Here is a 144,179-nt window from a genome sequence, read left to right on the forward strand (position 1 = left end):
CTTTTTGGTAGGTCCTATAGGTTGGCCTATGTCATTAAAATCAATTGGAAAGATACTGATCATCACCTATACAGAACAATACAAAATCATTAAAATTTCTAAGAAAACTTGAAATAAGTAACATATTTAGGGAAGTAAGATAAAACAGCTACATTACCAATCATGCTTTCTTCACTAATTTCAGGTTCACTATCACTATTTGTCTGACATAGAGCCTCATGCCACGGCTCTGAACATCCACTAGAAGAATGTTCACCCTGAGACGATGGATGAGACCCAGACCCTCCACTTGAATTCGGACTTCTTCCATGACTGTCTGAACCATTAGTAGATGGAGACCTTCGTGTATCAACCAAAGGAGTCCAGGTAGGTTGATTTGTGGTAGGATTTCCAGGCCGACGAGATATGCTGCTACTTCTAGGTCCCCTAGCCATATTATCTGATCAAAAAACCCATAATAAGCAACAATACAAAAACTGCAGCAGTGGTACACAATATCATGACACAAAACCTACATGTAAGAGATTGATATCTAACCATATACATTTAAACAATGCAACAGTGGTTCAGAGCAACTTATCAAAAGCATATTAAGTACAAAACTAAACTACAAACAATCACTTCTTACACATCTGCAAATAATCTTTCTATCTATGCAACTACATCGTAACAAATCATGATAGAATGAAGAAGAACACCAATATAAATCTTCCATGCTATACAAACACAATTTCATAACTTGAACACAACTACCTCAAAGTAGAACATGAGGTTTCGTCACAAAATCAAAAGCCAACTGTAAGAACATGAAAAAGATCCTAATTCAACTATAAGAACATCATGATAACACACTAAACACAAAACAAAGTAAAGTATGAAAAGCTATTCAAGATTCTGAAACCATAGAAAAATTAAAACAAATCTTTGATCGAGATGTTATACCTGAAGATCTTTGAGAAATTACTGCACCTCTTCTACACAACATTAAAAACAAAGGAACTTCAATTAAAACCCTTACAGAGAAATTGAAGACAGGAACTGGACAATCTATCACGAAATTAACCTCTACCAAATTGAAATCAAATAAAATCAAAGTGAAGGAGTTGTTATACCTGAAGATTAATATGCACCTGAAGGACTTCTACATTCAAAAAAAAAACACAAAAATTAGATTCAAACCCTAACATTAAAGAAATTGAAAACAAAACAAAAAAATTGACTTTCTAAAACCATAACTTTAGATGATGAGAATTGAAATCGAAAATAGGGTTATGAAGAAAAGGGATTTTGAAGATACGAAGAGAACTAGGGTTTGAGAAAGGGGTTTATAGACACAGAACAAAAAGAGGGTTTTGAGAACAGGGGTTTAAGGATATAGAAGAGAAATAGGGTTTTGAATCACTTGTTAGTCAGGGTTTTTTCAATCTGAAATCATTTTTCTATCTTTGATTTTTATTTTTGTCTCTGAGTTTTTTTTCCTGTGTAAGAACAAGTGACAGAAACGTAAAAGATAAAGGTGAGAGAGAAGAGATATATAGAGTCGATAGAAACGAGGATTCTCATGTGTCACCGTTGATCCATTTAGGCTCATCATATAACCATTTCTTCTGGCGCGAAAAATCCCGCCAAAAACATGCATCATAGAATCTTCTTTTCCTCACAATCATTTTACAACTCAGACACAAGCTACCAGAGACCACCAAAAATTCGCCTCTATAAAACAACTGATACTGCAACAAGTTTAATTTCTTTTTATTTTTTTTATAAAACAACTGTGAATGACAACATGGGTAAGTACTTCAGCCCAATAACAGTTTTTTTTTGAAAATCCCATGAAGTGGTAAAAAACCAATTATCCACTAGTGAGTGGTGAAGCTCTCACAACTCAAGTATGATGACTTGTTCCCCTCTCCTTTCTTAACCTGCTTCCCTCTCTCGACCTTCCCATATATTTATAGGCCAAGGTCGACATACAACAGAATTACAATGTTGGTCACATTACATCAATTTTAGTTGTTCCCTATCGGACCTTCACTGCTCGCCCGACTTTCTGGTTTGACCGATAGTTCTTCACCCGAGGCCGAGTCTTAATCGTCTGGTTAACACGATGTCGCCCTTCTTTCTTCTCGTTCATTTGTTTGACCATCTTCCTTCGTCTGACCGAGTGCTTTCTGATTGTTCGCCCGACCTATCAGAGGATAAGGGTCACGTCACATCCGACAACTATTGTGCCATCACTTCCGATCCACGTGATACCTCGCTCTTTGTGCCGTTTGGTTCTATCTTGTGCTTCGCCTCTCTTTGTTCTTTGGTGTATCACAACTTAGGATCTTTCCACCTAGCCATGTGGATTATCTACACCTACATTTATGCCCCTTTTTTCGCTCGTGTGCTTGGCACGAGGGAAAGAAAATCGCTCCACCTTCCCACGTCCTCGAGCATGCCGAGAATTCCGCATGCAGTCTCCCAATAGTTCTCCCTTTATGACTTGTAACCGTTGCTATCGGTTGAGGCGCTGCACCCTATAAATACCTACCTTCATGTTCTCTTTCCTTTGCTCGCCATTTTTCAGAGAAACCAAGTGTTGTTCTTTTTTTCTTTTCCTCCCACTTTACTGACGCTATTAACTCCGGTGATTCTCTTATCTTCTCCGTCTTCGGCTTTGCTATTTTTTTTGGTGAGGTTTGCGACAGTCGTGGTTAGTTCTTCCTTTTGCTTCTCTCTTCACCAACGTTCGTATCTCTCCGTTCGCTTTCTTCCATGGCTAATTATTCTCCGTCAATGACTGAAAAAATGTGTGTGAGTGATAACTTCTTTGAGGGAGATGTTGTTTCTCTTGATTCCCTGTTTTGGCTTGAGAGTCCTTCCCATCACGATTACCGCGCTATAAATTCTCTTTTCCCTGATGATTCTCCTTCTTTTTCATGTAGGTCTGATAAGAGGGCCTCTAAAGATTTGTTTGATGATGAGTTCATTGAACAGTTGAAGGAAGAATTTGGTCTTCAAAACTACGAGGTGACCCTAGTGTCGGGCCAAATGGGTGTGTTGAGGAAGCCCGATGTCGATAGGTATGAGAAGTCATCCGAGGCAGTCATTGTTACTCGTGGGAAATTAGAACTCGGTCTTCGCTTTCCTTTGTACAACCCTGCTAGCCCTTTCTACTACGAGGTGTTATCGCAGTTGCGTCCGCCTCGGGCCTTGACCCAGTGGAATGGCAACACTTTCCGCCTGATGAATGAGTGGAGAGACCGAGGCGAGGGTCATGGATCTACGGCCGATTGGTCGACCTATAGGCCTGAAGATGCTCCCAATTATACTTATGCCAATTTCATTGTGAACTATCGGAGTGGGACATCTACCAATGGCGACCTTGCTGCTTTTGCTGCCAGCCCTCATCGTCTGAAGTCTATGCCTGATGGTGTTGAACGATTGATGCTGGATGCTGATCCCCTTGGGAGAGGTTCCAACAAGCGTGCTCGCCAAACCAATAACCCATACTGGGACCGGGTTCCACTACTTGTTCGCGGCCAAATTTTGCATGGTAGCTTCCCTCCTCCTCAGTTTCCTGTGGAGCCTTATTCGTTCTGGGTGATTAACGATGACAGGGTATGTTGTTTTCTTTCCATTTTCTTTGATTCCTGCTGTATCGGCTTAGAGTATTGATTACTTTCTTGTCGTAGGTTGAGCCTCAGAGAGAGTCTACTAAATCGGCTTCTATTTCCAAGAAGAGGAGCGCTGGCGCAAGGGTCGAGGAAGACCAGGGGAAGGTAACAAACATATAGATTTTATTCTAAGTACATGTACTTGCCCCTGTTTTTTGCCTTCACGTGTTCTGACGCTGAACCTTGTGAGGAAATTCCCTAGGCGCGGGGATAAAGATGTTGGAGGGTCCAATACTGTTGGTGGTGAAGGTTTGGTTCCAAGGCGTAATCCTCCTCGGGGGGAAGGTGGCAGCGAAGAGAGTGGTACTGAAAAGCTCGGACGTTGTGATCGACATTCCCGATCAAGATGATGAGGACGATATATTCGGGGATGAGAAACTGTTTGATGAGGATGCTGGTGGTCAGAAGGAAGGGGAGGTTCCTGTGGAAACTGCTATTGTGACTCCTATCTTGCAGCCTGGAGCTCAGGGGCCGACCCAAACATCGCTCCAAAAGCTGCCCCAGAAGGATGTTGGGTCTCCCTCGGGTGTTCAGACATCCTTTACCATATCGGGCCCTATGTGTGATTCTCTTGGCGCATTACACTCAGAGGAGTTCGGCTCCTATACTGATGAGCAGATGATTGCTACTGTGCCCATATATCATGACATTGCGCCGGTGTTTGATAATCTGGTAAGTGGTTTGTTTGAACTCATCCTTTTGATGTTATCGGGCCTTACTAATCTCGTCTTGGGATGAAATTTGTAGGTGTTGAATCGGTCGAGGTTGGAGGCTGCACTCCGCCGACAAGAGATTAGGAAGTTAGAGGCTGCTCTTCAGCAGGAGAAGGAACGATCTCGTGATCTGGAGATCAAACTCGCCGATGCGCAAGGTATATTGTTTACATAGTTGTGTAGATTGAGTTCTTCGTAACAATGTCCTGATTCAATTATTGTTCTTCTAGCCAAAATATCTAGTATAGATCTAGACGCTTCTTCGGAGTATAGGCTCATGAAGAGAAAATGGGATATCGAGAAAGATCTCGTGGAGAATCTTCGACAACGAATTTCCAATAAGGATGTGAAGATAGACCGACAGGAAGCCGAGATCCAGCAACTTCAAGAGGAATTGGACAGATATCGCCTGTTTGAGTATGTCCCCGAGGAGATAGATAGCTTACGGCTCGCTTGGGTATGTTTCAAAGACTTGCTGGTGATAAAAAGTTACTAGCCGATAATGTGGAGAGTCAAAATGGTTCTTTTAGGCTTCAAAATCGATATCTTCATGAAGATCGGCGACGAATTTTGAGGGGAAAAGCTGTGGCCGAACAGTCCAACCGAGATCTTCTTGAAAGGACCAAGGGTTTCGATATGCTGTCCAGTGACCTAAAATTGACCCAATCCCAATTATCGATGCTACAATTATCCTATAATCGTCAGAGGGTCGAGTGGAGCAATCACAAGAAATATTGCCCTTCGAATGAATTCAATGAACAATACTATAATGAGTTAACTTTGAAGCTTTCTAAGGCCGAGAATGAGTTGTCCAAGTCCGTGGAGTCGTTAGAATCTGTGTTGTCAACCCTATCAGGACTCTTGAGTGCATGCTGGGGTGGCCTTAAGACCGAGTTGATTTGTTTTTTTTTACTCCGTGTTCTGCTATATTCCGTGTTTAACATGCTTATAATGTTTTGTTGCAGCCGAGCAGGGTCGTGCTAAGGATCTGGAGCGAGATGTGCACAACCACGGGAAAGAGGTGGTGCATTGGAATAAGGCTGAAGGCGAGACGAACGTTAAGATCCAAGCCGCCGAGTCGAGGTCCGAGCAGCTTACTCATCAGAGCGAGCTTGCTGAGGCGATCAAGGCTGGTGTAAACAAGTACATCGCGCAAAAGCGCCGCGAGGTTTCTCAGAGGAAGGGAGGGGCAGGTGCTGTTCCACGCAGGAGTTGATCACGCCTTTTGTAGTGCCGCGCCACTAATTTTCCCTTTTTTGCGGGTTGTAATTCGTTTGAACACTTGACCCATGCTTCTTTTTACAACTTCTTTGAATGGGGTGCTGCGTCGCCAAGCTTTTTTTCTTTTTTCTTTTCCTTGACAATTTCCGCCTTTATCATTGTGTTGACGCTGTTTAATTTTATGGTTGCTATCTTGTTGTTTGTGCTCCGTATCTGCATTTGATGTCACATGCATTAGTATTAGTGCCTTTTCTGTCAAACACACTCAACAAGGAGGGTCATCGGGCCCTATGCCATGTCCCAGCCGAGGTATCTCATCACTATATTTTAGATTCAGTGGAAGGGTTTTAGTCGTCCTAGTTCTAGGCCCGATAATCCCGAGTGGTTATCGACCAACCAACTAGGGCAAGTGGTCACGACCACCTGCGATGGGGGTAACCTTTCAGATGTAAGTAGGTTACCTAACTGAGAAGAAATCGTATCTTAACAACCTTTGGTATCTGGATTCCAACCGCCAGTACTCTTAGGCTACCTCGGCACTTGCACACTGCCACTTCCCCGAGTATCGAATAGCCAGTCGACTGTAAGTCACTTCGGCACTTCCACATTGGCTTTTCCCCGAGTACGAATGACCATTCGAGTGTAAGTCACCTCGACACTTCCTCACTGGCTTTGCCCCGAGTACGAATGACCATTGGTCGCTCATGTCATATTTCCTACCCCTCGCGGTTTTAAAGAAATGAATGACAAGTATGTTTACCTATTTACCTCGAACCCCTCATGGGTAATAGAGTTTCAGATGTTGAGTAATCGATAAGCTCACTCCCCAACTTTAGACACGATTATGTATGGTCCTCCCCACCTTGCCGCTAGTTTACCGCCCTTTTTGTCACGTTCCCAATCAGTTGTAATCTCTTGGTCGAACTCGTTTGTTGTATTCTCTTTGTAATCTCCTTTGGTAATTCTCCATTTTTTGCAACGCCATCTCCCTTGTTTCCTCCAAGTCATCGAGCTTGGCCAATATTAGATCTTCCGATATGTTTCGCCTCCAGGCTTCAGTTCTTGTGGTGGGTATCATTGCTTCAGTTGGTAGTATCGCTTCGGTTCCATAGGTTAGCATGAAAGGTGATAGCCATGTTGCTTCCCTTCGAGTGGTTCGATAGGCCCATAAAACATTGTAGATTTCTTCGCACCAATTACCGTATTCTCCATCTAATTTTTTCTTCATATTGTCGGCGATAGTTTTGTTTGTGATCTCGGCCTGCCCATTACTTTGAGGGTATATGGGGGTAGGCTTGCTTTTTCTGATGTTGTAGGTGTTAAATAGTAGGTCGATGTTTTATCCCTGGAGCTGTCTTCCATTATCCGAGACGATGGCCGCCGGTACTCCGAAACGACATATGATATGCTCCCAAATGAACCTGAAGACGTCCTTGTCACGGATATGTCTCAGTGGTGCCGCCTCCACCCATTTAGTGAAGTAATCTGTATCTACTATTAAGTATTTTCTCTTCCCGGATCTCACATGTAATGGTCCCACGATATCGATCCCCCACTTTGCGAAGGTCCAGGGGATTACTACCGAGTTTAGAGTTACTAAAGGTGCATGTATCTTCTTACCAAACCGCTGGCATTCTTCGCAATCTTGCTCCATTTGTTTTGCATCATCGTTCATATACGGCCAGAAGTATCCCATCGTTTTCGCTCTCGCTGACAGACATCGTCCCGAGCTGTGATTTCCGGCTGCTCCATAATGTAGTTCATTAAAGATTGTCTGGCCTTCTTCCTTACTTAAGCATCTTAAGAGTGGTCCCAGGTATGATTTCCTGTATAGGATTCCGTCTCCTAGCTCGTAAGCGGCCGATTTTATTTTCACTTTGTTGATATCGGGTCGCCCCTTGGTAACTCGCATGTCTCCAAATACGAATGAATCGGCTTTATCCAATCTCCGTCCGGATATCTGTCGGCCGTGTTGATAGCAACGTCGACTTGCACCTCGGGTGTCTCTGGTATAGATGGGGCGAGGAGTCTCATGACACGAATACCCTCCAAACTTGGGTCTGTGAGATGGGATGCAATATATGCCAATGCGTCCGAGTGTCGATTATCTTTTCTGCATATGTGGCGAAATTTTATGCTGGGGATCTGGTCGATATAGAATTGGGCGAGCTCCCAGTACTTCTGCAAAATCGGGTCGTGGATGGCGTATTTTCCTATGATTTTTCGGATCACCAACTGCGAGTCGCTAGTTAGTCTTACATCTTGTAGGCCCATCTCGACGATTAATCTCAGGGTGTGAATCGCAGCTTCGTACTCGGTGACGTTGTTTGTCGCCTTAAATTCCAATCTAAACGAATGGACCATTTTTCATCCCTTTGGTGTGGTAAAGACTATCCCAAGTCCCGATCCATATTTGTTCGACGCTCCATCGACGAATACTTCCCAACGTGATGGGCTACTTTCTTCGAGTAAGTCGGCCTGGTCTTCTCGATCTTCTTCCATTCTGGGTATGTCCTGGACCTCATCTTCGTCGTTTAGTGGAAAATCTGCCAAGAAATCTGCCACTACTTGTGCCTTCACTGCTGTCCTCATTTCGTAGAAAACATTGAACTGTTTAATTTGCGCCCCCCATTTGGAGATCCTTCCATATCGGCCTGCATTGTCCAGTACCGCCTCAATAGGTGATTTTGTGAGCACGCGGATCCGATGGGCTTGGAAATACGTCCTTAGCTTCAGGGTGGCTAAAGCTAGCACTAGAATCATCTGTTCCATCCTTGTATAATTTTCTCTGCCAGACTTAATGTTTTGCTGATGAAGTAAACAGGCTTTTCCTCGCTCCCTTCATTTCGAACTAAGACTACACTGACAGCATATGAAGTTTCTCCGAGGTATAATGTGAGGACCTCCGATGGCTCGGGTCTTTGTAATACTGGAAGACTTGCAAGATGTAGCTTAATATTCTGAAACACCTGCTCACAGGCGTCCGTCCATTTGGATTTCTCTCCCTTTTTAAGAGTTGTAGATGGTGGATTTTCGACAAAGGCTAAAATCGTAAACTCATAATTATACGAAGCTCTGATTCAGCAATCAGACGAGAGTATCAAGACACGGGTCTCTCATCGAATTCTCAACGGAGAGTACTTTCTCTCAGAGCACATGTAGATATGTAGTCTCACGACTGGACAATGGCCTATCTCATGAATACTGAATACTTTCAGTGATTATTTCTATATAGTATAACGAGATGGACGGCTCCTAGACAGCTTGCTCTGCTAGTATAGAGCGATAACGTCTTCAGGAACAAACAACGAGTTTACCCTGACTATATAAAGGATATGACTTACCGACAAGCTCATATCGGGATAATTAATGCTCCTAGACAGCTTACTCTGCTAGTATAGATCCACAAAGTTAATTATTCCTAATTACAATTGCTCTTATTCCATGGTCGAATCCACGACTGATCCCATGGAATGGCAATAACAATTGTTCTTATTCTATGATCGAATCCACGACTTGATCTCATAGAATATCAATAACTATATTATCTCATTACTCCGATTTCATGATCGAATCCATAACTGGTCTCATAAATGGTAATGGATAAATCTCAATTACTCCGATTCTATAGTCGAATCTACGATCCCATGGAATGGTAATGCTCACTTTATTATTCTGAATTCGTAGTCGAATCCTCAGCTGATCTTATGAGTTAATAATAAACATCTTATTACTCATTTTTGTGAATTATTCTCCACTGAATTCCACAATTAGTGATAAATAATCAACAACCGGGCGTCTGAGATACCTCTAAGTAAGCCCCGATTCAAATGGTGAAGGTGTATTCAATGACGATACACTAACAGTCACCACACGAACGAGTATTTCAAAAATACAACGAAACGATGAACCTATGCAAAATAGGGAAGAAAATAATAAATAATTAAAAATATTGACCAAGGTGCTGGGAGCATGGACACATGACCGACCGACCGTGTCGTGGTCAATCCCATGCCAGGTTTATATTTTTAATGCATTTTTATTATTTTCCATGATTTGATGAAAATTCTCTCATTTTATCAAATCTCCTTCTTCTCAAGGAAACTCCTCGGTTTCATGCCTTGGTCCCAACCGGCCCGACACCCCACGGTTCCTTATTATTTTATAATTATTTCTCTAATTTCATGAAAAACTCCTTGATTTCATGGTATTTTGCACAAATCATCAAATAATAATAAATTAAAATAAATTATGAAAACTTGTAGGACCGGGCCTTGGCCGGCCGACCATTCCCTAGCCGGTCCCACACGCCCCTTTGTTTTATTATTTTATTTTTAGTTTTCCTTGAATTCATCAAATTCCTTGATTTCATGGTATTTCTCTCAAATTAGGAAAAATTCCCTCAATTCATCAAAAATACATAAAAAATACACAAAAATTAGGGAAACTCGTGGGACCGGGCCCAAGCCGGCCGGCCATGCCTTCCACGGTCCCACACACCCTTGTTTTTATTTTTTAATATTTTTTTGCTTCCTTGAACTCATGAAAACTCCTTCAATTCATGGAAACTCCCTAAATTCATCAAATTTCTCAAAATTCATGAATTTTTCATAAAATCATCAAAATATTATAAAATTAAGGAAAAGGCACCACGGGACCGTGGTCACGACCGGCCGACCATGCCTTGACCACGGCGGTCCCACGCCTCCTCATTCCTTATTTTATAATTATTTTTCATCATCTCATGGTGTTTTCCTCAGTTTCGTCGAAACCCTAATTTTGGCATATTTTCTCGAATGGATGCTCAATTGCACGCCAGAAAATATCAAAATTCTCAGAACTGAGACGGGGACGCCTTGGGGACACGAGCATGCTATCTTGACCGACCAAGATTGTCTCTTTGGCTCACGGAAGCCGGTCTCATCAATTTTCACAGTTTTGACCTAATTTGCACAATTGCTCGTATTAGGTCCAAAACTCTTCCAAACACTTTGGATTTTCATGAAATGATCGTCAGGCGGTCACGTGACAACCCAGGGCCGGTTTCATGATTCCATGATCGGTCCCTCGCCTTGTCATAATTAATTAGGTTTTCTCACCTAAGGCTCAGACGAGCATTTTCGAATAAATGATTAAATCAGCATTTGATCATTCTTTCACCAACAAATCGTCAACTCTTCATGAGTTCTTTGTATTTTCTCACGTGAGCATATGGACACTACATGGTTGACCCACGGTCCATTTAGTCGCTCCCTCCTTCGTCCCATGGTTGAAATTCTGACGAACCATGAATTGATCATCAATTGATCAAATTAGGGTTTCTGAATCCAAGGATCATCATTCCAGATTCCAACCTTAATAATTTTACGACGGCCTCATGGTCATTAATTTTATTAACTATGCTCGATTCAACGACCAGTATTCTAATTAATATTTTTGGTACGCTGCCAATAATCCATCAGATGAGCAACACATGCTCAGACGATCAAATATTCAACAATTCATCACATGAGCAGCACTTGCTCAGATGAGGAATATTTTCTCAAACCAAGGAATATTGGTTCAACAATCAATATTCAACGATCCATCGAATGAGCAATACTTGCTCACTTCATCGTAAGAACTATACCTCTGTCTCATGACATGTTCAATTCATGAGTTTCAGAACATCATGTTCAAATCAACGACTACATGGACTCATCGTCCCATCAAACCACGAAGTCATCAATTTACTAACAAACCACGAGACGTCAATCGTGTCACTTGGGGGGATATCACTTAGGTTGGTCTGGCGGTCTACGGCACGTGTGTTCAAACACACGGTGGAATGTGAGCAAGTCGTGCAACCAGTTGAAGGAATTCACGAGGTAGTGGGTGGAAAATCGACCAAGTCTCCACACGTTGAGCAACTGGTTTCAAACACGATCTCCACTTCCCCACTCCTTGATTCCCTCAACTGTCACACTTCATGGGATCATGGTGTCTAAAATTCCAGCAATATAAATAAGTCTCTGAATCATGATTGAATCATCGGCATCATCAGTATCATCAATCTCACGTCTCATCGACAACACGAGATCATCAACTTATCAATTGAGCAACTACTCTAAATTGAGCAATTTCAATCACTCAGAGCTTATCGTATTCGGAATTCACACACCCATAATCTTTGATTACCATTGATTCCACACATTTATCATCTTCCCTCCTACAGATCAACCCATCCTCTCTTGTGACCGAATTTACTCTGGAACGGTCATTGTCTTGATTTAGGCCAGAGTACTACAGATTGATCTCTCGAATCTAAAGCACCCCCTTTGCAGCGGTGCATCTGTGTGAGGTTTAACATTTCGCTCGGTTCGAGGAGTCTCCTCCGTACGGTCGTCTCCTCAATTCCTTAAAAACCCGCAAATCGTTTTCCCCATCTAAAAATTGGAAACCATAGTGGGAGATCATTCTCTCGGTTGCAATCTCACAATTTCACAAGATGGTTGATCTCAGGTCGGGTTCAGTTACGAATCCTAACACAAACCGTGCTAGCACTAGCAACAACAAGAATCAGAATATCTCGGAGACAATTCCGACCTCCAACACCGATGGTGGTGACATCACTCCTCCTCACGCAGAAGGTCATCCACTGTCCGGACGACACCCTGAAGAAGTCAGAGGAGATCCACCACCTACCATTGCTGATCTTATCAAAGCGCAGGAGACTCTTGCAAACAATCACACTGACATGGATGCTACACAGAAGGAGCTGTGTAATTATATCGAAACTCTTACTGACAAGATGTCAGAGAAAACTCAAGAGAAGGAAAAGTAGAAGGAGAAATCCTCAGACAACGATCCTGAAGTAATTCCAATCCATACAGTGGAAGACGACGAAGTCCGCAAAAATACTACAGACAACTCATCAGCGAAGGGATCATCGAACTTCATCACTCGCGAGGATCTGGAGCACCTCTTGGAGAACCGTGGAAACGACAAGACATCGCATGACCATCTTCATCAATCTCCTTATCCGGTCTCTACGCAGAGGATTCCACTCCCCAAAGGTTACGTTTCTCCAACCTTCACCTTATATGATGGAACTGGCAATGCTAGGGAACATGTCTCTCGTTTTCTCGAATCCCTGGGAGAACATAATCATGTCGTTCGTCTCAAGGAGTTCTCAAAATCTCTGAAAGGCATAGCATACACCTGGTATAACAACATCGCACTAGGGACTATCAACAATTGGGGAAAATTGGTTAACGCATTCTACAGGAAATACTTCTTCGTGTCAGAGCAAGTCACCCTCTCCGACCTTGGAAGGATGTTTCAGAGGGTCAGTGAAAATCCCAATGATTATGTGAAAAGGTTCATAGTCCAAGTCCTGGATTATCATGACCCAAACGTCACGGAACAATAACTGGTGGACTTGTGCATCAATGGCATGCTCCCGGTCTACAAGGCCTTGCTAGAAAACCTTCGATTCCAGACTTTCTCAGAGCTTCACGAAGCTGCGAAGAGGTCGAGAACCACTGCACCCGCTCTTTTGGAAAGCACAAAGTCTACAAAACTGAGGATTCAAAAGACACTCGAGGAAGCAGGCGTTTGATCAACAAGCAGTATAACCTGCAACCTTCAACAAATGCTGTCGCAAAAGGGATTAAGCGAAAAGCAGAACCACAACACAAGCATACTTCCTCCACCCATTCAAAGGCACACAAAAAGGAGACTTCGAAAATCCCTCCTCATCATACGGAAGATCCAGAAGCACCTGATTTTCCCTGTTCAATGGAAGAAGTGTTGGGGGTTTCCAATTAGGATTGGGATAGGTGGGTTGTTCCCATATTCGAATTTCCATCCAGAAATCGAAGAATCAACACAATTGAATAAGAGAAGCGATATATACCTTACACGTTCAGAAGCAGATCTTGAAAACTTTAGTTCTTCTTTTCACAGGTTTGTTCTTTTAGTTGAAAACTTTGTCAATTTTTTGAGCTTGTTTTCAATTTTCGAATTTCTTACTTAATCTGATTAGTTGGATGTGTATTGATTTTCGTGATGTATTGATTTTTGTTTCTCAATTTTGGAATTACTTGCTTAAATTGTGGTTTAGCTGTATTTGATGTTTAGTTATGTGTATCGAATTTTGGTTCTTTTTATCTATTTTTGAGGTAGAAAAACGATAACTCTTTTAGGTTACTCTCAACAAGCAGATTATATGAATTCGAATTCAATTTGATCTGATTATGTTCTATTGTGTAGTTGTCTTGTCATACTAGTTGTTGGCTCTGCCGCTGAAAGTTAATCACTTTGTTTTGTTTGTGAACTATACATCTTTTAGAATGGACAAATCCTGGATGGATAAACATAGGTTGTCTCCAGAATATGAACAAGGTGTTGAGAAATTCTTGAGATATGCCATCGATCATATTCGTGACAGTATGGATACTGATGAGATAGATGATGAAATTGAGATATTATGTCCGTGTAGGGAATGCATGCACACTGGTTCTCTGCCAGTGCATAAAGTGAGAATTCACCTGTATGTTAGTGGTATCAATCGAAACTACAAGAATTGGATTTGGCATGGGGAAGAGGTTACTGCTAATTCTAGGTCGTGTACTTCACATGACGATTTCCAATATGCGCATGGTGACGATGAGGATGAAATGGAGCTACCTGAAGATGCTGCAGCAGCAATAGATATGGTTCAGGCTGCACATGAAGAGTTCACAGGGGATCCATGTAGTTTCCAAAAGTTGATTGAAGATGCAGAAAAACCACTTTACCCAAGTTGTTCTTCGCATACAAAGGTATCGACATTGATTAGGCTATTCAACATAAAAGCAAAAGGTGGTTGGTCCGATAAGAGCTTCACAGAATTACTCCGTGAAGTTAAAAGCATGCTCCCACCAAATAACGAGTTGCCTGAGTCTATGTACGAAGCTAAGAAAACTCTTAATGCATTAGGGATGGAATATGAGAAAATACATGCATGTCCCAATGATTGCCTGCTTTTCAAAAAGGATTATAAAGATGATAATACTTGCCGGACCTGCGGAGCTTCTAGATGGAAGAAGGCGCCATCTGGTACGAGTAAAGGGGTGCCTGAGAAAGTGATGTGGTATTTTTCACCTATTACTAGATTTCGAAGGATGTTTCGGTCACCAAAGACATCAAAACACCTGATATATCATAGCCTCCCAAGAGTTGAAGATGGTAAACTTCGTCATCCAGTCGACTCCCCGACATGGAAACTAGTTGACAATAAATGGCCAGAGTTCGCTAAAGAACCACGAAATCTGAGGTTAGCTCTTTCTACAGATGGGTTCAATCCAAATAGTTCTGTTGGTGGCAATTATAGTTGTTGGCCGGTAATGTTGGCTATTTTTAACTTTCCACTGAAATTGTGCATGAAAAGGAAATTTATTATGCTGACGATGTTGATATCTGGTCCTAAACAGCCCGGAAACGATATAGATGTTTATTTGGCCCCTCTTATAGAGGATCTACATAAATTATGGGATGAAGGTGTGGAAGTTTATGATGCCTACAAGGAGGAGAACTTCAATCTCAAAGCTGTACTTCTTTGGACGATCAGTGACTTCCCCGCATATGCTAATCTTTCGGGTTGCCCTAAAGGAGGATATAATGCTTGTCCAATTTGTGCTGAACGTACTTCTTCCATCAGGCTCAAATACTCCGGGAAAAATGTTTATCAAAGTCATAGGAAATTTCTTCCCAGAAAACACAAGTTTAGATTGGATAAAAAGGCTTTTGATGGTCAGCAAGAGTTAGGTACAGCTCCAAAACCTTACGACGGTGAAGAAGTTCTTAGGCAGGTTGAAGGCATTCAGAACGTATGGGGTAAGACAACGAAATCTAAACCCGTCTATTGGAAGAAGAAGTCAATTTTCTTTGAACTAGCATACTGGAAGTACCTGCTTGTCCGACATTGTCTAGATGTCATGCACACGGAGAAAAACATAGGAGAGAGTATTGTTGGGACGTTACTAAACGTACCTAAGAAAACAAAAGATGGTTATAATGCTCGAAAAGACCTTGAGGATTTAGGAATGAGGCCTGAATTGGCACCTAAAGAGAATGGAAAAAAGGCATACCTTCCACCGGCATGTTTCACATTGACAAAGAAGGAAAAGATTAAGCTCTGTAAAACATTGTCTGAATTGAAGGTCCCAAAAGGTTACTGTTCGAATTTTAAAAACCGGGTATCGATGATAGATTTAAAGTTGTACGGTCTAAAATCGCATGACTATCACATGCTTATGCAGCAATTTCTTCCGTTAGCTATAAGGTCCATTTTGCCTGAGCATGTGAGAAATGCTATGATCAGGTTATGTTTTTTTTTCAAGGAAATCTACTGCACTGAGGTTGATGTCATGCGCCTGACTCAAATACAAGAGGACTTGGTTGTTACCTTATGCTTATTGGAACAATATTTTCTCCCGTCTTTTTTTGACATCATGGTTCATTTAACTGTCCATTTGGTTCGGGAAGTTCAATTATGTGGGACGGTTTGCTTCCGATGGATGTATCCTTTTGAAAGGTTTATGAAGGTTTTGAAAGGCTATGTTCGAAATCGGAACCGTATAGAAGGTTCCATAGCTGAGGGTTATATTGCAGAAGAGGCGGTTGAGTTTTGCACTGAGTACTTCAAAAATGTTGTAACTATTGGTATTCCTATTGTTGGTACTGCAACAACGACCGAAAATTTTTGTGGCACGAGCCTTCTTTCTGACGGGAAGACATTATCAAAGAGCACATTTGCTGATCTTGATGTTAATGGACCAGTGATGCGGCAGGCACACCAAACTGTACTAAATAACACAGAAGTCGTGGAACCCTACTTTGAGTAAGAACTTGAATTCGCGAACTTATTGTTTTTGATTTCTGATAACAAGGTTTTTAAATAAACGCTTATTCGCCTTTCCTTATACATTATGTATTTAATTGGGTTTTCTTGGTTCATTGGAAGGATCTTGAGTCAATTTTTTTTGTAGGACATAAATCTAGCCTGACAAGTTTGTTTGTCGTGTGAAGTTTAAACAAACATTTCTACCAGTATTAGAAACATGTTTACTGTTTAAGAATTTGAAACCATTTGTGCACCTCTTTTTCCTAGTAAGCGAAATGTGTTCACTGTCTATGATATACACATTCACATTTCAGGTTACACATGTCTTATTTGAAGGAAAAATTTCCACATGAAACAGAAAAATGGCTGGAGAAACAGCATTGTCAAACATTCCAAGATTGGTTACATGAAAAAGTAAGAATGCTCTTCATTTTTCGTATTATGAAAAAGTGTTTGCGGTGAATATCCATTGTGTTGTGAATTGGAGTGTTTACAGTGAATACTCATTGATCTGATAATTTACAGGTTGAAGAAGAACGAAAGGATCCTGATAATATTATATCTGAAGAATTGAGATGGATAGCATCTGGACCAAGTAGCCAAATACTGACAAATGAAGGATTCAAAGTAAATGGATGCCGATATCACACAAAGGCTCGAGATGATATAAGAGTTACCCAAAACAGTGGAGTATGCTTAGTGGACACAGAAGACAACAGTTACTACGGTGTGATCAAGGAGATATGGGTTCTTGATTATCAAATGATAAGGGTACCCTTGTTCAAGTGTAACTGGGTGCAAAATCGGGCAATAAAGATAGATAAACTGGGATTCAGACGAGTTGAACTTGAGAGGTTAGGTCATAAAGCTGACCCCTTCATTATGGCTTCCCAAGCGAAACAAGTTTTCTATGTACAAGACCAAAGTTATTCTAATTGTTCGATTGTCATATCAACACGGGAAAGATATATAGATGAATGTGAGGTGGAAGAGTCACTGGCCTTAGAGGGTAATCCCAGTTTTGAAAATGTTGTTCCTGAGGAGGGTTCCTTCGACATAGGTGATGATTCTCAATATGCTTACATGCGTGATAACAATGACGGTATATGGATTGAATACATCTCCAAGGAAAAAAATAAAACACACGTGCAAGATGACAACCCGATGGACGAGGATGAATCATCGGATGATGACAGTTCCATGGACGACGGTTACAGTTCAATGGAAATTGAAGCAGATGATGATGACTGAATTTTTAAAGCATATATGTTTTCTCCCTCCAGAACATACTTGATTTTCTTTGCCTACTTTTTTTTTTTAATTTTGAGAGTATCATGGAAGCTACTATTGTTACAACACTTCATCAATAGACTTGGCATCTTCATTTCTGTTAGCATCTTTATCTATACTTTCTTGAAAATGAGCTCAACAATGGTGGGATAAAAGGGTGCAAGGTTTGTTACAAAGTTAAAAAACGACATTTATAAATCATGTAGGTATGTGATCGGTTAAAAATTGGACTTGTATTGTGTTTTGCATGTGTCAGGTAAATCTAGCTCAGTCAGTCTCTTCTGCCTTGCAAAAAAAAAAGTCAGTCTCTTCTTAAATCCTTGGAAACTCAGTCGGCCCCAAGGAAACTACATATTTATCTCGACTCTATCCAAACATAGAAGAGAGAATAAAATCTCGATGAGAACTATTTCTCCCACAAAATCTTTTCGTCACTCAAATTTTCCATTATATCCGGTCCCTAATGGCTATCTGTTTTGGTATTTTCATCGATATCTCTTATATAACAGAATCCCATATCATTTTGCGTTCCCGCCCACAATATCTTTCATTCCCGCCCACAAAATCTTTTAGTCTCTCAAATTTTCCATTATTTCCGGTGCCTATGGCTATCTGTTTTGGTATTTTCATCGATAATATCTCTTATATAACAGATCCCATATTCTTTTGCCCTATTCTTCTCTTCAGTCTTCACCATATCGATTTTTTTTTCATTTGTTGACTGCTTTGTATCGACCTCAACACCATTGCAGGTTTGCATATCAATCTGACCTTTTCAAATCATTATACTAAACTTTAGTTTATGAAATCTGTTTTGGTGCAAAACCTTAAAGTGGTTGTTTTCATGTAAGACTTTTTTCTGCTCTTTTGGTCTTAGGGATAATTTATACATTTTAGGTGTTTGTTAAAATGTGTATGAGAATTGAATGTTTATTTCTGCGATTGCATCTATTCAGAGTCATGTTGTATTTGACTATTGTCTATTTTAGTCGATATGTATAGTCTTTTATTTGGTCTATAATCCTTGTAATTGATTTCCGCTCTCTCTTCGTATATCTGCTTCCAGAAGTCTCTTCTTTTCTAGGAATGGATGCTTTGCAACTCCAACCTGGTAGCAGTCCGATGGGTAAAAAAATATTAGTTTATTTTTTATTTTCTTTCCTTCAGTTTGTCGCATAACTTTTATTTTTTTCTCATATGTGCCACTGTCATGCAATAAGTTTATATGTATAGTAGTGATTTAAGTATAGGTTTCTTTGCTATAGTTAAGAAGAAAAACACCCGGAGCGTTTCAAGGCTACCAACTCTGGTGAAAGATAATCCTGACAAACAAGATATACTTTTGAATGATCACGGTTTGCCTCGGGTGACGAAACAAGCAAAGCTCCTAGTTATATGGGCTTAATGGCGAGGATGCTTATCCCGATTCATATTGACTCGTGGAATTATGTTAACACTACACAGAAAGATGCATTGTGGGATTGTATTAAGGTATTATTGTGCATGAAACTCAAGTTTCGCGTGAACTTTATGTAATATTTTTCTTATATTGATATGTTGAAAATCTACATTTGTTATAGAGTCGATTCAATATTGAACCACACCTGAAAAAGACGATGTTGCAAAATTGCGGAAGTCTGTGGAGAACTTTTAAGTCCCGACTCACAAAAGACTATGCTTTCCATTCAAGGATGAACCTCAGATTCTTAAGAAGCCTCCCCAGTTGTACCCATATATCAAGCAACATCATTGGGACGCTTTTGTGAAAAGAAGATTATCTTCTGAATTTAAGGTGTTTTTATATGGATGTGAATTATTATTTATTTATATTTTTGTTATATTGGTTTCTCTTAACATAATATATGATTCTTTTGTGCAGGAGATCCATGATGAACAATCAGAGAAGCGATCTCTGAACATTTATGGCCACCGCACCGGCCGTGCCGGATACACAGGACTGGCGGAAAAATTAGTACGAAATTGTTTTAATTCTGTAATCATTTTATATAATTTATAACAAGCTATATTATATTAATGTCTGTCATCTCTTATATTTGAAATGACAGATAGACAGTGGTAAGTACACACAGGATGAACTTGATCGTGATCGATGTGTGTTATGGAAGGAGGCACGTATGAAAGAAGGAGTGTATAAAAATGATGAGTGTAAAGAAATGGCAGCCAGTATTGTAAGTTGTTGTAGTTTTCAATTTATGGTTGTCCTCTAATTTTAGTTTTTGTTAATCTACATTAATTTATATTTTGCAGGATGAGTTTCAAAAGCAACGTATAGATGGGACAAGTGATGTGCCCAACGATGTCGACGCGATCACACACTTTTTTGGTCCAGAGCATCCTGGCAGAGTTAGGGCTGCTGGTAAACATATTACCCCAACTACATTCTTTGGTAAGCCTAAAGCCCGTGCCAGAGTAACAAAGCAAAAGTATGAGGAGTGCCTTGAAGAGAATAAGCGGCTAAAACTTACAAATGATGCCTTAGAGGAGCAACTTAGACAAAGTCAACAGGTTAAATGTGATTATAATATCCGAGAATTAAATTTCTTAACTCACTTTTATTAGTGTTGGTGCTTAATTACATTTCAATAGTACTGATATTAATTTTAATTCTATTTTTAGTCATCTGTCGCATCTCATTCTGTTCTAGCCCGGCCAACACTATCTGAATCATCAAGAAGCCCCCAACCCAAAAAGGTGAATGCTGCGGTTTGCTTTGACTCATTATGAGATATCTTTTCTTTTGTTGCTCATAGTTTAAAATTCTTTTTGTGTGACTAATTAAATCTTTGTGTAGAAATCTGGAGCACCTACTCCGGCGAGAACCACTATGGGTGATGAATCTAGAACGACATGTCTCCTTGCCTCTGACTAATTTGTTTCAACTCATTTGATTAATCTGTGATGAGGATTTTACTAGTAATTTTAAACCTTTAATTCGTAAATGTATAAATCATTTGTTTATAATTATCTGAAATGTCTCTTTCAGATAATGGCTAATTCTCTGCCAAAACAAAGTATACCCAAAAGGAAGAGGTCAGGGAATGGTATGACAGAAAATTCCATGCATAAGAAGGTAAAAATCTCGTCAAGAGTACGACTCTAGTTATTAGATTCTCAGTTATATGGAAAACTCTCCTTATTAGTTGACACTATGGATGTTGAATCCGTCATATGATAGGTTTGCAAACCGGTTGTGAATGGCTTGCCTCAAACTCCTAGACTTGGGAAGGTAATTTCTGACATTTCCATACTAAAGTTGTATTGTACTGTTCTCTTTATTATATTAATTGGTTTGTTTAATATAGGGTGATCCATGTGAGTTGATGATAGATTCTGATGTCGTAGCAACGGGAATTGTCTTCTATTCCGACCCTGAGGAGGTGGTGAAAGTCCATAATGAATATTTGAGCAAAGACAATTACCGTGTCATGGTTAAATATGCTAAGAAACCTGCAGTCCTCGTCCTGGTTCCGGTCCCTAAAAGTGATATAGAGATAGTCAAAGATGCTGTAGGGACGTTCGTGCAATGGCCTAAGAAACTCGTACTCATATCAAATAAGGTATGTGTATTGATGTACTCATGTTATTTTGTTTTTTTTGTAACTTCTTCAATATCTTTAGTTATTTGTCTTACTTTATAGGGTGAAGACACGGCATCTTCATCGGATTTGCTAGAGATTTTTTTGAATGATGCAACTAATCGTCTAGCCAAATTGGACGGAGATATTTTGATGACTATTGGTTGTGGTGTTTTCAACTCGGTAACTAACAACACGTTGAACGTATCGGTGGATGATATCACACGTGTCTGCAAACGAGGACGATATGCATCGGTTACCAATGTTGTTATATACATCAGGTGATGGTATTCACTATCTTCAATTGTATTATAATCAGATCATCCATGAGTCTTATACCTTCGCATGCCGTATTATCCAGGATTTTGCACGAGAAACTTCTTTCATCAAAAAACCAAAGCAAATTTGCTTTTGTGGATCCAGCAGCGCTACAATCGAAGGCATCAAATTCGACAAAATTCACTCTAGATCTCATCACCTGGCTTAACAAAGCAAATGCAAAGTTTGTTCTGTTTCCTTATCTAAGGAAGTAAGTGTACATGTTTAAATATATACTGGATCATCTCATTGGTCTTGATGTGATTTAGGTTGGAAATGTTCAAGTTTCAACGTCAGTGTTTGTTTATTGCAGGCCACATCATTGGGTCTTATTGGTTATTAACTTTAGTGCTCGGAAGGCATGGTGGCTAGATCCAGCTGGTGGCAAAACCGCAAACTCTGAAATTGATACCAATATCAAGAGGTTAATATATTTTTATGTTTACATATGAACTTCAATCTCATCAAGTATTTTTTCAATATATTTAACTTATTTTCATTTGCATCCAGGGCTTTGAAAGGTTGTCTACAAGTAGGAAAAGGAAACTCAGGCTTTTCATTTTATGAAGAGAAGGTGAACAAGCTAACCTAGTGTTAATAACTTGTGAATTTAAATAGTATTAACGCATACAATTTATGAAAAATGTAGTGTATCCCTCGACAAGAGAACCACTGTCAATCTGGATTTTATATTATGAGGTACATGAAAGAACTTGTGGAAAGACAAAGCTCTGAGCCTGCATTAATGGTAAGTTATATTTTACATCCATAGTATAATATTCAGCAATAACTCAGATTTTGATCTATATATGTAGATATCTTAACTAGTTCTTAATTATTTTCAGTATTTTCCAAAGAAAAAGTACGATGAGGGAGATATGATCGAAGTCCGCAAAGAATGGATCGATCACATCAAACCATATATAAAAGAGAACGATGGAGCGGCTGATATGGATTAAGAGAACGATGGAGTGGAAGATATGGATTGCTTAGCAGAAGAATTTAAAGCTTGTTGTTTCTTTTCTTTTTTTCCTAAACGATTGTGACTACTTATTAGTTTTTTCTTTTGATGCGGATATTGATATTCAAGATGTTTGATTTTATGAATAATTTTAAGATTATCTTGAATACATTGACTTATTTACTCTTGTGCAATATTTTATTTTGTCTTGTTAATAATATCAACTGGCCCAGTCCCTAAAAATATTTACACTGAAAGCTCACTCGGCTCGCCTTTCCATCCCGTATCCATCAATTGATAACAGATCCGAAGATCGTGAGCCTGCCCCACCTCTGCCCAGTCGGCCTACCCTCTACCGTAACACCTTATAAACTAAAATGTTACTGTAACCATACATATAGTAACTTGTTTCGGAAAAAATGTTACTGTAATACCTCCGGACGTAACATTTTATAAATTAAAATATTATTTAAGCATCCATATAGTAAGGGTTTTGTAAAAAAAAAAAATGTTACCGTAACAGTTCATAGTAAAACATATATGAGAGTATCGTAACAGTTTAAGACTTGATGTGTTATAATTACTCTGAAGACAGTAACGGTTTGTTCTCAAATATGTTATAGTAATCTGCCAATCGCGACAGTTTTTCAAAAAACAGTTACAGTTGTAACTATTCAATAACATAAATTTGTATAAACTGATACGGAAACCCACTAACGGTGACAGTTTAAAATTTATGCAACATTTCTATGCAACGATTTCGTAACAGTTTTTATAAACTTTCCGTAACAGGGGCTTTAGTAACACCGCAGAAAAATTTAAAACTGTTACAGAAACTATACGGTAACAGTTTATACATGTTACCAAAAGCCATATTTCTACTAGTGCAAGGAACCCAGGAATAAGCTACCTATTGGGAGTTTCTCACCTTGAGCCATCTTAATAGCAAAAGGGATTACGAAAGGCTTCAACAAATGTCCACTGTCTTCGAATATGTCTCTGGATAACCATAAGCATAAGAAAGCGGCAATAGGTAACATACCGGTGATAGGACTATCAGAAACTTCATATCTTGGCCACCAACGTGTCAACCAATGGGCATAAAAACCTTTACTTCCAGACGCCTTGTTCACTTCTTCCATCGCAGCTGTCAGAGTGTCAAAAACCACTTTTTCCTCATCTGAAAGACCTCCAGAGAAATTACCTGTAATCGGGAGATGCATCAAAGCATCCACATCTTCTAAGGTAACAGTAAATTCTCCCCATCTACATATGAAGGTGTGAGTGGGAACACACCAACGAACCAGCAAAGCCACGACACTTTTCACATCATGATTAATAGACAAGTCTCCAGAAGCTTGAATAGCTCTCGTCACTTGTGCCTGGTTGAGCATAGCCCTGACATGAGGGAAACCCAACATATGCCTCGCCCATCCAGAAATTTTTTCCAAAGGGCGTCGAGAAAGCTTAAACTCTATGGTCGATGCAAGGAAAATCCCTCGTTTGAGACAAAGCCGTATTACCATCTTCGGGGTCACCAATTTCTTCTGAGTCACAGTCCTAGGGTTGATCAGAAGACGATATACTGGGGACTTGAGATATGCTTCATCTCCTTTTGGATCCTCCTCAAAGAATGCGTCGTCTATATTCGGAATGTTCTTCACGCCAGTGGCATCCTCCTCTTCTTCACCAATAGAGGTATCGTTCGTGCATGCATCATCCCTGGAGATTTCATCATCAGTATGCGATTCGTCCCTTGAAGTATCGTTGGCTGGGGAATTGGTCATTTTTGCTAAAACAACTGCAAAGTCCACATTATATTCTACTTCAGTATGCTGTCCAGACACGAATTAAGGAAATACGGCAAAAATGGTAACTCTTAACTCTTACCTTTTGTACTTCCACTAACAATAGTGATAGTAACGGTAAAGTTAACACCTCAAAATCGTTCGTCTCTTCGAAAACTGCAAAAAAACGAACGAAACCTTATTAATTTCGAAACTGATTTTTCATAAAATCACGGACACAATTTTTATAATGCGAACATTCACACAACTGACCCACGAGATTCATAACAATACAATATTCTATCACAAATATATTGTCTATCTTTGAAGAATCCTTAAAAACCCACGTTTTGATTTTTCGAAAAAAAAACAGCAATTAATGCAACTTGCATACATAAATTCTCAAGGATTTTATCTAACGAAAACAACCTCATGCAAATAAAATATATCATCATATTTTGCACAATATATGTCACGGCTGCATATATATATATATAAAAACTATTTTTCCTTCGTATCGTCATTATTTTTCTTTAAAACGAAGGTTTATTTCAAAAAATATTGTGAAAGCTCACATCTCATACATATGATAAAGTTTTGTATTTACATGAAAGCTCATAAGCAAAATTTTATCACTGGACACAAGTTCATCATACATATTTTCCTTCGTGTCATCGTTATTTGTCTTTAAAACGAAGGATTATGCCGATTTCATGAAAATTAACTCCTTTTATGTTAAAACCTTGGTACACATGAAAACTCATAAACTAAGTTTTATCACTGGACCTAGGTTCATATAAAAAAATCTCTCCTAAATCAGGGATTATAGTTAGTTTTCAAAACTAACGATTGAACGAACATACGTTTTCAAAAACGAGAGGTTTTTCATAAAACTCACACTAATATACACACATGTATATATCTTCATCATGATCAAGGCATGAACAATTCATGAATGTCTTAGAATCAGCAAACATAAAAAAAAAAAAGTACCTGGGAGCGCCGACCGGAAATTGGCCGACGGCGGCAGATGGTGGTCCGGCGGCGGCGGGAATCTTCTCCTGCTGGCGTGAAGGTGCAGAGATGATGGAGAGCTGGTCGTGGAAAAAAAAGGATTAATCCCTTTTATATAAATTTTATTTCCAAAACCTAATTTTCTAAGGATTTCCTTATTGGGCTCGACCCGCGAATCCTAACCGACCACAGACTCGTCGTCCAAACCAGCGGTTCAACACCAATTTATGCTCATCAAACGACGCTCCAATCATGACATTGAAGCCTTCATCAAGTCGTGGTTTTCTCATAATCTCTAAATCCGGTAATGTCTCAACTTACGACTAAGTTCAATTACTGGTATCATTATTTATGGCCGGAAAATCACCATTTAATGCTGACTAAGGAACACAGTTTTCCTCAGTAAGCAGGGGAATTAATGTAGATGGTCGATTTTCGAAAAAGGATAAAATCGTAAACTCATAATTATACGAAGCTCTGATTCAGCAATTAGACGAGAGTATCGAGACACGGGTCTCTCATCGAATTCTCAACGGAGAGTACTTTCTCTCAGAGTACATGTAGATATGTATTCTCACGACTGGACAACGTCATATCTCATGAATACTGAATACTTTCAGTAATTATTTCTATATAGTATCACGAGATGCACGGCTCCTAGACAGCTTGCTCTGCTAGTATAGAGCGATAACGTCTTCAGGAACAAACAACGAGTTTACCCTGACTATATAAAGGATATCACTTACCGACAAGCTCGTATCGGGATAATTAATGCTCCTAGACATCTTTATCTGCTAGTATAGATCCACAAAGTTAATTATTCCTAATTACAATTTCTCCTATTCCATGGTCGAATCCACGATTGATCCCATGGAATGGAAATAAAAATTGTTCTGATTCTATGATCGAATCCACGGCTTGATCTCATATAATAGAAATAACTATATTATCCCATTACTCCGATTTCATGCTCGAATCCACAACTGGTCTCATAAATGGTAATAGATAAATCTTAATTACTCTGATTCTATGGTCGAATCTACGATCCCATCGAATGGTAATGCTCACTTTATTATTCTGAATTCGTAGTGGAATCCTCAGCGGATCCTATGAATTAATAATAAACATCTTATTACTCAGTTTTGTGAATTATTCTCCACTGAATTCCACAATTAGTAATAAATAATCAACAACCGGGCGTCTGAGCTACCTCTAAGTAAGCCCCGATTCAAATGGTGAAGGTGTATTCAACGACGATACACTAACAGTCACCACACGAACGAGTATTTCAAAAATACAACGAAACGATGAACCTATGCAAAATAGGGAAGAAAATAATAAATAATTAAAAATATTGACCAGCGTGCTAGGAGGACGGACACACGATCGACCGACCGTGTCGTGGTCAATCCCACCAGTTTTATATTTTTAATGCATTTTTATTATTTTCCATGATTTGATGAAAATTCTCTCATTTTATCAAATCTCCTTCGTCTCGAGGAAACTCCTCGGTTTCATGGTACTTCCATAAATCCATAAAAAATAATATAAAATTAAGGAAAGGAGTGTGGGGCGTGACCATTGGCCAACCGGCCATGCCTTGGTCCCAACCGGCCCCACACCCCACGGTTCCTTATTATTTTATTATTATTTCTCTAATTTCATGAAAAAACTCCTTGATTTCATGGTATTTTGCACAAATCATCAAATAATAATAAAATAAAATAAATTATGAAAACTTGTGGGACCGGGCCTTGGCCGGCCGGCCATGCCCTAGCCGGTCCCACACGCCCCTTTGTTTTATTATTTTATTATTAGTTTTCCTTGAATTCATCAAATTCCTTGATTTCATGGTATTTCTCTCAAATTAGGAAAAATTCCCTCAATTCATCAAAAATACATAAAAAATACGGAAAATTGGTCATTTGTCCAAATATTTTTTAATCACGGTTCAAATGGACGGGTAAAAAATAGTTTGGGTGAAATGGCCAAAAAAAATAGTTTCATCCTAGCTTAAATTTAAAAAATAGCAAGGATGAAACTGGATACATTTTGTTTAAATTAAAAATAAGATAAAATATTTGAAAATAGGCACGATGAAATTGGTTACATCCTGCCTATTTTTACATTTTTGGCCATTTAAACAATATCAAAATCTAACTGTCCATTTCACCCAGGAATTGTTGATTTTGGTCTTTTTAACCAATTTCTCAAAAATTGTTGATTTTGGCCATTTAAAAAGTATAAAAAATTAGGGAAACTCGTGGGACCGGGCCCAAGCCGGCCGGCAATGCCTTCCACGGTCCCACACGCCCTTGTTTTTATTATTTTAATATTTTTTTGCTTCCTTGAACTCATGAAAACTCCTTCAATTCATGGAAACTCCCTAAATTCATCAAATTTCTCAAAATTCATGAATTTTTCATAAAATCATCAAAATATTATAAAATTAAGGAAAAGGCACCACGGGACCGTGGTCACGACCTGACGACCATGCCTTGACCACGGAAATCCCACGCCTCCTCATTCCTTATTTTATAATTATTTTTCATCATCTCATGGTGTTTTCCTCAGTTTCGTCGAAACCCTAATTTTGGCATATTTTCTCGAATGGATGCTCAATTGCACGCCAGAAAATATCAAAATTCTCAGGACTGAGACGCGGACGCCTTGGGAACACGAGCACACTATCTTGACCGACCAAGATTGGCTCTTTGGCTCACGGAAGCCGGTCCCATCAATTTTCACAGTTTTGACCTAATTTGCACAATTTCTCGTATTAGGTCCAAAACTCTTCCAAACACTTTGTATTTTCATGAAGTGATCGTCAGGCGGTCACGTGACAACCCAGGTCCGGTTTCATGACTCCATGGTCGGTCCCTCTCCTCGTCATAATTAATTAGGTTTTCTCACCTAAGGCTCAGACGAGCATTTTCGACTAAATGATTAAATCAGCATTTGATCATTCTTTCACCAACAAATCATCAACTCTTCATGAGTTCTTTGTATTTTCTCACGTGAGCATATGGACACTACATGGTTGACCCACGGTCCATGTAGTCGCTCCCTCCTTCGTCCCATGGTTGAAATTCTGACGAACCATGAATTGATCATCAATTGATCAAATTAGGGTTTCTGAATCCAAGGATCATCATTCCAGATTCCAACCTTAATAATTTTACGACGGCCTCATGGTCATTAATTTTATTAATTATGCTCGGTTCAACGACCAGTATTCTAATTAATATTTTTGGTACGCTGCTAATAATCCATCAGATGAGAAACACATGCTTAGACGATCAAATATTCAACAATTCATCACATGAGCAGCACTTGCTCAGATGAGGAATATTTGCTCAAACCAAGGAATATTGGTTCAACAATCAATATTCAACGATCCATCGAATGAGCAATACTTGCTCACTTCATCGTAAGAACTATACCTCTGTCTCCTGACATGTTCAATTCATGAGTTTCAGAACATCATGTTCAACTCAACGACTACATGGACTCATCGTCCCATCAAACCACGAAGTCATCAATTGACTAACAAACCACGAGACGTCAATCGTGTCACTTGGGGGGATATCACTTAGGGTTTTGGTATGGCGGTCTACAGCACGTGTGTTCAAACACACGATGGAATGTGAGCAAGTCGTGCAACCAGTTGAAGGAATTCACGAGGTAGTGGGTGGAAAATCGATCAAGTCTCCACACGTTGAGCAACTGGTTTCAAACACGATCTCCACTTCCCCACTCCTTGATTCCATCAAATGTCACACTTCATGGGATCATGGTGTCTAAAATTCCAGAAATATAAATAAGTCTCTGAATCATGATTGAATCATCGGCATCATCAGTATCATCAATCTCACGTCTCATCGACAACACGAGATCATCAACTCATCAATTGAGCAACTACTCTCAATTGAGCAATTTCAATCACTCAGAGCTTATCGTATTCGGAATTCACACACTCACAATCTTTGATTACCATTGATTCCACACATTTCTCAGCTTCCCTCCTACAGATCAACCCATCCTCTCTTGTGACCGAATTTACTCTGGAACGGTCATTGTCTTGATTTAGGCCAGAGTACTATAAATTGATCTCTCGAATCTAAAGCACCCCCTTTGCAGCGGTGCATCTGTGTGAGGTTTAACATTTTGCTCGGTTCGAGGAGTCTCCTCCATACGGTCGTCTCCTCAATTCCTTAAAAACCAGCAAATCGTTTTTCCCCATCTACAAGAGTGCTAAAGAAATCCTTGCATTTTTCGGACGACCGAGATATGAATCTCCCCAATGCTGCTATACTTCCGTTCAGCTTTTGTACGTCTTTTATTGTGGCAGCATACCTCCGGGTCTATTCCCTCCATATCGTACACGCCCCATGCGAACGCGTCCATGTTCTCCTTTAGCACCGCCACGAGCTGGTTTGTTTGCTCGTCTGATAGTAACGACCCGATCCTCACTATCCTTGGTTCTTCTATAGTTCCCAAATTAATCTCCCGAGTGGTTTCTATGGCCGAGAAGTTTGGTTTTGGTTCCTTCATCGGTGTCGTCTCCTTTAATTGCTATGAAGGTTCACTTCCTTGTGTTTCGTACGCCATGACCGCCTGCGAAATAAATTTTTCCAAGTCCTCTGCCGCTTTGACTTCTTTAACCTTGTTATTCTCTCTCCTTTGTCGTGCTCGCCGCTCCTCATTTATTTGTGCATCGACCTGCATGCACTGTCGGGCTGCCTGTGAATCTCCTACGACCTTATCTATCCCCTTGTACGTTGGGAATCGTAGCCTCTGATGATAAGACGATGCCACTCCTTTGATTCCCGCGATCCACGGTCTCCCGATAATAGCTTCATAGGGAGAGGCGACATCGACCACACAAAATGTAGTTAACATATCTAGGTAACCACCTCCGCCCCGATACCCTTAGGGTTACTTCTCCCTTTGGGATGGTCACGGTCCCATTAAAACCGTAGATACGATATGTCGATGGGATGAGTATATCATCTGACAACTCCATCCTCTTGAACGTGTCGTAGAAGAGTACTTCTACTGAGCTCCCACTATCCACTAGTATCCTTCTTACCCCCCCATTCCTCAATCAGCAGGGTGATAACCAAGGGATCACTGTGAGCTTGGTCGTTCATCGAGACATCCTGAGCCGAGAAAAAGATGGGTCGCAGCATCCAGGGTTCCATCGGCAAAGCTTTTGCTACACTGAAAATTTCCTTCCCATTATGATCCCTCTTGTGGATTATAGACATGATTCCAGGATTCAGATTGTACGCTTGAGGGGCCGAACGCGAAATCGTGTTGACAAACTGCGTGGATCTGTCGATCCTGACCTGGTGGACGGGTGCATCTGGCTGCGGTCATCTGGGAGGGGTGTCGGACGAACTGTCTCAGGTAACCGTCTCGAATAAGATGTTGCACGATGTCTTTTACTTCTCGGCAGTTATTTGTAGAGTGGCCTCGATATTGATGATAATGGCAATACTCTGGGTGATCCTTGGTCTCTTCGAGCTGTATCCCTCTTGAAGCTGGGTATATGATGTCACTCCTTTTCTCCACCTCTTTGAAGATTTCTTCTAGTGGAGCATTCAAAGGGGTGTATGTTCTCGCCTCGTGCCTCGGCCTCTTTCCTTTAGCTAACCATTCCTTCTTCCCATTTCCTCGCGTAGGTGGGCTCGGTCTCTTTTCGGGCCGACGTTGAATATCGACCGATGTCGACTCGGGCGCCGCACTAGCCTCTTGCACTCCCCTATCCCTTGATTCCTCCTGAATTTCTTCTAGGGCGATGAAATGCTCTTTCATTTTCTTCATTTCTTTCAATGTCTGTGGTTTTTTAGTAAACATGGCTATCCAGATGGGATCCAACCTCCCAAGTGCGTTTTCGAACCCGAATATCTACTGGTCGACTGGTACTTTCCCAATTTTCGTACACAAATTTCTCCATCTATCGGTCAATGATCTGAGAGGTTCTCTGAACCGTCGGGCCAAGGTGAATAACCTGTTGACCCTGGCCCGAGGTCTGCTGTTATGCATGTATGTTTCAAGGAAGGCTTCGACTAGAGTCTCATAACTATCGACTGTTCCTGGTGCGAGGTTGTAGAACCATTTCCTTGCCTTGCCTTCCAAGCTTGCAGGGAAGAACTTGCACATTACCACCTCATGGTTTTTCCATTGTATTAGGGACATTGTGTACATCTTCAAATGATCAACTGCGTCTCCCGTGCCGTCGAACCTTAATGGGAAGGTGGGGAGCGTGCACTTATGTGGGAAGGCCCTTAGTTCTATCTCTTGGGTGAAAGGGGTCCTCTCGGCCTCGCTTATGACCTCGGCGAGCTTATCTTCTTCGCCGGTTCCTGACAACTTCCTTATCTTTTCCTCTAACTCTCTTAGCTTGGCTTTAGTCGCATTATCGGACCTTCTGTTTCTCTGTTGATTATTCCTATCGTGCCTTTCGTCGTCTGTTGATGAATCCTCGGGTGGACCGTATCTTCCGATAGGTGGTGTTGGGGGTGGTCCTGATCGACCGGAATTGCTTGGTCCTACTGCAGGTGGTACCTGCCCGATTTGGCCTTGGTGTCCTGATGTCCCTCGGCTAGAAGATCCTCTCGACCTCGACCTTAAGTTCCATAGATGATAGTTCTCGAACTCTAGATCTAGGTTCCTCTGCTGAAGAACCCTTAAAACCGCCTCTTGCCTTCTTTGGCTTTCTAGAATTGCGGGTAGTGTTGGATCTGTACTCTCATGGCCAGACTGGCCATTTGGATGGCCTAAATGGGCAGGGGGTGGTGCCGTCATCACAGGTGGTGGAGGTGGTACTGTGGGGGGTATCTGAGTCGATGTCGCCGGATCGATTCCGATAGTTGTTTCTCGTCCTAGTTGTACTCGCCTTAGTCGTTCTTTATCTCGCCCGAGGGCTTCTTGATACTCAGCTTGTCGTCTGATGTTTCGTCTCTGAGCATGCATGATTAATGCTTCCTCATCATCTTCCGTGTCTGACGCGGTAAGTCCATCTATTTGATCATCCCTCCTTGGGGCGAGGCGATTCGCTCCAGAGGCGATGGGTCATCGTCTCGTCCCAGATCGATCTCCTCGTCCACAGTTGGCATACCCATTGCAGCAGCTCGTGATTCCTCTGGTGGTTGATGTCCGTCACTCCCTCGCCTCGTCCCAGTTACTCCTCCTTGCATGCTATTACTGGAGATCGTGCGGTTCCTCAGAGTTCTTCCCATCCCTGACGTGCTAGCCATCGGCCACAGTGTGTTGTTAGTCCGAGAGTCGTCCCTACCTACGTCAGTGAAAACAGAAAACACCTTACTTTGACATGTTTTTGAAAAGTTTCTATAATACGTACAGTTTTAGAAGAAAAAGGTGACTGACACTAAAACTGAGTTTCAAAAGTACGATTCCCTCTACTTTGCCATGCTGACCTCGCCAATTTGCCCTGTTCAGACTCTAAGTGTCTCCTTTTAGACGAGTATCATGCTACGTCGCTTTCAAAGTTTCACGACGTCGCTTTCAGTACCACGACTTTGCATTAACTACAATTTGTCCTACAATCCCTAGACTCCAAATCATTAACACCAAGTTCTCTGTGGGTAAAAGGTCCAAATTCGTACTTCTATGAGGTCAGCACGCCACGACAAAAAATGGACTAAGACTTATGCACTCCCTTGGAACTACAAAGTGATGTCTTCCCTTGATTCCTTGGATTCCTTCACCGGCGACCAATAATCTCGTCGTGCTGTTGTTTCGACATTTTCCCCAGCCAACATGGAACCTCAAGCAACTTCAACCACGCATCAAAGATGTTATTTGGGAGTTTATGGGTATTCCGTTGTTGAACTCGCAAGATAAAAACTAAGATCAAAATACGAAGACAAGTGCGAAAAATACTATGAAAACGAAGATTAAGACACGAAAACAGACTCGCCTACAAGAAAGACTAGTCGACTGTTTGGGATCGACCCAACTGAAAATGTTTGCTAACGACTCGATCTTAACAACGAAAACTTAAGTATCTCAACAGACTTCAATCCAAACGATCATATACATACTTTCACCGAGCAGAGTTCATCCGATAGCATCAACTAACACGCAAAGTGTTTTTAGGAGCTTTTGGATTGTCTTTGTCGGCACATGCAGTCAAGGTATACGGAGAACTTAAACGTTCCCTTAGTCGGCTCCAGAATGTAGTGGCATAAAACCACACACCACATCCAACAAAGTAGAAGATTATTTAACACAAAGTGAAGATACACAACAAATATAGACACAAGTATATACGTGGTTCGGTATGATTACCTACGTCCACGGGGTGAAAGGATGAATGTTATTATTTTTGTTATTTGATTACAAGTTGTTCTCTCCCTCTCAAGTGGTGAAGCTCTCACAACTCAAGTATGATGACTTGTTCCCCTCTCCTTTCTTAACCTGCTTCTCTCTCTCGACCTGCCCTTATATTTATAGGCCAAGGTCGACATACAACAGAATTACAATGTTGGTCACATTACATCATTTTAGTTGTTCCCTATCGGACCTTCACTGCTCGCCCGACTTTCTGGTTTGACCTATAGTTCTTTACCCGAGGCCGAGTCTTAATCGTCTGGTTAACACGATGTCGCCCTTCTTTATTCTCTTTCCTTTGTTTGACCATCTTCCTTCGTCTAACCGAGTACTTTCTGATTGTTCGCCCGACCTGTCAGAGGATAAGGGTCACGTCACGTCCGACAACTATTGGGCCATCACGTCCGACCCACGTGATACCTCTCTCTTTGCGCCGTTTGGTTCTATCTTGTGCTTCTCCGCTCTTTGTTCTTTGGTGTATCACAGCTTAGGATCTTGCCACCTATCCTTGTGTATTATCTACACCTACACTGTTCCTTTATGATTCTATTATTTGTGATTCTCGTAACTGAGATTCGGCTACTAGAGATTCGTTGCATGGTCCATTGTGAGAGTGTTTTGTTTTGTTTGTTGTTTATCATGTCATGTATCTTTCGGGGTAAAACCTGTTTATTTATTAAAAAAAGGCATGTCCCATGCAACTAAAATAAAAACGAGGGTGGGTACAGGGGTGTACATTGGGTCGGGCCGAACGAGCTTGTAGTCCTTAATACCCATTAAGTTTAACAGGCAAGGCCGGGACGGGAAATAACAAAAATTTAATTCCCATAGCCCGTCCATACCCATGAAACAATACATGCCAGGCCAGGTCGGGCCGGGCAGGCCTCGCGCTTAAGAGATAATTCAAAATTTTAAAGTATATAGGTTTTTTTTTTGGCTTGATGAATAATGATATATTTGTAACTCGTTCAAATAATAGTTCAACCAATTCATATTTATTACTATGAAATGTAATTCAGAATTTTCTCTAACCCTAATAAATTTTCCTAATATGAAATTTAAGTTCTTGAGAAATCCATCACCCTAGTAGAAAACTTTATTCCAGGCTATCGGCAGTTAGGCAGGACGGGTAACTAAATAGGCTACCGGGCAGGCTAACAGGCCGAACTCCAATATTTGTACAAAACTCCGGGTCCGCCCACTCATAATTATCGGGCAGGCCGGGCTAACCCATGACAGGCTGTCGGGCGCCCATGGGCTCCTTCGGACTCAGGCGGTGCATGGCAGGCCCTAGGCTTTCGGGCATTCTGTACACCCCTAGGTGGGTAGAGGAATTTATTATACGGGTCCTGTTAACTTGTATACTCATATGTACAAGTTAACAGAGGTGGTTTCACCTATTTTCCACCCACATTTTGTTGGGGGAGACTTACAAATTTGAACCGCTATGCGCAATATGAAAACTACACAAGCGATGAAATACAATGCGAAAAAATACAAAACTACAACGATATAAGAAGCAATCACACAACATTAAGGATTACGTGGAAAAACCCCTCCAAAGTGAAGGGTAAAAACCACGGGAAAAATCTTCCACTATAATAAATAATGGGTTACAGAAAATTCTCCCAACTTTGGGATAACAAAAACTTCAAGGTGCATATAGCACTTGGATAACCAATTTGCCTAATTACACTCACCGCTAGGGTGGATCAACAATTCATTCACCTAAATAGGTAAGATTTACTACCAATTTACAATAGGAAAAGTAAGAAATACTTGCTACTAGGATTTGAACAAACCCTATATTTCACCCTTTTGAAGAGATGTGGAAATTGATGGAACAATCTTCACTACAACAAACCAAACAGACCCTTAACAAGAACCATTTCTTTTTCTTCAAATATTAACTCAAATTTCACCAAAAATATGGTGGCTTAACCTTCCTATCTAGATCACTCTCTCTACTGCCTCCATTTGTTCTTATTTCACGACATGGAGAAGATGAAGTCTCATGTTCGTTTTATTCAATTGTTATAACCAGATAAATTTTTGATGGGGGCATGGGGAAAAAGCATATGTTGACATGTCTTTCCCATTTGTTGCTTCCAAATCACGGGATACTGGTTAACAAAAGCCTTATTAGATACCAATTAATTTGATATCTAATAAGGTTTACTGGATTTTATTTGATTTAATGACTCCGATCGCGCGAAACTAATACTACCATCGGATTAAGCATTGATATTCTGAAGAAATAGGATTTAGTTTTCCTCCTGCAGCTTGTTTTCCGTGATCTTACATCTTTGAATAAACTTGAAATTGATTTTGACCTCACCAACAAAAAGGAGATGATGCAAAATGCTATTGAACTTCTCCATATGGAGAAGGACAACTTGCAATCTGATATTGAAATTCTCGACGAAGAAAAGGCTTAATTGCAATCCGTTTACGAGTGACATCGATCTTTTATCTTGAAATGCATATTTTATGTACTTTGTTCCATCCACAAATGAACCTCAGTCTAGCAGTGGGTATTTCGTGTTTGTGTGTTTTTCCTAGGTCTATTTGGAGGTAAGATTTGCGTACATTTTATTTAAATGGCGATGTTTTAGTGTTGTTGGTACATATTGTCCCCTTCATAGAGTAATATCCAAGAGATTGTTTTCAATAAACCATAATCCAGGATTGCCAGATGTAGATTGTTTTTTTTTTTTTTGAGAAAGGGCAAAGATTTATTAAGGGCAAAGCTTCATCAAAGTGATGAAGAAACCAAAACAGAAGAGATAGCTAAAGCTACCTGTGAATTACAGCATTCCAATTACAAATTAAGGTACTCAAAGAGAAACCATGAAACAAATCTGAATTTAAAGACCAGCTAAACAAAGTGCATTTTGATGAAACAATCAACTGATCAAGATTCCTTCGTTGATTCATGTAAACTCTTCCATTTCGTTCATTCCATATTGTCCACCAGATTGCAAATGGCAGTAAACTCCAAAGTTGTCGCATAAAAGTTTTTCTTTTATATCTTTTCCATTCCCACACATTGCTCTTGACAGTATCGGAAAAGACCCAACTTACCTGAAAGCTGTCCAAGTAATAATGCCATAACTTCCTAGTTTCCACACAATACAGGAATAGATGCTCCTCAGTTTCTGGCTCCGCTCCACATAGAAAACAAAGATTAGACTGCACTCTCCCAACCTTGTAAAGCATATTGGTGCGCCCCCATGACACAGAGTCCACACAAAAAAAGAGACTTTTAGAGGGACTTTAGAATTCCAAACTTGCTTATAAGGGAAAACAAGTAAGCCATCTACATGAAGAGCTGCATAACAATTTGCAACTGTAAAATCACCACCAAAACCCCATTTTCTGCTATCCTCGTCATCAGGGTTTGGTACATAATCTCCTAGAACCTGTAACATATCCGCTACTTGTCATATTTCTTGTTCTTTCAGACTTCTTTTGAAATTAAAATTTCATGCTCCTTCGTCAGGCAGCATATCATTTACAGTTGCAGTTTTTGTGGATGAAATTTTGAAGAGTGAATGAAATCTTTCTTTCAATGTGACCTGACCCACCCAAGTATCACACAAGAAACTAATTCTTTTACCATTCTTGAGAACAAGACTGGTATTATCTTTGACGAACTGTCTGCACTTTAGAATGTCAGACCATAGAATCATCCCCATACACTTTTTAGAAACATTTGGAGAAAAGGATGAAAAATTACCACCATATTTTTCCAGCACTATTTTCCTCCAAAGAGCCTCCTTTTCTTCACCATATCTCCATATCAATTTACAATGTAAAGCCCTGTTTACAAGTTTTAATTTTTTTATACCAATACCACCTCTCGCTTTTGGCACCATAGCTTTTGACCATGCAACCCAGCTCCTTTTTTTGTTAGTTGCCGAAGATCCCCATAAAAAATTACGCTTAAGCATTTCCAACTCCTTCACAACACCAACAGATATCTCAAACATAGTCATGTAATAAATTTGCAAACTAGCCATTACACTATTTATGAATATCAATATCTGCCCTTTTGTCAAATATCTCCTTCTCCAAGTGCTCAGCCTTTGTTGACATCTCTGAATAATAATCTCCCAAATTACCTTGTTCTTGAACTTACTGCCTAACGGAATGCCTAGATAAATCAGCGGAAATCTAGCTAACTGACAACCAAATGCAAAAGCACACTCTGCACCATTATGTTCATCTCCCACTCCCACCACTGCACTTTTGCTATAGTTAACCTTCAAACCTGCAATTACTTCAAAAGCAAACAGAATACTTTTTAAGTTGCTTACTTGCTCCACTGAGTCATCTAGAAAAACCACCAAATCATCTGCAAACTGCAAATGTGTAATGAAATCAAACCCAAAGACTCAACCTTTTTAATCATATGCGACAGTATTTCTACCACCATAATGAACAGGAAGGGGGAAATAGGATCCCCCTGTCTGACTCCTTTTTGACTTCTAAACCTTTTTGTGGCTTCACCATTTATAAGAATAGAGAATCTGACACTTGAGACACACCATCTAATCCACTTCCTCCAAAGAAAACCAAATCCAAATCTCTCCATCACAATATCCAAGCAGTTCCAGTTTATGTTATCAAAAGCCTTCTCAAAATCAACCTTGCAAACAATCCCAGATTTATGTGCTCTTAGTCTGGAATCAATGACTTCAGCTGCAATTAAAATCCCATCATTTATCTGTCTATCATGAATAAAAGCACCTTGATAATTAGCAATGATATAGGGGAGTACAGTCTTCAACCTATCTGCTAAAAGCTTTGATATTATCTTATACACACCACTGATTAGGCTTATTGGCCTGAAATTATGAAGGCTCACAGCACCACTGACTTTAGGTATCAACTTCAGAGAAGTGCAATTTAATCTCCAGTCCAAAAAGGCATTGTTTTCAAATTCCTTAATCACATTCATCAAGTCATCCTTGATAATCTCCCAAGCTGCTTTTAAGAATTCCATTTTGAATCCATCTAGCCCTGGTGCTTTGTTTGAACCAAAGTGCCAAATAACATTTTTAACTTCATCCGCTGTAAAGGGTTTCTCCAGAGAAATACTGTCTGAAACAGAGATTGTAGGAAATTCCAAATCATCAAAACCAGGTCTTGTCCCATGCTCTTCATAAAAAATAGAAGTATAAAAATTCACAGCTTCCTCAGCAATTTTTGATTTATCATACGAAATATCCCCATCAATAACCAGACAATTGATACTATTGCAAATGAAATTATATGAAGCTATTTGGTGAAGATATCTTGAATTCTTCTCAGCTTCCTTAGACCAATTTTCTTTAGCCCTCTGTCCCCACTTACTATCTAAATTAAGAGAGATAACAGCATGCTTTGACTTTGAATCTTCTCTAGCAACCACATATGAAGTAGATAGAACAGTGTTATCTTCTTCCTGCATGTCCCAAGAATCTATCATTCCTTAAAGCTGATCCAATTGAGTCTGCAAGTTTCCCAAAGATCTCTTCCAAATCTTTATAAGTTGTTTCAGACCTTGTAGTTTTTTTGCAAAAACATAACTAGGCCTACCATTAAAAAATAAATTCTTCCACCACATCTGCAGTTTTGGTATAAAATCTGGGTGCAGTAAAAGGTAATTGTCTATCCTGAAAGGTGCTTTAAACTGAAGACCAGCATTACAATTTAGCATAATTGGAGTGTGATCCGACACAGGCCTCTTTAGTCTTACTTGCAAAATAGAAGGACATTTTATTTGCCAATCTGTAGTCATTAAGAATCTGTCTAACCTGACTAACAAAGGAGGGTATTGAGAGTTAGTCCAAGTGTACTTACCTCCTGTTATTAGCAAATCAACTAGCTCAAACTGATTGACAAACTTCTTGAAAAATCTTCCATTTCTTATGTTACCTCCAAGAAGGTTTCTTTCAGCTTGTGCTAAAATAGCATTAAAGTCCCCTCCTAAAATCCATGGTTCCTCAAAAGGAATTCTAATGTCTGAAAACTCCTGCCAACATTGTCTATAATCACCTGCATCTGAAGCTGCATATACAGCTGTGAACAACCAAGAAAAATTATCAGAAGAATTTCTGAACTTAATTGACAGAGAAAAAGCACCCATAAGATGATATTCCATATGCAGAACACCCTCCTTCCACATGATAATAATGCCCCCAGAAGCACCAAAGGAAGGTTGATAAACATAGTTACATCTGACATTCCCCATAAAGATCTTATCAGATTATCATCAACATTTTCCTTTTTTGATTCTAAAATTGAGCAAAGAGTTATATTATTCTTCCAAATAGCATTCCTGATTGTTGTTATTTTATTCTCCTGCCCCAGCCCTCTAATATTCCAACATATAATTTTATGATCCATTAGAACACACAGAAACCCTAGAACTTCCAATTGGATTAAAACCATCCAAATTTAACGAATCTTTCACCCCCAAATCAGTCACATCTCCAATTAATTGGTTTTCTTCAATTTCCTCCACCGGAACATCATCATCAGTGTCAAACAATCCCAATCCATCGTCATCAGCATCCGTATGAATTTCTAAAGTTTTCTCAATTGTATCCCTTTTGATAATCATACTTCTACAAATATTTCTCATATTAGGATGATTACAAGACAAACCCATAAGTTTATTGAAATGAATTTGCAAATCGATTTTCTCTGTTAGGTTCTCACTTTCCTCAGCTCTAAAACTTTACTGGTAGTAGCTGGAGAAGAAGTCGAATGAAAAAGTGGTATAGAAATGGGATTTTCCATCGTACTGTGGTCATTAATCAGAGGAGAAAATTGGTTAGATCTGATGAAAATAGTACCCGAAGAAAAAACCAACGATTGAGCATTAGACTGATGTTGGTTTGAATATTGGGCTGTTATATTATTGTTATTGCCCAAAACATGATTTGATTTATCTCCAGAACCCGAGCCCTTAGAAACCGTGACCCATGGGTGAACAGAATCATTTTCTAACGATTTTGAAGGAGTAACTTTTTACGGGATTCCGTTACTTTTTTCCAAACCTTATTCAACTCTTTTACTGCCGGTAAATTAGAGGATTTTGAATTCGAAAAATCCCCGGAGTCGGAAGAAGAGGAAATAGAGTTATTATTCTGTTCAACTGAAAATTGCGACTTATCTGCATCTGAATACTGTAGACCAGAATTATGTCCCACCACTATTGGTCGAATCTTTGGATGGGGAAACGCCTGAGTATGATGCATATCTTGCATCCATTCTATACTAAGCCAAACTCCTGCAAATTCCATGGTAGCGGATACCTGTTTAAGATCGCATAGGACCAATAACTTACAACTATTGAGCTTAGTAAAATTCATCGTGGAAGGATGAACTTCAATTAATTGTCCCCATGCACTAAAAATTTTCTCAAAAGATTGAGATTCCCAAAAATGAAACGGTAGTCCCCTAATGCCAAACCAATGTTTATCACCAGAATAAACTTTGATATGAGAATCCTCTGGTTTCCATTGGCACAAGATAACCATCGATTTCCCAATTTTGAACGATACTTCTTTATTGAATAACATATAATCTTCTTTTGACTTGGCAAGGAAAAAAGCCAGTCTACTACTAAGATTCCTTAAACCCAATTGTCCTTTCCAGTTAAATCTCTTTAATATTCCATTGGCAATACCACTCCAGCCTGAATGATAATTCAAGACTTCCACAGCGATTCCCATAGAGTATGAATCATACATATCCATAGTAATATGTTTAGCCGGCGCAGTTAAGATAGGAAAATCTTTAGCTTCAGGAAACTTACTTTGGTTTGAAGATGTAAACTTCATAGGAGATGAAACTTGAGAAACTGATGACCAAAATGTACTCCAGATAGCACCTTTCGACCCACTTGGAACACAAATAAATCTTTGCCTTGAATCTTTTGAAGTATCATATGTAGATATACGAAGATAATCTCCATGTGCGTTTGAAAGCATTTCCATAAGGACCACAACCTGATCAAAACGGCGTGTCACTTACGTTTTTCAACTGAAAACAAAGAAACAGCCTCCAATGTTGAATGATGAACCCAACTGACAGCTTCATGTGGAATAAAAATCCAATTACTGACTCCCTTATACCTTTCAAGGATTTTTAAGCGTTTGGATTTGCCATTATAGACCCAAGGATGATTTCATGGTTGAAGAAACTTCCCACAAGAACTCCACTAATCAATAAATCTCGGCCCTAAGGGGAAAGATCAAAGATCTGTCCTTGGACAACGAATAAGTTCAATTAGCACACTCCTAAACTGAATCAATCAGAAGATCAATACGAATAGGAGGCCGAGTTCAAAAACAAAAACATGAAGAAAAAAGAATTAAAAATGGCTAAAAAAAAACTCTGCTTCCCAATAAATCCCGGTCCCAAGGGGAAGGATCGAAGATCCATCCTTGGACAGTGGAAAAGTTCAGAAAAACATACTTCTACAATGAATCAATCACCAGGATCGAGACGAGCAGAAGGCTGAGTTCCCAAGGAAAAATCGCCATTTTCAGGAGCTCCAAAAATTTCGGAGAATAGAGAGAAAAATAAGGGCGTCAATTGCCTCAAAAATTTGGACCATTTCTCGATTTGTGCGTGTCATCCTTGCGCAGGGGCCATGCTAATCTTCTCTGTATCGTTCCAATTTTATCGGATGTAGATTGTTTTTCAGTCCGCAGAGACCGAAGGATTCCTTAATGACCACTTCATTCAAGTCAGATAAATTTACAGTGGATTTTCCATGACACTACCATCCGACATATAAATCATTTCTCAACCAAAATATTGTTAAAATAAATCGTCTATTCTATTCTAAATCCACATTTGCCTTCATATCACCCTTCCCAGGTTAGAAGATCTCTTAAGGTATCTATACTACTAATTTCAGCGAAGGAACTTGGCACGGGACATGTGTCTATACTGATGACTTAGGTACGACGTACCCTCGTGTAGCAGTTCGATTCATCGTGCAGCACAGGATACATGAAATCGCCCATTAGACTACTGAGACTTGACCTCTTCTTTACTTGAAAAATATAGCTTTTATCTGCCCACCACATTGAATCTGGCTATATGATCAGATCACTGGAAGAAGCAAAACAAAAAATTAAGTTAAAGAGTTATTAACCTGGCTATAATTTACATGACAAATTAGATGTTGAAGCTTAAAAATCATCAAATGAGAAAGAACGAGATCATACCTGCTGTTGGTGCTGTTGATAGCCATATTCAGGACCGGCACAGCCTTGGAAAGAAAACACGTTAGCTAAAAACTTTCCATAGTCTGCATAACTTCCATCGTATCTGTACATATTACCAGCTGCAGCAGGCCGCTGGTTTGGATCTGCATGTTGCTGAACCATACCACCGGGTTGACCCTAAATTTAGGTAGATTAGTACGTTAACCATGGATACAACACTTGAATAGGGCAATATTTAAGCAGAAGGGACATAAAGATACCTGTTCATTTGAAGGACTGCAGGCCCATGAAAGTCGAATGTTTGAACCACCCAATTGACTTCCATGTAGCATCACCATAGCCTCCTCTGCACAAGCCCTGAAGCCACAATATGTAACATTAGAGAGACCTTGAAGCTTCTAGTTAGAGGTTGCAGATGAACTAAGTAAGAATAAATCCTTTTACCTATTATCGAACTGAACAGTCCCACAGCCTTTTCCTTCATGTATTTTCACATGGGATAACTCTCCAAATTGGCTAAAAATTTGTCTCAAGTTTTCTTCAGTGATATTAGAGTCCAACCCAGCAACAAATACCCGGTGTTGTTTAACATCGCCAAACTTACCCACAGTTGTATTTGGATCACTCTCATTCCGAGTTCCCAGAAAACTCTGGAAAGCGGCTGCACATAACAAAACAGGTAAATATTGTGCAACACGAAAACGAGAAGAAGATCATGCTACCATTCGCTGACATGCAAAGCACAGTAATTTGCAGATTAACAAACCATGAATGAAGTTGTTATCAAAATCAGGGAAGAAGCACGGATCTGTGTCAGAGGAACACGTACCTTTTTGCGTACTAGTAGCCAATACGCATGGGTCTTGTTAAACAATATTGACCATTCAGTTCAGTCGGTGACCTCATCTGTTCGTCTCTATCAGCAAATCTAACATACCCATAGCCCTTAGAACGTCCAGTGGTTCTATCAGTAACGACTCTTGCACCCTTAACAGAGGTTTACTTAACCTTAAATGTCTCTTCTAATATATAATCTGTAACTTCAGCAGCCAAATTTGCAACGAATACTGAGAATTCATGACTGTCATCCTGACGCTCATCTGCAGCAGCATGACTATTAGATTTGATGAACCCTAAACTCTCAGATTGACCTGTAGCCATTTTGCAGATAGCTTCCACATCCGAAACCTGTTCGCAAGAAAAGAAAAACACCATTAGCACAAAAATCATTATAACCAAAAACCAACAGTAATCACTAATCAGAAACAGACGAATTTGTGCACAGGTAAGTATTCAGAATCATAAACTGTACCTGCGAGGATTCTGCTCCTGCTGCCTGGCTTTCTTCTGTAAAACCACTGTACCATCCTTTTGCATATGATTCTTCATTCTCAGGGGGCAATGAATCAAGAACAACCCAACCGTTATCTGGTGAAGGACCAGCTGCAGTAAATGTAGGGAGGTGAGGGAGAGGGGGGGTGGTGAAGCTGGAGAGGAAGGATGTGTCTACATGATGATGAAGGCCAAGATCGTAAGGCGTTTTTAAAGGTGGTATACGTTTAGTCAAACCTCCAGTTCTATCGGTGGGGCTGTCAACTGTCTGAGAAGTGTTGGGGATCCATCCTAGCGAATTAAAAGAAAATATACAGAATCACAAGATGAAACCCTAAGGAAGTGTAGGGAAGAATAAACTTTGAAAACTAAAACCCTAAGGAGGTAGGAAGATCCCCTATCTCTTAGGCTGCACTAACAATCTTCGCAATCCACACTTCAAAACTCAGTAATTTGAGGATTTTCGTTTCCAGATTTCGAGTGAAAAAAGAGAATCGAGAGAGCAGAGACGAGGGAAATAAAGGAAAAACCGCGATTTGTTCCCCTTTTGCATACATGCATGGCGAACAACGATGTGACGCGTGTGGATTAGTTTGCTGCAATAAAAAAGGAATGTCAATAGGTCGGTTCAAAGAAGGAATGTCAGTAGGTAGGTTCCGGTTCCAATAACTTTAACCAAAACAAGGACTCTTGCTACTCCCAGCTAACTGACACAACAGCTCATGGCGCACATATTTTATGTTGAACCTAACTTTCTTGTTAGGTTAAGCATGCACTTCCTCCATTGTTCACACTTCTATAAATTTTGATGGCTTTCATATGATTTGACAGAAGCAAAAATGACAGAGCCACTAGTAAACTTTTCATAGAAATTTCTTCATAGATATGTATAATACCGCCATCTAAGTTTTCTAGACTATTTCCATCTCTCTTACTGCTCAATTCTTCCTGGAACTAAGCTTTGCGTAGACGGAAAAATTGCTTGGTTGATGGTCTTCCTTTATGCCTTTATGGCGACAACACAAAGCTCTCAATCAAGGCTACTATAATTTAAGGTATTTCTCACTCTATTAATATTCACTTTGACTTCCATATCCATCTCTGTAGCACCATGTTAACTGGTATGTATTGATCTCAGATCTCTCTGTTCATGAGATGCTTTAAGACATTGGAGGAAGCTAAAGAATCAGTGGTAAAGAACACTTTGTTTTTCATGTTATTAAATAAATCAGTGGTGAAGAATCATTGATAACTCACCGCCACAAAAATAAAAAAAAAAACAACTAGACAAAAACAACCTCCTCACATAGGGGTGGGCCACGCCGGGCACTTGTGGCTCCACGGTTGGAAGTTATTTGAGGGTAGCTTTTGTGTGGGTTTTTTAGGCGGTCTGTGAAGAATGTGCGACTTTTAGGAGTACCCCACTACATACTCTTTGAAGAGAGGTTGCTCGTGCATCACCATGGTTCTCTAACTTTGCCTCTCCATCAACGTCTTACCAAGCTACTGTCCTGTATCTCCAGAGGGTTGCAAGAAAAGACCATAAGCTACTGTCCTGTAATCTCCAGAGGGTTGCAAGAAAAGACCATAAGCATCGGTGAAGAAACCCTTACCTGCAATTACAATTGCACCATTGTGTTTTCGCGATGTCAAGGCACTTAACACTTCTAGTTGAACTTTAGCCATTCATAGGGGGTGGTGATATTTCTGATCAGAAAAAAGTTGTAGGTGCCATTTGAAGTTCTATTCATTGTGATCATCCGTTCAGTGGTGAAACCTGTATTTTTAACTTTCCAAAAATAAAATAAAAATTGATATGATTGGTGGTTGTAATAACGAAAAAAATTAACACATTTTTTCTTGGACGCTGTATGAATTGTTTATGGTGAAACCTAGCTGCTAGTGAAACATATTACAAAGTACAAATCTGCACTCATAAAATAAACCAATGACAAGATTTAAAATACACGCTCTCAACAACCTACGGACCTTTTTTATTCAGCCTGCAGAGACAGAGAAATGTAAAATTAGAAAAGGGTTAATCAATGACCCACGGCTTTTGTTTATGCAACTGATCATTTGATATGTCAGAAAAAATCACAAAATTCATTTACAGTGGAATTTTCCACAAGTTCACATATCATCTAACAAATAAATCATTTTTAACCAAATTATGTTACAATAAATCGTCCGTTCTATGTTTTAAACCTGAAGCCCTGTTTGAAGAACTCTTCAGAACCCCAGTCCCAGTAATTCCGACTTCACTTAACTAAAGTTTTACCCTGTGCACCGGGTGATTTGACATCCTTGCCATCAATTTTCTCATTCTTGCCTTCTTCCTGCTCATCTTCATCATAATTCTTCCCAAACCCGAGCTCTTTCATGTCCTGTTTAGCCATCAAATTCCTGGAGAATACAAGTAGCAAATAACCCTAAGAATATAACCACAATGTTTGGATCATGTGTATTCCCATCAAAAATAATTGTACGAATTATAAAATCATCTACATGGTTTGTGGTTTAACAGTTCCCCTACTACCAAAATCTAAATTCACTTTTGCCTTCAAATCGCCCTTTTAGGGTCAGAAGCTCTGTTGACGTATCTATACTACTAATTGTGGTGGAGAAACCTGGCAACGGACATGGCTGTCTATGCTATTACGTTCTCAGCTACCCAAAAACGCAAGGCTTTGACCACCAAAGTTTAAATTCAGGGTTTTGAGTAATTCCCTTTTTGATTTTTCATTGGTGGGGTTCAAAATATATTAGGAATGTGAAAACTGAAAATAACAATGTAGGTAGAAGTAAAATTCTTGATTAATTGTTGTGTAAACAAAGGGTAAGAGACCACTTTATATAGGCTTTCCACTATACAAAGTCTTAATTCACCAATTACACCACATAGACTCACAGGGACAATATGCACATATAATGAGTAAACTCCCCCAGTTACTGTAGGGATAATGGTGTAATGGTGGTCATCTGACAACACTCTCCTTAGATGTCCGCCAGGTAAAAACATCTAGAGAAGGTGATATAGCTGGTGTATCAGTGCTTGTTATAGGAGAAGGCCTACAGAAGAGGTCTCTTCCCTTTTGTTCGGATACAACAATTAACAAAATAATTCTCTTCCACTAACATTGTTAGTTCTCAGTTTTCTTCACAAGCGCAATGATATTTATAGATCAGCATAAAACCAACGAGTTTAATTAACCTATCCAAAAGACACTAAGATACTAGTGTTCTTCGGAAGTTAGTTGTATATATTTTAGATGACAAATGTAGATGATTGGTTGCCACTTGTCGTTATTTAAATGGGCACATGCTATTTAGATTACAATAATTCTAGACGTCCCGAGGGAGAAATCCCGAGATAAATCCCGACTCTCACGGTTTAGTGGCCCCGCACCATCAGGAGATTAACTGGGGGCCACTTTGTGGGTGGTGGGACCCATAAAGCGGTGAGGATCGGGAAAAATCTCGGAATTTCTCCCTTGGGGCGTCTAGAATTATTGTTTGGATTAGACAAATGATTTATGGTAACACTAGAAATATCATCAAAATAAAACTCAATAAAAAAAAAATCTAAAATAAAATCGTAAGAAAAACCCAGTATGCTTTACACAGAGTAGAGAGACTTGTTAGTTCAGTATACTATCACTACCTTTTCATACTTATTGACTACTGTGTGTTTGCCATACAAATTTATTAAGAGACAAGGAGTTGGTTTATCATTTGATGAATCATAGTTAAACAAGCACTGTAATATAGCTTCTCAAGATTTTATTTTTTGTTTACAAGTCTCAGCAAATCCTGACTCAGCAAACTGCCTCATTTCCTTTACATGTAGTAAGAATTTATGCAAGCACAACCCAGTTCGACAACAACAAACATGTATGTTTATATATAGTGATGAAGATTGAGAAGTATATTTTACTATTAGTGTTTTAGCTAAGATCTTTGCTAAAGCGAGGTGATAATGTGGAACCAGAGTGTAATACAGATAAAAGCTATGATGACTTACTTACTTCTCCATACGACATTCGAGGTATTTCTTTGAAAAGCGTCTACAAATTTCTGATTGAAAGCCTGATGTTTTAAGGCAGCTGATGTATTCCTTTTTCTCCTGATTGTCAAAAACCAAAAGTATATCTCAGATACGTAATAATGGGTTTGAAATGTAAAATTTTACAGAATTCCACACAAGTTGGTATGTTAGTGAATAATTTGAGTATGTAATACCAAGTCACATTCATGCATGTGGTCCAACGGGAAAACACCTTTCTCAGGGGGAACGGGTCTCATTCCCCTGTTACCACCAAATGCACCACCTGCCAAAATCGAAATAATCAAATCAAAGCAATAAACAAATTGTAGGACAAAGCACACCTAACGACCTTCTTCTGAGTCCTGACCAATTCTACCAAGAAATCAGTATAATAAGAATAAAACAGGATAGCTAGAAAAAAAATTAACCATACACGTAATCGTGATTTAACGAATTTTAATTATATTAGGTTTGACAAAACATATGAAGATAAAAACTGGAGCAAAAAGAAACTGACCGTCAAGAATGGCATTTGATGGGGTATGTGAGCTTGTAGGTAAACTTATCCTATAAAATGGTTTACACACTGATATTTGAGCAAACAAGAGTCTAAAATCTTGCCTGGATTCTTACATTCAGTAACTAAGCATAAACAATATCAAATTGTGCATACGATATACTAAACTCCTACACATGAAGTTTGTGTGAGTAACTGCCCTCACATGTAGGCAAACTCCCACAGTTTCCCAGCTCACATTCACTAAACGGGGAAGCCGAATGTGAGTATCCACTAGAAATTCAGATTTTTTTTTTATTTGCCTGAGGCAGAGGCTTACAAAATCCCAAAACTGAAACATTCTCCCCCTTTTAGTTGATAAAAAAGTTCAGATTTTCTACTTGTCTGGTCGATAATAAGATGAAAGGGAGCACAATAGGCATGTGCTAAAACCCTGCAGGACAGAATTTCAGGTCGTGTTGCAATAAAGAAAGCCTTACTTCATCAACTATGAAATTCTTATATATGAGTCTAGGACTGGTTTGACGACCAAATAAACAAACTTGGATGGAAATAGTCAGATCATCGAACCAATCTTTCGAAACCAGGTTAATACACATTCACAATCGTCGTAAGGGTCATTCCATACAGGATCCAGTGAGTAAAACCCTTAACTATTCAACATTTTTATATAATCAATTCACCAAACAATCAATTAAGCAAACAATTTATTAAAAAAAAAAAAATCTTGTTGGAATCAAAGAAATCCTTAATAACCTAAAACCTAATATTCAAAACCTAAATTCCAGACCCAGCAACACAAACTTCCTACAGAATTAGAAATTTCTTCCATAACCCACAGAATTAAACTAAACCTACAAATCCAACACAATCCCGATCTCTAAGTTACGATTCTCTGTTCAATATCATTATAGCAAGTGCGTTTCTCACTTAAAAATGATCTTCATTTGTTAGATCATTAAGATTCTTTTACACCCAAAATCAGTTCGTGAAACTAAAGTAAAACAGTTCTGGCCCAAATCGAAACAAAAGAAATAACTTAGCTTTCGAAATCAAAACCCTAGAAAACAATTGGAAGATATAGGGTTTTAGAAAGAATTTGGTAATTACCTGCACTCATCTTGTATTGTTTGCTCCAATAACTGAAGATCCAAATTCAACACCAGTTGGGCTCCAAAACACGATGGATGCATAAATCTAGAAGTGTGAGCAAAGTTTGGCACAGAGAGACTGGGGTTGCGTTGAATGAAGGAAGAGATTGTTATCATTATGAATACCTCGAGAGAAAACACCCAAGGCCGACTTGGAGCTGCACCTGCCGGTCCAGGTCCTGGCGTCCAGGGTGCAGCCGTGTACCCTAAGAGGACTTTTATGCCTCGAGTAAGGGCTATCGATCGGACTCGATACAGAATTATCATTTCGATGGTGGTATAATTTCCAACTGGAACAGTTTTAAAGATTTTGAAGAATCTTTTGGTTCGATATTTTTGTGCAACATAAACAAGGTATAGAGTAAGGTTGATGAACACCAAGAAATTACAACAATGAGAAGTGTTTAATTTCATTACTTTAGGACTACCGAATAGAAAAATGAACAGCCAAGAGCTTCATCATACCTGTGGATCACAACTAAATCTAAGAGATTATAACACCAACAACTGATTTTGGCATTACCCATAAAACTGAGGTAGCCAAATATGCATATTCTATGACCTGTTAACAATACTGAACAATGAAGGAACACAGCCTTTTTCGTCTTCTTACAATCGATAAGATGATATCACGAGCTATGCAGCCATTCATGAATCAACTGGGGCTTTTGACTGAAAGTTCCTTCTTAGAAAATCTGACAACTTTGAACAAGCAGATCGTCCTCCTTCTAGGCAGTTTAGGTAGTCATCCACTGAACATAAAATAAGACAAATCAGTGAATTCCCTCCAAACATTAAAAACAAATGACTGCGAAAAATGTATTTTATAGGACCAGCAAATGGAAGAGAACATTGACGGTGTGCACTGTACCTGACATTGCACCGCGGGTAACAGATGTGATGATTCCATGTTCCATAGGTTCACCTTCAGCCTGTTTCGATTCTTCAGAAAGGACTGTTTGAGCAGAGTTAGGGAAGACCAAATAACTGAAGGCCTGTAGTTTCTGTAAATAACCCAAAATGAAACATTTCAAAATCAGCTCATTTTTAAGCTAATCAATTGCACTAGATAAACCATGAAACGCAAACAAGTGGAAAGAAAGGAGAACAAGGTAACTATGAAGCGAGCAAGTTCTCCTGTAAAATAAATGAAAGATCGCACAAAATGGGTCTCTCTTTTTTCAGGGGTATCTATAGATTCCAACAATATATGAAAAAGACGGCAGAGCATTTGTGGTTTGGTAGTCTAAATTCGTTAACATCTTTGGTCATTCAGGAAGCTGTATCAGAACACCATGTCCTCGGGAAACAAAAGAAAGGATGAAAACAAAAAAGATCCCAATAGTGCACTCAAGATCATCTTTGAACTGTAAACCATAAGTTGCAAACAGAAAAAATGTATGAGGCGATTGAGAGCGGTCAAGTTGTGATAAGATACTTACTTGCTCTTCTGCCTTCGTGGGATCCAGAACTAAAGATCCTGCTTCTGACACACCACAACAGATAGAGACTACGAAAACAGCAGCAACACAGTAATTAGGTTCGGAATATAAAGCTTATATACAACAAGTTGGTAAGTAAAAAAGTAAAGACAACCCCATGCTTACCAGAAAGATGTTTTAAAGGAATCCCAGCATCCACAAGAGCTGCACAAGCAGCATTAACGGCACAAGGAAGAAGCTAGGAAAAATCTGTGTCAAGGAAGTGCTCAACACCCTATATATCTTAATGAACAGATATCACATCCATTACATAACAGAAGGAACTCATATGACAAACTGACCCAGGAACTTTAGGTATATAACAAGAAGATATCAGAAAAAGCTGCCTACTTTTACAAGTATTGCCTTATTGGTGGTTCAGACTACCAGATGCATGAACTCACGACTCTTCCACAGATAACGTGGAAAAAAAAAATCTATATATGAAGGATACAGCGCCGTCATCGTTAACAACCTGAAGTATAACAGAAGTTGTGGTATTCGGATTAATAGTCAAATGACAAATACTTAGCAAGGTCCTTCTTAGTATCATTTCATACTCCCTTTCTGCTTTGCCTGGAAAAGGTGAGAGAACATGTTAAACATGAAGTCGTGCAAACTAAGAATGAACTTATAACATTTGTTGGGATCAGTCCAGTTGTATAAATTAAAGACAAATAAAGCCAGGGTTTCTGATATGATATCAAAATCTCACCAATCTGCCCCGTTTTAGGCTTCCAAACGACCTCTATCGACGCTTTTTCTGGGTTCTCATTCTTTTTTGTTCCCGCTTTTGGCCCGTAAACGGCAGCAAGCACTATGGTATCCCCTATGTATGAGAAATAAAAGATGACAATAAAAGTCAAAACTTATTATGTTAACAATATTAGAATTTCAACATAGAATGATGTTAACCTGAAAAGGAAAATTCAGGTAAGAGCGAACAAATAAACATCATCCTTCCATTTTCAGTTTTAACATTATTGCGTTACAGAATACCTTGAGACCAACGAGCTGAACCATGAGCTCGATTGAGAAGATTACGAGAACAAGCAAGCGGTCTTAACTGATATGGTGTACGGCCGTCCGCTCTATCTACCTCCATTTTCCAGCACTAGTTTTATCTAGTTTAAAACAAAGTAAACAAAATCAGATAACTTAACCGTATACACTTCATCAACTAAGAATAAAAAAACTCCTTCACCCATTTTAATAAACATGGGTGAAGCAATAGTTTAACAAGATAACCCGTTACAACTTTACAAGTATGAGCTGTACAGGAACTTGCTTCTGAGGGTCTGAGGCAAATTCTCAAAATCACTAATAAACATAAGTTCTAACAACCCAATTTATACTATTTCTCCAAAATACTACAGAACCCATGTTTTAATTTCAATTTCAGAAGATATTGGCATAGAAAAAGAAAGAAATTTTTACATTCACGCTTGAAAACAGATCACTGTCAACAGTAGTTGTACAATCAAACAAAATGCCCAAGTATCTAAAAAAAAACATTACACCTTGATCTTAAATTTGTTTTTGAATGTAAATCATGTACAACATAATCAACCACAGTCAGGAGTCAGCAATGTTGACTCGCCAGAAAAATACAACAGTTCCATCCTCAGCAAATGAATTCATGGCACCTAGGAAGGGACTATTTAACTTTCACATTTTATCTGTCTCTGAATATAGGGTTAATATCTTGCGTGTGTAGGAATCTGACGGCACATATTCTGCAGTTTAAGAAATTTAAGGTCTTCTAATTCAAGAAGCAAGAACGTGGACAAACATCAACTTGGTATGTCTTACTTGTTACCAGCATGTCTCACTCAAGGACATTTTTTGTCTGTTTAGATGAATTTCATACCAAAGCAAAACAAACTGCCTAGTTAAGATATGCAACATCCATACTTGAGAGAGCTGGTAAGGGTTGGAAGCCAGGGGGAAGTCAGCTCTTATATCCAGCAAGATTAACTTCTAATTCAAGCCAATCAAAATCGTAATTCCCTTTCTACACTGTAGTAGTGATCAGGTAGGTAAATTCATAACTATGTAACCAAGTTATAACCATAAGATTAGCTCTCAAAACCCAACAGTAGAAGTCCCTAGTGAAGTTGTGAAAACACAGGTCCCAGCAACTATCCAAACAGACTGTACTGTAATCAGAACAAGTCCCTCTCTGATCAGTGGTAATCCTAATCTTGTGATCTAGTTGAACATAAGCAATTCCCCAGAAGTGAAAACCGAGCCATATCCAAATACTACAGTTACTACTAAAAGTATTCGACCAGCCATTTTAAAGATATATACAGATTCTTGTTTAATTCAAAGTGAAGGCATGAAAAAGAACCCATAAAAATGCATATTAATTAGGAATGTAATACTAAGTTTTGATAATTTGGAAAAGGTAAAAGAAGAAGAATTGAGCTGATAATGTGATACATGCGCAAATGCCTTTCATTACGCACAGATGCAACTCTTGCATCTATTGCAAACCTATATACATTTATATACAACGCAGACAATCAACCTACTACTATGTACAAGCTTAAAACCAGCTGCTTTCCTACTGAGGAACCTAGTGGCCATCTTCAAGGATATAAGAAAGACACCCAGGGGCTCACATTGGCTTGTCTCGAGCCTCTTCCCCAGACATATATGAGTTGAAGAGGAAGACATTCATTTAAGGTTTGCAGTGGCTCTAACATTTCCATACCTCCACCTCATCACATAACATTCCCATTTGTGACTTTCCCCGACAATCGACAGATATGGGGACACAGAATACTTAATTGAAAGGTGTATATTGGCACCAACAAGCGAGAGTGTAGATGAAAAAACTGACTAAACTATTTCAACTATTCCCGGAAAACCGCATAATTTCTCAACTTCAGACAGTATTATCCTGATGAAAAGATTCATTCAAGATCAAGATATTCTGTATCCTAACGGATTTCTGAATTCCGTTCAATTTCCTGGAATACCGGCTCGGCTAATATGGAAAATAAATCAAAGCATGGGTCTTTGCAATGGAACACAGTCATGGGTCTTTGCAATGGAATATGGTTAAGTAAATTGGTAAAAGATGAGTTACTTAAGCACATATCATAACAGGATGGCTGGTGTACTCCAAGAATAATAATGTCTCCTAAGAAGGCATCCCAGGTTAAAGTATGCTTTGGCATGACAATCAACAACTGCCAAGGTCAAACTGAACACAATATGGGAATTATTTGCCAAGACCACTTTTTACTCATGGACACTTGTATGTGGCAGTGTCAAGAACGGCATCATAAAGAAAAGTGATAAAGAACCAACGGGTTTCACACAGAATATTGTGTACAAAGAAGCCTTCAATAGCTTACACTCAGGTAGCAGTCCTTTTGATACACAATTTCATTTGGCAGAATCTAAATGACAATATCTATAATATTAGAGCTACTTTCTTTTATCTATCTATCAATCAATAACAAAGAAAGTATCACGGAGTCATATGCCATCTTTTATACATGGTGGAGGTTCCGTTACAAATGCTATCTACATTCACACTGAATATTTACTATGGGAGACAGGGTGGAAGTCACCATCAACAAAGAAGGGTTCTACGACTCGCATTACAGGGCTAAGATAATACATATTTTAGAAGACAACATATGATAGAATACTCTACACTGTTAACTGATGACTGATAAAGGCTACAGAAAGAGGTGGTCTGGTCCACATCAACCAGATCCGTCTTCCGCAGCCTATAAGAACAAAAAGCTACTCTCTTAGAAGAAAACCACCTTCCTCCTTATTCTTACAACTGCCGGTTTATAAAACCCAAATTTCTTAGCTATACTACTCGATCAAATGTCAAACCCACTTTGATTTTCATGAGTCAGACAAAGTGGACGCATTTTAAAAGGATGGTGGCGCGGACAAATTACCGAGAAACCAATCATACTTACTAGCGGCTTTCACGAATTTCGTGAGGCTACACTATGATGATTCTATTGGCAGTACCGTGCATTAGTAACTTACGTTAGAATGGTTGTTGAGTACTATCGCCAGAATTTTCTTATGCTTAAATGTAATACTATTGTTGGAACCACAAAACAAACACCGTGTGACACAGAAAGAATGCCAGACAAAATACCTATACCAAAAATTACTCAGCTCTACCGAAACTGCCGCAGCGGTAAGATGCTTGTATACAAAACAAGTCTAAAATTACACCCAAACTAGTTTTTAACTTCAAGAACCCTAAGAATACAATAACATTGTTTTACAAACCCTAAATCCTCTCAAATCGGCAGTAATTTCATACCAATCCTACATTAATCAGAGTTCCTTAACAACCAGAGATTAACAAACTTCAAAGCAACCAATTACTTTTGATACAGGTTCTAAGTAAAACCAGAAACCCATTTTCAGGTAAATCAAATTGCAAAGATGAAACACACAGTCATGGAAGAAGAGAAATTGACAGAGAAAGAGGAGGTTGAAGACATACCTTCTTGTTGCAGAGAAAGAAACTCTTCACTTCAGATTCAAAGAAAATTCCAGAAAATTGATTTATCGTTTTGACAGAGATGGAGAAAGACTGACGAGAGAGACGAGGGTTTTTTTTTGTTTTTCTGGGCTTGAAAAGGGTTTATGAGGTTATGTTTGTCATAGACTTTCATTAAGGGGACATTAGTGTCCAAACAAGATATTCACCGACTAATATTAGTGGCATTTATGTAATACTTTAAAACTAAAGGGGTAAGTTAAACAAAATTTGTCTTAATGGCATCTTTTAAGCTGAGTGTTAACACTTGGCGGAAAAACAAAAATAAGAAACTTCTTTCAAATCTGATAGCAGCAGAGAAGAAAAACACAAACTCAACAGTTGAATGGAAAAAATAAACAGAATGGCAAAATGGGAATTATTATTTTCTTGGTGAAGAAATCAAAATTCAGACTATCTCAAGGTCATAATCAAATCCTTAATTACTTGTTTTTGATTTCATTTGTATTAATTTTGGCCTTAATTTTTCTAATTTTTTTCTTAGATTGAAGTTTAGTAGATCTTAATACTGAAAATTCATAGTTAAAAATATGATGAAGAATTTGGTTTGAGTTAGTTTGATTATTGGTTCGTCTTGATGATTCATAGTTAAGCAATTTGCATGTTTAGTAAAGATGTATGAATGGGATTGGATTTCACTGATTTGAATTCCTTGAGAGATTCATTTGCTAGAAATTTTGAATCTCTAACTTCAAATTTCTTTAATCTTTATGTAATTACCACTATGCTTTAGCTGCGGCGAAGCTTCATCTAATATGCTTAGTTTTGTGGAATTTTGGGTGATTCTTTGCAGGTTTTGAAGATTTTGTAGAAGTTTAAGCTTGAGACTCATTTAGTTTTGATGGGAAGTTGTCGTCTTAGTTTTACAATATGGATTTCTTATATCATTTTCAAAAGTTATGTCACGTTGAAATGAGAAGATCGATTTTAGCTGTGGGGATTGTACTAGCTATTGTATTAGTATATCAATCTTCAACTCTCCCTGATGGGAATGCTTTATTCTCGTTATTTTCCTTTGGTAAGAATTCATTGTCAATTGGGAGAAATAGTTCATTGGTAGAAGATTCTTCGATGGTTGGTAATAACTCAAAGGCGATGAATTCTTTGATAGTTTTAGAGGGGTTAAATAATACTGAGGTTTCTGTATTGGGGAACAATGCTCATCTCGTAAACGGAACTAAAGGAATGGATGGAAGCATAAAGAATGTCTTTGAACAGCCAATTAGAGGTGATAGTTCAGTTAATGGTACTTCAAGTGAGAATGTTGTAGTTGTAGATAATAACGATACCGGATTGGGGAATGCCACAACTCAAGATACTGGTTATAGTCTAGATAAGGGAAGAGAACCTGAAGCCGCCCTTGCTCCGATGCAAGTTAATGGATTAGATGAAAATTCTTCAATTGGAAGAGGTCAACGATCAGATTCTGGATTTACAGTAGGGAATGTTGGAGCTCCAGAAGTTAGTGCTTTATCTATACCACCTGCAGTATCGCCGACATTGTCTGGTTTTACAGAAGGGAATGTTGGAGCTCCAGAAGTTAGTGCTTTATCTATACCACCTGCAGTATCGCCGACATTGTCTGGTTTTACAGAAGGGAATGTTGGAGATCCAGAAGTTAGCGTTTTATCTATACCACCTGCAGTATCGCCGACATTGTCTTTGAATAGCTTGACTGTGCCGAGGGATATAGAAGGAAATTCAAGCACTTCAAAGGACAAACAGGCAACTCAAATGCATTCTGCTAATAAAAGTTCATTGCAATCGAGTACTAGTTTGGTTACTTCAGATATTAACCTTACAAAGATTCATGAAGCCAACATCAAGAAAGGATGGGCACCACGGACATCTTTGTCTAAGATGTACAGTTTATTGCTTCAGAGTCGTAATTCTTCTCACTCAGTGGTATGGATTTTTGAACTTTGACACTGATTTGAATGAAGGGGTTACGTTGAACTTCTATCGAGAAAGCTGCTTTCTAACCCTGGTCTTTTGCAGTAGAAACCACAATGGCCTTCAAAATGTGATGATGAACTTCTCTCTGCAAAAACACAAATCGAGAATTCTCCGATTATAAAGGAAGATAAAGATCTTGACCCCTACATTTATCGAAATTTTTCGAGATTCAAAAGGTAAGTTACTAGCATAGATTGTAAAAATTGGTCTCGTCAGTGAAATTTCTTACTAAATTTTTTTGTGATCACATTTACAGAAGCTATGAAATGATGGAACGCACATTAAAAGTCTACATCTATAAAGAAGGAGAAAAGCCCATCTTCCATGAGAAAACAGAACCGATTCTAAAGGGAATTTATGCTTCAGAGGGATGGTTTATGAAAGTCATGGAGGACAACAAACAATTCGTAGTGAGTGACCCAACAAAAGCTCATCTATTCTACATGCCCTTTAGTTCACGCATGCTACAGCTAACATTATACGTACGTGACTCGCACAAACGGAACAACCTAGCTGAATATTTGAAAAATTATGTGGATATGCTTGCAACAAAATACCCTTTCTGGAACAGAACTGGTGGCGGAGATCACTTTTTAGTCGCTTGCCATGATTGGGTATGTTTCATTACTGCACAATATTCAGATGATAGCTCAAAGTTTGATTACCTCGTAATATAATATTTAGACTTGTTATTGTACAATGACTCTCTTCAGGCACCCTTTGAGACAAGGCACCACATGGATAATTGTATCAAAGTTCTTTGCAATGCAAATGCTGCTAGAGATTTCAAAATTGGGAAAGATTTGACTCTTCCAGAAGCACAAATACGCAAAGTGGAGGACCCTCTTCGAGATCTTGGAGGAAAACCTTCCTCAGAGAGATCCATTCTTGCTTTCTTTGCAGGGGGAATGCACGGATATCTCCGACCTATTTTACTTCAGCATTGGAAAAATGACCCTGACATGAAAATCTATGGAGAGCTTCCTCGCTTGAATAACAGAATGAATTATGCTCAGCACATGAAGAGTAGTAAGTATTGCATCTGCGCAAGGGGTTATGAAGTTAACAGCCCACGAGTGGTGGAAGCCATTTTCTATGAATGTGTACCTGTTATCATTTCAGACAACTACGTTCCTCCTTTCTTCGAGGTTTTGGATTGGGAGGCATTTGCCGTATTTGTCGCTGAAGATGATATTCCAAAGTTGAAGGATATACTCCTTGCAATCCCTGAGAAGAAATATCGTGAGATGCACAAGAGGGTGAAGAAGGCGCAACAGCATTTTCTTTGGCACAGTAAGCCTGTCAAGTATGATATCTTTCATATGATTCTTCATTCTGTTTGGTTCAGCAGGTTAAATCAAATTCAAGTATAACCCAAGATTAGTAGTAATTGGCAAAACTTCTGTTATTATAGTTGGTGACACAAAGTAACCCGATGACCAATAGAGAAGTTGAGTTTGATTTCAGTAAGAAACTGTACTTTGACAAGTGAAGAAAACCCAATGCTGAAGGAAAGCTTTACCAGAGAATGTAAGCACAAGCTTTATAAGTATAAGCTTTCTTTTATAATGAGGGCTTAAGCTAGTCGAGCTCTCGAGGTTTCTCCCAAATCGGTTCAATCCAAGTACAGTTTGTAAACCAACCTTCTGTGTCATAATAATTATCAGTAGAATGTCCAGTCCCAAATGAGTGATAACTACCTGTTTCAAGTGAATAGAACAGAACCCCTTCGCCATTCAAACATAATCTAGGGAAATAGATTTTATTCTCCATGCGCCTATTCGGAGCAATTGCTGAGAAACTCGAGGTGTCGCTGATGAACAACATGTGCTTTCCCAGATCCCAAACTTTGTCCCATGCCATTTTGGAAAAATCCAATCTATATACTCTAACAGATGCGCCAAGATGTCCTAATTTTACTAGTAGGAAATACCAATTGGTCCTACAAATAGTATATTAGAGAGAGTCTAGTCCAATTGACCTGGTCAATTGTCTGTTTGGTCCTATTTGGTAATATAAATTATAGTTTGGACCTAAAAATTATAGTTTGGTCCTAGGATGATGTCATGGATGATGTAATTTTCATCTTGTAGTGGCAGGCAGAAATATCCTTTTAGATAAGGACCATATATATAGTCAAAAGGTAAGAGAATAAATCATTTCTCAGATCTACTTTCTCTCTCCTCTCTCTCTCCTCTCGGTCTCTCTTTTTTTCTCCCTGCTATTGCAATTTTTTTAGGGTTTTTTTTCTCTTTGAAACGAAAGATGAAGACGAAGATGATGAAGATTGAAAACGAAGATGATGAAGACGGAGATAATGAAAATTAATTTGATTACAAAGATTTACAAAGATTGATTTCAAGATTTAATTTTAACTTTTTCTGCTATTGTCAAAGAAGATGAAGATTGAAACGAAGAAGATGAAGATTCTGCTGCTATTTATGATGATGATGAACCTTTGTCAACTTACATGCTTGGGTAAGTTTCGGATCTACAAAAGAAGATGAAGATGACGGAGTTGATTTCTGAAATGAACTCTGGTTTGTGATGAAGATTTTGATATTTTTTCGTCTGTTGTTGCTGATGATGGAGAGGATGAAGATGATGAAGATGAGTTGCTGCTGCTGATGAAGAAGATGGAGATGACGGAGTTCATTTCAGGAATGAACTCTGGTTTGTGATGAAGATTTTGATGTTTTTTCTTGATGAAGATAGATTTATGTTTTTCTTCATCGCTGCTGCTGCTATTGTTGAAGATGATGAATTTTGATGAAGTTCATTCTTGAAATGAACTCTGTTTTCTTTTTGAAGATGATGATGAAAACGATGAAGATGATGAAGATGACGATAGATTTATGTTGAAGATGACGATGAAGACGATAGATCTTGATTTTTTGATGTTTGCTGCTCGTGTTGAAGATCTTGAATTTGATGTTTTTCTGCTGGATCTGCTGCTGCTGTTTGAAGACAACGAAGATGATGCTACTGCAGTTCATTTCTACGAATGAACTCTGATTTTTATGGATTTTTTTGTGTATGTTCATGTAAAGAATGAACTCTGTTTTTTTAGATTTTTATACGGAGTTCATTTCTGGAATGAACTCTGGTTTTTTTTTATGTTTTATATGGAGTTCATTTCTGGGAATGAATTCTGGTTTTTTGGATTTTTTATATGGAGTTCATTTCTTGAATGAACTCTGGTTTTTTTATGTTTTATATGGAGTTCATTTCTGGAATGAACTCTGGTTTCTTAGGTTTTTATATGTAGTTCATTTCTGGAATGAACTCTGTTTTATTAAGTTTTTATATGGAGTTCATTTCTGGAATGAACTCTGGTTTTCTAAGGTTTTTATATGGAGTTCATTTCTGGAATGAACTATGGTTTTTAGGTGATTTCTGGAAAAATAAGTAGAAATTAACAGGAGTTCATTTTGACGAATGAACTTCTACAAAAAATAAGTAGAAATTAACCCGAAAGGGTACCTTTGTCCATTCAATACTTTTTAAATAATTATGGACCAAACAGTAAAGGCGTTTGACCAAAGGACTAAATAAACATGAACCCACCTAAAAAGGCACCAAACGATTATTTTCCCATTTTACTAATAAAATCTGTCCTGCGCACTCTACCAAGAAACTTGGATATATACCATTAAATTGTTGCAGGGGCTTCTCCAGAACTTTCTAACTATAATCTTCTAAATTGAATACTCCCAAAGTGCCGTTGTAATCTACGCAATAGACAACCCCATTATAGAAAAGAGGGGTGTTATGTGAAGGCATGAACTTTTCCACATTTTTATTTTGGAAGTTATAGACACTCCAGGCTGCTCCTTTTCTAATGAAGTAAATGCAGAGTTCATTGGACGACGTTCCATCACTGGCCGGCATTTGTTCAATAGCGAAAACTGTACAGTCTGACGATGTTGGTGAGGAAGAACATGCGATGGCGGAAAAGCTGTAGATATCCACTGGCAAGTCTGGAAGATCCCAGATTTCTCTCGTGAAGGGACAGTAAAAGAATATATATACCGGTTAACCCCTTGGACATAAGTAGCCAACCGTCCCTCTGAAACCGCATAGTTGCACCTACTAGTTCATCAGCCACGTTCATGAAATAGTTCTCGTTATTATGCATTGGGTTTACAAAATTGTAGACGGCGCGGCATTTATCCCGAGAGAAAACCAACCATGCACATAAATCCGTGTATCTAGTAGTAGTACTAGTGGATGTCAGCTTTGTTACAGGCATCACTGCTCGATTTGCTTTACAGACAAGACGAAAATGTAAACAATCCAATCGGTGAAGATAGTTTGCTATTTGACTCCACCATGTCCTCATTCAGAATATCCCAAGGGATTGCTTCTTGTAGTTCTCCTCTATTGTGTGCATCCTCATTCTTATCATTGTCTGTTCTACTTGTTATCCAGTACTGCTTCGTTCCTACCATGTTTATCGTGTATCATGATCCAGCCAGAAGTATACCAAGTCGTTGGTAGCTTTAGACATGGCAAGATAACACTATTGCCATTACTTTCTACTTCAAATTTGTACAAACTTTGATCGTCATCGAGTGCATAGTACAAGCAACCCTTAGAGAGTCCCAGCTCAGCCGCTGAGAAACTAACAGAGTTGATATCACTTACAAATAGAACATGATCACCAAAACTATTCACCTCCTTGAACTGCATTACAGAGAAATCAACCTTTGCCACTGACAGTGCGAACTCTACTCTCTTGTATCCGCAGGATAAGTTATTTCAATCCTGTAAAGTTCATCACCACACTACACAAATCTCGTAGAACAAAGAGTATTTTCTCTTCCTCCTACTGATGTCCACAAAATGGTGTCGGCTACCTCAATTGGCCTTACAGAGAAGGCAACAATGTCCCCAAGTTTTTGTCTTTCAATTTCTAGGTGCCGATCTCCCAAACACATAACGTAGAATTTATCTTTGAAACACCAGATCGATAAAGCATCCTCGAAATCTACCATATCTCGGGCCGCCCTTTGTGTTCTCCATTGTTTGTATTGGATATATTCATGATATCACAGCTTCACACAATGTACCACGTCAGTGGTACAGCCGTGACCAAGCCAAACACCAAAGACACAGTCATCTGTACAGCCGTGACCAAGCCAACCACCAGTCTTCAGTCGTCTACATTGCTGCGAGTCTTCAGCTAGGATCGAGTATTACGATTAACAACCCTGTTATCTAGTTTGCTTCTGTTGTATTCTTCCTTATTCTCTGTAACTTATCATTATAAATACTCAATGACATATCATAGAGTCAACACGATTGTGAGACTATTCATAACCATATCTAGATTCTAAGATGGTATCTACCTTGTAACAAGATCCTAGGAACCCTAATTTTTCCTTCCGCTCAATCTCTGCAACCTTCATCATGGTTGAATCTCCTCCTGTCTCTCCCTCTCATCCACCTCTGGATGCTCAATCCAATGGAAACTCTAGACTTGTTTTAGATCCTTACATTATTCACCCCAGTGATAACCCTGCCACTGTTTTGTTTTCTCCTCTTCTTCAAGGAGATAACTATGGTTCATGGGTCCGAGGTATTACCAAAGCATTGAATGCTAAAGGCAAATTAGGCTTTGTTGATGGATCGTTACCTCCACCTGCTGATGATCTGACTCACCGATGTTGGAAACGCTGTGATGACTTGGTAGGCAGCTGGTTACTTAATTCTGTGCATCCAGACATTCGAGCCAGTTGCCTATATGCTGCATCCTCCCATGCAATCTGGAAAGACTTACAAGTAAGGTTCTGTATCTCCAATGCACCAATTCTTTTTCGTCTTAAATCTGCTATTGCTAGCATTCGTCAGGAATCAATGCCAGTCTCCCTTTATTACACAAAAATAAAAACTCTCTGGGATCAGTATGACTCCTTGGTAGCCAGCACAGAAGCTTGCATATGTGGTGCTGGAAAATCTATGCTTGAACGATTGGAACGGGATCGTGCAATGGAGTTTCTCCAAGGCCTCCATGACAGATTCTCCAATCTTCGCAGTCAGATTCTGACAATGGAACCATTTCCTACTGCCTTGAGAATTTTTAATCTTGTCCAACAAGAGGAAGAACAACAAAATATCACTTCCATTCCTATGCCTACTGTCGACTCTGCTGCACTCAACACCAACCGCCATTTTCCTTCTTCTTCTCGTTTATCTACTAGTCAGCACAAGCGTCAGAGGCCCCATTGTGATTATTGCAACAAACATGGTCATGTTAGAGACAAATGTTATAAGCTGCATGGTTTTCCTGCACCAGTTCCTAATCCTACAGTTGCTGCTGCAGCAGCCATGCCATCTGACTCGGCTACCAATAACCCAGTTCTTCCATCCTTATCTGCTGATCAATATGCTAGGCTCCTAGCACTCATTAATCCTCCAACGGACCCTTCTCAGCTGGAACATCGTGCCAATTTTGCAGGTACAACTCTGACTACCTCTTTTCTTGATCCATGGTTTGTAGATAGTGGCGCTACACACCATATTTGCAATTCTTTACAGTTTTTTACTTCATATATGCCTGTCACTTCCTTAATTCAAATGCAATTACCAGATGGTTCCTTCTCTGTGGTTAAGCACATTGGTGAGGTGGTTTTTTCCCCTACACTAAAACTTTCCAATGTGCATCATATTCCAAGTTTTAAGTTTAATCTTATTTCTATCAACCAATTGACTCGTCAATCCAACTGTGTTGCTTATTTCTTTGAACACATTTGTTTCTTTCAGGACCGAGTCACCCAGAGAGTGATTGGTCAGGCTAGCCTCATCTCTGGATTATATCATCTTCAAATTCCTCAACAGCAGCAATCATCGCCTACTGCCTTATGTAATAAAGCCACCTTAGATGTCTGGCACTGTCGGCTAGGTCATCCTAGCCTAGAACGTTTTAAATTCCTTTGTCGTAATTTTGATTATATTCATTCAAGTAATTCTTCCTTTTGTGATATTTGTCCCATGGCCAAACAAAGTCGATTATCTTTTCCTAAGAATAAAATTTCTTCCAAACGTTGTTTTGAATTAATTCATTGTGATATCTGGGGACCTTTTTCAACACCCTCTTCTAATGGTGCATGTTATTTCTTAACCATTGTAGATGATTTTTCCCGCTGCACATGGGTGTTTCTCATGCAAACAAAGTCTGACACTCTGCATGTACTATCCTTACTCATTATAATTAAAATTACCCATAATTATTTTATCATCTCATTTTCATTTCATCTTCTCCTCTTCCCTCTTCTCCTCTGCCATACCACCACCCCCACCACACCTCCATCGAAAACTCGTCGATTAATTCGTCGTAATCGTCGATTCAAAAATTTCATCGTCGATTAATCTTCAAACATGAAACCACGCGTGAAACAAACTCATAGAAGATATAGTATTGAAGACTCTGGCATTGGAAAATCAGTTCAATGCAGATGGAAGAAAAACTTAGTGGGTGAAAAAGAAATCACTTACACTGCTGAAACCGAAGAAATGACACGATTGAGAAACTAAGTGACTACTTAATTAAACTCACTCCAGTACTTCAATTTTTTGTTTGCATGTCAAATTAAGTCAGAAAATTAGAATTTCTGAATTTGCAGTTACGACAACCTTGCCGGCTTTTCATATTTAGGAGTAGTCGTTGTCTTCATAGGTTGAATATCATGCCGGATTTTCATATCTGGAAGTGCCATTTATAGGGTCATCACCGATATTCAACCTTAAAACCTTTCCTTAGTTGTATTAGTCGTTCGTTCTTGAAATTTCTAACCTGCCGACTAATGCTGTGAAAATCCTTGTGTTTCCTGAGTCCCATTTGGTTATTAGTCGGCATGTTATTTGAATTGTCGACTATTTTATTAGTCGACACTATATAGATTATAGACTTTGCCGACTAATTGCTTACCAAAACGAGGTTTCTCTGTATACCTTTTTGTTATCCGTCGTTACTGTTGTATTTTTGCTAAGGTGATGACTAGGGTTTAGTCTGCACCTGATATTATTGTCGCCCCTGACGACTAAGCCTATTTGTTACTTAGTCGTTTCCTTGTTTAAATATTAACTTGAAAAATACTTTCATTGTTCTTGCTTAGGATGCAAAAGGTCAAGCAATGAAAGAAAAATGTTACTCCTCCTTCAAGACATACTCCCATAGGTGACAAACTCTTGATTGCAACACATCAAGGAGAACATTTGGTGTCGGGAACGCTAGCTTAGGATCCGTGAACGGGAAGAGACTTATCCACCTGAACCAAGTGATTCCGATGAAACTCCAGATGAAGACCAATCAATTCCATCTGGTAGAGGAGGTAATGATGATGATGATCAAGGAAATCCACCTACTAGAGGTGGTAATGATGATGATCAAAGTATCCCACCTGCTGGAGGAGGTAATGATGGTGGTGATAACAATGATGATGTGTGATAACCATGATGATGGACAAGGTGAAATTGCTGAAGATGATGATGAAGAAGATGGATAAAAAGAAGGTAATGGTCAAGAAACAAGGGTTGTTGAAGAACCACAGGTACCACAACAACCACAAGCTGCAACGATAAAAAAAGGTTATCAATAAACCTATTGATTCTCACATGCCTCCTCCTCACTTGAAGAAGCAACAAAAAATGGTGAGCCCCTCCTAGGATTACCCGAAGATGGTGGACATGTTCGTTTTGGTTACAAACACTCATGGGCATATGAAGTATATTCTACTATTGTAAGCAATCTCAATTTGTTTTTATATAAGTGTATATATCTTATATTTGCTTAAAGTGTTTGTATTTATTTTGTAATTGTGTGTTTTGGTTTATGTTATTTTAGGATCATAAGAATGTCGTTCATCTTTTGAGGCACCAAGCTTCAAATACTATGATGAAAAAATGGCCACTTGGCAAGGAATGTGACGTCGTGAAAGAGATTGTCAAGAACTCCGGTTTGTGGCCCGCGGTGAATAATTCAGTTGTTGAGTTTGACAAAGTTACCATGTCACGCATTCTGTGAGAGGTTCTAAGGGTAGACGGATATAGTGGTATTACCATTCGGTGAGATGGAGATAACTCTTGATGAATTCCATCAAATTCTAGGCCTCGAGGTTGATGGAAAAGCTACCAAAGATGGATACTATGAGGAAATTTCTTGGAAGGATATCTTCAAATTGACTAAGCTCTTGTTCGTTTTGGATGAGAAGCAGTCACAATATATGTTTGTGATCTGGGATGGTTATGGAAGCAAGTAGTTAAGTCTGAAGCAGTTGAGGGACACATACTCTGGGACCCAGAAAATCTTTGATAAGGAAGGAAGTGTGGACTTGGTGAGAATTAATGTTACTGCGTCAACTTATTTTCTATACGTCTTGGCCAATTGTATCTTCCCCGACAATTCCAGAAACTTGGTCGACGCCAAGTATCTTCAACTATTGCATCCCCTTGATGAGATGCATAGAGGTATCATGGGGTACTTCAGGGGTTGGCTTTTTAAATGCAGAGTTGACAAAAGCTTCAAGGGATCTAGTCAAGCAAGTTAACAGGAATCTAAGTCTCTTCTAGGTAATTCAATTGTCCAAACCATTAATTTATATTCTCAAAATGCTTGTAAGATGAGATTCTTACTATACCTTGTGTTTGCATAGATCTGGATATACGAGCATTTCCCGTTCTTGGTGAAATCCAATCTCAACATCAAAGTCAATGTTGATCTTTCGAAGAACAAGACAAGATGACGCAAGTACACTTTTACTGGTTGTCAGAAGAAGGATATGCCAGGGAAGCTTATCAACATGTGAGCTGCCTTGGACAAAATAACTGCGGATGAGGTAATCTTCAATCTGTATTGAGACGATAGAAAATATAGAATAATCATAAGGAGAAATTATGTTGCATTTTACTATGGTCCCTTGTTTTACCCCCAGGGATTTTCAATGTACGATCCATACCGGGTAATGCGACAAATTGGTTACGTCCAAGAAGAACCCCATCCCGATGATGAAGCATTTTATAAAGTGGTAAGAGAGGAGTGCAGCACGTCCCAAAAGACTATTAACATCTTTTACGCTCCACCACCATAGATTTCTTATTGAGATGAAAGACGTGATCATAGAGTTGATTTGAGTATTTTGGATGAGGTGACCGAAGTCAGGAAGCTCATGAGAATTACATGTTGTTGTACTCCGGTTTTGCTCGTCCTACTGTGATTAGGGAAGAAATTGTTTAACAACCGGCTCGTAAGAAGAAGAACACCGCGAAATGAAAAGACGAGGGTACCTAAATATACCTCAATCTAAAACTTTTCCACCTATAAGTCCTTTCTCTGAAAGTGATTGTATATGGACTGAGTCGAGACAATACAACTAATCGGTTCACAATTCGTGTGATTGTCTATGGATACAAGATCAAGACAATACGACAACAAGATAACTTGTGTGATTGACTATGGATTCAAGATCGAGACAATACAACAAAGAAGTATGATTACTTGATATTAGGTTCAGACTTAACCAAACACTATAGGATTGCTATCAAGTAATTAGGAATTAACGTTTGTGTATTTTACTCCTAATTATAATAAAAACAATTATAATTGCGGAAATAGAAAAGTAAAATACACAGCAAGATTTTGTTAACGAGGAAACCGAAAATGCAGAAAAACCACGGGACCTTGTCCAGAATTGAATACTCTCAGAATTAAGCCGTTATACTCTCAAAATCTAAACCTAGTTCCCTCGGTATCCCTGCGCCTCCAACCTGCAATAAGTCACGCACTTGGAACAATTCCTTTGGTTCGTATTCCAAAAAGTAAAGGAACAATGAATATGTTCGGTAACAACTCTTTTCAAACAAGTGATATGAGTTTGACAAAAGGCTCTCCCGTTTATCCTTATAAACTCCTTTGTCGGGTTTTTAGATCAACCTATTCAACAACTACCAAAGTAGTTGTTTATACTATGCAATCAATAATAGGATCTGATCAAGATACTAAATACTGATGACGATCTACACAACTAATCAATCCAATCTATCAAAAGATAAACCGATTATAGTTGGATCCCCAGCCGATCAAGTTTTGTGCACACCAAAGATTATGAACTCAAATAAGAAAACTTTTTTTTCTTCAAATCTTCTTAGATCTTCAATAAACACCTGCACACAAACAACTTGAATCTCTTGTGATCAATCACACACAGAGCGGAGTCTGTTAACGATGGATTATCACAAGACATCTTTAGATCTACAAACAGTCTAAAGATCCCCGTTGATACTTCGATCTAGTTTGAGTGAATCTTATATCAGAAGAGAAGATACTCAAGCATAAACAAACTAGGTGCAATCAAAGTTCAACAACCGTTAGTCAATCAAATCAATTAAAAACTAATAATAAACTGCAATTATCTAGTTTCCCACCAACGATACTCGTAAAGCATCTCAATCCCAAAGAAGTCTTTAAAATGAGCGGTCATAAGAAATTTCGACTAATTAGGGTACTTTCCTCTCCGAATAGACTGCTCCACCGGTAATAACACAACTAGGTAGTTTTGCTGGCTCTGAGGATTAGTTTGCTCGAAATGAAAACTTCAATATTTAAGTTTCGATACCAAGGAATTTCCAAAACCGAATATTCTCAAAGATATGCAATAAAGCCAAAAACGGTTTTCATAATTCCTGGAAATGCTCTGTCCAAATATTGACCGAAATCTCAGTAGAAAATCTCCAATTAGTAAATGCACATTACAAATTTTTATTTTATAAAGATGTGCATTTAATTGCTGGAAATTAAAAGCATATAAAACTAAAAACCTTAATTAAAAGATTCTCAATTTATTTCGATCTGTGATTCTCCTTTAGTTATGAAGGAATATCTTTGAACAATAATAGATAAGAATTATCGCACGTGTTTAAAGTATGTCGACATCTTTACTTTGTAAATCCTTTTTCATATTTACAATCTTGGAACCGATTTGCCACACTTCCAAACGAGTTTAGAATTGGTTCATCCGATTTCCAAGAACTATGTGATTGATCAAAAATATTCAACCACCAATCATTGGTTTAATGGTTCTACCAAACAAGGTTCGTTTCTACCTCCAAATGGCTACTAGGATTGGTCACAATAATTTTCAAAACTTTGTTAACTAAGTACTTATGATCGGTTGCACAAGTTATAGGATCGATTACACAAATTACTAAAACTTGTTAACCTACTACAAGGATCGATTACACATCTTGTGATTAGTCCTACCAACTTCTAGGATCGGTTACCCAATGACTAGAAATGGTCACACCAATTACAAATATCGATCATACCATCTCAGGTGATTACTAAAGATTGGTTTCACTAATAAAAGTCATACTGATACATAAGTCAGGCATTGTGAATAGTTTTACCAATATACAAACAAGTTATGAGCGGTTATATTAAACACACATATTGGTAATCCAAAGATTTGCAACGAATAACAATACCAATAAGCCTAGTGATTTCCCTTTCGATTCATAAAACAAGTTTATGAATTGTACTTCCTTTAAACGAATGTAAACATTGTTTCCTAGGACGAAATCTTCACCCATACCCATACACATAATCACAATAGCATTCATACGATTATGTCGATGTATTATATACAAAGTTCAAAAGATAGGTGTTATACTTCGTATTATAATTCCTTAATACTACGTCTAACTAGAGTATAATCGTTCACAGCTTCGCAGTTATGTTTTCAATGTAGAACGACTTGAAAGATACGTAAGGAATGAAACAGTTCAAGTCAAAATCTTACTAACCTCAAGAGGAAGGATGATGTCGTCGTTGTATCTCTTTACTTCTTCACATTCTTCAAGTCTTCAAGTAATACTTGTATGTCTCATATCCTAATAACTTTCAAGCTAACCTATACGAAGTTGACTCTAGTAGATAATCAAGCGACTCTTTAAATGAGTTTTGGTTCACTAAAATATGACAACCAAACTTGACATACCAACGCTTGGTGGGTTCGACCGAGATATGCTCTAACAATGATCCAACAACAGGTCTTAAGAACCTTGTAAGTATTTTAGAGTTGCTTTTATTGCTTTAAGATTCAATTATCTAATCAGTTTATTAATTATTTTTTGTTTAGTTGAAAATAGAAGGACCACTTAAAGAACCTTATGAAGATGATGTGTTGCGCGAGAGATAGAGGAGAGCCTTTGTCGTTTGAAGAGCAAACTAAGAACATTTACTATGCTAAGAATTTTGACAACGAAAATTCCACTGAAATGTTCCAACGAGCTAATGCTGAACTAAAGAGGCCTCGTAACCGTGTAAGTGGTAGCCAAAGAAGCAAAAATACTAAACTGGGTCGTGGTGGTGTTCGTGGAAGTGCATGAATAAATTTCTAGTTTGTTTCTTTATGTGTTAGAAAATATGTTAAGGTTGGTTGGATAAATGTTTCTTTAAGGTTGTTTGGACATATGTTTTTTTATTTTGGAAAAATGTTGTATTCCTAGTTGTTGAATGAATGGTTTGTTTAGTTATGTTAAGTTTCAATAATTCAGCCGGCAAGGTGTTGAATGAATGGTTTGTTCAGTTACAGTGACGATTAAACTAGAGTCAGTAAGGTTGCAAACTGGTAGACTGCCGACCCTGACAGCAGAAATGATGCAGTTACCAGGGTCATCAGGTTAAGAACATTACGACCTAACCGACTATATTTTAGTCGTCATTATTGTAAACCACTACCATGCCGACCAATGGTAGATGAAACTGACCAAAGTTTAAACCCAAAACCCATATGTTATGCTAAACACAACTTATGTAAACATGAATTGATATCAACATATTGTGACTTTTCACACATGAGTTTTAATCGTATCACCTTATGATCCTTTGATAAAGCCTACCAACAAGGGCTAGAACTTAATCCCGCTAAATCAAAAAGACACATAAGCATAAGGGCTACTAAAATATGAGATCGAAGAAAAGGTTAATAAAAACCGAAACTAACATCTCATAAACCGAAAGCAATTAGAATAAAATATAATCATTCACACAGGATATGCAATCGGAACTATCAAATAATGAAACAAGGATTATAAAATAAAATTTTATTCATTCATAAATAATTGATAGTTTTATTCGAATAGACCTTATACAAAATATCGAAATAAATCAACAATTTGAATAGTCTATTCCTAAATAGAAAAGATTTGAAGATCAAATCTCTTTATGATGTTGCGATCTTCTTCGCTTAATATGAATAATTCTTCGATTTTCTTGAAAAGATCCTTGATCAAAGAATAATTCCTCAACCCTGAGCAGATTAGGTTCTCCCTCATTTAATCTGTTTAGAAGAATTTCTTGTTGTTTGACAAGATGAGCTTGAACAAGTAGAGATATCTCAATAGAACGCTTCAACATCATGACCTCTAATTTTGTTTCTGCACAGGTACGTGCCACTTTGTGTAACTCTTTTTCATAATCGGTCATGGAAATGATGGATCAATATTGTTGCAAGAGGTGACTTTGTTTCCATCTACACCATTGGAGTTGAAGTATACAAAAGGATCAAAGGCCATTACTTCAGCATACCTTTCGGAAACCTTTGAGAGTTTTGCATGGTAATCTGTATTGTACATAATTCTTGTTCTTAAAGGAATATACAAGATTTCTCCTCAAGAGGTACAATATATTACTGAATCTATAAATAACAATAGTTTCTAAAAACTTGGTCACTGATTATGGAAGTCAAAAATATTTTCTTTTAATATAAAGGAACCGAATTTTTCTTTGTATTTAGAGTTTTAAGAGAGTGCCTTCTTGTGAATATCTTCCATATATCTCACAAGTTTTTGACTATTATGTTATACACACCAAACACATCAAACAAAAGTTTGAGCACTTTTGTGTAAGTGTACATAATCAAGATACTAAGTATCTAGGTGACACATACTATTCTCTTCAATAGTTGTGGAGAATTTTCCTTTGTCTGTTCTCTTGGAGACTTTAATTCTCTTGTAGGATGAACCAAACTTATCATAGAAAATACTACCATCAAGATATGTAGGAAATACCTTATGTAGTGATGGACTGGACATTACGCCAAATTTCTGGATTAGAAACAGGTCTAAACCGTTAAGAATCGGGGTTGTAACGACTTTTACCAGTTACAAAAGTGGTACAAAATTTTCGTAACGGAAATGTAGCCATTACGAATTTCGGGTTGTAACGGCGTTCACAGTGGAGTTAAGACATTACGAATTGCCATGTAGTAACAGACCGAAGCCGTTACGAATTTTTCGTAACAACGTGGTCGTAACGGGCAAGAACCGTTACTACGTAGCACATTAGTAACAAGCCAAAGTCGTTACTACGTGTCAGGTTGAAAAAAGTTCAAGCCATTACGAATTTTTTTGTAACAACAAAAAAATTACTACCAGTCAACATTGACCTGGTCAAAATCAGTCAATAATGACCAATTCCTTTCTGTTTGGTTCTACTGTGTTCTTTGGTACCTGTCTCCATGAGTTACAAGTCTTGAGATTCCCTTTCCTATTGTGATGTACTACGCTTTGAAACCCTTCTGAGGATTTTTATGTGAACTCTTTAATCTGGGAAAACCAGAGTTATATATGAGTTTTTCCGAAAAAGGTCTCTTGTTACAACTTTGATTAGAAGTTATTCTTTTAGAGCTTGAACAAATTGATTGTTGACAATATCTTAAAACATGACCTTTAATTCTAGAATACAAACATCCTTCGTAATGATGTTTGTGGAATACTCTGATGTGAGTAGCTCATCTTAGAATCACCCGAGAGTATAGAAGCTTCTTTAGAAGATGAAAAATCTCTTCCGAGAGCCTTCAATCTTAAGCTTTTTCCTTTTTGAGGAATAAGTTAAATCAGACCTGTTGGAATTTATCCGGATAGGGTAATACCGGTTGATTTTTTGACATCAAAGTTTGATTTTCATCTTTTAGCCTTTTGAAAAGTTTGGAAACTGTCTTAATCTCATAATCATATGAGATTTTTAATGCATTGTATCTGTCTAAATATGATATTCTTATGAGCTCAGTCCTCTTTTCTTGATCAATGTTTTTACTAAGTTTCTCTTCTAAGGATTGAATCTTCAAGGAAGGTGTATTCTTGAGAGAGACTACTTCTGCTTTCAAGGTGGTGAGATCAAGAACAAGTTTCTCATTTCAGCTTGCATACTGCGCATGTCTTCTAGAAGCTTTCCTTCACTTTATAGTGCAAGAGTAAGTTCAGTTGCACATGAGAGAAATTGTTCACTCAGTTCTTTTAGTTGTGGTGTTTCTATGTTCATGTAATCAATGTATTCTCTGTTATCATGAAGAGATTTTTTGGAGTCTGAATCATTGATTGTGAATACATGGCTTAACTTAACCTCTTCTTGAGAATACTCAGACATATTTTCAGAAGAGCAAGTAGAACTTGAGGACGAAGATCCTTTTAAACACTTGCTAAAATTAAATACATAAATTAATTTTCCAAAATCTTGTGATACCTTAATTGATTCCATTTTAAGTTTTACTTTACCTCTTTGTAGACTTATGTCGTATAGATTGGATCGCACCAAACACACATTGTTAAATCTTTTCATTTTTTCCTTCTCATATACCAATTGAAAAGACGAGGGTACTCAAATACACCACAATCTTTTAAATATCAACTTATAAGTCTGATATCTGATACGTGTCACTAATGCAAAAAATTAATAAATATATTTCTCACTAATTAACTGGTAATATAGCGATAGTAAGAGATCGTTCCCAGAGCTGTGTAATCGATAGGTTATTTGATCAGCAAGATAAAATAATTAACAAAGGGGGTTTGGTTGTAAGATAATTATAAAGACAATAGTAAAGAAAAGAGATGATTAATGAATCCTTCGCCGTTACCAAGCGATAGCTGGATTGAAATACTTATCTATCTTCCGCTAGAACCATTCATCACCAACCGTAGAATAGCAGGTATGCTTAGCTATCCCCAAAAATCGTTGTATCACCGGATAACAGGTACGCTTAGTCACTGGACTCTGTTCAACTGAGCCGCCTTGAGGTACGCTTACAAGGTGTAACTCAATCGAACGCTTTAGGGTTTGTGAATTTAGGTTTGATCCCAGAAGTGAAACTCAGTACGCTCGGTTCACTTACTGGTGTTGTTTCCACACACGATTGCTTTACAGAATCCCTCTGCAAGGTCTCATGTTTTCTACTTGTGTAGGAGATGCACGACAATTACGGATCGCTCAACTCACTACTAGCAATAGAATGATAAATAGACTAATCTGGTTGCGCACCCAAATCAATCTAAGAATCAATCATAAACCCTAGATATAATGAAAACAAATGACAATGATTAAAACCTCAAATAGACTTGTATTATTAATAAATCTTCACTCTTGGAACATTGAATTCATCCTTAATCAACAAAGGATTTAGTTACTCATATTACAAAGATAAGAGTAATGGTGGTTTCCCCCTAAAGGGGTAAACCCTAGGTTTTTGATGTAGAACTTGTGATATGAGATTCACGATGATATGTGAAAGGCCTAATACCTATTTTATAGGTTTATATTGTTTGGTCTTCACGTATTTAGTTCGATTCAAGAACCCGGCCCAAAAACAACGAAATAACGTTCCCAAACGTGCCCTTAGGCCTTCCAAGGAGTTTATACACGTTTTCCTACTTGCTAGGTATGCGTACCCGTACGCGTACCCTAGTGTCTTCGGTATTCAATAAAAACTCGTTTTTGCCACAACTTCTTCATCCGAACTCGGAATGACCTAATTCTTTTTGCATTATTTTTATCTTTCAGTTCTATTCAAGATGATGATGAAAAATCCTTAATTTGAAAGAGTTAAGATCGGTCTTTGGCCCTTCTCTTGGTTTTGAGCGTTTTGCTTCTTTTCGTCGCATTTCTTCCACTTCTATTGGACTTGGGCACTTGGAATACTTATTTTTATAGATCTTTTCAGCACTTTGTAACTCCTTTTTGGATGATTCACCTATTAGAGACAAATAAGAGAAAACAAGAGTAATAATAAGAAAATATGCAAGAATAATAGCTAAAACAAGTATGGAATGGACATTAAAATCATATGAATTATGCACTTATCAAATTCCCCCACACTTAGATTTTGCAAGTCCTCGAGAAAAATATATAAAACTAATCCTAAATACAAAAACTCCATCTCGTGAGGATACAGTTGCTCTTAGCATGAATAACAGGCCATTAAACCCCTAGGTGTCCCTAGTGGACGAGTTATAGTATCGTGAGGGCTTACAAGAGATATACCCACAAAACCTACTCCAATCTCTCACCTTGGAAGAACTACTAAAGATAAACACAAAGTAATAGCTAAATAATTAGCTTGCATAAGTTCTTTAGCTGCAAACATCCCACATACATTCCAATCATCACACATAAGTATTTACTTAAGTGTGCTATTCAACCTGATTGCAAAATTCTACTAAGATATTCATCGTACTTGTTGCAACGTTTGTCACAACACTCGCGTACTGAAATCACATGGATATATAAGAGAATGGAAATGGAAAAGTGAAGTGTGCAAATGTTGACTAAAGTGAAAGATGTTACCCACAATACTTGTATGAATGTCGTCAAAGGATTCTTATTTATAGCGCACTAGTTGAGAGAAGCACCCATTTAACTCAACCACATGATTAGATACTCTAAGCGCATGTTCCTTTTCAGCAAGTACATGATAATTGCCTTGGATCCTGCGTTCCACGCTTGCTTAGGAGACGGAGACAGGGACAACGTTTCACACATACTGCTATCTAAGTGTCAAGAACCTCATCAATAGTCTTTTTGACTTGCTATATAATGATGATATGGTTTTTGTTTCATCGACTATGATTACTCCGCAATTCCGGACCTATCATTTATTAGTGTCGATAAATGAAGAGGAGCCTTATATAATGTTATTTTTTTTATCTTTTTTTTCCCCGACTCACTCTTCATGAGTGTTAGACAATTTTCTATGGGGCATTTATATGCTCAACCAATGATTACCTTGCTACAACGTCCACGGTAGTATCAGGATCCTACCAAATCACTTTAGAGAAACATAAAACTGCAAAAATAAAAAGAAAGTGATTCAGTAATGATTAATTGCGAGGACAAATCTTTCAAATGACTACCATAGCTTAGTTTCGCATTCAATTATGAACGTATATATTTAAGGATTGAAATAAATGGAACTTAATGTATAGCTTGAAGAACTGTTTCAACCTTAAGAGGTTTAGAGTGGCATCCTAAATACCTCATAATTAACTCCAAAAGATGAAGTCTCAAGAATGCAAGAAATCAAAGAGTATTATTTATTTATTTTATATGCAAATCAAACATGCTTAACTACTCCCCCACACTTAAACTCAGCATTGTCCTCAATGTTCAAAACCAAAAATTCTGATTTCTGACATAACAACCCTGAAAAACTCGAAAACTGTACAAATGGGTAGGGACTAGGGAACTAGGAAAAACATCCTAAACAAAAGTTGTTCGCGTACGTCTTTTCTATAACGTGTCAAAAAGGCACAGTATTTTGATAAATGGCATGACTTTTATGGCCTCCGGACTGACTGACATGCAATCTGAAAAAGTTCTGGAAAATACCGAAACTCAAATGTCCAGGACTTCCGCTCCACTTAAGAGACTCCAAATTCAGATTTTCTTTTTGTAAAAGAAAGGTGAGTCTGTCCTCTTTAAAACTTGGGGTCAATCACTCAAATCGGACTCCGTATGAAGTCTCAAGAGTTTTTTTCGTAACTAGTACGCAGTCAGAATTTTTCTGACGAAAATAGTTTCGTCAAAACTTTCATTATAGATATAGGACTTTGTAAAATCTAAGATGGGAATGCAAGATATAATATGAAAAACTAAGAAAATTAAAAACAAAAGGGAAAGAGATACAAAACCGATGGGTTGCCTCCCATGAAGCGCTTGGTTTAACGTCGTCAGCCCGACGTTATTGTTATCGTCCGTACACAAGTAATCTGCAAATTTGGTAATCCTTCCAAATAACAATCTGCAATTCAAATAATAGCTTCACAAAAACATTAGCACAAAACATAAATATTGAAGCTGTCACTTTATTGAAGTTTCCCCCACACTTAGTCCTTTCTACACTCAAAAGTGGATATAGAACATAGAATTCGAGAACTTTAAAAGATTCCTCGGCTTGGTGAACCTGCACAATACTCGAATCAAATACATAAAGTGGTGAATACTTAGAAGTAAAATAATCTGTTAAAACTTTGGAAGCACACAACTCCAATCCTAAGTGAGGTATTTTCTTAAAAGTTAGGTTATCAACTCTTTTAGAATCTACTTCGATTAGAGGAAAAGGATCAATAGATATATAATTATGCAAAGGATTAGATAAATCTTGTTTCGGATCCTCATTCGCAATTAACAATGAATTATTTTCCTCAAGTATATCGTGGTCCTCTATCGAACTATTATTATCTAGCTCAATTGGGTCTTCCACGAAATCAATCAATTTGGTTTCATTCTCAATCTCTTTAACAGCCTCGTCATCGGAATCGGAATCCTCCCAGAAAAATTCTAGTTCATTGGTGCAAATCCTAGGGTATTCCTTATGAGTCTCCGATAAAGAGAAAATCGGGTCTACTTCTTGCAAATCAACCGGCCTAAAAACATTGTAATCCAGATATTCATTGTAACGTTGATATGCATTTGAGTATGTCACACCGTTCATAACAATGGTTCGCTCATACCAAGGCTCCTCCTTTTGAATAGACGAATGATATTTATTACGATCCGGATTTGGAATAACTTCATCATTGTTATGTGGACTTTCCAAGGTTGCTCATCTTCAAAATACTTGTTGTCTTCGTTAAGAATTTCAGAATTAATTTGGTTTTGAGGCCAAACTTCTTCTTCGTTCCTTGTCTCCCTGAGTTGAGCAATTTGTATCTTTAAGTTGTCCACATTCCTTTGAATTTCTTGGAGTTTCTCATGTGTTTTCTGTTCCATGGTTTGGAGCCCCCGTTTTAACAGTTTAAGACACGATTCTGCAAAACTAGAGATTTTCTTATTAATAGCATAATTATCCTCCCATCCGTGTGATTGTTCACTTACATACCCGTCATAAGGTTGTTGATATGTATGTGAATATCCATAAGGTTCCGTAAGATATTGATCATGCCCAAAAGATTGGTTTTGATTATACCCATAGGATGGTTGGTAGTTGTCATATGAATGAGGTTGAAAACCATATTGATTACTACTATTATATGTCTGATCTTGTGCTCCATACATGTTATATCCGTAAGGAAACATGATGACTCACAAGAAAGAGAAAATAAAAATAAAAATCTAAAAAAAAAACAAAAGAAAAACAAGCTAAACAAATAAAAAATCAGTTAGCGACTACTCCCAGGCAGCGGCGCCAAAATTTGATGCATGTCGTTAATGCAACAAATTAATAAATATATTTCCCACTAATTAACTGGTAATATAGCGGTAGTAAGAGATCGTTCCCACCGAGAGCTTTGTAATTGATAGGTTATTTGATCAGCAAGATAAAATAAATAGCAAAGGGGGTTTGGTTGTAAGATAATTATAAAGACAATAGTAAAGAAAAGAGATGATTAACGAATCATTCGTCGTTACCAAGCGATAGCTGGATTAAAATACTTATCTATCTTCCGTTAGAACCATTCATCATCAACCATAGAATAGCATGTACGCTTAGCTATCCCCTAAACTCCTTGTATCACCGGATAACAGGTACGCTTAGTCACTGGATTCTATTCAACTGAGCCGCCTTGAGGTATGCTTACAAGGTGTAACTCAATCGAACGCTTTCGGGTTTGTGAATTTAGGTTTGATCCCAACAGTTAAACTCAGTACGCTCGGTTCACTTACTGGTGTTGTTTCCATACACGATTGATTTAAAGAATCCCTCTACAAGGTCTCATGTTTTCTACTTGTGTGGGAGATGCACGACAATTACGGATCGCTCAACTCACTACTAGCAATAGAATGATAAGTAGACTAATCTGGTTGCGCACCCAAATCAATCTAAGAATCAATCATAAACCCTAGATATCATTAAAACAAACGATGATGATTCAAACCTCAAATAGGCTTGTATTATTAATAAAGCTTCACTCTTGGAACATTGAATTAATCCTTAATCAACAAAGGATTTAGTTACTCATATTACAAAGAAGAAGAGTAATGGTGGTTTCCCCCTAAAGGGGTAAACCCTAGGTTTTTGATGTAGAACTTGTGATATGAGATTCACGATGATATGTGAAAGGCCTAATACCTATATTTATTGGTTTACATTGCTTGGTCTTCACGTATTTAGTTTGGTTCAAGAACCCGACCCAAAAATAACGAAATAACGTTCCCAAACGTGTCCTTAGGCCTTCCAAGGAGTTTATACACATTTTCCTACTTTCTAGGTATGCGTACTCGTACGCGTACCTCAAATTCCAGCAGAAATTTTCGGAACTAGGGTATGCGTACCCATACGCGTACCCTAGTGTCTTCGGTATTAAATAAAAACTCATTTTGGCCACAACTTCTTCATCCGAAGTCGGAATGACCTCATTATTTTTGCATTATTTTTATGTTTCAATTCTATTCAAGATGATGATGAGAAATCCTTAATTTGAATGAGTTAAGATTGGTCTTTGGCCCTTCTCTTGATTTTGAGCGTTTTGCTCCTTTTCGTCGCATTTCTTCCACTTCTCTTGGACTTGGGCACTTGGATACTTGGAATACATATCTTCATAGATCTTTTCAGCACTTTGTAGCTCCTTTTTGGATGATTCACCTATTAGAGACAAATAAGAGAAAACAAGAGTAATAATATGAAAATATGCAAGAATAATAGCCAAAACAAGTATGAAATGGACACTAAAATCATATGAATTATGCACTTATCAATATCTTAAGTGATCGTCTATGGATAGAGTCGGGACAGTACAAATTAAGTCATATATATATATATATATATATATATATATATATATATATATGCCTTGTGTGATTGTCTATGGACGAGGTCGAGACAATACGACAACAAGATAATTACTTGACAATATTTACGGTAATAAAACCGATTGACTTTTAGGATCAATGTCAAGTAATTCGGATTAACGTACGAGTGTAATTTACTTTATTATAATAAGACAATTATAATGCGGAAGCAAAGTAAATGACACAACAAAATTTTGTTAACAAGGAAACCGCAAATGCAGAAAAACTCCGGGACCTAGTCCAGTTTTGGATACTCTCATAATTAAGCTCCTATACAAAATCTAATACCAATTTTGTAAAGTTGAGACCAAGTAGACTACCCCTAGATACTTAGTTTCCTCAGTATCCCTGCGCCTTCGACTTATAGAGTCACGCACATGAATAGCTACTCATTTGAATCATATTCCAAACAACAAAGGAATGAATCTGTTTGGTAACCAATATAATCAATCTTTGGTAAAAGATATGTATGATTTGTTGACAAAGGCTCTTTAGTTTAAACCAATAAACTCCTTTGTCTGGTTAGATCAATCTAAAACTTCATTACCTGAATAATCAATTTCTAGATTTGCAATCAATCAATATAGAACTCAAAGAGTAACTACAAAGCGACGCAGATCTTACACAACTAGACAATCAAGTTTATCAAAGATAAACACGATATAGTTGGATCCCATCAATCAAGGTTTGTGCGCTATATTCACAAGATACGAAAACTAATAAGAAAATCTTCTTCGTCTTCAAATCTTCGATTGCCTTCAGTAACCTGCACAACACAACTCGAATCCTCTTGTGATCACACACATAATAGTCTGTTAACAATGGATTATCACAAGATGTTTTTAGATCCGCAAATGGTTCTAAAGATCCCGTCGATGCTTTGATCTAGTTTGAGTGGCCCTTATGTCACAAGAGAAGGCTCTCAAGAATAATCAAACTAGGTGCAATCAAAGTTTCAACAACCGTTAGTCAGTCAATTCAATAATAGAAAACTAAAATAACAATGTAATTATCTAGTTTCCACCAACGGTACTCGTAGAGCTTCTTGATCCCACAGAAGTCTGTAAACGAGCAGTCGTAAGAGATTTCACCTAATTAGGGTACGTTCCTCTCCGGATAGACGGCTCCACCGGAAACAACAAGAATGAAGTTTGCATGGCTCTTAAGATAGTTTGCAAGAAATATAATGACCCGTCCATCCACCGATACTGTCCCCACCTTGCCACTAGGTTATCCGATAGTGTTGGGTTTTCAACGGGCGTCGCTGCGGTAATCCGTCAACAACTTCCCGGGAGGTCACCCATCATGGATTACTCCCACCCGAGCACGCTTAACTTCAGAGATTTCTTCCAACTCTGGAGCCAATTGTGCTGAAAATGCCTCGGTGTTAGGAAATGACAAACCATTACTTATATTCAAACCGACCAACCAATGCCGAATATCGGGGTATTACAAAAAATGTAAACTCAAGTATTTATAAACCAAGGTTGTTTGAAAAATAAGTAAATTCCAAAACCGAAAATATTCTCAAGATATGCATTAAAGTACCTAATTTCGGTTTTCCTATTTCCAATTAATACCAAACCATTTTTCCGAAATCTCTCTTAGAAAACTTCTATTATTAGTGTAACAAATTAACTAATAATATTTTCCAGAGGATATGCTTTAATTGCTGGTAATTAAAACATATATTATGTAAATCATAATTAAATGTTTTTCAATATTTCGGTATGGGATCACCTTGAGCATCAGGGAATATCTTTGTACAATTAATGATGAGAGTTATGTACATGTTCAAGTAATGTCGACATCTAAAAGTCTCTCCCAGCAAACCCTAATTCCAAGATCACATAAAACATAAAGAGATATGTGAATATAGGAAATTCGTTTTTACTCATTGGGATCGGTTATACCATGATTCATAATTTAGTTGTAACCGGTTATACCATGCTTCCAAAAATAGGTTGTGACCTGTTACACCATTCTTCCCAAAGGTAGCTTGTGATCGGTTACACCTTACTTCCCAGGTTAGCTTGTGACTGGTTACACTTTGCTTCCCAAGTTAGCTTGTGACCGATTACAACTAACTTCCCAATGTAGCTTGTGACCGGTTATACCTTGCTTCACAAAGTATCTTGTGACCGATTCAACAGGCTACCTATTGTAGGCTATGATCGGTTATACCTCAATTATAAACATAAGTTAAGATAGGTTTTACTTGTCATCTTGTATTGGTCATCTAAAAGATATTCAATAGAGAACCAGACCAATCATGATTTCCCTTTTGATTATGAACCAATTTCATACATCTATCCCTTAAACTAAAGTATTAATACATAGTTTTCTAGGATGAAATCACACCTATATCTTACACATAATCAAGTAACTAAATACAACTATTATGTTGATGTCGTATTTAAGAAGTTCCAAAAGATAAGCGTTTATACTTCGTAATTCAATAAATTCCTTGACTTTTTGATCATAATGATATGACCAAGTCTAATCACTAGAATATTATATATATATAGCTTCACATGTTAAAGATACGTTAGGAATGGAAACAATTCGAGTCATTATTACTAATCTCAAGTGGAAGGATGATGTCTTCGTTGCAGTCATTACTTCTTCTCATTCTTCAGGTCTTTGGAGTAATACTTGTATGTCTCAACATTCATAGACTTTCTAGTCTCACCTAAACGAAGTTGATTCTAGTATTTAATCAAGCGACTCTAGATGAGTTCTGATACTAAAATATGACAACCAAACTTGACATACCAACGCTTGGTAGGTTCAACCAAGCTATGCTCTAACAAACATTAATATCTTTTTGTGAACCCGGAAGACCAAACAAAGTGTGTCATATCCAACAATCATAAGAAGCAGCAGCTTCATGGGTAACAATTGGTTTCAGGTAATGACCCTTTTATTGACCGTCCCAATAAACAGGGCATCCCTGCCATACCTAATACATGAAGCCAAGACTATCCAGCATCCCTGGGAATCCCCTTTCCAGATTTTCCCTCAATATTTGTCTAACATCTTCCTCGATTGATTTTCGCAAATACGTTGGACCAAAATGATTATTTATTACTACTTCGCAAAACAATGAAAGATAAGTGAATCAACTTTTTTTCCCATACGAAGGTACTTATCGTTCGCATCCGTTGGTTCTCCATAACCTAGAATCCTTAGAGCCAAAGTAAATTTCTGTTCAGGACTATGACCTCTCATATTTAGTGCATCAAACTGATAATTAAATTGAGGTTCTACTCGACAAATCTCATGTCACCAGGTGCCGAGGCATGCGGAATCAACATTGGAAATCTTGATCAGAGTACACATAATTGGGAAGAACATAATTGTGTGCTTCAGCTTCTGGTGGTAAAATCCCCTCCCTCGAATATCTTCTTGAAAATACTTCTTTTGGCTCCGTAACTCTTGGTATGTGGCCCGAATGTACGAGCATCATAGTGTCGATTAGTTGTTTATCTTCAACTTCCTCATCTTCAAGTTGTTTCAACCTCCGTTGATGAATTTATTGCTGTAATATTAACCGAATCATAATAACATTTCTCTATTCAATGGATCTCACCATTGATGATTATGAAATTTAAAATTGAGAATCAGATAAAGAAATTGGTAAAATATATATGTAGAATTAGGTGTAAGTAATTTGAATAAGTATAAGGGCGTATACATAAGAACCAGCAGGGGAAAATAACTGTTACAAAATAGGTGTAAGTAATTTGAATAAGTATAAGGGCGTTATGCATAATATCACCAGCGATATTGAAAGGATCGCGCGATGAAGACTATGACGCTAACGATATTCATAATATCACCAGTGTTGTTGATAATAACTGTCGATAGCAACTCAATCACTTTGTTGTTTTCCCATGCCACCTGGTATGTGAAACAATATTTTAACCTTGTGCACATGAATAGGCCTAATCTTGCTAGAACAACTGAATACCACTCGCAAGATTATACTCAGGTATCTCAGCTCATAGATATTTATTCAAAAGAATGAGATGAGGCTGCTCTTACAAAATTATTTATCCTGAATAAATAGTGCAAATTCAGCGCATTTGCATTTCTTACTCCGAGGATGATTGTATTAGGTGGTCACTTACCAAGTATGGTAAGTTCTCGACTAAATATGTTTACAAAGTTTTGTAACTAATCAATGTGTGGCTACTGTACATCAGCAAAAACAATGTCTCAGGTTATGGCATATGGACATATTACCAAAACTCAGGTTGTGTATTTGGAAGTGCGTTCAGATATATTACCTCTAAAAGATTATCTATTTAAAATTAAAATTGTTGGTAATGAATGTTGTCCACTTTGCTGTAGACATCCTGAATCCTTTGACCACCTATTTTTTCATTGCGACTTTGCTAGAGTCGCCTGATTTCATTTCTATCCTCAAGTGTTTGCTATTATACAACAATTTGTTTCTTTAAGGGACTAGACTATGCTGTGGTTTGTGCTAATATTACTTCTGGTCTTCATAAAACTTTTAATATTTACATTGCTATTCTGCGGAAAATTTGGAAAGCACGTTGCATTTCCAGTATGGAAAACAATAACCAATGCCCTGTTGAAACTATCCATAAAATTCAAGTTCTGCTAAAGTCTCTTACTCAAACACGAAACTTTTATCTTAGCCGGTCTTTAGAAAAATTACTTTGATGTTGTTACTATATCAAATAAGTATCAATTCTATTGCTCTGAAATAAATCAACATCCTGATACTTGTTTAATGTTCGTGGATTCTTCCTTGTGGAAAATTTCACTTGCTGCAGGTTGTGGGATCGTCTTCTATCGAGCCAATGGTCGATTTGCAGCAGACAAATGCTGGCCAACAATATAAGAATTGGTTACCGAAGAAGAGGCTCAAGCCCTTTTGAAATCTACTGAATGGGCTAGTGATATGTGTGTTCAAAACATCATCTTCATTTCTTAAAATCTTCCACTGGTCAATGCTCTAAATGGTGATGTTACCAATATCCCTTGGACAATTTTGTCTTATGTTCAAGACTGTAAAAACGAAGTTTATATGTTAGGTAGTTCTTTATGTAAATATGGGCCGCGTAAGATGAATGGGGCAGCGAACACTTTAGCTAGGTTAGCAGTGAAATTCTGTGTTTCTAGTGTTTGGGATAACAAACTCCTGTATGTGTTGTAGGGTGAACCTCTATACTTTACCGATAAAAAAAGAGAGGTTTAATTAACCTTCGTATCTTTGTTTTGTTGGGTTTTAGTAAAGCTTTTTCTCTTCCTACAAAAAAAAAAACAATATTTAGAGGATTTGAAAGTCAATTACAATAAGTTGGTGGGTAGCATGGCAACAAGCTGGGCACCAACACCCTTTTGGATAGCTAAACCTATTCTATAAAAAAGAGTACCGCCTATCTTATAATTAACTTCATGGTTCGTGATACAATTCTTTGAACTCTTCAAGAAAACGATAGTTTCTTCACCCAATTCGCCCAAAGTCGAGAAAGCCAAAACACCAAAGCCATAACCATGAAGGGAGCACTTGTCTAGGTATTTATTGCGTTTATGCTTAATAGCTCTAGATATGGCATGACCGCGTATGAAAGTACGAACTCCCCCGACAGTGAATGGTGAAACACCAGTAACATCAAAACACACATCCTGACCGTTTACCCAACAATGAACAAGAATATCTGCAGGTTTCAAGTAAGTATCGTTATCCGATAAAAAACCAAGAACTACCTCCTTCCTCGCATGTACACCATCCTTATAACAAATGTCAGCAAATACATGCCTCACAAGGTCATGACGGAATTTGAGACCGACATCATTAGCGCAATGCAAATCATGGACACCGAAAATATCCATCCTTTTGTTACAACTAGAGCATGTACTATATTCCCTGAAAAGAGGTGTGCCAATCTATATCTTAACATGGACCTAAATTGACGAGGTTCTAGACTTTGATTTGAACCACTAATGGGAATCGCCTTAAGAAAATCCTGAGCATGAGCCATCCTGTTACTTTGCCATAAAACAGAATCCCGACTGGACATACATAGGTTTGACGAAATATTCTTCTTAACAACATCAAAATATAAAACTGTCAGAGAACGCATTGGATGGGGGCAATATTATTGAGGTTGAAGGTAGAAGAAGAAAATCCAATACCTCTAAGAAGCTATTCAAAGCTTGCTGGAAACACTTGCTAGGCACATCAGTGGAGGACACATTAAGCATGGTCTCTTGTAAATCCCTAGTTTGAAAACATGATGCGATATAACAATAGTGGCTAGTATCTTCCATAGTGTAAACACCAAGACTGCCTTCTTTCATCGGCAAGGTGGCAATACGCTGTTGGAGGGGTCCAAAGCCTGCGTCATCTCCTGTGACCACGTGTCTCAAAAACTGAAACAAACATTGATCAAAAAGGGATTTAGCTTGAAGAAAATCCATAGGGTTGGTAGTCCTTATAGCAAAATATAATCTAGCTACCCCGGAGCAGATGCGTAACAGTAGAAGCTCACTTTGAGGATCTTGTAGTTTCTTCACAGTGTCCATTAGATAGATTGTTTTTTCCACTCTAGCCTGAATTAAATCGCTGCAAAACTGAAGATCTAAGCTAACTGGTTCACCCAACAGTTTGACCCCTCTAGACGGCCTACCGATGTCAGCCGGAAACACATTACCAGCTAAAATCCTAGGGTCAACAACAGGCCTAAAAATCTTAGTTTTCTTGATGTTTTGATGAAGCCCTCTACTGTCCCATCTGACGGAATGATGCTCAATGCCTTCGACACTTCCAACGTATCGCCTACCAATGTGCCATCATCTAAATACCACGCTTGTAAGTCAAGCTTGCATTGCGAAGAAATCATACAATAAGAAGATATAAAACGAGTGCAAATAATAAGGGACCTAAAGGGTCACCTTGCTAAACTCCCAAGGCCGAAAATAGAGTGAATTCGTTGTAGTAAAATCTTATGGGCTGAGAGTAACAAAACTCCACCCACCTTACAATACTTGGGCATTTGCTCTGAACGATTTTTTGGGGACCATGGTTTTTTTGGGGGGACCATGGTCCTATTAGGCCACCTACCCTATAGTTATAAGGGGTGTCCTAAAGCATTGAAATGACTAACCTATCCTTAACCTAATTTAATTTAAAACCACCCCAATAACCACCTATATATATATATAACCACCACCTCCTCCCACCACCACCTCCCACCATCGCCGATTACCACCACCACCACCTCCGATTATCACCACCACCAACCACCGATTACCACCACCACCTCTGATTACCTCCACCACCAACCACCACCACCACTATATATATATATAACTTAATTTAAAACATTAACAAAGATATTCCCACAAACCCATTACTTGTCATTCGTTTTTGGTTGAATAAATGAGAAGTAATCATTAAAATGAGTTGAAAATGGAAGTTGCAGAGAGGTTTAATGGAGGGTTTTTTTTTCAGAGAAAAGTTCGGTTATCAAGAATTAATTTTTTCTTAACCGAACTCAGAGTTCGGTTGATTCGCAAAAAAATACTTTTAACCGAACTCCTTGTATTAGAACAACACAAGTCCATAAGTTCGGTTCCTTCGCAAAATAAGGATATCACTGAACTTTAGTTTACGAAAATAATGATAAGTACACAAGTTCGGTTCGTTCGCAAAAATGTTAAGTTTTACCGAATTCTACCTTTGAAACTTCGTAACCGAACTCTACCTAATTCTCCAAGAAATAAATTTCGTAGTAACCGAACGTTTGCCTAATTGCGTATATGCATATATAAGCCCAGTTCGGTTGATTCGCAAAATATGTTGAAGTTTGCGAACCAACCGAACTTCTAACACTAGGTTACTTTTAACCTGCAGTTCGGTTGGGAACTTGGTTGCGTTGAAGTTTGCGAACTAACCGAACACACAAGATGTACCCAAATAAATTGTTAAGTTCAAAGTTCGGTTACCTACCATTTTATCCTAGGTAACAGAACATTACACTGTACGACCAAAACCTCCATTAACGAGCGAGTTCGATAACCTGCGTGTTTGGAAAACTTAACCGAACTACACTTTCAGGTGTGTTCGGCTACATGTTCTTGATATATGGTAACCGAACTGGCCCAAATCTACATAAAAAATTTCATTTTTTTTGAAAGTTTGGAGCAATTCAACCAAAATTATCTAAGTTTGAAGCCTACCTGGGTACCCAGACACCCTTCCTCCGGTTGTGGTTGGTAAAATCCATCGTTTTTCATGTTTTCCTCCTTCATCTTCTCTAACTTTACTCTCTCAATAATTCTACTTCTTTAAAAAAAAACCATCTGATTTTTTAATCTCACTAATTATCTTTAATTTAATCATCTCACTAATCATTACACTAACTATTATTAACACTAACTAATCATCATCCAAAATTAATCAGGAGGGTAATTTATATATTAATATAAATATCTAGATAAGGGGTGATCTAAATTTATTTCTAATATCTTTATCCAAAATAAAATCATGGTCTCAAAAAAAACTATGGTCCCAAAAAATCGTTCTTTGCTCCGTACTTCCTTGATCAGAGTAGGGGTGTAAATAGTACCTGAAAATACTCGGCCTGCCTGTATCCGCCCGAGCCCGCCTGTACCCGAAGTAGCCCAAAGCCTGTTATGGCCCGTCATGGACCACCCGGCCTGGCCTGGATTAATTTATTGGGCGGTCTCGGGCTTTGCGATTAATTTTGATGCCCGGCCTGGTGCCCGGCCTGAAAGCCTTCTATGTGCCATTAATCATTTAATATCCTCTTAAAAAGACTTAAAAGTTACAATTTTATAATTGTCAATTTTGTGTCAAGAAAAATAAAATATATAATTGTTTTTTTACTTATAATTAACCTTTTCAAAACATTAATGGTAATATATTTTCTTATTAGAAATTAAAAATTTGTCAGTGTAATTTAAATATAAAATAATACTATCACTTACGATATGCGATGTTGGAAAGGAAATGATATTGTATTTAATACCGTTCATTTGAAAATTTAAACTAAAAAAAAAAAATTCAAAATAGTGGCCTGGCCTGCCCGTATAAAAAGCGGATTTTGGGCGGTCTTTGGGTAGCAAATTATCTACTTGTGCCCGGCCTATCCGGCCTGAATTTGTTTACGGGCTCACAAATATTAAGCCTGGCCTGCCCGGCCTGCCCGAATTTACACCCCTAGATCAGAGTGGTCCTTCTTCCACTAAATAAAAAGAGGTGATAGGTGAAATCAACCAACAGTACCCCAAACATTAACAGTGTCACCTGAATGTAATTTACATACAGAACAAGGGCATTTGCTAATAATTCTGAATACATTTGTCTCCGTCTCTGTTTTTATTTTGAAAATTGAAATGTTCCTCTCTCCATCACACAGTACCCAACATTAGAAACTTTAGATTAAAACAAAAAGAAGAAAGAAGAAAAAGAGAAAAACGGAATCTTTCTTCAGTCTTTTCAAACCCCAAGATTAAGGAAGAACATTTTCAATTTTGGATCCTAGGGTTTGTTTTATTGTTCTTGTTTTTAGCTCCGGATTTCTCTGTTAAAAGACCCACTTTTGGATTTTTTTTTTAATTTTCTTTTTGCTCATTTTAGTATTAATTCTGCAATGTTCTTGAAATTAATGCATGAATTTTAAACAAAGATGCAATTTTTTTCAATGGGGGTGTACTTTGAGCTTCATTAATGGAGTTTTCAGTTCCATTTCGTCAAAAGCCATGTCAAGTTGAGACTAAGAAACTGTTGTTTCTGATAGGGGTAATCACAATTGCAGCTTTTGCTGTTCAAATTTTCTCAACTCCACACCAGAATATAATCTTCAACGCCCCAGCTGCAAATTCTTCAAAAGTTGGTAACTTTACGCCTTTGCATGATTCAACGATAGCTAATTTATCACTGGTTAATGAGGTAGTGGTGGCTAAGAATGAAGAGAATGAAATGGAGGAGCAATTGAAGGATGAAACTGAGGTGGTGGTGGTGGATAGAAAGAATGAAGCGGCTGAAATGTGGGAACATACGGTGGCGCCGCCGCCGGATGAAAGGGATGGAGTTTTTGAAGAGAAATTTGATTATATGTCATTAGCTCCAGTGGGTTCTCCAATTACTAGTCCAAGTAATGCAGTAGAAGAAATTGTGGATACAAATGTTGCTTCTGATTCTGTTGTATCTGTGGAGACTAATAAATCTGCTGTGGATGAGCAAGTAATTGGTATGGGTATGAAAGAGGAGAAGCCAATCTTGATTCAAAGTGCTTCGGCTACTTTGAGCAGTAATTCAATTGAGACTAGTGATCGTGCAAAAAAGATGTCTCATAAATCGATTAAGTCAATGCTGGATGAAATGATTCTGCCTAGTGATCCTTTAACGAAGATTAGGATGAAGATGCCTCCCAAAAAAGTAACATCAATTTCTGAAATGAATGTTCTGTTGCTTCAGAATCGTGCTTCGTTGCGTTCGATGGTACATGTTTTAGTTTCTTGAGTTTACCTTTGATTTTATGATTTGAGTTTAGTGCAGGAAAATGTTAACATTTGTTGTTTGGCTTGCAGAGACCGCGGTGGTCTTCAAAACTAGATCAGGAAGTTCTGGCTGCAAAAGCCCAGATTGAGAATGCTCCAATTATAAAGAAGGATCGGGAGCTTTATGCTCCTGTTTACTGTAACGTGTCGGTGTTCAAAAGGTAAGTTCAATTGGAAAACTGAACTACTACAACTGCTTGTGTTCAAACAATTAGGTGTTTAGCCTAACACATTTCTTAATGCTTTCATGAATTCAAATGATTTATTTGCTTCATAAGTGTACATACACGGTTCGTAAGAATCATTCTTATGGTTTTGCTTGCTGGGTAGTCCCTTATTCTGTTATTTAATCGTTGCTGTTGTTCCTCCAGTAACCCTTACATACAGACAAGCCGTTAAAAGTAACAAATTGTCAAATTTAAATCTAGATTCGTGTATCACGTCTGCATTTCTCACCCCTGTGGCATTATAATACCCTAAACTCTGATCTAGCTTCTGCTATGCTCTGCTGTCCATAATAATATGCTTCTCACATGGACTTCGAAATCAAGATGAAAATTGACTGGAGGCGGAATAAGAATTTTCTCAGCTGTAAATTTTTATGGATGTGTTAATATTTTTTTTCATACACCCACTTTGTTTCAGATCTGTTGTCAGACATCACATGTAGTAGCAATGACTGACAATATTTAATCCCACAACTGCATTTTGAAGAGTTCTAAATGTTAGATTGCATGTGCAGGAGTTATGAATTGATGGAAAAAATGCTAAAAGTTTATGTTTACAAGGAAGGTAAAAAGCCCATTTTCCATGACCCAATACTGGAAGGAATCTATGCTTCCGAAGGATGGTTTATGAAACAGATAGAAGGAAATGAGCAATTCACTGTTAAGGACCCCAGAGAAGCTCACCTGTTTTATATACCGTTCAGTTCACAAAGTCTTAGGTACACTTTGTATAAAGCTAATTCACACAGTAAGAAGAACCTGATCAAGTATATGAGTGATTACTTGAACATGATCACTGCAAAATATCCTTTCTGGAACAGAACTGGTGGAGCAGATCATTTCTTTACCGCTTGCCATGACTGGGTATTCTTCTCGAGCTCTCCAACTTTAAGCTTCCAATAAGTAAAGATATTCAACCTTGTTGAACATTCTATTAGTATGAATTCTCTTCATTGTGAAATTAAACTATGAAAGATTCTAATAGCCTGTAATTTTTAGGCCCCAGCAATTACTAAGCGAATTATGAGCGCATGCCTCAGAGCTCTCTGCAACTCTGATGTCTATGAGGGTTTCGTACTAGGAAAGGATGTTGCTCTCCCAGAAACATTTGTGCTTTCAAAAAGTGATCTTCTCAAAGATAAAGGAGGAAAACCTCCTTCGGAGAGACGAACATTGGCCTTCTTCGCAGGAAATATGCACGGATATCTGCGTCCTATATTACTAAAGTACTGGGAGAACAAAGACCCTGGCATGAAGATCTATGGTAAGATGAGTAAAGCTCAAAAGAAAGAAATGAACTACATCCAACACATGAAGACAAGCAAATTCTGCATTTCTGCTAAAGGGTATGAGGGAAATAGTCCTAGAGTTGTCGAAGCCATCTTCTTCGAGTGTGTTCCAGTGATCATATCAGATAATTTTGTTCCTCCTTTCTTTGAGGTTCTTAATTGGGAGGCCTTTGCAGTTTTTGTCGCAGAGAGAGATATTCCCAACTTGAAGGAGATACTCGCTTCGATACCTGATGAGAAGTATGTAGAGATGCATAAGAGAGTGAAGAAGGTGCAGAAACATTTTCTTTGGCACAGTAAGCCGGTGAAGTATGATGTTTTTCACATGACCCTGCATTCTGTCTGGTATAATCGAGTTTTTCAGATTAAAGCCAGGTAAATCAGTAGTTAAAAGATAGGTTATATTTGTTAAAAAAAGAACGTATGAAGCAAACAGAAAGGAGGGTGGAATTGAAGAATATGCGTGAACCATCTGAGTCCAATTGGTGGGAAGAATAGGTCTACAAACTGAAAAACAGAGTTTTTTTGACCTGTCAAATACCTTTAAAGGACATCAGTCAATTCCAGAATGCGGTGTGCAAGCTGGGAATTGATAAAAGTAACTTTCAACTGGGAGACAATTAACTTTATTCCCGCACTTGTAAATTCAACCTGATAAAGTGATAGTATTTCGTGATTGTTAGTCAGTCATCAGAAGTTTAACTTCGTGTAGGATTAGAATCACATTCATGTAAGTAAAATCGCATGTTGATTTAAAAAATTAATTAGTTAATTTGTGATCATATTGTAAGCTTTTGTGCAATATTTTTAATAAATCAATCCAGCATTCTGGATATTTTTTTTGAATCTTCGGACTCCCCTGGAATTGGGCGTATTTTGGAGCCTGGCCATTTGGCCAAGCAAATTTATTGCTCACATCATCGTCAGTGTCTTTAACTTTAGATTTTGGACCAGTATGTGACACCCCAATGAATGAATAATGGATTAGGTTTGGAGTGCTCTGAAGAATATTGCCAATCTTCAATTAAGGTAATACCTGTCTGCTTCCTAACTTCATTTTGCAGTGTACTGGTTGGTCTTTTTTCATTTCTTGTTTGCTATAGTAAGTTTTTCTTCATCTTGCAGAAATAGAAGGCAGTAGCCACTTGGAGGATCAAATCGTTTGGATTGCTGTTGTGCAGCTCAGGTCAGTTTACCAATAAAACCACTCATTCACAATTTGTTCAGATGTCTTTTTCCTTCAAACTTAATTGAAGAGTTCTCATTTCAAATTTGGCTACTAAAAATTTTGTCACAAGTCAACATTGAACAGTTGTGTCACTTCAGTTAATACTTGACAGATTTTATGGGCTTTCTCTAAATAAACAAATATACTAGTGTTGATTATTTCTTATGTTCTAGACTTTTTTTGAATATTTGAAATGTCTCTGTAATGACACAGTAACCAACTAGCAACAACCACACAAGCTGAAACACATATCAGAAAGATATTTTTTTCAAGACACCAAATAGGAATTATGGATACAAAGTCAGACGTAATCTGTCATCAAGTTACCAACTTATTCTAATAAAATTTATTCATAAGTTTATAATTGTGTAAGTTCTTTATTTTGTTTTAGAGTGCAAACTCAATATCTTAGTGAGTATCGATTTTCAATCCGGTGGATTCTTTTTTCTGTTTTTTTTTTGTATTCTAGTGTTTCATCTATGTTAATTCTTAAGAAATAAAAAGGATTTTTGTAATTGTTTGAAGCTTTGCCAAAAAAATTTTTGCTACCCTGCTGTTGAAGCTTTCAATATAGCAAAGAGTATTTTTCGAGGTTATGAAACTCTGAAGTAAGCTTCTTGGCTTATTTTGTTACCATATAGTTGTGGATATGGAGTTTTCGCTTCCATTTCATGAGAAGCCATGGAGAGTTGAGACTAGGAAATTGTTATTTTTTATAGGAATGATCACTTGTGCCGCTTTCTCTGTGCAAATTTTCTTAACCCCGTACGAGAATGTATTTCGTGCTTTATTTCTTGTTAATAATGCACCAGCTGGAGATTCTTCTCTTGATATTTCGATGATGGGTATTTTGACGCCCTTTTATGATTCTTCCATGGCCACTCCAAGCGAGAATTGTACTGAGACTATTGATCCTGCTAAGAAGATGCCTCAGAAATCAATAAAAGCGATGTTGGCTGAGATGATTCCATCGAGTAACCATATGAAGACGACTTGGATGAAGATGCCTCCCAACAGAATAAAATCAATATCTGCAATGAGTCGTTTATTGCTTAAGAATCTTGCTTCTTCCCATTCAATGGTATAAGTTTTTGGTCTTTGTTCGTTAGTTTGACCCTGGAAATGATTCAAGTGCATAAAAATGTTAACTTTTGTTGTTTGGTTGCAGAGACCAAAATGGTTGTCAGAACAGGATCGTGAAATTCTTGCCGTAAAATCAGAAATTGAAAATGCTCCTGTTATAACGAGCGATAAAGATCTCTATGCTCCTATTTACCGCAACCTTTCTACGTTTAGAAGGTAAGACTTGTTAGGATTACTGAAATACCAGAACTTCGTGCAGGACATCCTGTTAAGTTGCTATACTAAATGATTTCTAGATTTCCCATTCGTATATGAACTTTATGCTCATGTGTCGATTGTTAAGTACTCTCCTTAAGCGAATAATTAGACATTACTAGTTTGTCATAGTTTTCAAAAGCTCTAATTGTTAGTACATGTACAGGAGCTATGAGTTAATGGAAGCGACACTTAAAGTTTACATTTATAAGGAAGGCGAAAAACCTTTTTTCCATGACCCAATACTTGAGGGAGTGTACGCATCTGAAGGATGGTTTATGAAACAGATGGAGGAAAACAAAAAATTTGTTGTTGAGGACCCAACAAAAGCTCACCTATTTTACTTACCTTTTAGTTCAGAAAGCATTAGGTACAGTAGTTTGTATGATCGTAAAACACGCAGCAAGGCAAACTTTATCAAGTTACTGAGTGACTACTTGGACACTATCAAGGCAAAATACCCTTTCTGGAACAGAACTGGCGGAGCAGATCATTTCTTTACTGCTTGCCATGACTGGGTATGCTTCTCAAGTTCTCTTACATTTTCCATCTTTGAAGTTCTAGCATTCTATTGCTACAAGTTCTCTTACATTTTCCATCTTTGAAGTTCTAGCATTCTATTGCTATAGGTTCTTTCTCTTCATTATTTCTAACAGTTCCTATTTTCTTAGTCCCCAATGATGACAAAGCCGTTTATGAATCAGTGCATCAGAGCTTTCTGCAATTCTGATGTCAATGACGATTTCGTATTAGGAAAGGATGTCGCTCTTGCTGAAACATTGGTTCTTTCAAAAAGTGATCTTCTCAAAGACATAGGAGGGAAACCTCCTTCAGAGAGACAAACTCTGGCTTTCTTCGCAGGGAACATACACGGATATCTCCGCCCTATCCTACTAAAATTCTGGGAGAACAAAGACCCTGACATGCAAATATATGGTAAGATGAATAGCACTGTCACTGCAAAAATGAATTACATCCAACGTATGAAGTCCAGCAAGTACTGCATTTCTGCCAAAGGTTATGAGGTGGCTAGTCCAAGGGTCGTCGAGGCCATCTTTTTCGAATGTGTCCCTGTGATTATATCTGACAACTATGTTCCTCCTTTCTTCGAGGTTTTGGATTGGGGGTCATTTGCAGTTTTTGTGTCAGAGAAAGACATTCCCAATTTGAAGGAAATACTCCTTTCAATACCAGAGGACAAGTATATAGAGATGCATAAGAGGGTGAAGAAGGTGCAGCAACATTTTCTTTGGCATGATGAACCGGAGAAGTATGACATCTTTCACATGACCCTTCATTCTATCTGGTATAATCGAGTTTTTCAGGTTTAACACTCGACGAGAGTATTGTATAGTATTCGAGACAGGCGTCGATTCATTCATTTTACTATTGAAGAGTTTTATGAACATCACATACTGCAGAGGTTGTAAACTTGCAAGTTGTACTAGTAAATAATCATGTCTATATCAATAAAGCGGAAAATTTTACCAAAACGTATTACAGGATCTATATAAGGTCAAATAGAATACTAGAGTTTTACTCTCTACCCAACAATCCCGAAGAACGTTGAGGTAAGCAAGAAACAATGAAATACTGTAAAGACTGGACACAGACATGTTTGCTCTGAGTTAAGGTTAAATTCTCTAAATAACAGAAGACAATCAACAACTGCTCGCGTAGCTCAGTTGGTTAGAGCGTTGGTCTTATGAGCCGAAGGTCGCGGGTTCGAGCCCCGCCGGGAGCAATTTCTTTTAACTTTTTTGCTTTTGCTTCAAAATATTGTCGCATGCGTTTCCTATCCCTCAGATGCAGCGAGAGAAGATTTGGGTATTCTTTCACGACTGCTGGTAGTACTCCGGTTGCTCCTAAGGTATTCTTAAGGCGGACAATCTTTAGGTATGTATCACTGTATTTTCTTTTTCTTCCGTTTATTATCGTTTTACTTGTGTTAGGTTTATCGAGATGTTCTTACGTTGGTTAGCCTTTGTTAGATCTCATTGAATTTGTAATCGAAAATAGCTCTTCATTAGGTCACGGGATCATGGTTTTTATATCCGAGGAATTAGAGCGTGCCAGGATTGGATAACCTTATACGAGTCTTTATTTATTTATTTATTTTTTATTATTTTTCTTTTTTTTTAAGAAGTAGAGGTAGTATATACTTATTACCTTGTACGTCTTAACTTGTCTTTGTCACAGAAATATCTAAAGAAAAACTCACACAGAAGGAAAGAAAGAGAAGATGTTGAGGTATGGTTGTAATAGAATTTTGGGGTTAGGGCAAAGAACCTCCCAAACCGGAGCACAGGGTGTGTTGGTAAGATCATACCATGAAAGAATTGTGGATCATTACAATAGCCCACGGAACGTTGAATCTTTTGATGAAAATGATTCTACAGTTGTCATGAAGCTAAAATTTAAAGTTGCTTCTTCATCTGTAGCCACTGAATGGACCAAGGGAAGGCAGGAGGAGGAAGTCTTAACCAACAAAAACACTGAAATAGTGAATAATCCTTCACTCACTGCAGAGGATGTAATCAGGGATGCATTGAAAGATTTTAAAGCAAAACGACTCAAGGCTGGAAGCAGTGCCAATGCTAAGGAGGACGAGGCTGCTCATGCGTGACAATGTGCACAATCATGCAATCTGTGTTGGTTTGGATGATGAAGACCGTGGTTGTAATATCTCCTTAAACAAAGCACGATATTTCTTAGTTGAAAAACTGAGTGACTTGCCACTAAGAGTCCCAACTCTGTTTATTTCATTTGTTTTTCTGAATAAAATCTGTAAAATAGCTGTGCTGAGGTGACACTATCATTCCAAGTTATTATCTTGTTAATTATTGCTGCATATATATCTTTAGGTAAGTGGTTGTGTTCCATTAGGCTGAACACTATGGAGACCTTCACCATCTTACTAATATAAAGAGGTATTTTTGGGTGGTTTTGGTGTCACACCATGGAAATATCCAAATTATCCCTCGAATAAGTATACTAGTACGTAGAAGTTAGGAAGGCTGTAAAATAGCAACTACAGAATCCAGGGTCGAACCCACTCAATTATGCGATTTCACATTTCTTTTTTTCTTTTCTCTTCTTCGACTTTAGTTTCCAACTTCTCCTTCTCTTCGTTCACTGTTTTTCTCCATAGAAAGTAATGCACTCAATTAAGCTTAAATTCTGAAAAAACCCTATACTAGAAAAAAAAAGTGATTTTTGATCAAAGAATCTCCAACAATTTTTCTCCTCACCCTCTTTATTCTATGCAACTTGAAAAACCCTATACAAATGTTGTCCTGCAACTTGAAAAAACCTATGTTTTAAATTTTGGGTTTGTCGAAGAACAACATGAAGTGAGACGCATGAATATTGATTTGGAAATTGAATTAGAGTTTCAACAGCAGTGGTTGGTGAATTAACAATTCAGAGAAGCTTAATGTTTGGGTAAGTCCCTATGTTGTTTAATTTTCAGTATTTGAAGGTCTTGAACTGTTGAGTTTGTATATTTGTGAATGAAAATTCAGAGAAGTTTAATGTTTGGGTAAGTCCCTATGTTGTTTAATTTTCGGTATTTGTAGTTGAAATTCTTGAATTGTTGAGTTTGTATGTTTGTGAATGAAACTGTGATAGAATTGGGTATAGAAGGAAGCTGTGATTGTAGTTTAGGTTTGTGTTTAATCACATGGAGGGGTAAAATATGGAAATTATTGTTGAATCCTAAAATGGATTGTGTTTAGATGAATGTTAGGCTATTACAGGGAAGAATCTCTAAAGAAGTTAAATAGATGGTGCATCATGGTGTTTATAGATACTATAATGATGGGTGTCCTCCGTTGAGATTAACTCAGCTGATGGTGAAGTATAGTTATAGTGTAATTCATGTGGAAGTTGATGTGTAGAGAATGGATAAATGGTGGTTGATGCAGATTGTGTTGGTGAACTTATAATTTAGGTACAGTGGTGGAGGTTGTTGCATAATGGATGAAGTTGAGATCAACATATGGCAGGAAAGTTTCAGAAAGTATGGCGGTGGTCTGTTGATGCAGAAATAGAATTGTAATTAGGTTGTCGCATTGTTATGGTATTACATTGAGATTTTAGGTTAACCTTTGCGCTGGAATGGTGCAAGCCTGAACTGTGTCACACCAGAATGGCTAACTATGAATGGTGTGAATGTGCCCTAACTTTGGTTCTTAAGTGCATGTAGGCTTAAGAATCGTAACTTCACTGTGTTATAACAATTATTTTCAAATGCTTCTAAATGATAAATTGAGTTTGTGTACTTTTATGGCAGTTGGATAATAAGAATCTGAAAGCCCTTCCCGAAACAGAAAAGCTTGAACTCAGTTTTTCAGGTTAGTCTTTTATCAAATGTCTTAGATTTTCATTCCTTAGACTATAATATGCAGTGTTGGTGAGAAATTATACATTATAGTGAGACTAGAGATGGTTAGCAACAAAATCCTTTCATTGTAATATAGCAGGCCGCACCTGGGCAATATGGTGATTTTTCTCATCATATAAATTCGGCTAATTTTGCTCTGACAACATAGCGATCTTTCAAATTAATGAGTCAGTAATGGGTACTTTTGTGGAAATGATTATTTTAGGAGTCGCATAAATGTTTAATTCACTTCGAGGGGAATCATGACCTATAAGAGATTTTTATTGAGTAATTTCTAACAAAACTTTAGCAAATTAATTGGATTGGAATATACCCTCGGTCTGTTCATTTCTTATATTATGTGGAAAGAGTAAATCAAACTATCCTAAGAGGGAAACTTTACAATTCAATACTTCAGTTTGACGTTTGAATTTTGATTTGGTTTGGATGTATCGTGCGCTTGGAGGTGGTGCTAACAGCTCCTTGGTTATGGTATATGTTGTTTGTGGTGATGGTTTCTTAACTGTAGGGCCAGATATAATATCAATAAATGTTGAGAATACTTAATTTTGTTGTGCGCTATCCTGAATGTTTACCTATAAAACCCAACTCTTGACGAAAAATGTTTATGCAATGCTTAGATTTGCATGTTGTACCCTGTGTTTTTATGTGATTACCCTGTCTAGAACAAGGCTATCACCTTAGGCTACGCATGTATGTGTTTCATATATATATATATATATGTGTGTTAAGCTACCACCCTAGCTAGACCTTTTACTCATAATGCTGAACGCATATGTCACCGTTGTAGCGGCGAGGATGGTTATCGGTTAACAAATGTAACTTTTCCACGAATGTATTTTCTTCCAAACTATACCAAAAAGCTTTCTCATTGTGTAATCCCGTGGTAGTCAAAGCTATTAGTTTGATGTCTTTGTTATGTCTATCTTTATTTTCCCCCACTAATGTTTTATATTGTTTACAGGCTCCCAAATGCAAGACAACCACATCATATTAGAGTACCCAATAAAAAAGGTAAAGCGCCAAAAGGTTTAGGAGCACACAGATCATCGAGAGAGTTTTTTTGTTCTGGGATCTACCATTAGGCATTCATGTGTCAGAATAATGAAGAATGCGATCGCTTTCATTGTAATTTTTAACTTCGTAGGTGAAGTTCCCTTTCGATAGTTGAGAATGGTAACAATATATGAAACTGTCTTATAGGGTCTCTTTTTGAGTTCTCAAATGTAATTGGATGTTTTTGGTTGAAAAATTATCTAATATCAGAGAACGGATGGCAGGCGCATCGCGCGTACGTGTTATCCTAGTATATAAAAAGTAAGGGTTAGTTTGCGTTACCTCCCCTGGAGAAGATCATGATTTGAGTTACCTCCCCTACAGAACAAATATTAGTAAAACCTCCTCTCGTCACTTTTTCCATCCAAACCCGGTTAGCTGAGAAGATCATAATTTGAGTTACTTCCCCTGGAGAAGATCATAATTTGAGTTACCTCCCCTAAGAACATCCAGCTGTACGAAGCAGCTGACTCAGCTAACCGGGTTTGGATGAAAAAAATGACGAAAGGAGGTTTTACTAATATTTGTTCTGTAGGGGAAGTAACTCAAATTATGATCTTCTCCAGGGAAGGTAACGCAAATTACCCAAAAAAGTAAAGAGCTAAATTGTTATTTTCGGAGTGCTACTAAACATTGTTCTCTCCTTTGTTGCACGGTTCCTATTGTTATCTACCACCGAGTAATCTTATTTTTGGATTCAAAGGGGTGTGTTATGCGAACCCACACGGTGACAATCTTCTATCTTCTTTTGAGTGACACCCCATGCCCCCTTTCCTCATCGAGAAAACAAACATCAAACCAGAGGGACAGTTTTATCACTAAAACACGAAACGTACGCGCACAACCGCATAATTAATTCATTTTTTGACCTATACATAAAGGTCTGACATCCACAAACAGTTAACAGTAAGAGATGCTTGCACGTGTAATACTTCTAACCGAAACCATCAAGATTTCTTCGCCGACGCCGTTAAACACGTCATGTTACTAGCTCCACAATATGACGCCACGTGTCATTGACAAGCCTATTCACTGAGCACAATTTACGAAGAGATTATTAAAACTCGTTTTTGAAACTCGTTTGTTTCACTTTAAACCAACACTGTCACAGAATTCAAGCCCTTTATCGGTAATGGCGGTAAAATCTGAACAAAATTATGGAGATGCTGCTGGATATAAAATTCAAAGAGGGCTTCTTCTTCTGTAAAAATCTTCTTTAATAGTGGTGGGGACGTGGGGATTTAAGCTGACAGTGGAAGAAGATAATGTTGAATATGGTTGGTTGGATCAAGATTTGCTGAAAAACTTAATTCTTCCATTCTCTTACACTCCATCTGTGTGTTGTTTTTCTTTTCATTTGGTTGGTATTTCTTCCTACCTTTTTGGGTTTGCTTTTGTTATTTTCTTGGAATGAAATTTGTTATCTAAAGTTGGGATTTTTATGGTCTAATCTATTGATTTCCTTTCTGGGTTTTACAGATTTGTGGTACTGATTTGATTCTGGTAGTTTCATTTTTCAGTGTGAGTTATCAGATGTTGTCTTAGTTTGATTTGGTTATGAAGACATTGTGTTTGTGAATATTACTTAATGAGTTCTGTTTGTATTTTCAGCTTAATTTTGACATTAATTGTTTCTGTAGATCATAACATCCCAAAAATTGTTCTTTTTTGACCCACAATGTAGAATTACATAGTGAATTTAGATCAGGATGTTTGATCATTTGATGGGTTCTGCTTGTGTTGTTTAAATGGAGTTTCTATGAAGTGTTTATGAATGTCCTGTAGTCTTGACTCTTTTTTTTCTTCAATAGATAGATCATATTTATTCTTTTTTTATATTCATTTGAATCATTTATTCTGCCCCAGGATTTAAAGTGTGTATGGGAGATTTGTGTATCGATGAAGAAATACCCTTCATTCCATCTACTGTGAGTGTTAGTCGTTTACTTTTAATAAATTATCGCATATTTGATTACCTTTGTTTGTGGAATATATTATTTTTGATAACATGACTGTAACAGTTCATTTCTTCTTGTGATCTAGTCGGAACAGATTGATTTCGTGTCGGACGATGTATACCTCTGCGAAAGACTTGAGTATGAAAGTAATCTTATGGTGAGACTTCTTATCTTTCATATCTTTTATTACTTGCGAAGTCGTGCAAGTTTTAGTCTCTGAAATAGCCAATTTTTTTAGATCTTTGTTCAGTTGGACCTTGCCATTGCTGTTTGGTTCTGGTAGACATGATTTTAACGGAACCTATTGGGTGCAGTAAAGTTACCTTTGGTGTGAATTCTGTTGTTTTGAATCATTAAGAAACTTACATGAGAGAAACCTTGGTAACCAATGGGATTGTGATTCTCTTTGATTGTTATACAGTTTAATTGTCAAAGCTTGGTTCCATACGCTTTCATCTAATACTTGTATTCTTTCCAGGTTTACTGTGACGACGTGACAACCACAAGCTTTTTTGCTGAACAATTTGCATTTCTGTCATTTGTGGATGATATTTTTTTTCGTTTCTCCACATTGACATCATGTATAAATCGTTGTTTCATTCGTTTCATTGGTGAGCTTGTGGTTCGAATTATAGCTATATGTTCGAATTATAGCTTCTTTATGGCATCTAGCTTTTGAAATATGACGGGACATTTTCGGATGATTTGTTGCAGAGGATCTCGTATGTAGAGATGTCGATAACTACTTGGAAGATCCAGTGGTATCATACTCCAGAGAGCATCCAAGATCTCCTTGTGATGGCTATTCTACATCTCATTCCCTGCATTCTGATGCTGGTGCAAACCTTTCTGTCCGTAAAAGAAGACGGACAAATAATAGTGGAAAAGTTCCTGTATATAGATCTTCCGAAATTGTATTATGCAACAATGGCTTTAGGGGTGTCCCTTATATTTTTCGAGGGTATGATATTTTGCATTTCGTGAGCGTTATTCTCGCGATTAATTATGCATTTTAGCTTTAATCTGCTTTCTTAATATTCCAATTCTCATACCTGCTTTCCTTTTGAATAATTTTTTGTTATGAGTCAGTTAAAGCATAGCCCCAACATTGTGAAGCTTATTCATCGAGAATACAGATGGACATGGATGATTAATTATAGATAAATCCTGATAGTGATAGATGCTTGTATAATTATTTTTGTTCGTTTTCTTATCTATCTTTATTCTGCTTATTTTACTGTGTATGCATTTATATTCAGGTTCATGCTCCCCATATTTGGTCTGCGGTTAGCCTTGAGATTGGCGTTTGCCTGTTGGAAGTGCTCCTTATTCTATGTGAAACGTACACAAAATCAAGTTCAAAGGTATTAACTTATAGTTTATAAAGGTGGTGGTCCATTTGAAATTGCTTCTCAGGGGTTTCATTACTCATTTACTGATTCTTCTGCTGGTTCCCTTACAATAACCATTTCGAGATCTCAGCCTCATATCTCGGGTTCAGAAGACACTGCGTGGATCTTCTGATGATATTGGGTGGTTGCAAAGAGCTGAGGATATGCCACCTGTGACAGATGGTACAGCCAGATTTAGGGAGTTGCTCCAGGACATTAGGTAGGTGCCATTTCTTGGTTCTTCTTTGTGATTTCTTGGTTATTGTTTTTGTTTATGTTTGTCGTTTCTGCAAGTTAGAATAGAGTTATTAATCTTCGGATTATGGTTGCACTTATTAGTATTTGTTTTTATTGTTGTCTTCTGCTCTTCAGAAATGGCAAGCACACACTGCCTAACTCATTTGTCTATTTATTAATCCCGGGTAAGAAAATTATTGTTGATTATCCTTAATCAATCACCTGATCACTGAACTCCCAGCATCACTTGACAAACTCTTAGTCTTTTAACTTGTGGTTGGTAGGACTGTTTAGCAATCTTAGTCCATTGTATTTCGTGAGCACGAAGAAGTTTTTCTCAAAGATGGGTCTTGCTTGCCATATTGCTAAGATTCATAGCGAGGTAAGATGGCATTACCTTACAAAAAATTTATATTTCCAATTCAAATCTGTCTAATTATGCCATCTTTCTTGGATATTTTCATGCTTCCAAGTCATATCTCGCGATCTTAGGCTAACAGGTCCTAGAAGTTTCGGTGATCTCTAAGATATATGTCCTCTTGCGCAGGCCTCTGTGGAACATAATGCATGGGAACTGAAACAATACATTGAAGAGTTGTACTGGGGATCTGGCAAACGCGTTATGCTGCTTGGTCATAGCAAGGGTGGGGTTGATGCGGCCGCTGCCTTGTCGATTTACTGGTCTGAACTGAAAGGAAAGGTTGTTGGATTAGCACTGGTGCAGAGCCCTTATGGTGGCACTCCCATTGCATCTGATATCCTTCGTGAAGGCCAGATTGCAGACAAGGAAACAAGAAGGATCATGGAGCTCGTCGTATGCAAGTTTATCAAGGTAATTTCCTCTTCCTTTCTATTATTTGGAATAAATATCGTCCGATTTCTCTGCTGTGTTAGAACTACTCTGAAGGCTACCATGACCTTCAGGAGTCCTCCTAGAGCTCTTCTGTCTGCCAACTCTAATGGTTACATATGTGCTGAGACCCCTCATAACAGTACTTCTACTTGGCTGAAACTTAAGGTTTTGGTTGCACCACTCACGTTCAAAATTCTAGGCCAGATACTACTTTTTGATCCTCGTGAAGGTATGCTGTTACAGAGCATCACCTAGTGCTCGAATCACGCATAAAAAGAGCAACATGTATGAGCTTAGTATTGGATATTTTGTAGAGAGTAAAGCTCCCTAGACAGGGAGTGTTACTGTGGGCAACTGTCCTTTTGAACATCAGGATACTGGATTAAGTATATCAACCTTGCGTTCGTTGTTAACGTGTGCCTCTTGAGCTTCTAGGATTTTGTTAAACAGAATCTACTTATTCTGATTGCACTATTATATCTACATTGCTAGCGATCTTCCTCGTAAAACATGAACAAAATAATGCTAGATTTCAAAGTCGATGCTTACAGGTTTCAGAATATCATTGTAGGGCGATATGCGAGCCCTGGATGATCTCACATATGAAAAGCGAAGAGAATTCATCACAAAACACAAGCTACCTGAACATATACCTTTAGTTTCCTTTCACTCCGAAGCAAGTATCGCTCCAAGTGTTCTCGCCACAATGTCGCACATTGCCCATGCAGAACTTCCATGGCTCCCCCTTACTAGTTTTGGTGGAGAGGAGGATGAATCCACTGCCACTCAAGCGGGTCGACAGGTCCCTGTCATCGTTCCCATTGCTGCTGCCATGGCTTTATCGGCACTTCACTTACAACTTCGGTACGGTGAGAAAAGTGATGGCTTAGTAACTTGCCGTGATGCAGAGGTTCCTGGTTCAGTTGTAGTTCATCCGGATCTTAAGTTAGACCATGCTTGGATGGTTTACTCTTCATGGAATAGGGATTTCAGTGAACCAGATGCATCTGAAATGTGTGAAGCTTTATTGACTATGCTTGTGGAGATTATGGAAAAGAAGAAAAAACAGTACAAGAATTAATCAGCTCATGCAAGAAAAAAGTACATTTTGTTATGAAACACAAGTGAAATGATTTGATAAATTGTGTGTTCGTTTTGGAGTTATTGATTTCTGAATCCGTTTTATCGAGTTGAGGCTATTGTGCATTTAACCTTATAATAACAGTGACTTATAATAACAGTGACGGAGTTGCTCGCTCGATTTCATGTCCACTTAACAACTCACTGACTGCAACAGCCAACACTCCACTTGTAAAGTCTCTTATTTTGGGTATTCCCTAAATATCCTTCAAGGGTGAATTAGTCATTTTGGGGCAGTTACCTGTTTTAGCTTTATTGATTTGATACTTTGCTGCAATTAAAATCCAAATGAACGTTTTCGTTAGGCCTAGTGAATGCCGCCTGAAAGCGAGTGAAAGCAATGAGATTTAATACTGATTTATTCCCATTTTATCCTCACACCTCCTTAATAGTAACTTCTAATTCCCTGTACACCAGGAAAGGGCAGAATCAGTCTTTTCATATCCCCATACCCAAAGACAATGACACATTGTACATTTGTTGCAACGTCATATTCTTTTTGCTGTTCAAAAGCGGTTACTACCAACCAAACTTGATAACTTGGGTTTCTTACCTGCAACAAACAACAGAAACACAGAGAGGAGCTAGAGAGAAACAAGGGACTTTAGATCATAACAAGAAGATCAAAAATCTCTTTCAGATTGTCAAATTCATCGGTACAGAAACTCAAAGTAATGCAACTAAGATGAAACCCAATCAAGATGGATCTTCTTCCTCTTCTTCTAAACAAAAATCTGTTGCCACCATAACAAAATCCGAGGTACCTACCCTGCCTTCAAATTTTGGTGCAATTTCTTAATCTTTTTATTTTGTTATAATTTAAGTTGATTTGATTGAGTGATTATTGATATTGTTTTTGTTTATGTTTATTGGAAATGAAGACAAGTGAGATACCAACATCAAGCTCATCTAAAATTAAATCCACTACTACAACTACTGTGAAGGTGAAACCAAGGAAAGTTTATAGTTTGCCTGGTCAAAAGCATGATCCACCAGAAGAGGTTTTTCTTTGTTGTCCATACCTGTTTCTCTCTGTGTTTCTTGGATTGATTGTTGTCATAATTTTTGAGGTTTCAGGGTGTGTTTTCATTTGTTGTTTGTTTTGTTGGCAGAGAGAACCTTTACGGATATTCTACGAGTCGTTATTCGAACAGATACCTTCAAGCAACATGGCAGAGTTTTGGTATGGTGTTCATTCTATTATTTGATTTGGACATTTTAATAGTTTATTGATGAAAACGGTGAAATATGTTCATCCAATTGTTCTAATAAATGTTGAATTCTGTCGATCATTCTGTTTCTTTCACGATTTATGATACCATTCTATTGAGATGCACAATGTGAATGTGATTTAGTTTTCCATTAGTACATTGTGCTCCACTGAAATGGTCAATAGTTCTTGGATAGATTTTGCATATGCCACATCCTGCTTCTGACATCTTGACAGACATGCTAAAGCCTCGATCGGCCTTCAATTGTAGCCGGTTGCTCACTTGCTCCGGGGTTGAGATCCATGATTTCTCTTTGCATATTAACCTGTTTCCTGTTGTAGGATGATGGAGCATGGACTATTATCTCCAGAGCGAGCTAAGCGGGCATATGAGAAAAAGCAAAAAATCAAGCAACAACAGAAAACGGGAACTCCCATCAAATCTCAGTCGGTGCCTTCAGATAGAGCAGAAAGCTCCTCGCAACGACAACAAGGCAAGAAAAGAATTGCCAGCGGAAGTGATGATGACGAGGAATTCACAGGGAAGAACAAGAAAGGAAAAGGGTAATAACCAAATAATTTTTTTCCCCTTCAGAACACTGTAAACCCATCTCATTTGAGCATGTTAGCAAAACAAAGTCGGGCTTACATTCCTACTTAGTGCAGCTGATCAAATGTCGAAGGCGCGGATACTTAGATAGGCCTAGCCAATAAAGGGAAAATATAACAATGTGATAGGCATTGGTTGTTCCCTACACTCTTTCTATTTCCTGTTTCATGTTAAGTTATCATCAAATAAAAGCTGGGAAGAAGAAATAATCAAAGCAGTTCTATACATGTTCTTACTTGTGTCCTTTTATCCATACTTGCACCTTGTTTACATTGGATTGCGAGCATGCAGTGATGCACGAACACACGTCGGTTAACCATCTGACAGAGTATGGTAAGGAGATAATTTTCGGCATCACACGCATTTTTTTTTATTGAAAGAACTCGATACATTTTTCATTGGTAAAATCTAGAATATTGAAATTGTGGGCAGTTAATACAGAAGTAGGATTGCAAGGGAAGAACACCCGAACTAAGGAGGATTGGATCAGGTAAAACCTTTTTGTTAGCTCCCCACACCAAAGAGTCCAAAACACCGCACCAAAACAAACAACGTGGCAGTAATAAGCAGTCGGCCAACCTTCCTGTGGGAGTGGATAGGCTTACAACAGCAAACCAGAAGACATCGGCCAACCTACTGAGCATGATGCATAAGTGACATAACTCGATATGTGATATAGTTTTTACAGTGGTAAGAAAGGGTTTGATTCTCGGACTTGGAAAGTTGAATTTAGACTTAAATTATAAAATTAATTTAGTGAATAAAACAAAGGATGATGACAATATTGAGAGATTATTGGGAATAAGGATTTCACCAAACTCAATTCTATGGTTTCAATATTAATTCTTAGACAATTATAGCTCCAAAAACAACAATTATTGACTCTTAATGTTTGCCAAGGTAGATTTTATAAAACATTAATTGTAAATGGTAAGCATGGGTTATCAAAACACTAAAGCTAAGCATAACCCATCAAACTAAATGACAACTAATTAATTTAAAATCATAATTCAATTTATATTATGCAAAAGTCATAAAAAGAATTAAATAATGTTACCACAGTGATGAGAATTGGCTTCCTCCGTCATCCCAGTGATGGGGTTTAGCTCCGCATGGTGAAAACACGCTCAAAATAATTAATCATGGCTCAAAAAGGTGTTTTTATTGAAGAGAACAAACTGTAGTTACAGAAAGCCTTTTGCAAGAAAGCTAATGGTCGCTGAAAGTATAAAGCAAGTACAGTCAGAAACGATAAAAGATTTTTGTTGTTCAATATAAGACTTCTTCGGCGACAGATTCTGTGAGTCTAATGCTCATCGTGTTCTTGAGCTGTACAGCAGCAGAACCACTCCTGCAACTTTTGATTCTTCAATTCTCCGGCCTCTGATCTACCCCAAAGTCTCCCCAAACTCTCGATAGCCCTCATGGCTCGAACCAAGTCTCTATTTATACATCACAGCCACCTCCAAGGCAAGAAATCTTCGAAAATAGTTTTTTTCACCCTCCGGCAAGTCACGAAAATAACTACCTGCCAGCTTGTCTACGCGTCTGTTGTCTTTCCTTCTTCAACTGCAACTTCCTTTAGATAGATTCAAATCAAATTAGAGAATATATCATCCCAAATATTCACTCAAAATTCCCGTAAATAATTCTTCTCCCTGTTTGTAAAGAAAGTCCGGTGAACTTCCTTTTTCTTCGATCTCAAACCAACTACCAAACCTGATTCGACCTAACAGGACCAAACTAATGTAAATCCGTGAGAAAATCCCAGAAGAGCTTGTCCAAATAAAGCACAAGACTCCGGCCATTTCTCTCCCTGTTTAATGGCAAGTCGATGAATACTTCCCTTTTTTTTTCAAATCCGAGACTCTTAACAACCATGTTTCATCAAACCATGCCCGTATATATCCAAATCCACGAAGAAATCCGACATAAACTTGCCCTAGTCTCGCCGGAAATTCCCGTGAATATATTCTTCCCTGTTTGATCGAAAATCTGATTATGCAGCCAATTTCGCTTCAATGGAACACTCTTACCATCCCTGTTATGCTCTAACAGGTCCAATCCATGAGAATCAGCGATTTAATCTCGTTAAATCACGTCCAACTTCCGATCCATAAATCTGCAGCGTGAAAGAAAGTTTCCCGCCAAATTGAATTTTCAAAAGCTAGGGGATGAGTGCCCCTTATCCAGACCAGGGGTGGGAATAAAAGGTGTTCGCCCCTTAGTAATTTGGTTACCCCTTATCCACTGTTGGGGTTCCTTTAGCAATTCTTTTGGGGTGTCAATATGACTTTTCTGGGGCGTCTCCAACATACTTCTGGGATGTTTTTAGTACTTTCTGCCGAAGGTCCAAATGCCACTTTCCGAGCCAATTTCTCCATAAGAGTTTATTTCTCCAAAAACACCTTTTATTTGACATAAAATAGTCAAATAACTACAAAATCGAGCATTAAAAATACGCATAATTGAGACCAAAATAGACACATAAATGTGTCTATCAAAATGCAAAGGGGAACATTGATGGTCATCCATTTCATCTTAGATGGGCTAGTAACGTTGTTTTGTTGGGCTCAACATAATAAGACATTCGTTTTTAGTACTTTTACTTTGTATTTTGAACTTTAATTTGTATCATGAATGAAATTCGATAGAAGTTTTATCAAAAAAGAAGAAGTAAAGTTTTCAATTGTAAACGTCAACCTACCGATACTTCTGGGTTGTTTTGTCTGTTTCATTGAGTTGTGAGATCAAAAGTTTGGGGTGCTTTTCTTTTGTCACTCTGTCTGCATGTCAATCTCCTGGTTTGTCACTAACACTTTTGAATCCGGTACCATTTTCCGTTCATGGAGGTGGTGCATTTCTAACCCAAACCAACAATATCCGAGAAGAAATAATGCATGTACCGGAACACATGGTATGCTGGAGTCTGGACTACATAATTTCATTTACGTCAAACATGATCTGACTCATTCCAAGTACAAGGTACATGAAGAAGAATGTACGTATATATCAGTGATTTAACTACACGTTCATTCACATCTATGATTTTACAGGTGTTGGTAGGTCGGTGTGGAGTTTGAGTTTAAGATAACGTAGGTGTGCATTTCCAATCCAAACCACCAATATCCGAGAAGAAATAATGCACGTACCGGACGGAACACATGGAATGCTGGACTCCTGACTAAATACCTAATATCGCCTATACACAAAGTTCCATTTACGTCGAACATGGTCAGACTGACTCCTCCAAGTACTAAGGTACGTAAAGAAGAATCTACAACATATCAGTGGTTTAACTACACGTTCATTCGTATTCATCTATAATTTTACAAGTACGTACCTTAATCATACAGGCACACAAAAACTTACACCATAATAATTTGTTTTTTAATCTTTAAGTTCGTAAAATTTTTATGGTACATATTATGATGTGAACATTATCAATCTTGTGGGTGCAAATTACCACACACTCATTAGCTACGCGAATTTATGCATTTAATAAATATGCAAACATGAACGCACGATATATATATATCCAGGATGACGAATTTGATGATGTCATTAAGTCACGATAAAAGTGTGAAAATCTATGCGTCAGCAAAGGATCCGCGCGGCAATATAAATGTCCCAGCGACTTTGACGCACATCAGATCCGAAATAGGGTTTTATTAGTTGTCCTCCACTATGTAAACTCCTATAAAAAGGACCAACCACCATGGTAAAGGTGGAGAGATCTTTTTGGTGAGCTAATTAAGGATAGAATTTTAAGAGAGAGAGCGAGTTATTTGTTTCCCAAGTTAGGGTTTCATCATATCCCTTTTGTATTTGTTCTAAGTTTTTAATAAAAATTTTGAGTATTTCATCATTGTTTCTTAGATTACTTCATAGTTTATTATTAGGGTGTAGTTGTGGGATTTCTTGCAACTACATTTTGGCGCTAGAATACAGCTTGGATGATATGCCTTGTTGGTGATTTCCATCGAAAAAAACGTTTAAAAATATTCCTAGTTTTTAATCGCTTTATCATCAATCTTTGAGTGTTTTAGAAGTTTAGATCTGAAAAACGCAACCAAATTTTCATCTCCGAAAAATAATTTTCATCAGTAACATTTTTCGGTTCTTTAAAGTGTACTTTTTTCTTTGTCAAGAGAATATATTTTTATAGGAATTGAAGATGGTAAGACAAGCATTCGCCGGAGAAAACGTACCGCCAGTTAGAAGGAACAGGAGAATCGCAGAGAGAAGAAGAGGCGAAATTGCTGAATCATTAAGAATGGAAGAAGGAAGCAATCTCGACAAATCAAGGTACAGATCCAACAGATACAGAAGGAAAATAACCGCAGAAGCTTGACAAGCGTTAAAGCACAAAGCGAGCAAGAAGAAACAACAAGGATAATCGGAGGAAAAGAAGGAAGCAGGTGTATACAGTGCAATTCAATAACAAAATCGATTTTGAATGTTGAAGATTTTCACGCAACAATTACAAGAAAAATACACAAGCGCGACTATGAAGGAAGGAAGATCCTGACTATCAATAAAGAAGCACCCCTGAATGAATGGAAAAAGCAGAAGATAATGTTTACAACAGATGAAATACCAGAAGAAAGCTTAAGGCGAACAAATCCATTGGTTGTCACTATACCTTCCAGGCGAAGCGAAAACGGAGACGGCGCCAAAGCATCAGAAGAATGAGCGATAAATCGAACTTTGATAGATACAGGGAGCTCTGTGGATATCATATTTTACAGCGCGTTCAGAAACATGGGATATAGTGACCCAGACCTAATGCCGCCAACATACAACATTCACGGTTTTAATAAGGCGATAACAAAGCCAAAAGGTGAGGTGATTATACGCATACCTTTAAGAGAAATTGAAACACATGTAACGTTGTGCGTAGTGGACGTGGAGTCACCATATAACATGCTTCTAGGGAGACCATGGGTGCATGGGTAAAAGTCGCAGCATCAAATCTTCATCAACGCATACGCTTTCCAATGCCAAGCGGTATAGGTGAAATCAAAGGTGATACAGGGGGTGCAAAAATTTGCAATCTAATAGATGTGAAGAACTATGAAGGACGCGCAAAGAAGCGAAAAGATCGATGGAGGAAGGCGAAGGAATCAAGAAAAGAAGAAGAATTGATGATATACATTATAAGAGCACAAGAAGGAAAGAGAATACCGAGTGAGATCCCTGAAAAGGAAGGAGAACCAGTGCATCAAATAAAGGAACCATCACCGTTGGGGGATCCAAAGGCGAACTTTACCGCAGCAGAGGCAACAAAATAAATAAATGTAGGGACATAGGAATAACCAAAGATGTCGAAAATAGGAACCAAGATGGACAAGGAGGAAGAGGAAAGAACGATTAACCTTCTGCGGGAATATAAAGATGTATTCGCATGGAGCATGGACGAAATGCCAGGTATAGACTCTTTTGTTGCATGTCATAGGTTAAATATCAACAAAAATATAAAGCCATTCAAACAAAAATATAAAGCCATTCAAACAAAAGATAATAAAGATAACAACCGCATATCATCCTCAAATAGAAGCATAATTGCAAACGATGCTAGACGCATGAATAATCCTTCCAGCAAAGTACCTAGAATGGATAGCAAAAATGGTGGTGGTACCAAAGAAAAATAAAGGAATACGAATCTGCATCTACTTTAGCGATCTAAACAAGGCATGCCCAAAGGACAACTTTCCATTCCCAGATATACCCTAAACAGTAGAAGCAGCAGCAGGCTATGTCAGGTTATCACTAATGGATGGACATTCAGGCTACGACCAAATCCCTTTGGCATAAGAAGATCAAGAACACAAGCGGCTTTCTTCGCACCAAGAGGATTATATTGTTACACAAGAATTCCTTTTGGTTTAAAAACTGCAGGTGCAACTTACCAAAGGATGGTGGAGAAAATATTCGCAAAGTGGGTGCATACAACACTAGAGGTCTATGTTGCTGACATGTTGGTGAAAATCAAGAAGGATGGAGATCATGTTCATAACTTGAAAGAAATATTCGAAGAGATGCGATAATTTAAAATGAAGATAAACCCCGCAAAATGCATCTTTGGAGTAGCATCAGGGAAATTTTTAGGTTACATTGTATCAAAATAAGGAATACAAGTAGATCCAGAAAAAGTGCAAGCGGTGTGACATGCCATCACCTGCAACAGTAAAAGATATACAAAAGTTGAATGGACTACTAGCTTCATTGGGGAGGTTCATTTCGCGCTCGTCCGACAAATGCAAGCATTTTTTCAACATATTGAAGAAGGGAGCCAAACTCGAGTGGATAGGTGAATGTGAGAAAGCGCTACAAAGTGTTAAGGACTATTTGATGAATTTATCTATTTTGCAGAAAGCAGAGCCAGGAGAGGAATTGTTGATATATTTAGCATCAACACCGCATGCATTAAGTGTTGTATTACTCCACTTAGATGAGGGAATTGAAAAACCAATTTACTATATCAACAAAACTTACAACTCCGCAGAAAAAAATTATACGAAGATCGAAAAGCTTATCCTCGCACTGGTCTATGCAACATAGAAACTCCGAACTTAGTTTCAAGCTCACCCAATTAAAGTGCTAACAAAAGTACCGATCGAATCTGTAATGAAGAATTCAAAGAAATCGGGAAGAATAGAAATATGGAATGCACAAGTAGGACAATTCGGAGTCAAATACGAAATACTGGCTTCACCAAAATCTCAGGTTAATTATTGCGGATTTCTTGGAAGAATTTCCATTAGAATAATACGAAGGTGTAGAAGAAATGATGGACATAGATGAAGAGCAGGGAAATCCCAAAGACCTTTAAACAGAGCGTAACTCAAAAAGATGGGAAATATTTGTAGATGGATCAGTGAATGGAGAAGGAAACGGTGTAAGGATAGTGATCATATCACCGCAGAGAGCAAGAGTGGTGCACACATTTATATTAGAGTTCGCATCCACTAATAATGAGACAGAATATGAGGGAGTCGTACATGCGTTAAGACTCGCAGTAGAAATGGAGTTAGATGACATCAAGATAACTAGTGACTCACAACTGGTAATACGACAAATACAAGGGATGTACAATACAAATGAACCATCTTTACAAAAGTACAAGCAACTTGTCGCAGAATTTTCAGCAAAAATAAAAAATGTGGACTGGAGGCATATATGCAGAAATGACAATAGATTCGCAGACACACTGGCTTTCATCGCATCTGTGTTAGTGGATCCTACCGCACGGTACATAAAGATATAAATGCTCTCTTTTCCATCCATCAATAAACAAGAAGAAGACACAGACGTTATGATGTTAGCAAATGAAGAAGAAGATCAAGCAGATAAGGAAGCAGATTGGAGAAAGAAACTCCACTTATATCTGGAAAAAGCAGAAGTGCCAAGAAACAGATTAGAAGCGCACAAGTTGAAAAGCCGAGCGACAAATTACTAACTAAGAGAGGGCGTGCTTTATAGAAGATCCTACCTTGGACCATCACTCAGATGCTTGACGCGAAAAGAAGGAATGGAAAATTTAAAGGCGATGCACTATGGTGATGCATGTAGTCATAGAGGAGGAAGATCACTAGCATACAAAAGAAATATGCAAGGATATTACTGGCCTTACATGCATGAGGACGCAAAAGAAGTGTCAAGACGGTGAGAAGAATGCTAGAGACATGGGAAGAGGATACATGCACCAGGTGCAGAGTTAAGCTCATCAACAAGTGTATGGCCATTCACGAAATGGGGCTTGGACATTGTAGGACCGTTCATACCAGTAACAGGGCAGAGGAGATACTTAATTGTTGCAACAAACTACTTCACAAAATGGGAAGAGGTCAAAGCAGTCCAACATATCCGAGATAAAGATGTGTTCACCTTCATATTTGAAAATATAATTTGCAGATTTGGGATCCCTGCGCAAATAGTCTCTGATAATGGAAAGCAATTTGAGGGTGAAAATATCCAGATGCTACTCAACGCTTTCAAGATCCAAAGTGGAAAGTCAACTCCTTTATATCCTCAAAGCAATGGGCAGGCAGAGGCAACTAATAAAACAATTGCGGATATATTAAAGAAGAAGTTTAAAGGGAACAACAAAGGCTGGTGTGAACAAGTGCATAATGCAGTATGGGCATATAGAACAACGCGAAGAGAATCTACAAGAATGTCACCTTTCTGTCTAACATATGGAGTAGAGGCAGTGCTGCCAACTGATGTCATCATACCAACCACAAATAAAAAAACATGGGAGAAGAACTTAAACACATACTTAATCTTAACAAAGCTTGATGACTTGGAAGAAAATAGAGAAGTTGCTCTACAACATATGGAGAACTACCATAAAAGGCTAGACCGAGAATATAACAAGCGCGTCAAAGAAAGAGAATTCCATCCAAGAGAATTAGTATTGAGAGAAATACCGCCCTATCAGAGAGGAGGAGATGGAAAATTGGAGAAGAAATGTGATGGACCATACATAATAAAGAGAATAGTTGGAAATGGAGCATATGAGCTGATGGATCCTGAGGGGAAGAGCATGGGCTGCAAAATTGACCATCCATGGAACCGAATATATCTGAAGAAGTACTATCCATAGAATATACCGCAGAGTGAAGAAAATGATATGTATGCGTCAAGAATAGAAACTGTATGAATCAGAAATTCGAATAAAAATGGGAATTTTTTTCTTATGCGAAACAATGAATATTCCATAATAAAAAATATAAGCAAAAGACCTCATAAATAAGACCATAATAGGAGGCAACAAAAATTAAAACCTCTAACTAGGGAGGCTAGGCATCTAGTTGTGGTGTGCACCCTAGTTCGCATAAATGCAAGAAGCAACAATAAGACCTAACATACGTCATAATTGGGGAAAACCTAGTAATGCATGACTCGGGCGAAAACCATACCCTCCATGGAAACTGAGTTGTGGAGAATTGGGGCGAACGAAATCCTATCCAGCAGAGACTCCTTAGTCGAAAGACTAAGGTACTAAGCTCTCTCCTAAGGAGTGTAGAAAATCGATCAGGGCACCGCGGTACACGGTTGAGTCAAGGGTGCTTAAGGCGTACCTGGCCATCCTTGACAAGTCCTGAATCTGATACACTCGGTCCTCAAGAAACCCCATTTAGGGTGTGGTCTTGTAACCATAAGCCATATCGGCGGAGGGACAAAAGGCCACGAACACAACTGATTATTGGTATCAATGGATGGGAAGAGCCCACCCTAACCCGGTAGGGGTAAGCTTCCATGAAGGGGCAGTCAAGGGGAATATAAGGACTACATCCTCCACTAGGGAGTTGAATTGTGTCAAAGACGTCAATATCACAAGAGTTTTACTCACGGGAGTAAATATACTTGTCGTATTGACGCGTCAATATATCCTGCAGAGGCAATAATACGAAAGCTGATAAGGCAAAATCAATGGGTTATTACTTGCAAAGGTAATGACCATCTACAATTTTTCCGCACGACCAAAATAATACCTTGGTGTAAAGATAAGTCCTATCAACAGGGGGAGGCTGATTAAGACCTCACTTAGGGAGGCTCAATAAGACCTCACTATAAAACATAAAGACCACTTTAAACATAACATTTATTATCTTGCAGGTGATGAATTTGACGCACAAAGCAAGATAGTAAATATTTAATGCATAAAGAACGCATAAGTAAAATCGAGTAAGATGAATAATGCACAAGGACGGAAAGAAGCGCAAAACATGCTAAAAGTTAAATTGACGCACAAGTTAATTCTCACAATGCGAATGACAGATACATGTATGGGAATAACATAAGATAGGTATTATTCGCCTTCTTATAAATAACTTTGCATATAAATAAAAATGTGTTTCTTTAACGTGCAACAAAAACAGATAAACAAGACTCACACTCAAACACTAGAGAATATACAGAAACATAAAAGACAAAAGAAGCTAAAGATCATTCTGAGGCAAATCATTATTTGGTGCGGGAATTTCAGCTTCATTATCAACAATTCCAGCATCTTTTTCAACATTAGGAACAACACCAGGATTTGGGTATTTAGGAAGATCATTACCAGCTCCATCCTCTTTGGGTGGATCATCGAGAAGAAGAGCCCCTTCATCATCACAACTATCATAATCATAATAGATGTCAGGTTCAGGAATTGTCATAACGGCTTTCTAATGCGCGAAGAGATTCCTCCTGTTCAGTGCAAGTTTTACGAAGAGCATGATATTGGTGCGTAAAGATCGCCTTCTCACTTAAGAAAGATCGCCTCTCTTCTGTAAGGGTGCGATTTTCATCTGATAGAGTTCGATTTCTTAAGTCAACACTATACAATAACCCTGAAAGGATGTATACTTGGGAGCCCAGAAGATCATTTTGACTATAAAGGCGAAGATTTTTGTTCTTTAAATTATCGATTTGGACAAGCATATATGAGTATGTAATTATTAATTAATTGGTCTAATTGGTTCTGCAATCTCTCATTATCCGCACAGGCATCCTCGGAAGAATGCTGATAATTATACCTCTCCGCGATGCACTTCTGGTTTAAATCTTTACGAACGTGCGAAACAATTTAAAAGGGTGCATGCGAAGGAATGTAAATAATAAACATAAGTGCGGTAAAGTCATAAAATAACTGCTAAAAAGGAAAACATACCTATGAGTTCTTGATTATTATTGCGAAGATTTTCAGTTACAATAGCTTCAGCAAGAAGATCAACCCTTAACTTAGCAACTTGACGAGTAAGTTCTTGAATGGTATAACTAGACTCAGATAACCCTTCGGCCTGAACTAAACGACGATGATATTCCTAAGAAAGAAATATTTTAGACATGAGGGTGCGAAAAGGTAGCACAAGTTGAAAATATACTGCTAAATAAACACTTACCAACATATCAAAGGAAATATTAACACTAGGGTCCAGCTGAGAGAAGATTTCGCTCCTAGTTGATTTATCTGGAGGAGACTCACTTAACAGTTTAGCAAGAGCATCATAAAGACGAACTTGAGAGCGATCATTGATAGATGAACGAGCGACACTGATAATATCCAACAGGGGTTTAGTCCCAGAGTCAACCCCTCCAGAAACGTTCTGAGCGGCAGTAGCAAGCATAGGAAGAAGAGAAGTAGTCATAACAACGCTCATAGAGGAGGCGGCAGTAATATCCTTTGAAATAGGAATTGACGAATTAATCACGGGTGCGGAGACATTCGCGGAAGCATATGCAGAGATATCTACCATTGACGCGGATACATCTTCAGAAGTAGAAGCGACATCATATTCAGTTGGTGCGGCTTTCTCAGAAATACTAACCTCCTTTGAAGACGCAGAAATATCTAAAGAAGCTGAGGTAACAACATTTTTCAAAGGAGCAAAAATAGGATCATCAAGAAGGGACGTACTCATCAATGATGCGGAAATATTCGCAGCATCATTAGAGGCGGCACCCTTGGCGAAAGAATCAACAGCCTCACCAGAAGAGACATGTGGATGGGAGCGAGGTTTACATTTGATCTCTGGCAAGACAAGAGAAGTATTGATTGAAGGAGCACGACGCGATTTCTTGTCCTTCTTCTTCTCGCCAATAACTTCGCCCTCAGTACCCTTCGAGTAACAACGCAGATAAGAAACAGAGGCAACAATATTGTTTTAAAGAAAATAAGGTCTTACTACCTTGTCATGCAAAGGTTTCCTCTTGCGATAATCATCAACAATATTGCCCTCAGAGCTTGAAGAAGTATTAGAGTTTGAAACCTTAAAACGGAGAACACCCGATGGGGATTTTTTGCTGCAACGAAATCAGTATGGGAACATGAAGAACATCAACAGATGTGAAGAACAGAAAGCAAGAAGAACAGCAGCAGAACAACAATGGCGGACTAAAAATCAAAACCAAGAAAATAAGATGACAGTGGTAGTGAGAGTAAACTAACCCTTGTTGAGATTCCATAAAACCCAAAGAAGATCGACACTGGTAAGAATTCTGAGAAAATATGGATTGAAGAGTTCGAGAGGATGAAGATGAAGGAGATTCACAGAGAAGAAAGTGAAAATAAAGAAAAAAAAGAAGAAAAATCACTTTCCTCACCGTGGTTAATAAGTAAGGAAGCTGAGGAGAGAGGGACAGCCGGTTGAATCAGAACGTGCCGGTTGCAAAGATAAGAGTCAATACATGCAGACAGTTAAGCTGAAGACCCGAAAAAATGTCGGTTGAAAGGAATACAAAAAGATAAATAGGTGCGGAAGAGGAAAATTAGAGTTTGTCTCATTGCTCCTCATTCGAAAGTACGATAAGAGAAGAGACAAAATGTGGGTGCAAATTACCGCACACTCATTAGCTACGCGAATTTATGCATTTAGTAAATATGCGAACACGGACGTACGTTATATATATCAAGGATGACGAATTTGATGATGTCACTAAGTCTCGATAAAAGTATGAAGACCTATGCGTCAGCAAAGGATCCGTGCGGTAATATAAATGTCCCAGCGACTTTGACGCACATCAGATCCGAAAATGGGGGGTTTATTAGCTGTCCTCCAGTATGTAAACTCCTATAAAAAGGACCAACCACCATGATAAAGGTGGGGAGATTTTTTTGGTGAGCTAAGGATAGAATTTTAAGATAGAGAGAGTTATTTGTTTTCCAAGTTAGGATTTCATCATATCCTTTTATATTTGTTCTAAATTTTTAATAAAGATCTTGATTATTTCATCATGGTTTCTTAGATTACATCTTAATTTATTAATTATTAGGGTGTAGTTGTGGGATTTACTGCAGCTACAAATCATATATATATGTTTAATCATCTTTTGGCAGGGTCTCATGACTCTCGTCTATCTGGAGCAAGTTTTCTAGTACATTATCATGAATGTACCCATTTTCTGTCTCTAATTTATGTCAAGTCGCTCTAGTATAGTTAGGCCTACACAAACTTGCATCTAGTGTGTGGTCTCCCTTCAGCTTTCTAGGTAGTAACATCAAACTTTTCACCAACAACAACTACTAGCTAGCTATCTGCAACAACCAGTTTTTACTTGTTGTAAACGATTTTCAAATTTCGAAGGCTCTCAGAAAATCATGTATGCGTGCAACAGATCTTTGTGTCAATGCGTCATGAGTGCATAATTCTTTGGTTTTGTTTTTTAATCAATGTTGGTCTTCTTCTTCTTCTCCTACTAAAGTCGCTGTGACCTTCAAAAAGTGGACGACGACCGGAGAAGCTTCCAGTCGACAAGTGACTTTAACACGAGTATGCACGTGACATGGTCGTTGAAACTAGTTTTATTTTTGATTATGAAAGTCGAGAAATAAAAATCAAAAGAGGTCTTGGTTGACGCTGCAAATTGAACTGGTCAGCCGGGCCACTATGTACTTTCCAGTCTTCTTTTCTTTTCACCGGTACGGGGAACACTGTGTACACGTCAGCTTCAAAAAGAGGAGTTCATGACACTTGGCAGTGTAGGGGAGGCCGACATAGATATCTGGACAGATTTGGTAAATCGATTACGTAAAGTCGGCATATACTTTAATTTCCACAAAATCATGCACCACTCACTCATTTCACCTTTGATTTATTCTATTTGTTTTTGAATGAGAAACCAGGAGAGGAACTATGATGGACGGAACCAACAATTAAATATACAAATAAAAATGGAAGAAAACATATACTCATGATTAAGAAAGAAGTAGATAGATTCATTTTTCATTTTTCATTTAAAGGGTTTAAATTAACTATTAGTATTATCTTGATCTTTTTTTTTTGCTTGATTAGGAAAGATTGACATTACTAAAATGAGACGTTAAAGTTAAGGAAATATGTATAATTGTATACGATTTGGCAAGTGGGTTGCCTTAGTTTTGTCGTGATATGGAAATATGAATACTCTTCTTTAATATAAAAGAGAAAAGCACTAGAAGAATATATAGTATAAAACATGATTAGTGTATCATTGACACCATTTTATCCGACCATTAAGCGCCAAAATGGTACCGACTTATTTGTCACTCAAAGTAGTATTCCAAGTGGAGCTATATTAGTTATATACTAATACTGCTTAATTGAGAATATCTAATCAAGTGCTGTAATTAAATCCTAAATGAATTAGTTCTTAAGATTGATAAAGATATAAACACACTGTCGTGAATAGTTGTATCCACTAATTATCATGTTAAAGTTATAATTGTTTTTTACAAATACCAACAAACATTTGGATACAATTTCCACCAAGAAACTTATCATCATATATCAAATTTTAAACACTACATGGACGACATGAAGAAAAGTATGCATTATATTTGTCAATATCCTTGACAAGTACAGAATTTAATCCAAAGTTTATTGTTTTAGAATTGTTGCATCCTGTGGAAACTACAAAGTTATAACAAGTGAAACAAGTTAGTTATTAGTATTATGGTTATATATATATGTTGAAGATGCTTTTGGTAGGGTTTTAGTGACTTGTTGTTTGTTGGAAAACTGATAATTAATTAAGTAATAATCCAAAACATTTTAGTCTTTATTCCTAGATTAAGCTTTCATTCTTTATAAACATCACATCATTTTGTCCTCAAGCAAGAAATTATTGTCCACAAAATATCCTTAACATAGAATTCAAGAAAATATAAAAGATACACTATATCTTTCTGACTTTCCCCTTGTAGGGTCTACAGAGGTAAAAGAATCAATAGAGTCACAATCTATCGTCTACTTGGGGATTAATTAAGGTGAATATCTTTGAGTGGAGTTAAAAACATGCAAACATGAAAAGTTCAGCACAATAACTGTTATTATCATTGTACTGCTATAGCCTTTTTATCAATAACTGTTAAAAACATGCATGATATTTAGGATTTGTTCTCTTTTACTTTTGTTTCTGATTGCTTGTTATTTTGTTTCTATATGATGGGGTTTCCATCTTTTGATTGGTTGTTCGTTGAACACTATAACTGGCCTTTAAGCGACAGGTGCAGCTGTGAGAGGGGGAATGTAACAAGGTTCATTATAAAATCATGAAAGCATGCAATTTGTTAAAGAAAATATCTATATAATCATAACTTTTCTTAGAGAATGAGGGGTTTAGTTTTTCTTAATACAATCAATAGGGACCGGATAAAGCCATTCATGCATTGAAGTCTCCACAATTATCCTTGGAAGAGCAAAATATTTTGAGTCAATATTTTTCTCCGATGTTTTTTTTTGCAAATAGTTTCTCCACTAATTAAGCCATGTTGTAATAAAAATGGTTGTTAGCTTTACCTTTTACGAACAAAGCATGACCAGAAATTTGATTTGGAATGTCGGGAAGTTTAACTTAATCCATTCTAGCTGGCTGGCTTACTGTGAGGTGAGGTCTACTCCTATATTGTATCTTTGAGAGAAGTATTTGTTTTTCTTGTCGACATAATATAATATTCTTCTAGTACTTTATTGGAGATTCATATATACAAAAAATCCAAATTTGATATTTTAGTGTTCTTGCATCCTACTAGGAAATAGAAAGATGTGGGAAACCTGAAGATACCTTGGTTTTTATGGTAATCACGGAGATGTTTGTTAGGAGGTGCGGTGGTCTTGCTTTCCTTTTCCTGCATTTGGTGTTTTTGAAAAAAAAAGAATTTAGATTTGGTGGGGTAATCATGGGAGTTGAAAGCATGAGAAAAAATGATAAAATTGTTAGCTCCATATTCGCCACATACATTTTTAAAGTTGTTGATCTTTTTTCTTTTCTGGATTGAGTGAGAAGTAAAGTGTTTTGATAGAGAACTTTGTTACTTTGATAAGTAAAAATAGATTTTCCGTAAAATAGCCTACTTGAGGCAAGCAAGGAAAATTGCAATGAAGCATCCACCTACTCAAAGCAATATTAAAAGCTCACTTTTATACCTAGAGAACCCCCGACAATAAAACAATCTCACTAGAAATAGTATTACTCCCTCTATTCCATAAAGACTGTCCGCTTCATTTTCGTATATTTCAAAGTTGTATCCAGCTTCTGTTTATAGTCGTATATTTCCAATGAACTCCCTAATATATCTTTAATTTTTTATATTAAAAAATCATTTTTAACGGGACCGATCTAAAATATTAAATAAATTTGTATAATTAAGGAAACAAATATATCCTTCATTCCTTTCATGAACATATATATTTATATCCAAATATTAAATTCTTTATAAACTCTTAGACACCATAAATTAGATATCTTTTAATTTCCTTTTATATTTCGTATTTATAATCCCCTAACAATTTTAGGTGGATTTTACTGCCAAACAATTTTATTAAAATAAAATAGGTAAGTAACTAAGGGTAGTCAAGTAAAATACTGTGGTCTTCTTAATATTTTGACAAAGACAAAGCAGACAGTCTTTTTGAAACGAAGGGAGTATTATTTTTTTCGAAGAAAAAAATTAAATTAAAATCAAAAAAAAAAAATATAAGAAAATTTAAGAGTTCAAAATGAATCACTTACTTATAAGATCCTCCCAATTGCTCCAAATGAGACTAGGGGTTACAAATTTGAAAGTATTGGTGTCACAAGACCATAAGTTTACAAGTTGTTTCACAAGATCTATAGTCTCTGCTGCACTTTTCTTACGACCACCAAAAACTCTACCGTGAAGCACATTTTTCGACCAAGCTTCAAACAACTCGAGCAAAGTTCTCGGTATAAGCCAAGAGATTTTGAAAGCCTTAATAAAATAATCTCATATCTCAAACGAGTAGGGAAAGTGCATAAGAATATGATTTGTTGTCTCCTTCTCACCATTGCGTAGAACACAAAAATAACTTTCAATGCCTATGTCGCGATGTGCCAACATGTCTCTAGTCGGAAGAGAATCATGAAATACACCACAATCTTTTATTTTGATCACAACCTATACAAGACCCACTATGTATAAACCTCTTGGAGATACAATCACTCAAGGAATATTTCGACACAGTGTCCACTTGATATAGGGTTAGTCCGATCTGTCCTAACTCGCAAATTAAATATCAAAGACAAGTGGAGAAAACCAATACACTGTGATTGTCTATGGATATGGAATCGAGACAATACAACAACAACGTGATCACTTAATAAAAGGTACAGAACTAATCAAAACCAATGGGATCAATATAAAGTTCCTTGTTAACGTACAAAATGCAATTTACTTTAATTATAATAAAACAATTATAATGCGGAAATTAAAAGTAATCGACACAACAAGATTTTGTTAACGAGGAAACCGCAAATGCAAAAAAAACCCCGGGACCTTGTCAAGAATTGAATACTCTCAGGATTAAGCCGCTATACAAAATATAAACCAACTTCGTATAGTTGAGACCAAGAAAATAAACCTATAGTTCACCTAGTTCCGTCTGTATCCCTGCACCTCCAACTTGCAATAAGTCACGCACTTGGAACAATTCCTTTGGTTCATATTCCAAACAGTAAAGGAACAACAAATCTGTTCGGTAACAACTCTTTCCAACCAAGTGATATGAGTTTGACAAAAGGCTCTTCCGTTTATCCCAATAAACTCCTTTGTCAGGTCCTTAGATCTATCCAATAACAATTACCAAAGTAATTGTCAATATTTTGCAATCAATACTTTGAATCACAAAGAATTGTATTGATGCCGATCTACTCAAATAATCAATCAAATGTATCACAAAGATAAACCAATTATAGTTGGATCCTTTTCCATCCGAAAAAAGTTTTGTGCACACCAAATATTATGAACCAAAATCAGAAATCTTCTTCATCTTCAAATCTTCTTAGATCTTCAATAAACACCTGCACACAATCAACTTGAATCTCTTGTGATCAATCTCACACAGAACGGAGTCTGTTAAAAATGGATTATTAAAAAGACGTCTTTAGAACTACAAACAGTCTAAAGATCCCCGTCGAAACTTCGATCTTGTTTGAGTGAATCTTATATCAGAAGAGAAGATTCTCAAGCATAAACAAACTAGGGGAAGTCAAAGTTCAACAACCGCTAGTCAATCAAATCAATCGAAAACTAATAATAACTGCAATTATCTAGATTCCCACCAACGATACTAATAGAGATTCTCAATCCCAAAGAAGTCTTTAAACTGAGCGGCCGTAATAGATTTCGCCTAATTAGGTTACTTTCCTCTCCGAATAGGCGGCTCCACCAGTAACAACACAACTAGGTAGGTTTGCTGGCTCTGAGGATTAGTTTGCTTGAAATGCAAACTTCAATATTTATAGACCAAGGAAGTTTGGACACAAAGGAATTTGCAAAACCGAATATTCTCAAAGATATGCAATAAACACCAAAATCGGTTTTTATAATTCCTGGAAATACTTTGTCCAATTAATGACCAAAATCTCAGTAGAAAATCTCCAACTAGTAAATGCACATTACTAATTTTTATTTTCTAAATATATGCATTTTAATTGCTGGAAATTAAAAGTATATAAAACTAAAAACCTTAATTAAAAGATTCTCAATTTATTTCGATCCGTGATTCTCCTTTAGCTATTAAGGAATATCTTTGAACAATAAATGATAAGAGTTACTGCACATGTTCAAAGTATGTCGACATCTTTACTTTGTAAATCCTTTTTCATATTTACAATCTTGGAATCGATTTTCCACACTTCCAAACAAGTTTAAATTGGTTTATTTGACTTCCAAGAACTATGTAATTGATTATCCTATCAAATCACAAATCATGGGTTTCACGGTTCTACCAAAACAAGTTTCGGTTCTACCTCCATGTGGATACTAGAATTAGTCACGCTAGTTACAAAAACTTGGTTGACTAGGTACTGGGATCGGTTCCCACATATATATGGTATCTAACTTGTATTTATTGCACATGTTCATAGGATCAGTTCCTAATAACTAAAAACGTGTTGCACATGTTCATGGGATCGGTTCCCAATAACTAAAAACTTGTTGCACCTCTTACAAGGATCGATTCCGATTTTGTGATCGGTTGCACCTCTTACTAGGATCGGTCCCTAATGTCTAGAGTTGGTCATACCAATTACAACAAATCGATCATACCATCTCAGGTGATTACTTAAGATCGGTTTCACTAATAAAAGTCATATCAATACATAAGTCAGGCCTTGTGAATAGTTTTACCAAAAACATAAGCATGTCATGAGTGGCTATACTAAACACACATATTGGTAATCCAAAAATTTGGAATGAATAACAATACCAATAATCCTAGCGATTTCCATTTCGATTCATAAAACAAGTTTATGAATTGTACTTCCTTTAAACTAATGTAAAACATTGTTTCCTAGGACGAAATCTTCACCCATACCCATACATAATCACAATAGCATTCATACGATTAATTATGTCGATGTCTTATATACGAAGTTCAAAAGATAAGCGTTATACTTCGTATTGTATTCCTTAATACTATGTCTAACTAGAGTATAATCATTCACAGCTTCACAGTTATGTTTTTTAATATGCACGACTTGAAAGATACTTTAGGGAATGAAACAGTTCAAGTCAAATATTTCTAACCTCAAGTGGAAGGATGACGTCGACGTTGTAGCTCCTTACTTCTTCACATTCTTCAAGTCTTCATGTAGTACTTGTAATGTCTCATATCCTAATACTTTCAAGCTAAACCTATACGAAGTTCACTCTAGTAAATAACTAAGCGACTCTTTAAATGAGTTTTGGTTCACTAAAATATGACAACCAAACTTGACATACCAACGCTGAGTGGGTTCAACCGAGATATGCTCTAACAATCTCCCCCTTTGTCAATTTTAGTGACAAAACTCTTACATCATATGGATAAAAAAATTACAAGAATTCGTTACAGATACGCTTGATTCCAAAATTCAACAACACAATAACCTATATACATTCAATTCATAAATGCCGTTGTTGACATTATAATAACAAAGCTAATACTCCTGATAAGCATGTAAATGCTACATTTTATACCCATATTTATATTAGATGGGATACAATATTTTAGTTACTAATACTATTTTAGTGCTTTTGTAGAAAGTACAAGTGAATTCGATCATCCAGTGAATAAACAACAAAATGTGAGACATAATGGTGTTTGCGACGAAAATGCCAAAATGTGGTTGTCCTGGTACTTCCATGTATCAACAACCACAATGATCAAATATGTTGTCCTGGTATTTCTACATATCAGCAGCACTTATTATGCTGGCCTGGTATTTCTATATATGAGTAGCACTTATTATGCTGGCCTGGTATTCCCATGTATCAGCAGCCGGGTTGGCCTGGTATTTCCATATATCAACAACCACAATGATGAAATGGGTTGGCCTGGTATTTCCATGTATCATCAACCAAAATGATGAAACGGGGTTTTCCTGGTATTTCTATATATCAGCAACCAAAATGGTTGGCCTGGTATTACCATGTATCAGCAACCACGATGATGAAATGGGGTTGGCCTAGTATTTCCATATATCAGCAACCACAATGAAAAAAAATGACAAAATGTAGTTGGTCTGGTATCTCCATATATATCAGCAGTGTAGAATTGTTTCATAGGCGAGGCACAAACGCATCAAAGGAATTGAAATCAAAGTGGGGTTGGCACATGAAAACTGAAAATGAGAAGTATTTATCTTTCTTACTTTATTATAAATATTTTCCCCCGGGAAAGATAATTTATTTTTCATGTGAAGAATTAATTGAGGAATATTTACACGTGAGATTATTTTGGAAATAAAATAACTCTTGCTTCATCTGGGAGATTTTGGAAATAAGGAGAGTTTATTATTTCATTGGAAGAACGAGGTGGAAACATTATTTTGGGAAAGATACTGATCACGACATCAACTTGCATGCAAGATATTTCATAGAATAATTTCTTTTGATACTTTGATTAATGAAATAAAGGAGAGGAAGGTGTATAAGAAGGTGTGTCGACTATTTGAGAGAGGCCCCCGGCCATAGTGTCGCAAGGAGAGAAGGGTTTTGAAGTTTTGTTTTCGATTCTTCATTTTTCATTAGCTAGAGTTTGATTTTAATATGTTGATGGCTTTTGAGAAAGACATGTCTAGCTAGAGTCATGTTAGGGTTTAGGTAGAAATCAATTAATTGTGAAAACTCTACATTGATATATGCTTAATAATGATTTGATTGATTAATAGTTTTTCTTCATAAAGCTTGGTGTTTAATCGTTTATGTGATTTTCTTGATTATTTATGCTTTTGAATTGATATTTCGTGCTTCGGTTAAATCCCTAGACGTGGTATGCAAGGATTGATAGGTAATGCTTTAGAATCAATACCCATGAAGCGAAGAAAACTATAGCGGAGAAACAGTATTTGAAAATAAAAGCATGGAACGTATTTTTAAAGATTAGTAGAGTTTGCATAGTTATTTGGTGGAAATCGAAAATCCTAATAACCCGCTCTCATTCAGTTTATTGTTAACAATTATTTATTATTTCATTTTGTCCCGAATTCCTGAAAAATCGTTAAACATCACCTTATTGATTTGTTGATTCTTGGTATTAGTTAGTAGAAGTATTTCACACTCCTCGTGGGAACGACCTGTACTTGTCGTTGTTCTACTAGTTAGACACTGTGCGCTTGCAGTATTATCATTGTAGGTTTCCCAACCTACCAACTCCCCCTAAAGGTAAGATAGGTAGATTTTCCATATGCACGTCTTTGTTATTTCCATCATCATATGATATGTTACTCCCCCTTAGTCTATGCTTTACTCTTTTCGTTAGATATAATGTTTAAGCACCATTGTCCTTTCCTTAGTGATACCAAATCAATACAAATCAATATCAATATCACTTGTTTACTCCATATATTTCCTCCCCTTTTTGTCACAAAATGACAAAGGTACGAGCAAATAAAAGAACAAACCAAATGGATCTTACAAATATTACAAAGAGACTTGCAACCTATAAGAGTTAAGCAAGAGGGTTCCACACACCATTTTTGATAACCAATATCAAAACCGAAACTACAAAGTAATTTTGTTTTGATATGTTACCAAGGAAACAATTCCCCGAAGCAATTTTCCCTAATAATTTAGCAAACCAAAAATCGACTAAGCACCTTAGTTCCTTTTCTAAACCGGAGGCACAAATACAATCGCTTGTTCGATAAGACCAAAATAAAGATCAGAATTAACTTTATTTTTCTCTTAAGGCTCTAGTTATTCTCATCAATAACTTATATCTTTCACTTTTAAACAAGACAAGTACTAGGTTAGTTAACTACCATTTCTTGTTAAGGCATTCGATTAGACTTGAGTAACCGAAACCTCCACTTTGATAAGTCTAACTAAGATCAGAATTAACTTAATTTCTCTTATCCGGAATCGAATTGGACTAAACAATTCATCCCGAAAACCTTTTCTTTTGTTAAGCCATAAACAATTCATACAAACCAAATAAATCAACTTGCATAATTATTTACCTCAACCGGAAGCAATTGAAACAACACAAACATTAAAGTACCGCAATTGCACCGAAATTTCGTAAGCCTAAACAATTGATACCAAACAATAAAGCAAGATAACAACCGTTTTTCTTAACCGGAAACAATCGAATCACACATGATGAGCCCGAAAGTGCGACACATTTTCACCCATAAATACATTAGCTGGGACTCATTTTATCACTAATAAACTTGTTTGTAGGTGTTTTTGTGAAATAAGATCTTTTGGAGAAAGTTGCTCGAAAAGTGGTTTTTGTACCCCGGGGGACACGTGTTATTCGGACTCTCACCGTTGGATAAGGGGCACCTCAATTACTAAGAGGCACCCCAGGTCACCCCAAAAGGCATCTGCTATTCGCACCCCAGTTCAGGATGGGGGCATTTCATCTTCAACAATTCAAATTTTGAGTTTTGGCGGGAAATTTTGAACTTCACGGAACATAATTAGGGTTTGTGTTTGTGGTGTGAATAATGAGATTCAATCGTTGAAACTTCTTGGGTGAGTCTGTTAAAGCTTAACAGGGTTGGTATGATTGATGGAATTCATAAACTTTGGCTGGGTTTGCTAGAATCATGGATCTGAAGCAACACAGTTTTGGCGGGAAAGTTGTTCTTCACGGACCAGAATTAGGGTATAAGAATTCGAAGCTTTGTAGTGAGATTTAATGGCTATACTTGTTTGGGATAACTCCATTAGGTGAAACATGGCCGGTAAGGGTCTTAGAATCAATCCAGGTTGGCTGGATAGTTGGATCCAAAGAAAACAGGGTCCACGGGTTTGACTGTATCTGCGTGTATTTGTGGAAGTGATTTGGCTGAAATTTAATCGGATTTTTGGTCGGAATTGGTTGCATAATGACATGTTTCATTCAAAAGGGGAAGGTATGTGTGTTGGAATTGATCAAATATGGCTGCAACGTGGAGACTGGTTGAAACAGTGAAAGAATATTCTCGAGAGATATTTTTGGTATTTTGTTGAGATATTCTTGGTGGTAGCATGTGGCTGGATGGAGTTCAATTCATTCAAGAGTCGTGTATCAAAGTAATTGGAACATGTCAATACCAGCAGATCGCATGAGGAGATAAAAAAAGGAAGAAAATACCCGTACCTTGCATGGAGAATAATCAAAAATATTTTGCATTTACTCGAGAGATTTGGAGTCGCTATGGGTATAAATAAGTTGCTGGGAATCCTAGAAGGATATAGAGTGATTGGGGGAGGCTACAGAGTCGAGAGAATTGCTACAGAGAAATCTGCAGCAGCAGCAGAAAAACAGTGAAGAACGAAGAACATTGACCCACACAAGCAGTCGTTTATGCTACATTGAATACGACAGTCGCAAGACAGTCTTATATGCTACAGTGGTAACGACCCACAGCCGAGGGTCGTAGTTCTCTGATTTGTAACAAATATAATTGTTACAAACCCGGTTTTGAATTATTTCTCCCTTTTCATCATTTGTAAACACCCTTTGAGCAATAATAATGATTTTTGAGCGTGTTTCCAACAACATGATGAGCTAGACCCCATCATTGGGACAACGGAGGAAGCCGGACTTCATACTTGGGTGAATTTGTTTTATTTTCTATTTGACTTTTGCACTTAATTAAAATAGAATTATGATTTGAAAAAATTAGTTATTATTTTATTAGATGGGTCATGCTTGCTTAGATGTTTGATGTCATATGCTTACGATTTATAATTAATGTTTGGAGGATCTACCTTGGCAAGAATAAGAGTCGATGTTGTTTTATTTGTCGAGCGATAATTGTTTGAGAATGAACAATTGAACCTATTGATATGAGTTTGGCCGAATCCTAGACCTAGTAACTCTCTATTTTATTCCTTTAAAATTAATCTTAACAAGTCTTAGAGTTCGAATCTTTACTACTACAACAACCACAATCAAAAATATTATCATTTTGGCGGCGCCGACGCGGATTTGTTTTTAGATTAATTTTTAGGTTTATTTATTTTTTATTTATTTTATTATTATTTGTACAGTATTTTCATTTTATTTTAGATTATTTTTTTTTTCCTTTTTATGTGTTTCTTTTTGTATTTCTTTGCAGGGAATTTTTGAGGATGATGACTTCTTCCGAGGAGACGTCACCTAAGATGACATTGGCAGAATATAAGCGTAGAAATTCAAATCAGCATGCATCATCATCTGAGATGACGCTTGGTGAATACATGCAGAGGCAACAGTATGGAGTTTTTGATCCATATGTGGTAAGTGAAGAATCTCCTTTAGAGATATACGAGAAGTATTATAAACACACACCACCTAGTTTGGAACAGAGATTGAGAGTTCTTGAATGTCAAAGATTATTTGCTGCCGATGATGATGAATCATGTAGTGACTCTCTGTCCCATACTGACTATATAGATGACCCTGTGAACGATTGTGTAGATGATTCGTCTAATTTATTAGAAGAACCTATCTCGCAAGATCTTTCACCCAACTTAGAGGTTGTTTCTAGTCCCCTAGACTTCCAAAAGTTACCTAATTTAGGGTTAGAATTATGTGCTTCAAAAATTTTGTTGGAATACGTTGCATCCAAATACCCAGAGGACGTCCCTGTTTCTAATACCGTGCATGAGCCAATTGACAATTTCCCAGTCCCAATAGTATCCCCATATTTTGTTCTTTACGCACTTCCTTGTGCAATAAAAACTTGGTTTAGGGGTAAATCTTTGTTTTTGATAGTTTCAATGTCTCCGCATCGTTATAACATAAGTGTGAAGCTGTCATTTACAAATGTTGTATTTTGGGTCGATCCCCAAATTTTCAGGTTGTTAATTTTTGGGGATCCTTTTTTGTACATTCCAGTAGGTGTATCTTATTTTATTTTTATTTTTATATTTTAGTTTACTTTTTTTCATCTTATGGATTTCCCATCTTAAATTTTGCATTGGATGACTCAATAACATTGAGGACAATGTAATGTTTAAGTGTGGGGGAGTGTTTAACGTTTTACTTTTCTTTTTCAGGAATTTCCTTGCATGTTATGACCAGCTTTGTAGCGGGTCTCCAAAAAAAAAAAATGATCAGCTGTGTAGCGGGTCTATATAAAAAAAAAATGATTGTTAGGGTTATGACCAGCTGTGTAGCGGGTCTTTTCTTTGTTCTTGCATTCTATGACCAGCTGTGTAGCGGGTCTTAAAAAAAAATTATGACCAGCTGTGTAGCGGGTCTCTCTATGTCTCTTATTATATGACCAGCTGTGTAGCGGGTCAGTTTTCTGTTTTGCTCGAGGACTAGCAAAATGTAAGTGTGGGGGAATTTGATGAGCAAGAAAGTGCGACACATTTTCACCCATAAATACATTAGCTGGGACTCATTTTATCACTAATAAACTTGTTTGTAATTGTTTTTGTTAAATAAGCTCTTTTGGAGAAAGTTGCTCGAAAAGTGGTTTTTGTACCCCGGAGCACACGTGTTATTCGGACTCTCACCGTTGGATAAGGGGCACCTCAATTACTAAGGGGCACCCCAGGTCACCCCAAAAGGCATATGCTATTCGCACTCCAGTTCAGGATAGGGGAACTTCATCTTCAACAATTCAAATTTTGAGTTTTGGCGGGAAATTTTGAACTTCACGGAACAGAATTAGGGTTTGTGTTTGTGGTGTGAATAATGAGATTCAATAGCTGAAACTTCTTGGGTGAGTCTGTTAAAGCTTAACAGGGTTGGTATGATTGATGGAATTCATAAACTTTGGCTGGGTTTGCTAGAATCATGGATCTGAAGAAACACAGTTTTGGCGGGAAAGTTGTTCTTCACGGACCAGAATTAGGGTATGAGAATTCGAAGCTTTATAGTGAGATTTAATGGCTATACTTGTTTGGGATAACTCATTAGGTGAAACATGGCCAGTAAGGGTCTTAGAATCAATCCAGGTTGGCTGGATAGTTGGATCCAAAGAAAACAGGGTTCACGGGTTTGACTGTATCTGCGTGTATTTGTGGAAGTGATTTGGCTGAAATTTAATCGGATTTTTGGTCGGAATTGGTTGCAGAATGACCTGTTTCATTCAAACAGGGAAGGTATGTGTGATGGAATTGATCAAATATGGCTACAATGTGGAGATTGGTTGAAACAGTGAAAGAATATTCTCGAGAGATATTTTTGGTATTTTGTTGAGATATTCTTGGTGGTAGCATGTGGCTGGATGGAGTTCAATTCATTCAAGAGTCGTGTATCAAAGTAATTGGAACATGTCAATACCAGCAGAGCGCGTGAGGAGATAAAAAAAGGAAGAAAATACCAATACCTTGCATGGAGAATAATCAAAAATATTTTGCATTTACTCGAGAGATTTGGAGTCGCTATGGGTATAAATAAGTTGCTGGGAATCCTAGAAGGATATAGAGTGATTGGGGGAGGCTACAGAGTCGAGAGTTTGGGGTCGATAGGAGAGCTCAGGAGAGAGAAATCAAGAGTTGATGAAACTCTGTTTCTGCTGCTGCTGATGATGAAGAACACCAAGAACACGAAGAACAGACTCGCATGGACAGTCGTTTATCAACAGTGAAACAGACTCACAGGCTTGGGTCGTTGGTGTGGGTCTTAGAGCTACAGTAACAATAGCACTTCTTCTGTGTCGTTCATTTTGGACGCTTTCTGTGGGTCGCACATTCACTGTTTTATTATTTCATCTCCATTTTCATCCTTGTAAACACCCTTCGAGCAATAAAAATGAATTTTGAGCGTGTTTTCAATATGCGGAGCTAGAACCCATCACTGGGACGACGGAGGAAGCTGTTTTTCACCCATGTGGTAATTCTATTTAATTTCTTTATGACTATTTGCACTATTGTAATTGATTTATGATTTTTCTTGATTATTTGTGATTTCGTTTGATGTCGCATGCTTTATCTTAGGTACTTTTGATGCGTCATGCTTGTGATTTACATATAATTCTTTATAAAATCTACCTTAGCAAAGATTTAGAGTCGATGTTTGTTATTTTATGAGCTTTAATTGTCCGGAATTAAATATTGAACTGCATGAATGTGAGAATTGGTGGAATCCCGAGTGCCAGTAACTCTCTTCATCTTGTTAATATTTTTGTATATATAATTTTATTAAATCTAAAAATTTCATTTCCTTCACAAGTCTGAAACGAATCTTATTTACTACTACAATGACATCAAAAATCATCAACAACACACACATCCATACACAAATAATGAAATAAACATCAATTGTACCGAAATTTTGTTATGAAAAAGCAATAAATATATGCAATAAAATCAGGCTTTTCTTAAACAAGAAAACGATTAACTAACAAATTCGTTAACTCAGATTCCGCATCCTCTTCACTCCCGAAAGATATGTCATTAATCGCAAGTTCACATTAGAACTCTCCCCCGTTATGTTGTCATCCTCTCACAAAAACAAAAGAACAACAACAAAGAGCAACCTTTACCAGAGAAAGGTTGAAAACCGGTTTTTAACTATTGCAATGCAAAAGTTGAAACCCCGAAACACATATGCTTTTATGCTAAACCAAATGATACAACACATTATGACTTTTTCATATATTTGTGTCAATCGGAACCCCTCATGATCCTTTGATAAAGCCTACCAACATGGGATATAACTCAATCCCGCTAAATCAAAAAGTCACCCAAACCATAAGGGTTCACACAATATGAGATCGAATATTAAGGTCATGAAAACCGAAATTAAACATCCCATAAACATACATAGAAATAATATAAAGCATTCAAGCACAGGCTATGTAAACGAAAACTATCACAAGAAAAATTATAAAATAATAATTTTATTCTTAAATAGTTTTATTCATAAATAGACCTTATACAATTATTGAAAGAAATAAAAAATTGATGTCTATTTTCTTTTGATTAAGTATTACAGCAAATTAAATAACTTAATCTCTAGTGGTGCTCTTGTTGTTCACTGAGGTTTCTTCAGTGCTCAAACTTTTAAAGCATGTCTTATAAGACATGTCAGCAACCACTTTCTGTTTTTCGAGATCTTCAACTTGTAATTTCAAGTCTGCAAGCTCACTTTTTGTATCTTTTATTTTATCTTTTAGTTCATCTCGATCTTGAACCAAAGTAAAAATATTTCCTATGAGTTCTTCAAACCCATGCAAAACTTCACACATACCATCTGTGGGAAACCACTTGGTAAGATCTGAACTATTGAACGCAAAAAGATATGACTCTTCTTGAGTTTGATCAGGGTCAGGATCAGAATCGATTCTTGAGACAATCTTCCTGATTCTTCGTTTCGAGACAAAACCTTGACAGTTTCTCACCTTTCGTGCTTCCCTTTTATTACTCCTTGTAACACTGCGAGTTGCAGAAGACATACTTAAAAGTTTTACCAAGAGAAGACAATATACCTAAGAGAATATTTTTCTTATTTTGATAACAGTATATTTAGTTCAGAACAACAGGGTTTCCGAAACTACACAATATTTTTCGAACTTCTCTTTTTATTGAAAGGAAGATATTCTTTAAAATATCTCTTATTACTGAAAATAGAAGCTATCATGAACCTGTGCCCTTGATTTTTATGTGCTTTTCCCATCCGATACTAAGAGCACGAAAGAGGATGAGAGTGCACACTTTTGATACAACTAAGTTGTATCTGGGTAAGCTTTTTCTAGCTTACAACAAGTATCAGAAATATAGTTCATGTTTCTCCTTGGGAATTTCTGCCCAAAATATTTTCTCCCAGAATAATGATCTTTCTAACTCTAGAGATATGATCATATGGAGAAGATGTACTGATGTGAGGATTTTCAGAGATAGATAAATCTCTCTTAATTATGTCAATGAGATTTTCATAATATTTTCTCATTTTAAGGATTTCCTTATGGTACACATCAACATGATTATCTGAAACAATTATGGGAATTTCCTGATTGTTTCTTTTGGCAGAGATTCTCTCTTTCCCTTTCTTCTGGAATCGTTTTTCATCAAAACAAGAATTGTTTCGATATGGGTGAGGAGGAACCTTTTTTCAGAAACCATTATCAACTCTTTCCTCTGATTCTTTTGAGTTGATCTTAACGGGTAGTGGTATATTCTATCTTTCTACTGAGGAATGGTTTTTCAGTTTTTTAAGACAAGAAACTTCTTTCAATATCGTTACTAACGTATTCTGAAGAAGTATATGTTTCCTGTCAAGTGACTGAAAGTTGTATTCCTTAAGATCACGTTCACGGAATCGGTTCAAAGTTTCCTTTGGACAAGATTTCGTCTGATCATCAGTAGTTGTAGAAGATGGTTTCTCATCCTCTTCTGACTTGATTTAGTTAGGAAAACTACCATAATCTTGATCGGTTTCATATGTGGCTAAACCGGTTTTATCACAGTCTATAAAAGTCGAGCAAGGACTTTTAGTTTCCTCAATATCAGAAGAAATCACAACAACATCATTAGTCAGAGTCATAAGACGCGTCTCTTTATCTTGAGTTAGAGATTTACCAAGAGATTCTAATTTGACAGTGAGATCCATATTCTCTTTGGCTAGAATATTCAGTTGAATGTCTTTATCTCTGATCTCATTCTTAAGAAGATTTGACTCCATCTTTAATATCAACACTTTTGTAGACACAGATTTTATAGGCTTTAGGAGTTTTATCAACTCTTTATCAGCATCTTCTTTTTCATCAGAGCACGACACAGATGTTTTCGCAACTCCTGGATCATGAGTTAACGAAGTGGTGACATCTTAAAATTTTGAGTATTCATACTCTTGCATAACGTTAACTGAATCAGACATAGATTCAATTTTTATAGTTTAGATCGCACCAAACATAGATTGTTAGATCTTTTCGTGTTTGCCTGCTCTGATACCAATTGAAAAGACGAGGGTACCCAAATACACCACATTCTTTTATTTTGATCACAACCAATACAAGACCCATTTTGTATAAACCTCTTGGAGATACAATTACTCAAAGAATATTTTAACACAATGTGCACTTGATATAGGGTTAGTTCGAACTGGCCTAACTCGTGAATTAAATATCAAAGGAAAGTGGAAAAAACCAATACACTTTGTGTGATTGTCTATGGATATGGAATCGAGACAATAAAACAACAAAGTGATCACTTGATAAAAGGTACGGAACTAACCGAAACCAATGGGATCAATATCAAGTGCCTTGTTAACGTACAAAGTGCAATTTAATTTAATTATAATAAAACAATTATAATGCGGAAATTAAAAGTAAACGACACAACAATATTTTGTTAACGAGAAAACTGTAAATGCAGAAAAACCCCGGGACCTTGTCCAGAATTGAATACTCTTAGGATTAAACCGCTATACAAAATCTAAACCAACTTCTTATAGTTGAGACCAAGAAACAAAACCTATAGTTCACCTAGTTCCGTCTGTATCCCTGCGCCTCCAACTTGCAATAAGTCACGCACTTGGAACAATTCCTTTGGTTCGTATTCCAAATAGTAAAGGAACAACACATCTGTTCGGTAGCAACTCTTTTCAACCAAGTGATATGAGTTTGACAAAAGGCTATTCCGTTTATCCCAATAAACTCCTTTTTCAGGCCCTTAGATATATCCAATAACAATTACCAAAGTAATTTTCAAGATATTGCAATCAATACTTTGAATCACAAAGAATTGTATTGATGGCGATCTACTCAACTAATCAATCAAATCTATCACAAAGATAAACCGATTATAGTGGGATCCTTTTCCATCCGAAAAAAGTTTTGTGTACACACCAAAGATTATGAACCCAAATCAGAAATCTTCTTCGTCTTCAAATTTTCTTAGATCTTCAATAAACACCTATACACAATCAACTTGAATCTCTTATGATCAATATTACACAGAACAGAGTCTGTTAACAATGGATTATTAAGAGACGTCTTTAGAACTAAAAACAGTCTAAAGATCCCCGTCGAAAATTCGATCTAATTTGAGTATTTCAGAAGAGAAGATTCTCAAGCATAAACAAACTAGGTGCAATCAAAGTTCAACAACCGTTAGTCAATCAAATCAATCGAAAACTAATAATAAACTGTAATTATCTAGTTTCCCACCAACGGTACTAATAGAGCTTCTCAATCCCAAAGAAGTCTTTAAACTGAGCGGCCGTAAGAGATTTCGCCTAATTAGGTTACTTTCCTCTCCGAATAGGCGGCTCCACCAGTAACAACACAACTAGGTAGTTTTGCTCGGTCTAAGAATTAGTTTGCTTGAAATGAAAACTTCAATATTTATATACCAAGGAAGTTTGGACACAAAGGAATTTCCAAAACCGAATATTCTCAAAGATATGCAATAAACACCAAAATCGGTTTTCATAACTCCTGGAAATGCTCTGTCCAATTAATGACCGAAATCTCAGTAGAAAATCTCCAACTAGTAAATGCACATTACTAATTTTTATTTTCTAAAGATATACATTTTAATTGCTGGAAATTAAAAGCATATAAAACAAAAAACCTTAATTAAAAGATTCTCAATTTATTTCGATCCGGGATTCTCCTTTAGCTATTAAGGAATGTCTTTGAACAATAAATGATAAGAGTTACTGCACATGTTCAAAGTATGTCGACATCTTTATTTTGTAAATCCTTTTTCATGTTTACAATCTTGGAATCGATTTGCCACACTTCAAACGAGTTTAGAATTGGTTCATCTGACTTCTAAGAACTATGTGATTGATTATCCTATCAAATCACAAATCATGGGTTTCACGGTTCTACCAAAACAAGTTTCAGTTCTATGATAAGCACGAAAGTGCTACATTTTATACCCATATTTATATTAGCTAGGACTCAATATTTTGACTAATGACACTATTTTAGTGCTTTTGCAGAAAGTACAAGTGAATTCAATCATCCAGCGAATAAACATCAAAATGTGAGACTTAATGGTGAAGCGAGTCGATGTCAGCACACTAATGCCACCTAAGATTGGTCAAGAGTGACTTTATTATTGTTAGCATAAGAATGGAAGAATATCACCTCCATGACCACGTGCAAATGAAGAAAAAGGAAAGATTAATATATCTTTTCCTTACATAAGTTCTCTTGCTATATTTATATAAAGAATCTAAAGGAATATTTGAAGCCAACTGACGTCATTTTACAAATACAGTTAAGGTGGGACCCAACACATGCAAGAAAATATCATGCTTTCTAAATGAAATTCATATACTATGGAAAGTGGAGATTCGGTGATACTTTACAATGTCTCGTCATATTATGACACGCGGGACAACATCATTGGGTGAATTTATATTTTCATGACATGTGGCAGTCTTCTATTGGGAGGTGATGTGGCGACGAAGAAGAAAAACGTGAATTCATTTGTGAGCTATATTTATGTATTGTTTCAAAATATACTAGGGGGCCCGGCCACAGAGCGGGAAGAGAAACATGAGAAGGATTTTGGAGTTTTTCTTCTACATTTTTGCTTAGCTATTTGATTTTAATCTTTTTATGATTTTTTGTGAAAGCCATGGCTAGCTAAAGCTATGTTAGGGTCTAGGTAGAACCCAATTTTATTATGAAAACTCTATGTTTATATGCTTAATAATGAGTTGATTGATTAGTAGTTTTTCTTCATTTGGCTTGGTATTCTATTGTTGATGTGATTTTCTAGATTATTTATGCTTTTGAATTGATACTGCGTGCTTCGGTTAAATCCCTAGACGTGGTATGCAAGGATAGATAGGTAATGCTTTAGAATCACTACTCATGAAGCTAAGACAACTATAACGGAGAAACAGTATTTGAAAAAGCATGGAATAAACTTTTAAAGATTAGTAGAGTTTACATAATTAATTGGTGCAAACCGAAAATCCTAATAACACACACTCGTTTTGTTTATCTTTAAATTATTTATCATTTCATTTTGTTCCGAATTTCTAAAAATCCTTAAAACATTATCTTGTTGATTATTTAATTTTTGGTATTAGTTGGTAGAGTATTTCACACTCCCTGTGGGAATGAACCGCATTTGCTATCTATATTACTATTGACCTGTGTGCTTGCGGATATAACTGGGTTTCATTTAATCATTAATTTGGGTTATCTAAAATCTACATCAAGTTTTTGGCGCCGCTGCCGGGGAGTGGTTGCAAAATACTCTCTGACTGATATCTTTTTGTACATAATTTTATTTTGTTTTTATTTTAGACTTTTTTTGGTTCTTTTTACGCATTTTTTTTGATTTTTTTTAGGTACCTTAGCCTTAAGTGTTGTGGGCGAAAAGAAAGTATGCACTCGCAAGCCTTTTGCAAGAGCCACTCGGAAGATCCATTAGAGGTTTGCTTAGATCATTTTGGGTATGATTTTGACGACGATAGTGTTATTTGTGAAGTCAATGCCTTGTTAGACTCCACACCGCTATTAGACACTAATAAATGGAAATCCAAACTAGAACCTCTAGTTTTGTTCGAGTCTCGACTAGTTCCATTAGTCGAGAAAGTTTCGACCATGACCTTTAAGCCATTAAGTTCAGAATTTTTTTGTCTTGATGATATTGATAATGAAACCGTTTTAGATGATAACGGGTCTATGAGTCATGATATTATTGCTCCATTTGAGCCAACATATGTTCATGTGCCCTATTTTTCTCAACTGGAACCAATATCAGCCATAAAAGTTATTTCCGCTGATTTAGAACCTGATTTAGGGCGTGCACCTCAACTAGAAGCTATTGAAAAATGTATACCTCTTTGTGTGAATGATTTACATATCCTGACAATGCATGGATTGATTACTAAGGATTGTTATTTATGGGGAATGGATTCACATATATCTTTGGATGATTATAGTTTTTGCAGGTGCATATTTTCAGCTGACCGGATTGGTTGGGTTGATCCCCAATTTTTCAGACTCTATATATATGATTGGCAGCTTACTTTGGGGTATCAACCTCATTTTGTTTGAGGTTATGTGCTATTGAAAGCAGGGAAACAATACATTTCGCTTCGTGGGAGTCAACCCATCAGATTTGTTCCCTTTTCTCTATCTTTTTTTTTTTTTTTTTTTTTTTTTTTTTTTTTTTTTTTTTTTTTTTTTTGCAATTTATAATTTCCCACCTTGATTTCTACGTTGGATGACTCAATTACAATGAGGAAAATGTAATATTTAAGTGTGGGGGAGTGGCACTTTGGTTAGGATTTAAAAAAAGAAATAAATTATGACCAGTTGTGTAGCGGGTCTAAAAAAAATGATCAGCTGTGTAGCGGGTCTTAAAAAAAACATTATTATCGTTATGGTTTTTAGGGTCATGACCACCTGTGTAGCGGGTCTTTTGTATGGTATTTTCTATGACCACCTGTGTAGCGGGTCTCTCTCTCTTTATCTTATTATTTGACCAGCTGTGTAGCGGGTCTAAAAAAAACAAGAAAAAAAATGATATGACCAGCTGTGTAGCGGGTCTCTATATTCATATGACCATCTGTGTAGCGGGTCAATTCTTTGTTTTGCTCGAGGACTAGCAAAATATAAGTGTGGGGGTGTTGATAACCACGAAAGTGATACATTTTATACTCATATTTATATTAGCTAGGACTCAATATTTTGACTAATGACACTATTTTAGTGCTTTTGCAGAAAATACAAGTGAATTCGATCATCCAGCGAATAAACATCAAAATGTGAGACTTAATGGTGAAGCGAGTCGATGTCAGTGCACTAATGCCACCTAAGATTGGTCAAGAGTGACTTTATTATTGTTAGCATAAGAATGGAAGAATATCACCTCCATGATCACGTGCAAATGAAGAAAAAGGAAAGATTAATATATCTTGTCCTTATATAAGTTCTCTTGCTATATTTATATAAAGAATCTGAATGAATATTTGAAGTCAACTGGCGTCATTTTGCAAATACAGTTAAGGTGGGACCCAACACATGCAAGAAAATATCATGCTTTCTAAATGAAATTCATATATTATGGAAAGTGGAGATTCGGTGATACTTTACAATGTCCCGTCATATTATGACACGCGGCACAACATCATTGGGTGAATTTATATTTTCATGACATGTGGCAGTCTTCTATTGGGAGGTGATGTGGCGACGAAGAAGAAAAACGTGAATTCATTTGTGAG

The 144,179-nt window shown here is 37.5% G+C and overlaps 10 protein-coding genes, 3 long non-coding RNA genes, 1 other non-coding gene and 2 pseudogenes across 19 annotated transcripts; 10 read left to right on the plus strand and 6 right to left on the minus strand.

Annotated features, from left to right (window-relative positions):
- Nucleotides 1-400: 400 nt before the first annotated feature.
- On the minus strand, nucleotides 401-1,124 carry LOC113338090. Its single transcript, XR_003354591.1, has 3 exons — nucleotides 1,113-1,124; nucleotides 943-974; nucleotides 401-439 (listed from the first exon to the last, which is right to left on the minus strand). It is a non-coding gene; the product is annotated as an uncharacterized LOC113338090 (long non-coding RNA).
- A 12,805-nt stretch (nucleotides 1,125-13,929) lies between these two features.
- Nucleotides 13,930-17,714, plus strand: LOC113337954. Its single transcript, XM_026583487.1, has 4 exons — nucleotides 13,930-14,961; nucleotides 15,052-16,460; nucleotides 16,778-16,877; nucleotides 16,989-17,714. The coding sequence occupies exons 1-4, from the start codon at nucleotides 13,930-13,932 to the stop codon at nucleotides 17,712-17,714; spliced, it is 3,267 nt and encodes a 1,088-aa protein (XP_026439272.1).
- Nucleotides 17,715-42,389: 24,675 nt separating this feature from the next.
- Nucleotides 42,390-42,499, minus strand: LOC113338159 (annotated as a pseudogene).
- A 169-nt stretch (nucleotides 42,500-42,668) lies between these two features.
- Nucleotides 42,669-44,183, minus strand: LOC113337894. The gene is made up of 5 exons (XR_003354488.1): nucleotides 43,853-44,183; nucleotides 43,468-43,684; nucleotides 43,284-43,380; nucleotides 43,024-43,200; nucleotides 42,669-42,907 (listed from the first exon to the last, which is right to left on the minus strand). It is a non-coding gene; the product is annotated as an uncharacterized LOC113337894 (long non-coding RNA).
- Nucleotides 44,184-46,382: 2,199 nt separating this feature from the next.
- LOC113338126 (cytochrome c oxidase assembly protein COX19-like) lies at nucleotides 46,383-50,511 on the minus strand. Of its 2 annotated transcripts, XM_026583638.1 has the most exons (4): nucleotides 50,031-50,230; nucleotides 48,598-48,686; nucleotides 48,384-48,481; nucleotides 46,383-46,761 (listed from the first exon to the last, which is right to left on the minus strand). In XM_026583638.1, the coding sequence occupies exons 1-4, from the start codon at nucleotides 50,038-50,040 to the stop codon at nucleotides 46,617-46,619; spliced, it is 342 nt and encodes a 113-aa protein (XP_026439423.1). In that variant the 5' UTR covers nucleotides 50,041-50,230; the 3' UTR covers nucleotides 46,383-46,616. The 2 variants fall into 2 exon arrangements, with proteins under 2 accessions (XP_026439423.1, XP_026439422.1); XM_026583637.1 differs by lacking the exons at nucleotides 46,383-46,761; nucleotides 48,384-48,481 and having other exon boundaries at nucleotides 48,597-48,686; nucleotides 50,031-50,511.
- Nucleotides 50,392-56,175, minus strand: LOC113338125 (exosome complex exonuclease RRP46 homolog). The gene is made up of 8 exons (XM_026583636.1): nucleotides 56,051-56,175; nucleotides 52,552-52,676; nucleotides 52,268-52,381; nucleotides 52,007-52,128; nucleotides 51,679-51,751; nucleotides 51,514-51,581; nucleotides 50,943-51,075; nucleotides 50,392-50,823 (listed from the first exon to the last, which is right to left on the minus strand). Exons 2-8 carry the CDS (start codon nucleotides 52,655-52,657, stop codon nucleotides 50,720-50,722), a joined length of 720 nt encoding a protein of 239 aa, XP_026439421.1. The 5' UTR covers nucleotides 52,658-52,676; nucleotides 56,051-56,175; the 3' UTR covers nucleotides 50,392-50,719.
- A 204-nt stretch (nucleotides 56,176-56,379) lies between these two features.
- Nucleotides 56,380-58,239, plus strand: LOC113337862. Its single transcript, XM_026583428.1, has 3 exons — nucleotides 56,380-56,510; nucleotides 56,901-58,012; nucleotides 58,106-58,239. The coding sequence occupies exons 2-3, from the start codon at nucleotides 56,978-56,980 to the stop codon at nucleotides 58,106-58,108; spliced, it is 1,038 nt and encodes a 345-aa protein (XP_026439213.1). The 5' UTR covers nucleotides 56,380-56,510; nucleotides 56,901-56,977; the 3' UTR covers nucleotides 58,109-58,239.
- A 917-nt stretch (nucleotides 58,240-59,156) lies between these two features.
- Nucleotides 59,157-59,397, minus strand: LOC113337863 (annotated as a pseudogene).
- A 4,078-nt stretch (nucleotides 59,398-63,475) lies between these two features.
- Nucleotides 63,476-66,512, plus strand: LOC113337955. The gene is made up of 4 exons (XM_026583488.1): nucleotides 63,476-64,523; nucleotides 64,566-64,690; nucleotides 64,829-64,928; nucleotides 66,397-66,512. The coding sequence occupies exons 1-4, from the start codon at nucleotides 63,476-63,478 to the stop codon at nucleotides 66,510-66,512; spliced, it is 1,389 nt and encodes a 462-aa protein (XP_026439273.1).
- Nucleotides 66,513-90,532: 24,020 nt separating this feature from the next.
- On the plus strand, nucleotides 90,533-94,050 carry LOC113337922 (probable glycosyltransferase At5g03795). Its single transcript, XM_026583461.1, has 4 exons — nucleotides 90,533-91,629; nucleotides 91,719-91,849; nucleotides 92,431-92,779; nucleotides 92,915-94,050. Exons 1-4 carry the CDS (start codon nucleotides 90,856-90,858, stop codon nucleotides 93,581-93,583), a joined length of 1,923 nt encoding a protein of 640 aa, XP_026439246.1. The 5' UTR covers nucleotides 90,533-90,855; the 3' UTR covers nucleotides 93,584-94,050.
- Nucleotides 94,051-94,555: 505 nt separating this feature from the next.
- On the plus strand, nucleotides 94,556-97,263 carry LOC113337923 (probable glycosyltransferase At3g07620). Its single transcript, XM_026583462.1, has 4 exons — nucleotides 94,556-95,513; nucleotides 95,601-95,731; nucleotides 95,937-96,288; nucleotides 96,442-97,263. The coding sequence occupies exons 1-4, from the start codon at nucleotides 95,082-95,084 to the stop codon at nucleotides 97,099-97,101; spliced, it is 1,575 nt and encodes a 524-aa protein (XP_026439247.1). The 5' UTR covers nucleotides 94,556-95,081; the 3' UTR covers nucleotides 97,102-97,263.
- Nucleotides 97,264-97,440: 177 nt separating this feature from the next.
- Nucleotides 97,441-97,514, plus strand: TRNAI-UAU. The gene has a single exon. It is a non-coding gene; the product is annotated as a tRNA-Ile (tRNA).
- Nucleotides 97,515-98,012: 498 nt separating this feature from the next.
- Nucleotides 98,013-98,396, plus strand: LOC113337956 (iron-sulfur cluster assembly protein 1-like). Its single transcript, XM_026583489.1, has one exon. It carries the CDS (start codon nucleotides 98,013-98,015, stop codon nucleotides 98,394-98,396), a length of 384 nt encoding a protein of 127 aa, XP_026439274.1.
- A 397-nt stretch (nucleotides 98,397-98,793) lies between these two features.
- Nucleotides 98,794-101,492, plus strand: LOC113337837. Its single transcript, XR_003354446.1, has 3 exons — nucleotides 98,794-99,214; nucleotides 100,065-100,125; nucleotides 101,140-101,492. It is a non-coding gene; the product is annotated as an uncharacterized LOC113337837 (long non-coding RNA).
- Nucleotides 101,493-102,339: 847 nt separating this feature from the next.
- LOC113338060 lies at nucleotides 102,340-106,931 on the plus strand. Of its 5 annotated transcripts, none has more exons than XM_026583576.1 (12): nucleotides 102,340-102,591; nucleotides 102,711-102,752; nucleotides 103,098-103,159; nucleotides 103,275-103,346; nucleotides 103,668-103,800; nucleotides 103,904-104,150; nucleotides 104,449-104,553; nucleotides 104,672-104,800; nucleotides 104,953-105,002; nucleotides 105,102-105,199; nucleotides 105,365-105,649; nucleotides 106,242-106,931. In XM_026583576.1, the coding sequence occupies exons 3-12, from the start codon at nucleotides 103,112-103,114 to the stop codon at nucleotides 106,749-106,751; spliced, it is 1,677 nt and encodes a 558-aa protein (XP_026439361.1). In that variant the 5' UTR covers nucleotides 102,340-102,591; nucleotides 102,711-102,752; nucleotides 103,098-103,111; the 3' UTR covers nucleotides 106,752-106,931. The 5 variants fall into 5 exon arrangements, with proteins under 5 accessions (XP_026439361.1, XP_026439364.1, XP_026439365.1 ...); XM_026583579.1 differs by having other exon boundaries at nucleotides 106,222-106,714; XM_026583580.1 differs by having other exon boundaries at nucleotides 106,229-106,700.
- Nucleotides 106,932-107,150: 219 nt separating this feature from the next.
- LOC113337957 lies at nucleotides 107,151-108,857 on the plus strand. Its single transcript, XM_026583490.1, has 4 exons — nucleotides 107,151-107,570; nucleotides 107,692-107,811; nucleotides 107,923-107,993; nucleotides 108,363-108,857. Exons 1-4 carry the CDS (start codon nucleotides 107,151-107,153, stop codon nucleotides 108,586-108,588), a joined length of 837 nt encoding a protein of 278 aa, XP_026439275.1. The 3' UTR covers nucleotides 108,589-108,857.
- The last annotated feature ends 35,322 nt before the right edge of the window (nucleotides 108,858-144,179 follow it).

Source organism: Papaver somniferum, unplaced genomic scaffold, assembly GCF_003573695.1.
Source record: "Papaver somniferum cultivar HN1 unplaced genomic scaffold, ASM357369v1 unplaced-scaffold_18, whole genome shotgun sequence".
Taxonomy (NCBI): domain Eukaryota; kingdom Viridiplantae; phylum Streptophyta; class Magnoliopsida; order Ranunculales; family Papaveraceae; genus Papaver; species Papaver somniferum.

Coding starts and splice junctions, on each gene's coding strand:
- LOC113337957 (XM_026583490.1), top strand. CDS start 107,151: ATGAGATTTAATACTGATTTATTCCCATTTTATCCTCACACCTCCTTA. Junction 107,571..107,691: donor CCACCATAACAAAATCCGAG/GTACCTACCCTG, acceptor TTGGAAATGAAG/ACAAGTGAGATACCAACATC. Junction 107,994..108,362: donor AGCAACATGGCAGAGTTTTG/GTATGGTGTTCA, acceptor TTCCTGTTGTAG/GATGATGGAGCATGGACTAT.
- LOC113337955 (XM_026583488.1), top strand. CDS start 63,476: ATGGTTGAATCTCCTCCTGTCTCTCCCTCTCATCCACCTCTGGATGCT. Junction 64,691..64,828: donor TGGTTAAGCACATTGGTGAG/GTGGTTTTTTCC, acceptor TGTTTCTTTCAG/GACCGAGTCACCCAGAGAGT. Junction 64,929..66,396: donor ATCATCGCCTACTGCCTTAT/GTAATAAAGCCA, acceptor CTGGTAGAGGAG/GTAATGATGATGATGATCAA.
- LOC113338060 (XM_026583576.1), top strand. CDS start 103,112: ATGGGAGATTTGTGTATCGATGAAGAAATACCCTTCATTCCATCTACT. Junction 103,347..103,667: donor AGTATGAAAGTAATCTTATG/GTGAGACTTCTT, acceptor TATTCTTTCCAG/GTTTACTGTGACGACGTGAC. Junction 103,801..103,903: donor TTGTTTCATTCGTTTCATTG/GTGAGCTTGTGG, acceptor GATTTGTTGCAG/AGGATCTCGTATGTAGAGAT.
- LOC113337956 (XM_026583489.1), top strand. CDS start 98,013: ATGTTGAGGTATGGTTGTAATAGAATTTTGGGGTTAGGGCAAAGAACC.
- LOC113337862 (XM_026583428.1), top strand. CDS start 56,978: ATGGATTTCTTATATCATTTTCAAAAGTTATGTCACGTTGAAATGAGA.
- LOC113337954 (XM_026583487.1), top strand. CDS start 13,930: ATGGACAAATCCTGGATGGATAAACATAGGTTGTCTCCAGAATATGAA. Junction 14,962..15,051: donor GCAATTATAGTTGTTGGCCG/GTAATGTTGGCT, acceptor GGTCCTAAACAG/CCCGGAAACGATATAGATGT. Junction 16,461..16,777: donor GTCGTGGAACCCTACTTTGA/GTAAGAACTTGA, acceptor TTCACATTTCAG/GTTACACATGTCTTATTTGA.
- LOC113337922 (XM_026583461.1), top strand. CDS start 90,856: ATGGAGTTTTCAGTTCCATTTCGTCAAAAGCCATGTCAAGTTGAGACT. Junction 91,630..91,718: donor GTGCTTCGTTGCGTTCGATG/GTACATGTTTTA, acceptor TTTGGCTTGCAG/AGACCGCGGTGGTCTTCAAA. Junction 91,850..92,430: donor AACGTGTCGGTGTTCAAAAG/GTAAGTTCAATT, acceptor TTGCATGTGCAG/GAGTTATGAATTGATGGAAA.
- LOC113338126 (XM_026583637.1), bottom strand. CDS start 50,485: ATGAAATTAAACACTTCTCATTGTTGTAATTTCTTGGTGTTCATCAAC.
- LOC113338125 (XM_026583636.1), bottom strand. CDS start 52,657: ATGGAGGTAGATAGAGCGGACGGCCGTACACCATATCAGTTAAGACCG. Junction 52,382..52,551: donor TTCAGCTCGTTGGTCTCAAG/GTATTCTGTAAC, acceptor TCTCATACATAG/GGGATACCATAGTGCTTGCT. Junction 51,582..51,678: donor TCCTTTAAAACATCTTTCTG/GTAAGCATGGGG, acceptor CTGTTTTCGTAG/TCTCTATCTGTTGTGGTGTG.
- LOC113337923 (XM_026583462.1), top strand. CDS start 95,082: ATGGAGTTTTCGCTTCCATTTCATGAGAAGCCATGGAGAGTTGAGACT. Junction 95,514..95,600: donor TTGCTTCTTCCCATTCAATG/GTATAAGTTTTT, acceptor GTTTGGTTGCAG/AGACCAAAATGGTTGTCAGA. Junction 96,289..96,441: donor TTACTGCTTGCCATGACTGG/GTATGCTTCTCA, acceptor CTATTTTCTTAG/TCCCCAATGATGACAAAGCC.